Here is a 128239-nt window from a genome sequence, read left to right as displayed (position 1 = left end):
GAGACAGGGAGAGAGAGAGAACAGGAGAGGATCAGAGAAAGAGGGAGAGAGAGAAACCCAAGCAGGCTCCGCACTGTCGATGTGCAGCCTGACACGGAGTTCAAACTCATGAACTGTGAGAACATGAGCTGAAATCAAGACCCAGATGTTTACCCAACTGAGCCACCCAGGCACCCCAGCGCAGGGACTATTTCTAAGTATTTCATCCACATTTTCTTACATCCATACAATGCTGCAAACAGACACTATTAACCTATTTTACAAACAAAAACCCCAAGCTCTGGAAGGTGAGTTAACTTGCTTGAGGTAAGTGACAGAGTTGACAATCAAGTTCAAGAGTGTTGACCAGCAAAATGGGTGATGTTTCTGTCATGCCAGGGGCAGAGGTAAAGTCAGTTCATTTTGGAAGAAGGAGACATTCAGTGATTCACGTTGCTTAAGGAGTTGGATTCCGGTTTGAAACTTCTGAAGTTCAAATACATTCACAAGTCTTTTGTCTCATATTCACTCTTCCTTTCTTGCCTTCTTCCCACTGGAGTGAATTCTTTGGTTTGTCATTCTCCCAACTGAAAGTCAAACGACTCCATGTGGCTCAACAGAAAGATGGCCAGACTAGAAAATACTGAAAGCCAAGCTCTCTAAGGGGCCTGCCCTTGTTCGGCCTAACCCTGTCAAATTCGTTTCCTAGATGTTCCACAACCATGATTGTAAAAGTTGAGGCAGCAGGCACCAGCCTGTGTGGAAGAGAGCTATATTTACTGGTCCTTGAGGAGCTGTCTCTTTGGATATCACAGACATTCTGGGACAGCTTGTTACAGTTGAGGGCTTCTGGGCCTGTGGCAGAGAAAATGGAGTGGGTGGTTTGCTGAAGTTTTTATAAATACCCCAGTATTTATTTAATGGTAGAAACACATAGAGAGAACACACAGAGCATTAGAGGAGAGAACACAGCTTAGCTCCATTCATCCTCTGGGCCCCGGACCAAGCACTTCCAGTCTGTTCTGAGGATTTGCTTCCAGAGCCAGCTGCAGCCCTGTATCTGGGGAAGTCACCTGCCTGGCTGCTGCAGAAGGAAGGAAGGAAGGAAGGAAGGAACGGGGAACAATGAAGCCCTTGTTAAAAGCCAAGTTTTTTGTTGCTGTTTGGTTTTGGTTTTTAAGTTTATTTTCCAATCATGTCACTCCTCTGCTTAAAATCTTTTAGTAGCTGGTCACTGCTTCTAGGATAAAGGTCAAAAGCCCTGATACAGCAGATGAGGCTCTTTAGAGCCTGATTTTCAGCCTCACCTCTCGCTCTCCACTTTCCTTTTCTTTAAAGTTCCTCAAACGTGTCCATGCTCTGCCCACCTCAGGCCTGTACATGCTATTCCCTCAAGCTGGAATGCTTTTCCCTCTGCTGGCACTAATTTAGCTCATTCTTCATTTCTCAGCTGAAACATCACTTCTACGAGCTGAACTTGAGAATGATCAGAAAGGTGTTTCCAGAGACCTCGCATGAATCCTCCTCCTTGCAAACACCTTCCCAACTCCTTATGCTTTTCCTTTCTTCAAGTTTCTAACGATGTCTCTGTGTGATCATTTAATTCATGTCTCTCTCTCCATTTCTGTCTTGCTTACCATTTTAGCCCCAGAGCCAAAGCATAGACGTTTAGTAGATAGGTCTGCCATGCAAGAAGAGTTCCATAAATATTTGTTAAAGAAATGAACAAATGAAATAAGTGTTTGCGCACTTAAATATTCAGTTTTTGATAAAGGGAGTAAAAAAAGATCCTGGATATTTTCTCTCTTTCTTAGTTGTGCCTTAGTCTATAGATATGTTCCCCAGAAGCTGGCCAAGAGTAGGACTAAGAGAAAGGAGGATATAATATCAGAAGCTCTTAGAGTCTGCTGCTGGGAACCTGGTCACCAAACAGTCTGACCCTGTCCTGGCCAATATGGTAGCCACTAGCCATGTGTGCTGTTTAACTTTTTTTTTTTTTTTTAATTTATGTATTTATTTTGAGAAAGAGCACAGAAGTGAGGGAGGGGCGGAGAGAGAGGGAGAGAGAGAATCCCAAGTAGGCCCTGTGCTATTAGAGCAGGTTTGTGGGGCTCAATCCCACAAACCATGAGATCATGACCTGAGCCAAAATCAAAAGTCAGACACTTACCTGACTGAGCCACCCAGGCCCACCCATGGTGCTGTTTAAATTTAAACTAGTTAAGGGGCACCTGGCTGGCTCAGTCAGTAGAACATGGGATGCCTAATCTTGGGGTCAATGTTCAAGCCCCACATTGGGTGTCGAGCCTACTTAAGATAAGAGAAATAAACTAGTTAAAATGAAATAAAATTAAAATTACATCAGTTAATCAAATGAAAACTTCATCAGTCTCACCAGCCATGTTTCATATGTCAACAGTCACACATGGTCAATAGCTACCATATTGGACTGTACGGGGGTAGCACATTTTCATTACCACAGAAAGTTCTACTGAATAGTGCTGCTCTAGAATGAAAAATACCTCTTGTGCACAGGACACAGGATTCTCAACAGGCTGACAGAAGAAAGCCTACTTTCCTTTCTGCTTTCAGATCAGGAGGTGGGGGACAAGGCCTGCAGCCATTACAGTTACTATGTCTATTACACGTAATTTCTAGGTGCTGCAGCAGAAAGTCCTTCATCTATAAGCAGGACTCCTAAGTGCTCCCCATGAGAGTTGTTATAAAGATAAAGTTAGTTATAACACTTGTTTAGGCCTTTAGTTCTCCATAAATGGCAGCCACACTTGTTACTGGCTGAAAGTTACCTGTTAAGAGCCGGAGAGACTCGGGTACAAATTATTTAGCTTCTCTGAGGCTCAAGTTCCTCATCCCTACAATGGGGATAATTAATAACTTGAACATCCTGGTGAGGATGAGAACATCCAGGTAAGGATAAGTAAAAAGCCCTTCACACAGTGCCTAGGATATAGTAAGTACCCCCAAATGGTTAGCTATTCTTATTTTATTATTCAATGCTACGAATTTTAGTTTCTCGAATTGCCTCAGAAATTGGATTCCAGCTGTTAAAATCATCCCAGGTGTGTGTCTGAAGATATGCTGATGTGGCCAGTAGTGCGAACTTTCTGAAACTTCCATTTGGTTTTGCCAAGGGCTGGCAGCCTAACCCTTAAGTCAAACTGCTGGCAAGAGGGGTGCCTGGGTGGCTCAGTCGGTTAAGCGTCCGACTTCGGCTCAGGTCATGATCTCAAGGTTCGTGAGTTCGAGCCCCACATTGGGCTCTGGCTGACCGCTCAGAGCCTGGAGCCTGCTTCTGATTCTATGTCTCCCCCTCTCTCTGCTCCTCCCCTGCTCACGCTCTGTCTCTCTCTGTCAAAAATCAATAAATATTAAAAAAAAATTTTTTTAAAGAACCAGTTACATTTCCTTTAACCACACCCACATTTCTGAGATGTCCCCGACTTCTCATTAGGCCAAGATGTGCCTGACATAGGCTATATGTCAGAATTCTACTAAAAAGTATTGGTCATCGTAAATGATTGAATTTTATCTAATTTTTCTGTTTGGGCCACAGCTAGATTCCAATGTGTCACCTGTCAATTCTGCTGTCTCTCAAATTCTAGACCTATTTCCATGAAGCAACTGAATTCCTAACAGGATATGTATGTTTGTATTTGGAGGATAGAGGGGGGAAAAAGAGAAAGCGAAATGATTTTTAATCTGATGTCAAGTTAAAAGCAAGAGAAGGAAGATGGGGTGGCAAGAGGGAACCCCTAATGTTTACTGAATACTCACCATTTGCAGAAAAAGTTATTTTTATTTTTTATGGACTTTCTTTTTTTCTTTGTCTTTTTTCATTTAATTTTTAATTCAAAGTAATACATGTACATAAGTCAAAATGTAATTGTATTTAAAGTACACAAATTTGGGGGTGCCTGGGTGGCTCAGTTGGTTGAGCGGCCAACTTTGGCTCAGGTCATGATCTCACGGTTCGTGAGTTTGAACCCCGCATCAGGCTCGCTGCTGTTGGCTCAGACCCCCCTTCAGATCCTCTATCCCCCTCTTCTCTGCCCCTCCCCAGCCCCCCTCTCAAAAATAAGTAAACATTAAAAAAAATTAAAGTGTACAAATTTTGAATGTATTTTCTCTCAAAAATGTGAATGACAATACACGTAAAAAAATGTTTTTAAATTATTTTTCACTTAAAAAAATGCTATCTTTTAAAATATTCAAAATGACCTACCAAAGCTAAAAGGCAAGATGAAGTTATGATCGCTATCAAATTTCTAGTCAAAGGTATGAAAATAAGCTACAGGTTTTATTGGCTTTTTAGAAAGTTCAGCGAAGTCTTAAATAATGTTATAAAACTGTTCACAGTGTACGCATCGAATGTTCACCTATTTGCCAAAGAAAAAACTTGCCACGCTTCCCATACGTAATGTTTACCCCGTACCCATATGGGGGTAAAAACTTGTGTAATATTACCAAATGTTCCTCAGACACCGCAGCGTGAGGGAACACCGTGCTAAGTGATGAGGATCTTCAGAAGCATGAACTGGAGGACAAAGGGAAGGAAGACAAGGGCCGCTTGGCACTCTGGGAAACAATACTTTGTATGCAAGAGCCTTTTGCATTCACACTAAGAAGGCGGCTTTGACAAGTTAATTTGTCTTTCCTCTTACCTAAGCATTTCTGCCACTCAGATCCTACTTGCATTTCTACACTGTGTCTCTCTCACACAGAAGATTTCTCAGTATTGTGACGCAGGCGCCTTCTGCTTGAGGATCTGGGACAAGAAAGGCAGGGAAGTGAGTCTCCTTAGGGTTTGAGATGGTTAGGTTAGATGAAAGGATGAATGTCTAGGTTTACAGGGTGGCCCGGTCTAAGGGCTCAGAGCAAGTGACCAGAGACAGAGAGTCCCCTCCCCCACTCTGCTTTTGCGTGTTTATGACAGGAGAGACTCTACATACTATGGGTCCCAGAGCAGGGACTCCTCTTGCCTGAGGCTAAGGGTGACGCTGGCTGCTTTAAAAACTAATTAGAGAGCGTGCTATCTTTAATGGGATACCAAACTGTTCCTCAAAACACTACAGTGAACTTTCAGTAAAGATGGACCTATAAGGTCATGCTGTCAGGAACTCCTGCTCCAGACATTTCACAATGGTGGTTTAAAAATGGCACACAAAGAGAAAATTTTAATAAGCTGCAGGCCACTCCTTCACACTTGACTCGACAATTGGTTGAGAGGCAACAGGACTTACATGTGAAAGGTAATGATAAAACTCAACGAACACACAGGAGAATATCTTCACTAACTGGGTCAGGCAAAGGGTTTTTAAATGGAAGACAAAAGCACTAAATACAGCAGAGAATACTAATAAGCCAGACCAAGAAGGAAGAGTATCTGTTCATCAAAGGATACTATTAAGAGAGTGAAAGGACCAGTCTCAGACTAAGAGAAGATGTTTGCAACATATAGATCCATTGAAGTAGTCAAATCCAAAATATACGTTAAAAATCTACCAAATCGGGGCGCCTGGGTGGCTCAGTCGGTTAAACGGCCGACTTCAGCTCAGGTCATAATCTCGCGGTCCGTGAGTTCGAGCCCCGTGTCGGGCTCTGTGCTGACAGCTCAGAGCCTGGAGCCTGTTTCAGATTCTGTGTCTCCCTCCCTCTGACCCTCCCCCGTTCATGCTCTGTCTCTCTCTGTCTCAAAAATAAATAAACGTTAAAAAAAAAATTAAAAATAAAAATCTACCAAATCAATAATAATAATAATAATAAAAAAAGACGAACTAATTTTAAACTGGGTAAAAGACTTGAAAGGGTATTTATTTCACAAAAGAAGGAATTTGAAATGCCCTTAAGCAAATGAAAACATGCTCAACATTACTCTGCATGTTGGAAATGCTAATTAAAACCACAAAGAGCACTCTATAGCCACCAACATGGTGAAAACAAGAGACTGATGATACCACAGTTTGATGAGCACGTGCAGCACTGTCGTTTTCATATAATTCAGATAGGAGTATAAACCGGTACATCCACTTTGGAAAATTGACGGTGCTGGTCAAAGCTCAATGTACACTTGCCCTATGATCCAGCCACCATACCCCTAGCTATGGGAGAAATGAGTGTATATGAGTACAAAAAAAGTATTATAAGAATATTCATACTGGGGTGCCTAGGTGGCTTAGTCTGTTAAGCGCCCAAGTCTTGATTTCAGCTCAGGTCATGATCTTACAATCGTGAGATCGAGCCCCGTGTTGGGCTCTGCACTGAGTATGGAGCCTGCTTGGGATTCTCTCTCTTCCTCTCTCTCTCTTTCTGCCCTTCTCTCTCTCTCTCTCTCTCTCTCTCTCTCTCTCTCTCTCTCTCTCAAAAATAAATAAATAAAAATAAAATAAATAAAAAGAATATTCATAGCACCTTTATTCATAGTAGTAAGGAACTGAAAATGGTTCATCAATAGGAGAATGGATAAGCTGTAGTATAATCATATAATGGAACATCACACAACAGTAAAAAGAAGTGACATATGGCTACATGGAACAGCATGATGGATGTCATAAATATAACTGTATTCAAAAAGGAGACTTACGACAAGAGTTCATGATGTATGATTATGGTTCTATGAAGTTCAAGAATAGGCAAGACTAATCTAGAATGATAAAGCCAGAATAATGATTGCCTTAGGGTACTAACTAGAAAGGGGCAAAAGGGAGACTTCTTGGGTATTGGGAATGTCCTATAACTTAATCTGGATCATGAGTGGCCAAGTATATGCACATATAAAAATTCATTGAGTGGGACCATTACAATTAGTACCCTTAACCTAATAGATATATATCTTTAAAAAAAAAAAGTACTAAAAAAATAGAAGAACTATCCCAGAACAATATCTCAGCATCTGTTTTCACCAACTGAAAGAAGTCTGAAGAGGATTTTGCTTTTACAAAAGAAGCTCATTACCATACTAATGTAGGTCTTTCATAAAAGTTAAGTGGCAGAACATGAACTTTCCAGAAGTGGGGGAAACCTGTCTTCAGAATGTTACAGAAAATCTAGATTCTTTGAAAGTTTGATTTTTAAAAATGTTTATTCCCTGCTTAGGCTCTGTCTCTATCTCAAAAATAAATAAACATTAAACACACACACACACACACACACACACACACACACACAAAGACAAAATACGGGCGCCTGGCTGGCTCAGTCTGACTTCAGCTGAGGTCATGATCTCCCGGTTTGTGGATCTCCCGGTTTGTGAGTTCGAGCCAAGTCGAATTCTGTGCTGACAGCTCAGAGCCTAGAGCCTGCTTCAGATTCTGTGTCTCCCTCTCTCTCTGCCCCTCCCCTGCTCTCACTCTGTCTCTCTGTCTCACTCTCTCAAAAATAAATAGAGAGAGAGAACATGAGTTGGGGGAGACAAAGAGAGGTGGAGAGAGAGAATCCCAAGCAGACTCTGAGTTGCCAGTGCAGAGCCAGATGTGGGGCTTGATCCCACCCACTGGAGATTATGACCTCAGCTGAAACCAAGAGTCAGATGCTCAACCAACTGGGCCACCCAAGTTCCCCAAGTTGGATTTTAAGTAGGCTCTACACCTAACATGGGGCTTGAACTCACAACACTGAGATCAAGAGTTATATGCTCTAATGATTGAGCCAGTCATATACCCTGAAAATTTGATTTTTAAATATAATATTCAAGTTATTCAAAGAGATACTCACATATTGCCTTAGACAAGTAGCCATTTAGCCTGAATTCAGAAGAAAGAAGTCTTCATTTCTTTTGCTTACTTTGTACCTTTATTGCAAATGGTAGGTAGGCTGGTAAATAAACGTGTCAGTATTTAAAACAAAACAATGGGGAAAAAAACCTTTTTTGACAAGGGCAATGCTCAGCCAAATACATTTGGGACTACTCATATTTAATGTGGGAAATTCTTATTAGGAACAACTAAAAATACAAATGAATAAAATAGCACTAATGACAGATTATGGAGTTGAGATTGTATTTGGGGCATGGCTAAGACACATTGTAGAAAAGATGATTCAATTGCATAAATGCTTGAAAACTAGGGAAAAATAATTTATGTCTCCATCCCCTAGGATTCATTTTATAATTATTTTTCAGTAATGTTTCCTTAGAAGGAAAACTTTTATTTTGGAGGTTATTAAAATAAATGTGCAGTAATCACAGTCACTTTCTCCGGTGGGAATTTGGCCCAAAGAGCTCCATGGAAAGGCATCTACCTCACATGCCTTTATTTTATGGTCACGTCAAGCCGCTATCTCTAAAAACAGGTGGCCGTGTCAGAAAGGATGCCAGCCATTGACTACACACAGGGCTAAACCTCCTTCTCATAATACCTGACCCAGACTCTGCCCTTGGAGTCTGGGCCCTCAGTGGGGACAGTTTCAGTCTATCTGTGGTTTCAGGCTTGCCGGTGCTTTACAGATGCTGTATTGGCTTGATAGGAAGGAATATGGCAAAAGTGAAGGCTCCATGGAAGGAAAGAGCTTCCTGAGTTTGGCTGGAGTATACGATACATCGGGGAGAAGGGCTAGGAGAGATTGCACTTGCTGAATGGATTATGGAGTTGAGATTGTGTTTTAAACGTTATGAGAAGCCATTAAAAGGTTTCACGCAGGGAATTATGGGATCAGGTTTGCACTTACAGTTTTCAATGGTAGAGGGAATTGGTAGAGGAAGGGCAAAAGCAGAGACAAGTTAGGAAGCTGCTATTAGTAGTCTGGGTGAGAGAGGAGAGCTGTGGAGATAAATATGAACAGATGGCATATAGAGTTTAAAGGTAGAGATGATGGGGCACGTGGGGGCTCAGTCGGTTTAAGAGCCCAACTTGGGCTCAGGTCATGATCTTGCGGTTCATGAGTTCATGGGTTCATGGGTTTGAGCCCTGTGTAGGGCCCTGTGCTGACAGCTCAGAGCCTGGAGCCTGCCTCAGATTCTCTGCTTCAGATTCTGTGTCTTCCTCTCTCGCTCTGCCCCTCCCCCACTTGTGTGCATGCTTTCTCTCTCTCTCTCTCTCTCAAAAATAAGTAAATGTTAAAAAAAAAAAATAAGGTAGAAATGACTACTAGTACTTACTAAGAAATTTGAGTGAGGACCTGGGATATCGATATAAATGAGAAAATGAGAAAAATTAGTTTTATTCTTAAGGATGCCCAGTGAAAGACAAGTATATATGAGTTTGCTATGTATCTTTCTGCTGTTTTTGCATTTTTTAAAAAAAATTTTTAACGTTTATTTTTGAGACAGAGAGAGACAGAGCATGAATGGCGGGGGGGGGGGGGCAGAGAGAGAGGGAGACACAGAATCAGAAGCAGGCTCCAGGCTCTGAGCCATCAGCCCAGAGCCTGACGCGGGGCTCGAGCTCGCGGACCGCGAGATTGTGACCTGAGCTGAAGTCGGCCGCTTAACCGACTGAGCCACCCAGGCGCCCCTGTTTTTGCATTTTTACATGCACCCACTGGACATATGCAGAATTGTGCTTATATGTCAGTGTGCCTGTTTTTAATACAAATGGTATTATACTGTACAGGGTTCATTCAATAGTACTTCTTGGAGATCTATTTCTGCTATTACATTTGTATAAAGGTCGTCATTTGTAACAGCCACATCATGTACTATAGTATTAATATGCCAGAAGTAAACCCCAGTGGTCAAACTGCCCCCTACAATTCCTATTCCCCAAGCCCTTCATTTTCTAATTGTGGCTTCCTTACCTCAGTAAATGGTGTTAACCTAAATAAAGAGGTAAATCAAGGCAAGTTTGAATGACTAGAAATTGAACTGTTTTGGGAATAGCAGAGGAATTGCCAATCAGGAAACATATGTTGCAGCAAGCTGCAGGTGTGTCCATTGAGGGCTTGGGGTGGGCTGTGTTTATGGGCAGGGAGGAAGTCCGGCCAGAGTCCAAGCAGTTAAGTTTGTTAAGTTTGTTGGCTTTGAGGATGGGTGACAAGAGATTCTTTCCTTCTTTCTTTTTTAAGTTTATTTTTCTATTTTGAGAGAGAGAGAGAGAAAGAGAGAGAGAGAGAGAGAGAGAAAGCATTAGTGGGGGGCGGGGGGCAGGGAGAGAGGGAGAATCCGAAGCAGGCTCTGAGCTGTTAGCACAGAGCCTCATGTGGGGCTTGATGTGAGGCTCGAACTTACGAACTGTGAGATCATGACCTGAGCTGAAATTAAGGGTCAGACACTTGACCCACTGAGGCACCCAGGTGCCCCTGGGAAAGGATTCTTATTGCATAATCATTGGTCAGGAGTAAGTCTCGGTCTTTTATAAATCAGGTATTTGCAGGCAATCATTCTCAGTTCTTAAGTTCTGTTCTTCTGAGGATGCATGCGTGAGATTCTCCATTTTGTATCTTCTGGTTCCATTTTATTTAATTTGTTTATTAAGTAAACTCTATCCCCAATGTGGGGTTCAAACTCACAATCCCGAATATCGAGACTCACATGCTCTACCAACTGAGCCAGCCAGGTGCCTGCTCTGGTTCCATTTTAAATTAAAATCCTTCCACGGTTGCAAATACTTCACAAACCAAAACATTGCCTTTTGTTTTCTTGGTACTCACTTTGTAAAAGGGCCCCGCATGTAGGAACTTACTGAGTGCTCACAGCAGCCTGATTATGAGGAGGCAGCAAGACTTCTGAATCCTTTGCCCTTGAAATGTCCCTGCCTGGTGTTCCTAACACACTTTGAATAGGCCTTGAAACTGTGGGCCTTCAGCCTAAGGCAGTATGTCATCTGGGTGCTCTGAGTGGGGAAATAATGAAAAATAATGTTCAGCTGATGTCACAAGCCATTCACCATTCAGACAGTGATGGTTTTCAGGCTGGATTGAAATGAATTTGTTTTCTTCTGCTTCAAAACATCCTGGAAATAGCCTGCCTCCTGAGTTCTGGGGCTGGCTGGGGAGAGGGCAGGTGATGGGTGAGTTAATCTTAAAGCTAGCGTACTCCTCCAACATTTTATTATGAAAAATTTCAAACGTACAGAAGAGTTGAAAGAATGGCACAGTGATCACTCCTATCCCCACTACCTAGATTCACTTATTAACATTTCACTGACTTGTTTCGTTACCTAATCTGTTCATCTACCTATTTGCCCCTTCACAAATATATCAATTCATCTTAATTTTTATTTTATTTTGTTTTATTTGAGAGAGAGAGAGAGAGAGAGAGAGAGAGAGAGAGAGAGATGGCACGAGCAGGGGAGAGGGGCAGAGGGAGAGAGAATCTTTTTTTAAAAATGTTTTCACTTTTTAAATTTATTATTTTTTAAATGTTTATTTGAGATGGGGGAGGGGCAGAGAGAGAGAGAATCAGAGAGAGAGAGAATCCCGAGCAGGCTCTGCACTGACAGTGCAACTCGGGGCTCCAACTTTGGAACTTTGGAACTGATCAGTTAATCAGTCAGACGCTTAACTGATTAAACCACCCAGGTGCCCCTCACCTTATTTTTTGATGCATCTCAAGGCAAGCTGCAGATATCATGATGCTGCACCCGTAAACTTTCAGCATGATCATCATTAACTGGAGTTTAATATTTATAACTTTTAAAGAATATTTGAGGGAAATTTATATCCAGTAAATGCATAAACCTCCAGTGGAGCATCCCATAAGTTTGACAAACGCCTACCTGCGGAACCCAAACCTCCATTGATATCTGCCAACATCATGATGTTAGACTTTGTTCAGAGGTTCACAGCCTTTAAGATTCTTGTTCTGCTGTGGGGAGAATGGCAATTAATCTGCGAAACCTCAGTTAAGCCAGGAGAGGAGAGGTAAGGAGAAGCACGTCAAGCATGCAAGGGACTGTCCTGATGGAAAGTGACTGGAGTCTGCCATTCCCCCCTTTAGGTTGGACTCAAGTTGGGAGAGGCTCTTTCCTTTTGTGTGGTCTACTGTCGCGGTTTAGATATACAAACTTTTTATTTTTCATTTTAATGTGTCACTGCATTAAAAGTCAAAAGAACACAGAGACGCTGGGAAAAGATTAGAGAAAATTAACTGGAAAAAAACGGGACTGGCAAGGGGAATGTTTCCAGAGAAAAGCGCATTCCTTAAGGCATCTCTGGCTGAGAGCTACATGGCATGCAAAGAATTTAATAATGCGCACATTATGACCCATATTACATAAAAATTATGACTCCTATTATGAAAGCATCGCACTTGTGAAGGGACCTGAGAAATAGCGTTGGGCTTTTAAAACTGTTTTAGAAAGGCCGACCAAGGCGCACAACTTTCAAATGAAAAACCGGAATGTGCGCACCACCCTCATTGTCATCAACAATGAAAAGGACAGTTCTCAACCATAGTTGAAAACGCTGAGTCGAGGTTTTGTTTTGTTTTGTTTTGTTTTAATTGTTTTTTAAGCGTGAGGCCCAAATCAACAGTCATCCTTTGGGATGCGGCTTAAATTTTTTTCCTGGTTAGTAGGAATGCTAGTGATACCAATTTTGAAAACTATGGAACATTATACAAAGCAAATAACAAGGTTATAATCCCATCGATGCAGAGATGAGCCCTGTTAACAAACTTTTTGAATTCAAACTTTTCCCACTGCGAACAGTTTTCATTTTGCTAGTGCTTTTAGACAACCGTTCTTTTTAACCACCAGCGCTTCTTAAAAAAAAATTACAGAAAATACTGATGAACACTTTTTTTCCCCCTCTGGCAGACGGGATCCAGGAATTGCTATAGGAAGAAAGCGTTCTTAATTAAAAAAAAAGAAAAAAGTTGCACAGAAAAGTATTTAAAAAGAGAAATAGAAAACATTACGCCTTTATTTTGGTGACTTAGTAACAAAGAAAAGGATTAGCTTGGACGGGTTCTTTTCAAAAATATTTTTTTTTCCTCTGGCTCCCGCTAGGGTGGAGGAAGTTGTCTCCGTTCGGAGAGTGTGGAATAGAGTGGAAGAACAAATGACTGGGAGGCTCTGCCTCGTTGGGGAGAGCGGGGTCGGCCGGGGGCGGGGGCGGGGGGAGGCCGCCGAGACCGAGGAGGCCAGCAGGTGCCTGCGCTCCAACCCCCTACCCCCACCCTCACCCCCTCCCTCATCCTCACCCCGAGCTTGGCCTCGCCCCCTGGCGGGCGAGCGCTCGGTGCCGAGCAGCGGGGGTGGGGGGCGCAAACCCCGCGGGCAGCGGGAAAGAGGCCGAGGGGGGCCGCCGGGGCCCGACAGGCACGGAGAGGTCGGCACCCGTCGGCACGCACCCTCAGCCCGCAGCCCGCAGCCCCAGGAACATGTCCGCGGCCGGCGCGCGGAGCGGAGCCCCGGGGAGGAGGACCGGGGGAGGGCGTGTGCAGCGGCGGCGGCGGCGGCGGCGGCGGAGCCGCTAGTCCCCTCCCTCCTGGGGGAGCAGCTGCCGCCGCCGCCGCCGCCGCCACCATCAGCGCGCGGGCCGCGGCCGGAGCGAGCCCGGCGAGCGGCGCGCGCGGGGGAGGGCGGGGGCGGGGAGGGGGGTGGGCGGAGGGGGCGGGAGGGCGTGGGGGGAGGGTCTCGCTCTCCCGGCGACCAGAGCCCGAGAGGGAGACCCTGGCGGCGGCGGCGACGGCGGCGGCGCCTGACACTCGGCGCCTCCTGCCGTGCTCCGGGGCGGCATGTCCGAGGCTGGCGGGGCCGGGCCGGGCGGCGGCGGGGCTGGGGCCGGGGCAGGGGCCGGGCTCGGGGCGCTGCCCCCGCAGCCCCCCGCGCCGCCGCCCGCGCCGCCGCAGGGCTCCCCGTGCGCCGCCGCCGCCGCCGCCGGGGGCTCGGGCGCCTGCGGACCGGCGACGGCAGTGGCGGCGGCGGGCACGGCCGAAGGACCGGGAGGCGGCGGCTCGGCCCGTATCGCCGTGAAGAAGGCGCAACTGCGCTCGGCCCCGCGGGCCAAGAAACTGGAGAAACTCGGAGTGTACTCCGCCTGCAAGGTACTCCCTCGCCGCTCCCGGGCCGCCGAAGGGGGGGGGCGCCGGGGCCCAGCCCGCGGGACCCTCGCCCCCTCCCCCTCCCCCTCCCGCCCCCGTCTCCCGCCTCCCGCCTCCCGCCTGGGGCCGCTGCACCGCGGAAGTGCTGCTGTCGCCCGCGCCCAATTAGCTTCTTCTCGGACGAGAGTCCTGTTGGGTTGGACGGAGGGGATCGCCGAGACCCGGAGCCTTTCATTCTTCCCCCTTGGAAGGAGTTGCCTCTGCGTCTGCGCTCCTGGGCTGCCCTGGGGCTTTGTTGCTCTGTAGGAGCTCGCCTGAGGCACCTTCCAGAGAGGGGAGCAGCGCTTACTAAGTGGCGGGCGCCCCGAGGCCGAGGAGACACCCACCCGGGGCGTCTGAGAGCCCCCTCTTCTCCCGTCTTCTCCCCGTGCCCCGTTGGGAGGAACTGGGTGGAAGGGGTGAGAGTGAATTAGGCTCCAGGACTCCGGCGCTTTGGAAGATCGAAGGGGCGGAACGCGCCGGATGGCGATGTGGGCACAGCCCGAGGCGAGGGTCCGGGAGCTCCCAACATCCTAGGCTGAGGGCGGAGGCGCTGCTGCGCGCGGTGACAGCCCCGTCATTATTGTATTATTACTTGTTTCGTTAAAACGCTGTCCCAGCTGCTCGAGGTGTAAACAGGATTTGGCAAGGTGACAGCCCGGCGCAGCGGGCACCACTGCTCAGGTTGAGGACACGCCTTTCTTGCCATCCCCTCTCCATCCCAGCTCCCGGCACCCTATTGCCCCTTAGCTGCAGATCCAGATGTGGGCGCCGCGCTCCCGGGGTGGGAGGCTTGCCCGAGGCCGCGGGGCAGGCTGGCCCTGCGCTGTCAGCAGCGGCTTTGTTTTGACAGGGTGACAGCTGAGGGGGGCGGGGACTTGGCCTTGTCAGCTCCTGCGGCCTGTGGCTGAGGCGGGGAAGAGACACACTCACACCTCCCATGTATCTCTCCCGCCTGCTGCAAACAGGGTCAAGTTCCCAGATTCCAGATTCCCACAGCCAAGCTGCAAGGGCCACTTTCTGAATTTTGATGTAAAGATTATTAATCCTGCTGGAACCTCTCTCCACAGCGATGCTGTTTTTAGCATTTACTGGAGTTTCTCAACTGCAGTGGAAGGTCTCTGCCTACCCCTTTTCCCACACCGTTCCCATCCTCATGTATATGTTGAATGCCTACTGTGTACCGTGTATTGGTTTAATAAGTATTTGTTGAGTGAATGTAGGATGTAGCCTAGTGCTTCTCAAACTTTGAGGTGCATAGGAATCACCTGGGGAGCTGTTAAAATGCTGATTCTGAATCAGGGTGGAGATGTCTGCGATTCTAACAAACTCTCAGATGATGTGATGCTAGTCCAGTGGCCACACGCCAAGCAGCAAGGCCCCAATTCAGACCTGGGTGATTTATTATTAATCGCTTTTGGATTCAGTCAAGAAGGCAAACTGTCTTCCTCTGAGGTCAATACATGGTTGGTATTTAGAAAGGACTATAAAGAAGATAGAGGAGAGTATGCTTCTAAGAAAGGTGAAGGGCCAAGAGGTGGTTACAAAGGGCATTAGGCGAAGCGAGATCTGTGCCCGGAATCGAAAACAAGGTCAGTTACCTGGTGGACTTGAGGTTCTGCAGCCAGTGTGGGTTCACGTAGTGTCAGTTCAGCGGTTCTGTCCCGGCGTTTTACCGTGTTCACTTCATGAATCCCTTCTCTCCCTGCTGCCTGCTCTTGCCTTAACGCCCGAAAACTTCCCAGAAGTTTTGGTCCCCAAACCATGAGCATAGGTTATGTGCCCTGCATTGATATTTTTGATCCTTTCAAACTTCTGAAGAGTGAGATGTAGCAGCTTTTCTAAAGTTTGTGATTTGAGTGTTTCATGTTCTCATTCACGACCAAACTTTGGGGAAGGGAAAGCTTCTCATTAAAGGCCTCTTTTTTCTGCTCCCGGGAGACTCTGAAAGTGTCTATTTTTATTTGCTCATTCATTCGATAAATACTTAGAGGGGTCCCAGCTCGGTGCCAGGCTTTGTGCTCGATGCTGGGGCTGTGGTACCCAGAATGTGTCCTTCTGGAGCTGCTGAGGGAGTGTGTGTGCACGGGCACATGCACGTGTATGCATATGTTGGAGGCGGGGGAGGTGTGCAGTGAACCATTCACAGCGAAGTAAAAAAAAATTGCTTTCTTAGTTTTTTGTTGGAACTCAGAGGAGGGCAGTTCATGGGCTGGCATGGGTGGGGTAGGAATGGCTTCCTGGAGGAAGTGTCAGTGGGTGCTAAGGACTCTTGGCAGTGCGGGGTGGGGTGATGTGAAGCTTCTTGAAGAGGAGAAACTGAAAGCACTTGTGAAAGCTTGGAGCTGGGCCAACGGGAGCTTGCGCTGCATTGGCTGAGGCCACCAGGTTGGGGGGCATTGTATGTGGCCCCAGGAATCCAGGAATCTTCACCAGGGGAGTAACAGTCTTTCAGATTTGCCTTTCTTTTTTCTTTTTTAACTGTGCTTGGTTGGGTGTGAGGGGAGTGTGAGAGAGCAGTTCTGTGGTTCTTTCTCAGCTTGTCTCTATCCTCACATAAGAAAGCCCCAAAAGGATTCCCCTCTACCTTTTGTCACTGATGGCCCCTTGGCAAGTTGGAGGGAGTAGAGAGGTGAGAGAAGGAGGAGGGACCTGGAAAGGGATGAATAGTTTACTGGGGGCTGTTAAAAGAAAACCAGGTCCCAGACCTGATAAAAGATCTGGCCTTTAAACTTCACAAACGCAACAGAAGGAGGAGGGAGCTAGTTCACAGCCCTGGTGGTATGCCACACCCTGGAGAGAAGAAAAAAGAAGAAACAAACAAACTTGTTTTGCAGGATCCAGGGTAGAGTTCTTTGAACTATGTTCTGGCAAAGGTTGCTTCAGAGAATCTCTTTGCACCTGTGTGACACGGGAGTGTGATCATTAAAAATGTAGATCTGACCACATTATATCTCTACTTGGGGCCTTTAATTTCTCTTTGCTGGGGTCCACGAAGCCCAGCACGGCCTGACCGCTGCTAAGTCTGGCTCCTTTTCGGGGCCTTGCACCCGTGGTTTCCTTCTACCCCAGGGCCTTTGTACACACTGTCTACTGGTACTGAAAGCTCCACTTTCAAATTAATTCCCAACTCTTCTTGCAGATCTCACATTCCTTGTATTTCTTTTACCTCCCCCCCCCCCCCCACTTGGGCCAGCCTTCCCATTATAAATTGTTTGGAACCCCCTTGTGTATACCTTTCCTTCCTAGTGCTTTTATCACAATATTTAATTGTGTGATTATTTGATATGTGTTTGTCTCTGAATAGATTCTAACTGATGTGGTTACTGACTGGATGAATGAATTAGAGAAGAGAAAACAGAGGAAATGATTAGCTCTTACGGATGAAAGTAGTGAAATTTTAGCCTGACTGCTTCTTGACGGTGGGGTAGAGGGGATTCTTTCACGTAGGACAGTTCTAGGCATCTCACAGGTGTTCGCAGGACTGGGTTTTTAGTGTTATAAAATAAACTGAAGTAAATCTATGAGTAGCCCAAATCTAAATCTCCTTGAATTTAAGTATTATTTATCTACTAAAAAAAAAAAAAAAAAAAAAAAAAGGAAAGAAAAAAATATCCCACTGACTCTTCCTAATGAAATAGGTCACTTTTTCAGGAGAGGATTCAGTATAGTGGCCAAGAGCCTGTGCTTGTGAGTTCAGACTAATTGGAGTTCAGATTTCAGGATATCCAGCTGTGTGACCTTGGACAAGCCTCCACTTCCTTGTCTGTAAAGTAGGAATAATAATACCACCTCTTTGCATAACAGGGAGGATTTAAAGTGGGCTAATATGTCTGAGGCATCCAGATGGGTGTCTGGTCCTGCCAAGCCCCTCCTGCAGCTCAGTTTGGGCATCGGCTGTTAACGTGGACATCAGGAAAGAACGTGGGGCTTAGAGGTATCTCCAGTCTCAGCTCTGCCTCTGTGTGATCCTGGCCATAAGTCATTTGGTTTTTCTCTGAGCCTTGATTACTTCCAAAGTTCCTAGAACCTAAAAGTGTTGGATTAATGCTGGCTAATGGGAATGGCCGCGTTGTCTGTCGGCCCCGGTGGCCACAAAGCATTTATGGAGAACCCAGTTGCTTTGATTTCTGGGCTGACTGCCATACTTGGAGAGTGACACGGGCTGTAAAATTAGGCTTCACTTAAAAAATAATGGTTTGTAATCTAAAAGTAACACTGCTTGTAGAATATGCAGAGGGCAGAGGCAGAGAAAAATTGTCCTGCATTGGCCAGGAACTGGTGCTTGGGGCCCTAGAACAAGCCCTAAAGTTGTGGAGAGCCCCCAGTGCTTTTGTATCTGTCAGTCGCTCCCCCAAAGAGCAAATTTCTTTTTCAGCTGCAACATCTAGAGCAGCGGCCCTTACCTAGGAGCTATTTTGCCCCCCAGGGGATACTTGGCGGTGTCTGAAGACATTTTTGGTCATTGTTACTGTGAGGGAGGAAGTGCTACAGGCAGCTAGTTAGTAGAGGCCAGAGATGTTACTGAGCATCTCACTCCGCACAGGACAGACCTGCACAACAATTATCGGGCCCCAAATGACAGCGCCAAAGCTGAGGAACTCTGTTCTAAAGGAAAATTATATTGACCCATAATACTGTAAATACATTTGCAGCTAGGAAACATTAATGCTTTTAAGGTTAATTTGAATAGCACTTGAAACCTGAAAAACCTCACTCTGCGAATCATGGGGCATATTTCTAAACAGCTTTATTGAACTATAATTTATAGATCACAAAACTCACGGGCTGTAAGTGTGCAGTCAGATGCTTTGGGGTAAAGTTATATAGTTGTGTATCCATCACTACAGTTCATTTTTTTTTCCCTGTCACTACAGTTCAGTGTTAAAAGCCTTCCATCTTCCTGAAAAGTTTCTTCCTTCAGGCACCTTTTTAAGGTGATATTTTGTGTTAATTCATAGTTCGTAAACAGAAACCAAATTAGAAATATCCTTTTGGAGACTCAACGGGTAAGTAGAATTATGATAGCAAAGCAGAAAACATGGAAGGGTGTAGCTATAACGTCTACATCTATAGCACATGATTATTTCACATGTGGTAACTTCTCTAAGAGGCGGTGTCATGGAGCCAGGCACACATAGGAAAAATATTTCAATTGGCAGGCACAATATAAAAAGCCCTAGAGAAAGATGACCAAACTTAATTGTTTCCTCATAAACTTTCAGGGAAGATGGAAATTCAAGCCCGCAAAGCCTTCAGATTGCAATTTGCAGTTTTATGTAACTGAGAAAGTTGTTTATAGGGCAAAAGAGAACGTTTTGTTTCAGGAAGCATGTGCTTACACATAGCATTTTGTGATGCAGTGCTGGTGTATTGTTTTTTGTTTGTTTGTTTGTTTTTTGTTTTTAAACTACTGAGCAGATTTAAACCTGGCCACATAGGCGGGATTTAATTCTGTTTCTATCAGCTACATCCACAGGTCTAACCCGTCGTGGGGAACGTCCAGGTGGAAACACACGGTTTCACATGAGGTCCCTCGGAACAATCAGAACATGTGCTTCTCAGATGAAAGATCTGGATACTCCGTGCAGTGCCAATAAAACTTGGATTTCCAAGGCTCGGTGGCCTCTGATTTAGTTGGTTTGTCTCCGCGAGAGGAAGGTAGTTATTTAGGAACAGTTGTCAGTGGTGTCTTACTCTTAATGGTTTCCTGCTGCTAATCTGATTCCAACACAAAGGCACCTGTGGCAGAGTCATGGGCGTGCTTCCTATTCTGCACGCTCGCTGCCTGGAGGAAACGTGGAGAATGCTCTTCCCTCACCCTCCATGCCGGGCACGATGGGGCAGCCACTTCAGGGTCTTGGGTTTCAGTTTCCCTAGTGGTGAAGCGGGAGTCAAGGTGGCACCTCATCGACGTGAGGATGACATAGTTTTAGCGTATGTGAAAGTTCTTGGGATACAGGCGTTCCGCCTACGTCTATTTTATTTTACTTTTGGAAACTTTCCCTTGGTATCAGCAGTTGTGTTGATAGTGTTTTGCCAAAGTGTTATGCCTCGTGTCATTTGATTCTTCTGCCTGGGGCAAGAGGAAGGTAAGGAAGGTCATTTTACTCGCGGAGAACTGAGACCCAAAGAGGTTAAACAGCTTCTTGGGAGCAGCTGCGGTTGCTCAGGGAAGAGCCGGCCCACGTAGATTTTCTTTCCAGCGCAAAAGAGATTTTGCGTCCTCTTTCCAGACTTTCTTGTGGGGTGGAGGGGATGGTGTTCTGAATCTCAGTGGTTTACAGAGAGGATTTCGTTTTAGGCGTTCGATTGCTCTCATTTGACATTTATTGTTACTCCTATTGAGAGTATGTTCAAAGGCTTTTCTAGTTCATTGAAACCGTGCAGGCCATAAAGCAAACAAAATAAAGTGTTCTTTATTACTGGCCTAGGGCAGACCGATGCATGCCCTTGATTGTTTTAAAGCTAACAGTCAAGAATGGTCACTGTGCTGGCCCATGACAATTCCTTGTTGAAGGAAGATGAAAGTGATACCTACTCAGGCTGTAGAAGGTTCCAGATGTGTCAGAGAGGTAAGGAACGGACTGTCCGGGACATTTAGACGTCCCCAAATAGCTCCACAGAGGATTGCACACACAGCAGTGTTTCAGTACAATTCAGAAGGAAGTCATTTTTTTTACCTTTTACTTTTATTATGCAGACAGTAAAGTGCTCATATCGTAAGCATACAGCTTGGTGAATTTGTGTGTAGGCACACAGCCATGCAGCTGCCATCCAGATAAAGCTGGAGAGCATTGCCAGCACTTCTGAGGGCCCCCTGGTGCCTCCTCCCCACCTCTGCTCACCCTTATTCTGACTTTTATTACTAGAGATTACTTTTGCTTTTCTTAAACTTGACATAAATGGAATCACATGGTATGAATTCTTTTGCATCTGGCTTTTGTCACTCACAGGATGTCTGGGAGCTGTATCCATGTTGTTGCATATAGGAGTAGTTTGTAAAGACATTTTTATTTATTATTATTATTTAAGTTTATTTATTTATTTTGAGAGAGAGAGAGGAGGAGAGGCAGAGAGGGAGACTCCCGATCAGTGCAGAGCCTGATGTGAGGCTCAAACCCATGAACCACGAGATCATGACCTGAGCCCAAATCAAGAGTTGGACACTTAACTGAATGAGCCACCCAGGTGCCCCAAGACACATGTTTTTAACCTAAAAATAAGTTTAAAAATTGTCAGCCATTTTCAGGATGGAAGTCATTGGATGTGGACAACTTCATAAAATGAATTTTAATTAAATCTTCAAAAGATGGGAATTTGATATTCCAGAATTTAGCATATGTGAAAGTTCTTGGCATATAGGGAAGAACGCATGAGGGCAGAAATGGGGACAAGTAACCAAGGAGGAGGGCACCTGGGTGGCTCAGTCAGTTAAGCGTTCGACTCTTGATTTCAGCTCGGATCACCATCCCAGGGTTTGGGGGATCGAGCCCTGCGTTAGGCTCTGTACTGACTGGGCTACCAGAGCCTCCTTGGGATTCTCTCTCTCTCTCCCTCTCTCCCTCTCTCCCTGTCTCTCTCCCCTCTTTCTTTGCCCCCTCCTCCATCCTCACACACATGCTCTCTCTCTCTCTCTCTCTCTCTCTCTCTCTCAAAATAAATAAACAAACAAAACAAACAAACAAAAAAAACCAAGGAGGGCTGTAGATAAGCATTGGGATGAAGGAGGAACAGAATGCTGGGGAGGTGGGTGCTGGGGGCCTGTGATGTCACAGCTGCTGGAACGGCCAGCCTGCATACTTCCTTCTCCTCTGGAATCTGTAGTGGTGAGTCCTTACTGGTAAATACCCATGGGAAGTCTTGCTGTCACCCATCCTTGGTTCTGAAAGATATCTAGAGTTGTACGTTGTATCCTGCAAGCCACGCAGAACCATGGTGGGAGCTGTGGCAGGGTTTCTAGAAGGCTGGCCAGAACCCAGCACATAAAGCTCCAGTAGGCATTGACACCCCTGTTGTGTTATTGGCCAAGGGGATGGAAATGCAGGAAAGAGATCATTTTCCTTCATACTAGAAGTGTGTGCTAAGACCACTAAAGGCCCCCTTCTCTCTAAGAGTGTAGTGAGGAACGCTGATTACTCTGTAGCCCCACACAGTTTTGGCATAGCAACTCATCCTTGAAAACTCACATGAAATATGCAAGCTTATTATTTCATGGAATCATACGGACTATCCACTTATAAAGTCATGTTTTCTGTAATTGATGTATTTAATTATTTTTTAATCTTTATTTATTTTTGAGAGAAAGACAGAATGTGAACAGGGGAGGACCAGAGAAAGAGGAAGACACAGAATCCAAAGCAGGCTCCAGGCCCTAAGCTGTCAGCACAGAGCCCGACATGGGGCTCGAACTCACCAACTGTGAGATCATGAGCTGAGCCGAAGTCGGACACTCAACCAACTGAGCCACCCAGGCGCCCCTGTAATTGATGTATTTAACACAACAGAATTTTTTACGTTTTTACTTGTGTGCACATGTACATGGGGGTGTTATAACTAATGCTGTTTGTTTATTCTACATTTATTTCCATGGGCTGCTTTAGATTTCTGCTTAGGTAGCTCCCATCTAAATTCCTTATGACAATTCATCACTTTTCATCACAATTGAAATAGAATTGAATCTTTATAATATTGAATTGCTTTCATCTCTGGAATTCAGTTACGCATGCTGATACCCCTTGCATTGCACACTTTTCTTCTCCAGGTATTGGTGTGGCTTGTTGTCAAACCTCATTCTGGTTTGTTATTCAAATGCCAACTTTTCAGAGAAGCCTTCCTGACCACCCCCACCCCCCCACCCTCCGCCAAATACAGCAGCACCCCATCACTCTGTAAGGTTACCTGTTTTGCTTTCCTTTTCCTCATTTTTCAACACTTGGAAATACATATTGTTTACTTTGTGACAATAGAAGTTCCATGAGGCAGGGACTTTGGTTCACTTTGTATTCCAGTTCCACTGACTATGCCTTGCACATAGTAGGTGCTTAATACATATTTGTTAACTGAATGGGTAATTTTGTGTTCACAGCGAATTTCATATTCACAGGCCTCATGAGACTGGAAGAGGGGAGATTGTGTGTAGAGACAAGGCAGCTGAAGCTCAGAGAGGTTTAGCAACTCGCGCGAAGCTGTGTGGTTGCCGGGCTGGGGCTGGAACAGCATCTTCTGACTCTGTTGCTAAGTGTGGTCCCTGGTGAGCTTACAGTTAGACCTGATGACATAGGCAGTACTTGTCAGATGGCCTGGGCTTCTGCTGTAAGACGAGCAGGGAGAGTCACACCCACCGTGAGTCCTTTTCTGAGAGGATGATGTGAACTTCTTTGACCACCGTCTCCTCTTCTGCAAGTTAGAAATCAGTTCTCAAAAGTGTGTTGTGAGTATCGTGAAACCAACGAGTTAAAACCTATGAAGTGAGAAAAAGGCCCTACCACATATTCTAAAAGTCTATACTGTGTTAGTGAACGAAAAAAAAATCACCTACAAAGGCATGTTTTCTTTTTTAATGTTTATTTATTTTTTGTGGGGGAGAGGGGCAGAGAGAGAGGGAGACACAGAATCTAAACCAGGCTCCAGGCTCCGAGTGCTCAGCACAGAGCCCCACGCGGGGCTTGAACCCAGGAACTGTGAGATCGTGACCTGAACCGATGTTAGATGGTTAACTGACTGAGCCACCCAGGCACCCCCAAAGGCATGTGTTCTAACTACTGTTTATATTTTTGTTGCTTTGCTGCCTACTTAGACTAAAGGCTACAGTCGGCTTTCTTTAATTTGTTCTTCTGTTTGTACCAGAAGCACAGACACAGGGTTTATTACTTTTTCAATCAGGAGGTGAATACATTTATTTTGCATCAAGTGTGAATAATATCTTTAATGATCCATTTGGAGTGATACATCACCTAACCTTAGGAGGAGGCTTTGAGTAACCCCTTCAGTCACCTCAGGCGGGACATACGAGGATCCTTCCATTAGTTCTATGCCCTCCTAAAAAGTCCCCCTCCGTTGCATGCTCTTGGTCTGTGCAGCCCTCTGTGAGGCTTCTGTGGTATGCAGGAGATTCCAGAAGTACAGGGATGAGACCTGAGTAGTATCATAGTGACCGATGGTGGCAGCTCTAATTTGCATCAGCTCTAACAAGCTGGTGTTGAAACTGGATGGCAGAATGCCAACGAAGTCAAGGTCAGCATACTTTGAAATAGCAAAGTGAGTCATGTAACCCGGGATTTGCACATACCCATAGGACTACCTGACTCACCCCACCTCCAGGGGGACACGTCCATGAGTATTGTTAGGTACCTGTGCCCAGGCTCTGTCCTGGTGGGCGGTGAGTGACAAAGGAAGTGAAAGCCACAAGGAGCCTCACATCTTGCTGGGGAGACAGATATGGAGGGAAAGAAAAATTCAAGTGAATAATCAAGCATGAAGTCAGTGCAGAGAAAAACCATGATAAGCTGGGGGCAGCTGGAAGTGTAGGAGAGGCTCAGCCTAGGTGGAGTGAATGATATAAAACAGCAGAGAAGCAAAAGTGAAGGGGGCAGGACATCAGAGTGGTTTGGAACGTGCACCTAGGCAGCAGACTGCCTGGGTTTGAATGCTGAAATGCTGCTTTCTCGCTGTGTGAGCAGGGGGAGATTACTTACCCTTTACAAGCCTCAGATTGCATAGCTGAATATGGAGAGTGTGATTTTGTCAACTTTATCCATTCATTCAACAAACTGTTACATCGTGTGCCAGGCATTGATTTAGATGCTGGGGATACAGTGACAGATGGGTTTTTATTCTTGCAGAGCTTGCTTTCTGGTAGCAGAAGCAGACAGTAAACAAGAAAATAACAGAAAGTGGTAAGTGCCACACAGAGAATGAAAACAGAGAAGTAAATGAGAGTGCCTGGGGAGTCCTTCCGACATGTGCCCATGAAGGTCTCTCAGTGGATGGGACAATGTCTGGGGCCTGAATGATAACAAGAAGCTTGGGGGTGGGGACAGTATGTGTGTGTGTGTGTGTGTGTGTGTAGAGGATGCCAGGTGGGGAGTGCACAGACTCTGGGGGGAGAAATGGCTTGGTATGCTCAAGGGTGGCCAGGTGACCCTTGTGGGTAGATGGGGAGCAAGGGGGCAAGTGTAGGAGATGAAGTGGGAGAAGTAGATGGGGCCAGATGGCCAAGTGCATATAATTTTCACACAGTGAAATGATCTGATTTCCGCTTCTTTTTTAAAAAAATGATCTAGCTTGCTTGCTCTTCCTTCTTTCCTCTCTTTCTTTCTTTCTTTCTTTCTTTCTTTCTTCTTTCAAGAGAGCACAGGTGAGAGAGGAGCAGAGAGGGAGAAAAGCATGTTCACCTGAAACAGGGCTCCAGCTCACCTGAGGAAGGACTCGAACTCCTGAACCATGAGATCATGACCTGAGCCCAAGTCAGATGCTTAACTGACTGAGCCACCCAGGTGCTCCCCATTTCCATTTCTGATACTTTCAACAAATGCATATCAAGACCCAGAACATTTTTTTTTTAGTTTTTTTTTTTAATGTTTTTATTTATTTTTGAGACAGAGACAGAGCAAGAGCAGGGGAGGGGCAGAGAGAGGGGGAGACACAGAATCAGAAGCAGGCTCCAGGCTCTGAACTGTCAGCACAGAGCCCGACACGGGGCTCAAACTCATGAACAGTGAGATCATGACCTGAGCCGAAGTTGGATGCTCAACTGCCTGAACTACCCAGGCGCCCCCAGAACATTTTAATCACCCTAGGAAGTTCCCTTCTCCTTGCCATTCAAATTCCTCACTATCAGAAGCAACCACTGATCTACTTTGTATCATGATATATTAGTTTTAATGTTCCAGAATTTCATATAAATGAAGCCACACCGTATATCCTGTTCTTCGTTCAGTGTAGTTTTTTTGAGATTCATCTATGTTGCATGTTATCAGTGATTAATTTCTTTTTATTGCTGAGAGGTACTCGACTGTATGGATGAACCAGTTTGCGTATTCATTTACCTGTTGATGGGTTGTTTCAGATGGATTCAGATAAGATTTTCATTTTAAAGCATCTCCTTGGGCTGTTTTGGGAAAAATAAAGTGTGCAAGAGGAAGAAAAGAGGGCCAGTTGAAGTTGCTGCAGGGTTAGGTATAAGTGGGATGGTGGCTTATGACGGGGGATGGCAGTGGAGGGGGTAGGAGTAGACATCTTGAGCAATACTATGAATTCAGAGGCAGCGGGACTTGATTTGTTGGGGGATGGTGGTGAGGAGGAGACAGAAATGAACTTGATGTCTAGGCTTTTAGCCTGAGCAATGGAAAGGATGGTAGTTCCATTTACCAGCCTGGGCAAGACTATGAGAGAGGCAGGTTTGGAGTGGAGGAGAAGAGTCCTTTTTCTGGATGTGTTTAGTCAGGTGAGTCTTTTAGTAGTCAAGTGTTGTCTTGATAGTAAAATGAGGTAATCCACTTAGCAGTTTGCTTTAGTATCTGGAATATTCTACTTGCTCAAAAAAATGGTAGTTACTGTTACAGTTAAAAGCAGAGCTAAATAATAACTACTGATCTTAAAGAGGTCGGCCAAATTGGAGGAAAAGGAAAAACAAGTACACAGAAATAGTGGGAAATAGGATCCTCTCTTTGGGTGAAGAAGAAATCAGTTGATAGAAAGTCTTGAGTTTCAGGTAGAAAATTTTGGACTGAACTCATTAAATAAAAGTAAGTCTTTGCACTTTAAGAAGGAGGAGACCCGAGATATTTTAGAGTGCCAGCGAAAAGCTCTAGGTTTTGGTTTTGGCTCCCTGCTCCTTTGCCAGCTGGGGTAGCTCAGGCAAGCCACACCCCTTCTGTAAGCATTGAATTACTTGTCCTGTGGGGTTATAGGGAGAGGAAAATAAGATGATGTAGGCGAAAATTGCCTTGGAAAGTATCAGGCAGAAGTGCTCGATGTTGTTATATGGCATTTTATGTTATGTTATGTTCTTTTGAGAGAGCATGAGTAGGGGAGGGGCAGAGGGAGAGGGAGAGAGAATCTTAAGCAGGCTACACACTCAGCATGGAGCCTGGTATCAGGCTCAATCCCACGATTCTGGGATCATGACCTGAGTCGAAATCAAGTGTTGGACACTCAACCGACTGAGCTACTCAGGTGCCCCAATTAGATGGCATTTTATTTATTTATTTTTTTTAAGTTTGTTTATTTTGAGAGAGAGACACACATGCTCAAGTGGGGGACAGGTAGAGAGAGAGGGAGTGAGAGAGAATCCCAGGCAGGCTTCGCACCATCAGCAGAGAGCCCGACTCAGGGCTCCATCTCAGGAACCATGAGATCATGACCTGAGCCAAAATCAAGAGTCAGATGCTTAACTGACTGAGCCCCCCAGGTGCCCCAGATGGCATTTGAGAGTAGGCTGATGTGTCCGGTGCTTGTTAGATGGAGGAGGAGTGGGGATATACTGAAAGTGAGAAGAAAGCTATTCCTTCTAACTGGCTATTAAAACCTTGACCCGGGGCCCTGCCCATGAGAATGGAGAAGGTGCAAATCTGGGAGAGACTTGGAAAGAAGAATCAGACGGCCTTGGGTGAAGGCACTGAATGCAGATGTCCTAAGGAAAGGCAATGCCACTGGAGGGAATAGGCTAGTTGAAGAGGGTTGTTGGGGTTGAGGCCAAGCCTAATGTAAAGCTCACCGGGCAGAGATGCCAGGTGTGGGCAGTTGGGAATGCAGGCTGGAAGTTCTGCTTTGCAGGTTCGGCTGGTTATGTGGATGTGTGAGTCATCGGCCCAGATAACGACGGATACCATGAGAACGTGAGCTGTCCAAGGAGCAGTGTTTATGTATGGCACTGTTGGTTTTGCTCATCCAGGCTGACTTGGTGCCAGAACAGCAGGCTGAAGAATGACAAATTCTATCTGTCAGCTGGTTGTCTGGCCTGCTCAGTGTCAGCCAAACAGTTTGACAAGTCTTTCCACTGTGTGGAAGACTGAGTTGTCGCTTTAGTAAGGTCACCAATAAAGTCTGAGATTGGTCCTGTGTATGTTAAAAGAGGTTCCAGAGGTGCCTGGGTGGCTCAGTCGGTTAAGTGTCTAACTTTTAAAAAAAATTTTTTTTAACGTTTATTTGCCTTTGAGACAGAGAAACAGAGTGCGAGCAGGGCAGGGGTAGAGAGAGAGGGAGACACAGAATCTGAAACAGGCTCCAGGCTCTGAGCTGATAGCTCAGAGCCTGACATGAGGCTCGAACTCACCAGCCATAAGATCATGACCTGAGCCGAAGTTGGCCCCCCAACCGACCGAGCCACCCAGGCGCCCCAGTGTCTGACTCTTAATCATGGCTTGGGTCATGATCTCATGGTTGTGAGATCAAGTTCCACGTCTGGTTCTGCACCAACAGCGTGGAGCCTGCTTGGGATTCTTCCCCACCCACCCCGCCTCCCCTCTGCCCCTCTCCTGCTTACACACACACACTCTCTCTCTCTCTCTCTTAATAAACAAACAAACATTAAAAAAAAAAAGTCTCAGTGATTGTTTGGGATTTAGGGTTCTGGGGCACCAGTTTCTTGGCCTTGGTGTCATTCAGGACCTCTTGAGGCCCTTCCATGGGTGATGTGTGTTTGGGTTGGTCCTGGAGACATGCCTCAGATGTGATGAAGAGTCTGGCCCATCCCTAGGCAATTTGGTAGCACTGGAGTCATTTAGTACCTTTTGAGATAATGCCTGAGGGTGTGAGCCTTTGATTCCGGCAGACCTGATTATTTAGCATAAAGAGGGCAGGCAGTTCCTGATTGAGCTCCAGCCCAGGCATAGGACTTCTTCCAGATGGCAAGGTCACGAAGGTTTTCTGTTGATGTTGGAGCAATCTTGAGAGCTTGGAAGAGGAGCGTCTGACTAGGGTGTTTATACCTAGGTCATTTCCTCATGATATATTTTCCATTCTCCTTGTGTATCCTTGACTACTCTTCAGTATTTGCTTTGTGTCCTTGTGACTTTCCAGACCCAAATGGCACTCTTCATTAAGGTCTTCAGAGATATTTCTCCCTGGATTGCCACACTGGTTATCTTTTCTCCCCTTCTACGTCTGTTTTTACTTTGAATTTTGGGAAAATTTGTCTTCTGAGGGAAGTCTCCCCCCCCCCCCCCCCCCACTACCACCTTCTTTTCACTTGTGCCAAAAGTACCCAGATTTGGGGGGCACCTGTCTGACTCATTTGGTGGAGCATGTGACTCTTGACCTTGGGGTTGTGAGTTTGAGCCCCACATTGGGTGTAGAGATTACTTAAAATCTTAAAGAAAGCACCCAGATTTTTTAAATCCCAGTTTTAAGTCATAGCTTTATGGTGCCTGCTGGCCTTCCATGTACATCTGTGTGAGCTGGAAAGACTTTCACAGTGGAGAGAGAAAGAGTCTGTGTCCCCTAAAGGATTACCTAGCTATTTACACTTTAATTGTGTATGAGAAGCTGAAGTTAATCCCGGGAAAAGAGGAAGGTATTAATACATGCATCAGACCTCTTTGTCCTTTCAAGTCTTTGATACTCTAAGGGTGGTCCTCACTTGGGAACTTTCTAGGAATGCAGCATTTTAGGTCCCCACCCTAGGTTTACTGAATGAATCTGCATTTTAATGAGATTTCCTAGGTGATTCCTGAGCAGATTACAGTTTGGGAAGCACTGCTTGAAATCACGAGAGCATTATCCACATTGCCCCCAAAGCAGTTCACCTCCAAATTCATTGGGATCACTACCTCTTACAGAGATTCCAGGTGTTGTTTTTTAAAACAGGATTAAGAGATTTTTTTTCACAGTCACACATGCACACCGTTGAGAGGAGAATCCAGGCAGCTCACGATGGAGGCACATGAAAATATTAGCCCTCTCACCTGTCCTCCTCCATCCTGGCTTTCACTACCTTTCCTTGTCTCCAGATCCAGAACGTGTCAGTCGTCCGCCCCCCCGCCAAGACTGCACCCTGTTGTTTATACCACAGTTCAAGGAGGGGAACTCGGTTCACTGTACAGAAATCCATTTGGATTCCTGTCAGGCTCGAATGAAGCTGTGAACATGCCAGAAAGTTGGATGTCAGCAAGTCAAGAGTGTTGGATGAGGGTAGCCCAAAAGAAGCACCAGCAATGCGGCTTTATTATTAGCAAGTTTTAATTGTTTCAAAGTCTCCATTCATTTTAAAAACAGGACAACCTACTTAAAGACGTATTCCCATCCTTTGCTGTTTCTCTTTTGCTGACAGATTCTGACAGTAGAGGTGTGGCCACCTAGACGACTAACTTCTTTTGCTTTTTTAGATCGGAGAAGGACAGAGATGGAGACCCCCATTTTCTGGTTTGTCTTTTGTTTTTTTTCCCAAATGTAGCTTATTAAGCTTCTTTAATTTGTGAGGAGAAAACGTGCTTCAGTTTTGGGACACAGTTTGGTGCAACTTTCCAGAAGACCTGTATTTGAAGTGATAATTAGTTATTAGCAGTTCTTGCCTTTTTGAAAAACAACTTCAGTGGGATATAATTGGATGCCCTAAAGTCTCTGGTTTTAAGTGCACAATTCAATGACTTTTAGGAAATTGAGTTTTAGATTTCCATCTCCCCAGAAAGATCCTTGTGTCTATTTGCAGACAACCCCGTTTGCACTCCAGCCTCAGACTATATCTATTTATATCCTTCCTTCCTTCCTTCCTTCCTTCCTTCCTTCCTTCCTTCCTTCCGAGAGAGGGCGCAGGAGCAAGAGAGGGGCAGAGGGAGGGAGAGAATCTTAAACAGGCTTCCTGCTCAGCGCAGAGCCCAACATGGGGCTCGGTCTCATGACCTTGGGATCATGACCTGAGCTCAAATCTAGAGTTGGACTCAACCTATAGAGCCACACTGGTGCCCCCAGACTAATCAGCTTTCTAGATCTATAAATTTGCCTTTTCTGGACATTCATAGAAATAGGATTATATAGTATGTGTCTGGCTTCTTAGCATAATGTTTTTGAGGTTCATTCATGTAGCATATATATATCAGCATCTCAGTCTTTTTTTAATGCCAAATAATATTCCACTGTGTGGATATGCCATATTTTGTTTATGTATTCACCAGTGATGGATATTTGGATTCATTCTGCCTTTTGGCTAATTAATATGAATAATGTTGCTGTGGACATCTGTGTGCAAATCTTTGTGTGGATACATGTTTTCATTTCTCTTGGGCAGATACTTTGGAATAGGTTTGTTGGTCCATGTGGTAAATTTATGTTGAACTTAATTAAGTTGTGGTAAAATACATCTTGCATAAAATTTACCATCTATAAAGAATGTTTTTGTGAACTTGGGTGTACAAATATTTCTTTAAGTTCCTGCTTTCAATTCTTTAAAATTGCTAGATCATATGGTAATTCTATTTTTAATATTTTGGGGAACTGTTATACTGTTTTTCATAGTGGCTGCACTGATTTTCCTTTCCACCAATAATGCACAAGGGTTCCTGTTTCTCTGCATCCTCACCAACACTGGTTCTGGTCAGTAGCCATCCTAATGAGTATGAGGGGGTAGGTATCTCATTATGGTTTTGATTTGTATTTCCCTAGTGATTAGAGATGTTGAGTGTCTTTTCATAGGCTTATTGACCATTTGTCTTTGGAGAAATGTCTGTTCAAGTCTTATCCCCTTTTGGGTTGTTTCTTCTTTGGTTGTTGAGTTGTAGGAGTTCTTTATAGCTTCTAGATATTACCCTTTATCAGGTATTTGATGGGCAAATATTTTTTTTTCATTCTGTAGGTTGCCTTTTCACTCGATTGATTGTGTTCTTTGATGCACAGAAGTTTTTTATTTTGGTTAAGTTAAATGAAGCTATTTTTTAAAATGTTCATTTTGGGTGAGAGAACTGGAGAGCAAGTGGGGTACGGGAAAAGAGAGGAAGAGAGAGAATCCCAAGCAGGCTCCCCACTGTCAGCACAGAGCCTGGCTTGGGGTTTGATCTCATGAATAGATAGATGAATACCTTCCTCCTACAGGATGGAATAGAACAGAGAGCCCAAAAATAAACCCTCACGTAAATGATCAAATGATTTCTGCCAAGACCAGTCAATGGAGAAAGGGCAGTTTTTTCAACAAGTGAGCTAGAAAAACTGGATATTAACTTGGAAAAGAATGAAGATATTGGACCCTTACCTTAAACCTGGGTGGCTCAGTCAGTTAAGCATTTGACTCTTGATTTCGGCTCAGGTCATGATCTCATGCCCCAAGTAGGCTCTGCACTGAGCACAGGGCCTGCTTGGGATTTCCTTCTCACTCTCTCTGCCCCTCCCTTGCTCATGTACCCATGTGCACACTTTCTCTCTGAAAATAAGTAAATAAATATTAAAAAAAAAAACAGGAAAAGCTTCATGACATCAAATATGGCAATAATTTCTGATATGACACCAAAAACACATGCAACAAAAGAAAAAAATAGACAAGGGGTATCTTGGTGGCTAGTCAGTTAAGCATCTGAATCTTGATTTTGGCTCAGGTCATGATCTATGTTTAACTTTGTAAGAAACTGCCAAACTCTTTTCTACAGTGGCCACCATTTTACATCTCCTCCAACAATGAAGATTCCCATTTCTCTACATCCTTGTCAACATTTATCATTACCTGCTCTTCTGTTTTTTAATTTTGTTTTTGTTTTTTAATTTTTAGAGCGTGTGAGGGGGGGAGAGGGGCAGGGGAAGAGAAAGAGAGGTCGAATCTTAGGCAGACTCCATGCCTAGTGTGGAGCCTGATCTGGGGCTTGATCCCATGACTCTGGGATATGACCTGAGTCAAAATCAAGAGACAGGTGCTCACTGACTGAGCCACTCAGGTGCCCCATTATTATTATCTGCTCTTTTGGTTGTAAGAGCAAGGTGTGAAGTTGTATCTAATAATGGTTTTGGTGTTGACTTTTAAACATTCTACTTTTGTCTCACCTGGAGTAGAGAGGTAGTAAAATAGAGTGAGGACCTCCGCACACAACCACAGGACCAGTTATTTGCCTCAGTGTACCCAATGAGTGCTTCTGCAGGGTAGACTGAGAAAGTTCTGGCAAATCTCTTAACATCTTAGAGCCTCAGCTTTTTCTTCTGAATATCGGGGATAATTAATACCTTCCTCCTACAGGATAAGATAAGAACAAGTATACAAGTGCTTTTTCTCATTTTAGGTGCTTAATACATGTTGGAGGCACAGGTTTACTCCATCAGTTTCCCTTCAGTGTGTTCTTGCTATGAGACATCCCTGTCACTGATTTAAGTTTTCCAGCAAATAGGACTTCCCAGTATTGTAAGCATGACTGAATCCTAGTCATCTTGGCTGTCTTTCTCTTGTTCCTCTGGATGTCACCCAAATATCTTCACGCCTGTCTCACTCATCGACACTGAATGAACTGTGAGCACCCTGCTCCCTTGTCCAGCTGTCATCTGAGTCATGATCCTGTGTTTCTCCAGTGTAGCTTCCTTCTCGTCCTCCATCCTGGCTTCTGCATACTACAATGAAGGCTGTTGCCTTCTCTTGCCATCTGACCTTGGATTCTACTGGGGCAAGACCATTTACATCCTGGGCCTGTTGAAGCAATCCGGTGGCTTTTTCCTTCTTGCTTGGTTCTGCCAAGTCTGCAGAGATGTGCTCTTGGGGGAGATGAAGTCATCTGGGGAGCTCTCTCCTCCTTGTGCCTGGGTTGCTAGCTGCAGCAGTAATTGGCTTTGCAGCATACTCCCTAAAAGGTTGTCCTTCAGATGGTACTTTGTTAAAGCTGCAAGGCCAGTCCCCTTGGGAGTTCCTGTAGATAGCAGCTGTCTTGCCTAATTAAGGAGAGATGTGGGAAAGGTATTTTGAAGGAAAACCTCTTATCTGGAAGAACAGTGGCTGGGCCTGCACATCTGGAAGGGAGAATTAAAGGCTGAGGCAGAGGGCATGGTAGCAACAGCTTGGAACATGTGGCAGAAAGTGCTTTGCTGGCAGTCAAGGATAAAGGCAATGAATGTTTTCTTTAGTATGTCCTCTTCAGTAAATTGGGCAAGAAGTCCCACACATACTACAGTTTTTTTGCACTTAGGTTTCCAAGTGCCCAAGTGCATGTACACATGTAAGAAGTGCTTTGTATATCCTACTAAAAAAAGAAAAAAGAATAAATCCTGAAACAAGTGGGCCAAGCTCAAGGGATTTCCAGGTATCTCAGAGAGGTATAACTCAAACCACTTAGAACCACTTAGGAAATGTTAGGACTGTCCTAGGCGTAAGCTCTTAGGGTCTATAGCAAAGACGGGTTTTGGGGGTAGATCCCTTTTAAACTCTAGTGCGGCAATAGCCAGTAGAAATGTAGTATGAGCCACGCATGTGACTTAACATATGTAATTTTCCAGTGGCCATATGTATTGGTTTCCTAGGACGGCCATAACAAATTATCACCAATAAGGGGGGTCAAGTAACAGAAACTTTCCTTATTTACAGTTTTGGAGGCCAGAGGTCTGAAGTCAAGGAGTCAGCAGAACCATGCTCCCTCCAGAGGCTCTGGAAAGAATCCTTTCTTGCCTCCTGGCCATCTTCAGCATTCCTTGGTGTATAGATGTATCACTCCAGTCTCTGCCTCTGTCTTCACATGGCCTGTGTGTCTCCGTGTCTATGGCTCAATGTCCAAATCTCTCCTTTCTTTTATAAAAGCACCAGTTATTGGTTTTAGGGCCCAGTTGATGTTCGGGATAATTTCATCTCAGCATCCTTTAACTGTTCATATCTACAAAAAATCGTATCTGTTTTCAAATAAGATCCCGTCTGGTGTTTCAAGTCCCGGACTTGGCACCCACTATGCCAAATTAAAAAAAAAAAGAGAAAAACCAAATATTAAATTTTATTAATTTTAGTATATTATTTAATATTCTACAATATCATTGTAACATGTAATAATATATAGTAATTTTTTTTAACATTTATTCATTTTTGAGAGACAGAGACAGAGTGTGAGTGGGGGAGGGGCAGAGAGAGAGGGAGACACAGAATCTGAAGCAGGCTCCAGGCTCTGAGCTGTTAGCACAGAGCCCGACGCAGGGCTCAAATCCATGAGCAGTGGGATCATGACCTGAGCCAAAGTTAGAGGCCCAACCAACTGAGCCACTCAGGCGCCCCTAATATAAAATAATTCTTCATGAGATATTTTAACATTCTTCTTTTGTTTTTGACACCAAGTCTTTGAAATCTAGTGTTTATTTTACTCTTAGAATGCATCTCATTATAACATGTAATCAATGTAAAATAATTCTTCGTGAGATATTTTAACATTTTTTGTTTTTGACAGTACGTCTTTGAAATCTAGTGTTTATTTTACTCTTAGAATGCATCTCAACTTGGACCTACTCCCTTTTGGAGACTGGATACCCACTTGTGGCTGCCTGCTGCACACCGGCCAGCTCAGCTCCAGTGCTGGGGGGCTTACAAAACTTTTATACTTCTCAGTGTTTTGCTTATGTTTTCTCCCTCCTTTGCTCTCTCTGTCCTTTTATCTTCCGATTAGTTTTCAGGGAATTTTCTATATATTTGGAAACAGTCTCAGTTGTTCTGAACAAAAGAAATAAAAGTCTACTTTGTGAAAGCTACTGAGATCCTCAGACTCAGTGGGGGAAGCAGAGTGAGTCCATTTTGAAAGAAAAGTCCTTTATTCAGTTACATGTTTAAGTGTTTATTGTTGGTGGAATTCATTAAGTACTTCTATCACAGGTAGCTTAAGGAAGTGAAGTTAATACTTGGGATGTAACTTTTTTTTTTTTTTTTTTTTTTTTTTTAGCAAATCTCTCTGCCCTGAGATCTTTACCCATTATCAGACCCCCATGAACACGGCCATTCTTCTCTGTCATGTTAAGACAAAGAGTAGAATAAACTTTTCTTTATGGGCTGATTCTTCTAAGTCTGTTGTAATAATGAAGTCAGAATTTCTATCTCTAAAAATCTATATTGTCTTTTTCAAGAATTGCAGGCTTGTTATTTTTTGGCTTGAACCTCAGGAAAGGGAGGGAGATTTTATAAGCAACCCCACGGGGGAAAAGTTTTGGATCCTTGAATTCTTAAATGTGGTTTGTGATAAGGATGTGGTTTCTGCACTTCCTCCCCCATGACTGATTTATACTGAGCCTCTGTTACGGTCCTTGGATATTTTTCTGGAATTATATTTTCCCCTCAGATGAATTCATGTTAAAGAAAATTAGCAAGCAACCCATGAATATGAATACCGTAGAGAAAAATATAAAGTACAGTGTGGGGACATCTGGGTGGCTCAGTTGGTTAAGCATCTGACTCTTGATTTCAGCTCAGGTCATGATCTCAGGGTTTATGAGATAGTGCCCGATGTTGGGCCCTGTACTGACAGCTCAAAGCCAGATTGGGATTCTCTCTCTCTCATCCCCCATTTGCTGTCTGCCCCATTTGCTTTCTCTCTCTCTCTCTCTCTCTCTCAAAACAAAGAAATAAACTTTAAAATAGAAAAAGAATGATAAAGTACAATATGAATGTCCCTCTCCCTTTCCCACTTCTGCCCCCCTCCATAAGTATGTATCCGTCTAGTTTCTCTGTATATATCCAAATACATATTACATGCTTAAATTGCATATTCTCTTATTTTATTAAAAGATATATTGGATTATGCTTAGTATTGTTCTGTAGTTTGCTTTTTCTGCCTTTTACTGGGACCTGGAGGGGTCCCAAGTCTACGCGGTTAGTTATATTGATAAATGTGGCATAATAGTCTGTGGCACCAATCTACATAATTTTATAAATTCTTATATTAATGATCAGATTTTACCTGACATATATTTTTTCTTTTGCTCTAATAAATGATGTACAGATATCATTGAGCACATGTGAGTATTTCTGTAGGAAAGCTTCCAAGTAGTGCCCTTGGGCCAAAGGGCACAAACAGTCCAGTTTGGTTTCTGAAAGTCTGTACCAATGTTTCCTGCCACACATGTTATATGAGGGTGTGTGTTTCCTCACATCTTGGTCAACCTTAGATATCAATGTCAACTTTTTCTGTATTTTTGCCAACTTAATTAGTATGAGGAAATACCTCACGGGGCTTTTACTTTTTCATTTCTACATTACTAGTTATTTTGACCATTTTGTATAGGTTTATTTAACATTAGCATCCGTTTTTCTTGGAATCATCTGGATTTGCAAATTTTTCCCTGTCAGACTGTGCTTTTTACTTCTTGTTTTATAGATGATCTTTATAAATTCTGAATATTAATACTTTGTTATATATGTCATAAGTGTATATTCTTTGAACTGATCTGGTTTATGGAACTTATACGTTTGAGGAGAATTGCTATCTTTACAGATTTACCATATTGTAAATTGTAAAATTAATACGTTTACATCCTGTCATGCGAACAATGCATATTTCTTCATTTCAATACAGAAATTTATCCAGTCTTTAGTAGAAAGTTATAGTTTTCTGTATACAGATCTTACTCATCTCCTTGAAGATTTATTCCTAAGTATTTGATGGTTTTTGCTATTAGGATCTTTTTTCCCCCTATTACATTTTCTAAGTGGTTCTTGCTGACATAGAGAAAAGATTCTGACTTTTATATGTTGATCTTTAGTCAATTTACTGATTTCTGTATAAGTTTTGATAATCTCTAAGAATTGCCTACCAATTTTTACAGTCTTTATCTACTTCCAGGACAGTGTTGAACAGTGGATGTGTTGAGGGCTTCCTTGTTATGGTAACTTTAATAGGAATAATGTATCTCTTTATTTAATATAATGTTTTTGAGTTAAAAGAATTTTCTTCTATGGCAAGTTGGCAAATTTTTAAAATCAGAAATTGATACAGAATTTTATGAAAAGCTTCCTTGGCATCCATTGTAATTATTTTTTCTTAATTTGTTAATGTAATTTGTTTGCAGTGATTATCTTTGCATTCTTGTGATAAACTTTGCTTAGTTCTTAGGTGTCAGTCAAAATGCATGGTTTTAGTTGTACTGTTGGATTTAATTTACAAATATTTTATTTCCATTTTCTTTAAAAATTTTTTTGTGAGATTGGGCTAGTGATTTTTTCAGTGTGTTTTGCTGTCTGTATTCTGTTTTTGTGGCAGGGTTATACTGGATTCGTAGAGTGACATGTGAGTGTGCGTCTTTTTCTAACGCTCTGAAACAGTTTACAATACAAAGGACTAATCTCTCCTGAGCCCAGTATGGTAGCCAGCAGCCACAAATGACAGTTGAGCACCTGAAATGTGGCTGGTCTGAATGGAAATGTTCTATCATATATTAATGTCATGTTAATAGTGTTTTTATACTGATTACATGTTGAAACGGTAATATTTTGGACATACTATATTAAATAAGTTTATTTAAATTAATTTTACTTTTTTTTTTTTACTTTTTAAAATGTGGCTACTAGAAAATTAAAAGTTTTATGTGTGGTTCACATGATATTTATTTTGGATAGTTCTTGAGAATTAACTGGAACTTACCTATAAAACCATCTGATCCTGGAGCCTTTTTTTAGCTCTTTGACTACCTTTTCGTTTTCTTCTAGGGTTGTTAGAAAACTTTACTACTTATTAAATCAGGTTTGATAATTTATATTTTCCTAGAAAGTCACTTGATTCATCTAGTTTTTCATGTTTAGTGGTATAAAGTTCTACAGAGTACTTACCTATAGTTGTAAAATAAATCTGTAGTTGTATTTCCTTTCTCATTGTTCTTTTTTTCTTGCCTTCATTAGAATTGTCAAGAGTTTGTTTCTTTTAATGTCTTTTAAAAAATCAACCATTTATTATATTGGTTAGGTATATGATTTTCTTTGTTATTGATTTCCTGAAAAATTTTTTATGTAAGTTCCTTTTGTCAATTTTTCTTGAGTTTATTTTGTTACTCTTTTTCTAGATCATTGAGTTGAATGAATAGTTTACTTATTTTCAAGCTTCATGTTTTTTCCCGTATATGCATTTAAGGGTATATGTTTTCCTTTAAATGTTGCCTTGACCATATCCCATGGATTTTGATATATTATATACTTACTGGGTGATTGTGTATATGTAACCCGGTCATCATTTTCTCTTCACCTCTGCTTTTTGTAAAAATGTCCACCGAGATCACCAGTGAGCTGTTGAGTGACTTCCCACTGTTCTCGCCTATAGTGGACATGGAGTTGATTTATTCTTTGAGGAAAATAATTTTTTACATAACTTATAAGCTGCTCAGTCTTTTATTCAGTAAGATCTGTAACCTCTTTCATAGTGATTGAGGCCAGTGTCCTCCAACTACTTCCATTGGTTGCATCCTCTTCAAGTCCTTGCTTTAAAGTATTAACTGTCGGGGCGCCTGGGTGGCTCAGTCGGTAAGCGCCCGACTTGGGCTCAGGTCATGATCTCTCAGTTCACGAATTTGAGCCCCGCGTTGGGCTGTGCTGACAGCTCAGAGCCTGGAGCCTGCTTCAGATTCTGTCTCCCTCTCTCTCTGCCCCTCCCCTGCTCATTCTCTCTCTCTCTCAATAATAAATGAAACATTAAAAAAAATTAAAGTATTAACTGTCATAGTTCCTCATGATTTATAGAGCCCTTGTTCCTTGCTCACCTTTCACCTAACAGAATACTCCTAGCATATTATCATTATCAGTGCCACTGTAATCTTTGTTACAATTTCCATTTATTCAGCATCTACCCACATTAATTGCTTAATACCTCCAACAGTCTTGTGAGATAGGTACTTCAAAACCCATTTTATAGATTAGGAAGCTTGGAGAGGTTAAGTGATTCGCCCTAGGTTCACATAGTAAGTGTTGGAGTTAAGATTTGAAATTGTATTTCTTTAATTGCAAGTCCTTTCCTCTTGACCATGGCATTGATGCTGTATACTGTCACTTGTGGTCTTTCTACCAACTTCAACCTAAGCTGAAACATTTTGCTGACCTTGAGTTTGCCTCCATTCCTTCTGTTGCTGCTATGATTGGGTTGAGGGCAGGGTGTGGAAGGGTAGTGGAGAAAGGGAAAGAGCCCTTGCAGGAGTGCTCAGAAAGAACTCTTTCTGAGTTTCCTGCCAGTCTTTTTTTGCGACGGTGGATAGCCTCAAACTCCTGGCCCCTTTTTTCTATCCCTGGCCTCTTTGCTTCTTCAGAGTCTGAGGAAGGCTGTTCAGGAAGGCCTGAAAGAATGTTCTAGTTCTTAGATTTTGCTGCAAGAAGATCTCGTCTCTTTCCATACAGCTATCTGGGAAAATATCTGAGAATGTATTTCCTGAGCAGAGCTTCAGGAGGAATAGGTATGCATCACCTATTTGATTCAGTCCCAAAGTCTTCTCTATTCTAGGCCGATGATTCTCAACCTTTGTTTTTTAATTTAGACTGAATATTTATTTTTATTAAAAAAGTTCTTTTTTAATGTTTGTTTATTTTTGAAAGAGAGAGAGCATGAGTGGGGGAGGAGCAGAGAGAGAGGGAGACACAGAACCTGAAGCAGGTTCCAGGCTCTGAGCTGTCAGCATAGAGCCCAGTGTGGGGCTCGAACTCACAAATCACGAGATCATGACCTGAGCCGAAGTTGGATGCTTAACCGACTGAGCCACCCAGGTGCCCCTAGGCTGAATTTTTAAGATAAATATCATGACTAAAAAAGGCAAGGTTCAGGCAGAGATCTATAAATGATAGCCCCCCCCAAAAGGAGTAATTTTATAATGTATTTGTTTATAGTGATAATTTTTGAATTTTAAACTATACATATTCTTTTATCCCTTCATAAAAATCCTAGAAAATTCTGACACAAAGATGTTAACCACCCTCTTTTCTCCTCTGTCACCCAGCCTCAGGAGAGTACCACTGGTCTCTAATTACATAGAAATGTTATGGAGAAAGCAGGCACCTACATATTTCGCTATACATGAAGCGATGGGTAAGAAGTATGTTCCAAAGCACACATCTGCTGTTTCCCTTCTAAAATGAACTCTTGTTCCCCTTCTCTCCTCCCACTTGAAAAGCCCCTTGTCTGTATAGATCTTCCTGACGTGGCCTATTAGTATGCATGTGTGTTTTATTTTTTTTAACGTTTATTTATTTTTGAGAGAGAGAGTGACTGAGTGTGAGCAGAGGAGGGTCAGAGCGAAAGGGAAACACAGAATCCGAAGCAGGCTCCAGGCTCTGAGCTGTCAGCACAGAGCCCAGTGTGGGGCTCGAACTCACGAACCATGAGATCATGAACTGAACCAAAGTTGGACGCTTAACCGACTGAGCCATCCAGGCACCCCAGTGTGTGTGTTTTTAATGGATCCATTACTAGTAACTCTTCCTTTTAGATCAGAGATGCCCAAGTTTGTCTACACATTGGAATTACTAGCTTAAAAAAATACTGATGTCTGGGATCTATACCCAGATATCCTGATTTAATTGATCTAGGGCCAGGTGTGGTATTAGGCTTAGCAGAGCTCTCCAGTAATTCCAGTGTGCCTCTAACATTGAGAACCACTGGGGTAGGTTTTTATTTCTGGAGAAATTTCTTGTGTGTCTTCTGTATCTGGTCCTATGATTGATATGTAGTAGTGCTCAGTGTTTGAAGAATGAATACGTAGCCAGTGCGTGAGTCAGTAGGAAAGGTTCACATTCTGTCTATTCTTTTCCCTCTGCATTCTTCCCACCCACCGTCCAAATACAGAGAAAACATTCCCCGTTAGCATTGTCTTCTGAGATAATCCATTCCCAACACTGCCTTAGCTATGGCGTGATCCCATGGATTTCAGCCCCAAGCACAGTATGGAGAGATTTACCTGTAGACTCCTACCTTTGAACTGCGGAGTAGTGTTTTGTCAAGGCTGATGTCTCTTGTAGAGGTGAAGTACATAGGCTAGAAATACTTTTGGATCAGTTCAGAGCAAGTTGGCTTCTCAGGCTTCCTCATAATGAAGGAAATTCATGTCCCACTGGGTCACTGTCTCTCTGAGAATCTGGAGTTACAAATGCTGGCAGTGGTTAGTCTTACTCTGGTCCATGCAGAGTTCCTACTAGTTTTCCTGCCTTCCCATAGACAACCTGCCAAAGAAGGAGATGTAGGCTGTCGTTGCTAATGTGCCCAGATGCAAAATCCATCGTTTGTCAAAAGCTAAAGTGAATGAGGACAGAATCCCAGATTACATAATTCCTTGGGGTTTTGAACTTGTTATTACCCACCTGATCTCTAGCCTAAAGTTAATCTTGGGCCTTAGTAAGTGATGAAACTCTTTTTTTTTTTTTTGAACGTATGCAAAATCTGTTTATTGGGATAGTTCCCCACTCACGTTGACTCAGGGTGCACTTAGTGCTGCTTCCGTCTGAAGGAGCATCCTTCCGTGAGCCTTGCTTTTCCTCCTGTCAGCTGGCACAGAATGGTGGAGCAGCCCATACACAGCACCACCGTCTGTGCATGGCTGAACACGGTGGTGGTTTTGTAGCACCCCGGGCACTTCACGTCCATGAAGTAGGAGTTGGGGCTCTATACCAGGCGCTGCTTCTTGTGTTTCCTCTCCTGCTCTTCCAGGGATGGGTGCAGGAGGTCCTTCGCGAGGGGCATGTTCTTGTGGGCAAGTTGTCACTGCCAGAAAGGCTAAGTGATGAAACTCTTAACTAGACAACTTGGCATCTTTTGGTAGTTTCAGAAGAATCCTTTGTTCTGTTGCTGGGCCTTGGTTAAGGTATTAGAGTAGAGTTCCTTTCTATCTAGATAAGCAAAGAGATTTATAAATTCTGGAATGTATGAGTAGTTATTGTGCTTCCCTGTGTAATAGAATAATGCATAGTTGATCCTGGATTGGAAGTTAAAAGTGAAAGGAAATTGGATTATTTGCTCACATAAACTAGTGACAGAAAAATGGATGCCTCTATGAGTGATGCTAAAGGAAAAGAGAAAGTGGGAAGGCTTTACACAAATGAGGAAAGGAAAAAATGAAAGAAACAAATGAGTTTGGAGACATCTTGGCTCATGTCCTTGTGTTCTGTCCCTATCCCTGTTTCAAGCCCAGAGGATCCTGTTGGAGAGGGAGACACGACAGGTCAAGTAACCAAGCTGAAGTCCTTCTTACTAACTCTGAGGCTTTGCAGGATTCCTCCTACTTCCAGCTCAGCTCTTTCCTTTGCTCACTGTGCTCTAGCCATGCTGGTCTTTGCTTTTTGTTGATCAAGCCAGCCACTCTTGACTTTGCTTTATTTCCTCTGTCTGGGATATTCTTCCACCAGACATCTAATGGTCGCCTCCCTCTGCTCCTTCAAGTCTTTGCTTTATTGCTCCTTTCTCAAAAAGGCTACTTAAAATTGCAGATTCTATCCTATCCCCCACCCCCTCTCCCATCTCTTCATCTTTCCTTCCATAGCACTGTCACTTTCTAATATACTATATACTTCGTTAATTTGTGTTGCCTGTTTGCTCCATCCGTCATCACCATGAGGGCAGGATCTTTAGTTCTTTCCTTCCATACTTAGCAGAAGTACTTGGCACAGAGTGGGCCCTCAATACATACTGTTCAATGAATGACTCAATATGCATAGTAGTTCTTTGGCTTGGAATTTAGTTCTGCAAACTGAAAGGCTTTGGGCCATTGCTATTTTTCCTTTTAGATTTGTCCTGCTGTATTTAATCGATTTGTTGGGGCTACTATTGTCATCATTTTTCTTTTTCTACCAAGAGTTTTTTTTTTTTTTTTTTTTTTTGGAAAGGGCAGCTGCTCAGAGAAGCCAGAGGCCGTGGGAGTCCCTTGGGTAGCTATTCCACTGCTAGGAGAGGAATGGTCCACAATGGGGGTGTTTTCCTCCATCCCTACAAAGATTATAGGGGTGCTTTCTTGGGTGGAAGTTGTCATGAGAGTCTTTCTCCAAAAACATGGCTCTTTGAGACCTTTCCAGTCTCTGAAGAAGTGGCTGGCTCATTATAGGGAATTTCACGGCCCAGTTCAGCTTAGTAAGTGAAGAGTAGGGTTTGATAGTCAGATCCTTCCTGATGCCTGGCCAAACATAAGAGGGTTGCTTGAGCTACTACTCATTGGGGGTTGTGCTGTTAAGCTGCTGTTTTTGGTCTTGCCTTCTCCATCCTCATGGATGATAAAATGTGATAAAATGTGAGAAGCAGTCAGGCTGGGCCTGCCAGCATTCGCAGGGCCCACTGCAAAGGACTTATCTTCAAAAGCATAGGGTCTTATCTGTAGAAACACGTTTTCCTTCTTTCACCTTGGCCCTTCTTGCCTTGCCAGTTATGTATTCTTTCATTTCTTATTCTCCTATATGTGCACACACTTCAGAAACTGTCCCTGTCTTGGAGAATTTTCTGTGTGAGGTTAAGGTAGCAGCCTTTCTCCAATTTTCTACAAATTAGACTTCTACTAACTTCAGCCATCTGCTGTGGGGTTTGTGGGCTGGGGGGTGGGAGGTGGTGGGAAGCGGGAAGAAAAAAATCTCTGATCAAAGATCGAACACAAAGCCTGAGCACAAAAATTTATGCGATGTTTTGTAGACCAGTGCTACCCCAAGAAGTAGAATGTGAACCACATATGTAATTTTAAATGTTCCAGTAGCCACATTAAGAAAGTAAAAAGAAACCGGTCAAATGAATTTTAATATCTTTTATTTAACTCCATGCACCTAAAATATTAATGTTTCAACATGTAACCAGTGTGAACATTAATAATGCGATATTTTATTTTTGCACTAGTGTTTTAAATCTGGTATGTAAATCTGCAGCACATTTCAGTTTGGACTAGCTACATTTCAAGTGCTCAACAGTCACATGTGGCTAGTGGTTACATATTGGACAGTGTACATAGAAGGCTCTCACCCGCAATCAGCTAGCTATGTTTCATGCTATTTTTACATTTGAAAATAGTTGATATCTTTCTATCCCTCGTCCTACATTTTATAACCCAAATTACTATAAAAAGGCTAGATTGTATTCACTGTTCTCAAAGAAGGTAGGGGAACGTGGAGAGTATGGAAGATATCTAGTAAGTGTTGCCAAAATAATAAATAATAGTGTTGCAGTTCAGGAAACCTCAGAAATAACATAGGTAGAAATCCCAGACTACACGGTGAGACCCTCTCTCTTTCTAAAGCTGGAGCCTACTTGGAAGGACTTGGAAGCCAGCAAATGTGGCTTCCCCTGGGCGTGTCCCTCCTCAAGTCCTTAAGATTGCTAACTTCCTCAGTTTCGCGGGTTTCCTTTCTGGTCCTTGGGACAGAGTTGCAGCGGGGGGGCCTTCAAACCTGCAAGGCTCAATCATGGCCAAGGCCCCGGCTGTGTTCCAGGTACCTCAGGAATCTGGCTTGTTGCCTCGGGAAGCTTTCTGCATGGATTCCCTAGGAACTGACCACTCCATGGACATTTGCTTGGGGCAATGGTACCAAAGTGTATGGGTCTGCTGTCTGAGCTGCAGCACTCACATTCCAGCCAGCAGAAAAGAACCAAACAAAAAAACTACGAAAACACAAAATGCCTGGCTCAAACACTCCCTTTGCCTTTTTCTCTGTTTTTGTTTCTTGTGCATATGTCGAAAGTTACAAAGTCAGGAGCGGGGAGGATAGCTGTCCTGTAACTAGTGTGTATTGATCTCACGTAAAATGTTGAGTCCATTGCTGCTTGTTACATGATTTTCTCTATTCCCTTTTTAGGCCGAGGAGTCTTGTAAATGTAATGGCTGGAAAAACCCCAACCCTTCTCCTACTCCCCCCAGAGCTGATCTGCAGCAAATAATTGTCAGTCTAACAGAATCCTGCCGGAGTTGTAGCCATGCCCTAGGTGAGTTCCTAAATCTTCAAGGGAACGTGAACGATGTCCTCGTTGCCTGAAAGTTCTAACTTACTGAATTCCGTGGGTTAACCAAACTCGCATGCTATTTACCTCTTTTTGAGGCAGTAACAAAAGAGTCTATTTAGTCTCATGAATTTGCTTCATGTGAGACAAGCTCTGCACTGTTTGCACTGAATCCTTATCCATCTCTCCCCCCTTCCCTAAGAGCTGGATTCCACTGGGGGATTGCTGGATAAGATGGACCACGGCCATTGAGCGGCTTAGAATAGAGTGTAATGTGTCCTCATTCATTCTGATGGGAGCCTGAAGGTCTTTGATCTCCAGGATCTAAGCCTCAACCAACTGGGTCTTTGTCTAATCGTTATTGTTATTATTATTTTTATTATTTTATTTTCTGATTCCTTGAACTTGCTGGAAGTGCTTCATTTTATCTTTATAATGTTCATTTTCTTGCATCTGGTAGCTCTTTCTTCACTGGGGTTGTGTTTGGTGAATGTTTACTTGTGTTCTCCCTTTCAACTTTCTTATCTATCCCTGGCAAGATAATCATTGTCAGTTTGGAAAGATAGGCTCTGCCAGAGTTACTCAACTGGACTGTGCTAATATGTTCTTGTCTCGATACTCGTTTTAAGATAAAATTTTAAAAATTGTATTTGGTTTGGGTAGATAAAAGTTAACGGGTAGTTTTCCCTAGATATTAAAATTCTAGTTCATAAAGGACCATCTTGGAATATTATACTTACTTTTCCCGCTTTGGTTATCCAGTCTCCCAGAGAACGTCTTGCATGTTCAGTTTACTGTCCAGGGTTGTTCTGGGCAGAGCCTGGTCACTGAAGCAGTTTTTTCCCCCTGACCATTTGTAAGTAGGTGGCTTCTTTCTGACATCATCTTTCTTTCGAGCTTCCTGGTGATATGAAACGGTGCAGCATCAGCCTTCAAGGTAGCGTGATGTCAGGCCGAGTCTGAAGTTTTATTTTGTACTCAGCTGGAGAGTATTTCAATCCTCACAGAGCAGAAAAGTAGATAATGTGATCCTCCCAGGAAGTTACTGCACTGAAGTAACCTTCTGAGAAAGGAAATAGAGAACATTGATCTCACAAAAGAAATAAACATACCATAAACACATAATTACATCATTGTATAACTGGTGTCTGAAATAATGTAAGTTCTGATTTTTGAAAAAACCAGTGCAAAGGATGGATTCCAAGAGTTACAGAAACACCTTTGCTTATAACTTACCTTTTCCACAATTGATCCCAGAGCAAGTGCCCTTTAGAATTTGCCTCAGGAAATATGATGCAATAAAAAGCTGGCTCAGGAACTTCTTAAGCACTGTGCTTGAACTGTATTTGGTATTGATTGGGAAATCCAATTATCTTACATCAATTAACATTTAAAAACAGAGCCTTCTTTCTTAGCTGAGCAGATTGTCTCCATTCTGAGCATGTAAACACACATGAATGCCCAAAGGCAGAAATGGCCTTTTACAAAGAAAAGCTAACTTTGTTCCCTTTTATATTTCTCAACTAGCTTTGAAAACAAATACCCTTATTTGATACACAATCAAGAATAGGGGAAAAAGTACATATCCTTTGACCTGGCAGATCCATGCCAGAAATTTAACCTATTTGTAAAGCAAGATGTGTCCTCAAAACTAAAAGAACATTATTACAGCTTTATTCATGATATTAAAAGACTAGAAACAACCTAAGTATCCCAGAGTAGGAGATAATTGCTTGAATTATGACAATCTATATTATAAAATTCAATATGGCTATTAAAAATGATGTATTTTCCAATATGGAAAGACATTCTTAACATATCATTAATGAAAAAAGCAAGTCATAAAGTAGCTTAATTGGAGCTTTTATAATTTAGGACTTAAGGATCCACCAGCCCAAGATAAAATCTTGGTTCTACAACCAGTAGCTGTGAGTGGGGCATGTTATTCAGTTTACCTGGAACTCCATTTTCTCAGCTCTGAAACCGAGTTAGTAACAGTATTGATATCATAGGATTGTTGTGAGGATTAAATGAGATAAAACATAAAAATTTTAGATCAGTACCTGGCAAATTAATGCATTACTCTTAGCTCTTCTTGCTGTTAGTGGTAGTATTACCATACTCCCAGAGTTCTTGAACTTCGGCCAACAGATAGGAGTTCTGCTTAGCTTAAATAAGAAAACAGTGTTTATAAGAAGGTAGCTTCCAGAAGCTGAAAACACAGGGAGACCCAGTTTTAGTCTTGTTCAGGGATCTCAGCTGCAGAAATCTGTGGGCCTTCTGTCCAGGACACCCCCCCTGGATGATTCAGCTCCATCTGCCCAGCCCCCGAGAGTATCAGCTTAGGAGGATTTACATCCCTGGCGGATAGGATCTGATTGGTGTAGCATCTGTCACGTGCCCAGCCCTCCGCTGCACCCTTCGAGAACTGCTTGGAAGGTGGTCCTTCCCACGAAGGCATGCTGACTTAAGAATGGCATCATGAGTATAATCTCATTTTATCAGTTTAGAAGATATGACATTTTTTTTTTCAATATATGCTAACAGGAAAGGATCTGGAAGGATTATGTTGAGTTGCTGACAGTGATTTTCTCAGGGTATTGAGGTTGTTGGTGTTTTAAAAATATTTTTCCTCGTCTCTGTCCTTTCCCTCCCCACCCCTTTTACCTCTGTCTCTCTTCAGTGTGCTTTTCTAAAATTGAAATGTCTGTACATTTTCAAGTGCTCTTAGAATTATTGGCAGAATCTCACAGTTTATTTTTTGGTCTTAGTATCAGGGCTCTAGAAAACCTTTTTCTGAGGTTATGTTTCCTCTCTCTTATACTCCTTTTAAAACACTTTTTATTCTGGAAAAGTTCACAGTATGTAAAGGTAGGAAGAATAGTTTAATAAGTGCCTTGTACTCATCACCCAGCTTTAATAATTACTAAAATTTGCCAATTTTCTCTCCCCTCACTTTTTTCTTTTGCCAGAGTATTTAAATCAAGTTGACATGTATTTTCCTATTTATGCAGATTAAATTATGCCAACAGTAGAGATTAGGGTATAAGGAATTCTGTTAGAAATGATGGCCTGAATTCTCAAATATATTTAAATTTGTGTACACCATTCTGATTCCACAGTCACTATGCTGAGCCTGGTGGATTTAGTCCCCAGTGATCATGCACATGTTTCAACGTGTAACATTCCCGTGCTTATCAACACATAACCTTCAGGCTTATCGATTGAGATGATGTCTGTTCTGTTGCTTTGCTGTCCGATACTGTTTGGTTCAGCCATACATTTTCTTTTGACAGTGAGCTCTGGTTTCATGCGGTCTCCTGACAGTTACTTCTCTCCCAGGTGTCCTTGGCCTGTCATTGGACACTCTTCCCTGTCTCCTGGGTACAAAACATAGGACTGACAGTCTGGCCAAGTGGAAAGAATGTTCAGTTGTGAATTAGGAAACCAGAATTCTAGGCCTGGCACAGCACTTTCCCAATCCCTTTGTGATTCGGAGTTTTCATCCACAGAATAAAATGGGTAGTCTAGACCCATGCTGTCCAACGTTATAGCTACTTGCTACTTGAGTTAGTGAGCGCTTGAAATATAGCTACTCCAAATTAAGATGAGCTGTACGTATAAAATACGTGCCACATTTTGAAAGCTTAGTATGAAAAAGGTAAGATGAGCTATCTCATTAATAGTGATTATATGTTGAAATGGTATTTTAAGTATATTGGGTTAATAAAATATATTATTAAAATTAATTTCACCTGTTTCTTTTTCCAATGGAAAATGGTCTTCCAAATGGAAGACTTAAAATTACACCTGTGGTTCACATTATATTTCCTTTGGATAGCGCTGGCCTGGCAACATTCGAGTCCATTGTCTGAAATTATTTGTCATTTGAGATTGGGACAGTCAAGTTCAGATTACAGAAATTTAACAGAGCACTTCATTGGCCCACACATTTCTCCTTATTTTAGTATTAATAAAAGTTCCTTATTTGGGGATTGCTTATTTGATTGAATAGCAGTCTGCTTCTATGATCGGGAAGGAGGAAATGCTCCATTGTGATCAAACACAATTGGAATTTTTGTTGTCATTTTGAAGTTCATTGTTCTGACCTCTGCCAGGATACACTGATTATTAAATTTGACTAATGATAGTTTTCTGCAGTTGTAAGTAGGAGGTTTTTGGTTACTGTTCCCGTGCCATCACTTTTTCCTGATAAAGACACATATATCACACAGATACACTCGTGTTTAAACATTACAGTGGTACAAATTGACAGTTTTTTTTACTATGGTTACCTCTGCTTACTTGCTTATTTACAGTGGAAACTTTCTAAGGAAAGTAAAGACTAGCACTAACCAATTACACTAGAGCTTATTTTCTTGAATAGCATGAAGTATGAAGGGACTACCAGTGTTTTCCTCATGGACTAATTCAGACATTTAAATCACAGGTAAATCATTGACCCAACACATTTTCTTCAGCCTTACCACACTGCACAGACCTCCACCAGTTAATCACTTCTAGTTCCCATTTACGAATGTACTGTGTAGATGCCAAATGATAGAAATAGGGGGCCCAGCACACTCGACCCAGCCATCTGGGTCAAGTCAGCATGTTTCTCTGGCTGGGTGTTCTCCCTTTTGTTTTGTTTGTAAAGATTTTCTTTGTAAGTAATGTCTACAGCCAATGTGGGGCTCAAACCAACAACCCCTAGATCAAGAGTCGCGTGCCCCACCGACTGAGCCAGCCAGGCCCCCTTGTGTTTCTAATGCTGTCTTTTACACATAGGTTTCAGAGTTGTCAGGAGCTGGGAGTCTGGTATGCAGTAGGAGTTAAGGGGATAGATACATCTGGTAATTTTTTTTCTGCTCGCTTCATGTGAGTTACTTCTCCCTACCTTCCTTGGATCATGAAGTCCTTCCTGTTGCTTTTCTCGCCTGTGCCTCCTTCCAGCTTTCCCTGAATTCAGGTTTCTTCTCTGTAGCAGGAGCACCTGGAGTCCCCAGCTCCATCCTTGTGCACTCAGCGTCCCAAGAAAGTAGTGATCTAATTTGAGCTAAGCGTTCTCGTGTTTAGGCCCTCTGAGCCTCCCATTATTCTCAGAGTGAAGTTCAGCTCTTGCTGAGGATTGTTGGGCCTCTGGCGTCTAGCCCTCACTGCCCGCCCCGTCTCTGCTGCATTTTGGCTACCAGGCTGGTCCATATTCTCTGAAGGTCTTTTTTTTTTTTTTTTTTTTTAAATGCTTATTTATTTTTGAGAGAGAGCCTGTGAGCACACGCATATGCATGAGCTGGGTAGGGACAGAGAGGGGCCGGGGGAGGGGTGGGGGATAGAGGATCTGAAGCAGACTCTATGCTGATAACAGAGAGCCCGATGCAGGGCTCAAGCCCACACACTGTGAGATCCTGACCTGAGCCGAAGTGGGATTCTTAATTGACTGAGCCACCCAGGCGCCCCTCTGAAGGTTCTATTTTCTCCCACCTCTACTGTGGATGCAGAGGCTCACAACACCCACAGTGCCTTTCCTTCGTTCTCCTCCAGGGGAACCCTGCTCACCCCCAAGGTTTGACTTGTCTAGAACTTGGTGGAGAGAATAAAGGCCTCTTGGAGCTGTACTGCAATGTTCCTTGCATAACTATAATTATTCTTAATTATACATCTAAGATATATAATAAATGATTATATAACTATATAATAGTGTATTGTAGGCTTCCTATAGTAGACTAAGGTTAAGTACTTTTTCTCTAGTTCCTAATATATTCAGTTCCTTGGGCATAATTTGGCTTATTCCTTCATTGATAAGCACTCACTGAATTCCTTAATATTAAAAAATGGCTGGTAGCATTTAGGGGAGCTTTCACAGTTTAAAATCTGTACCGGTACTGTCCAAAACAGTAGCCACTAGTCACGCGTGGCTAGCTTGAATTGAAAAACACTGAAAGTGTAAAACGCACACTGGTTTTGAAGACTTAGTATTATAAAAGAATGCAAAATATTAATAATTTTTTACACTGAGTGCATGTTGAATAATGTATATATTGGGCTAAATAAAATGTATTAATAAATTAATTTCACCCTTTTATTTATGTATTGTTTTTAATTTTTTTTTTTTTTTTAATTTTTTTTTCAACGTTTTTTATTTTTATTTTTGGGACAGAGAGAGACAGAGCATGAACGGGGGAGGGGCAGAGGGAGAGGGAGACACAGAATCGGAAACAGGCTCCAGGCTCCGAGCCATCAGCGCAGAGCCCGACGCGGGGCTCGAACTCCCGGACCGCGAGATCGTGACCTGGCTGAAGTCGGACGCTTAACCGACTGCGCCACCCAGGCGCCCCTTTAATTTTTTTTAACATTTATTTATTTTTGAGAGACAGAGAGAGACAGAACTTGAACAGGGGAGGGGCAGAGAGAGAGGGAGACACAGAATCGGAAGCAGGCTCCAGGCTCCGAGCCATCAGTCCAGAGCCTGACGCGGGGCTCGAACTCATGAACCGTGAGATCATGACCTGAGCAGAAGTCGGATGCTTAACCAACTGAGCCACCCAGGCACCCCTAATTTCACCTTTTTAAAAGTGGCTGCTAGTGTACTTATATATACATATGTGTCTTATATTCTATATATATTGGACTGAACTCATCTAAAGGGCTCTTAATCTTAAACTTCTCTTTTTCTCCATCCAGATCTGAGATTACAAAAGAGGAAACCACTTGTAAATTATAAACTTTTAGATGTTAGTCAATTCAGAAGGTTTCATTGAAGGAATCTGTTTTACCTCTTCTAGCTTTGACCTCAAATTCCCATGAGCAAAAAAAATATATTTGAACAGCTTACAAACGCTACGGGTGCTGTGCTGTTTGCTTTCTTTCCAGTCCAAGGGAGCGGAGACATGTTAGCCGCCCGCCCAGCTGCTGCCTGTTCACACTGCAGGGCATGTGAGGACGGGCAGGCTGTCCTCAAGAGAAGTGCAGGCCAGTGATGCACGGAGCCAGAGCTTAGAGAGGGTCACAGCACATGGTGACAGTGTGCTTCCTGTTCCCAGCAAGACAACAGCTGCACCGTGATCCTTGGCAGCAGGCCTTTGGCAGGTCTCTCTGGGGCACCCTGGGTGTTGCACTGAGAGGTGCCAAGGTACATCCTCCTGGAGAGACATGAAGAGAGCAGACCCTGTCCCCCCAGTCTTCTGGCTCACACCTTCCCTCCGCTTCCCCCTGTCCTCTGCACACGATGGACCCTGGGGGAAGCCATGGCCCACCAAAAAGTGCAAGCTTTTCCCACAAGTAAAGGGTTGGCCAATTTTGGAAAATTATATCGATGCTCTGTGCCATGTCCTTGGAAGACTATTTGGAATGAAAACAGGGTCCTTTATATTTGATTATTAAATTCCAAGTGAATGATGGGGCGCCTGGGTGGCGCAGTTGGTTAAGCGTTCGACTTCAGCCAGGTCACGATCTCGCGGTCCGTGAGTTCGAGCCCCGCATCAGGCTCTGGGCTGATGGCTCAGAGCCTGGAGCCTGTTTCCCATTCTGTGTCTCCCTCTCTCTCTGCCCCTCCCCCGCTCATGCTCTGTCTCTCTCTGTCCCAAAAATAAATAAACGTTGAAAAAAAAAATTAAAAAAAAAAATTGCAAGTGAATGAAAGATTTTTTTTTTGGCGGGGGGTGGGGGTGGGGATGAAAGATTTTTAAAAAGCCGTTTATTTGGAAATAATTTCAAACCTATAGAGAAGTCATTAGACTAGTAACAAAGGACATCCCATATAGATTTTGCTCAGATTTACTTCAGATTTATGCCCGATTTCCTGTTATTTGCTCTCATATATGTATAAATATACATAGAGACTCACATATTTGAGTTTGTGTGTATTTTTTTAGGTTTATTTATTTTTGAGAGAGAGAGAGAGAGAGCACGCATGCATGCATGAGGGAAGGGACAGAGAGAAAGGGTAGAGAGAGAATCCCAAGCACGCTCTGCACTGTCAGTGGAGCTCGACTGGACCTCGAGCTCATGAATCATGAGATCATGACCTGAGCTGAAATCAAGTCAGAGGCCTCACTGATTGAGCCTCCCAGGGGCTCCTGTGTGTATTTGTATATACATTTTCCCCCCCCTGGACCATATGAAAATAAGTTGCATATATATACATCATGGCCCTTTCCCCCTAAATACTACAATGTGTATTTACTAAAAATAAGGACGTTCTTTTACATAATCCCAGTTCAGTTACCAGCTTCAGTATATTTTAGCATTAATGTAATATTTGAATCTACCGTTTGTATTCTACTTTTATCAGTTGACCCCAACTGATATTGTCCTTCACATTAAGCACCCAGTCTAGAATCACGAGTGTGCTTAGTTGTCATGTGAAAGGAAAACAGTTTGCTCACAATCAGTACTTCCCGAACGCTTCTGGCACCAAATGTGTGGGCTTTTTCTCATCAGCAATACTCTGGCGCTCCAGTGGACAGCTACAGGCTGTCTTGCAATTCTTAACTCAGTTCTGACGCTAATGGCCTTATAGTCAGTACAGACCCCACAGGTTAAGGGCTCGGTCCCCCTCCTTCCTCCCACTTGAGATGCCAATGGCAAGTCCCAGTTTCACTTGTGTTTCTGACCAACTGGTTGTAAGCTGGAGATTCCCATGCCCCCCTCCTGGGGTTGGATAATTTTCTAGAGTGACTCACAGATCTCAGGAAAACAGTTTCTTTGATTACTGGTTTATCATAAAAGGACGCTGTTCAGGGGTGCCCAGGTGGCCCAGTTGAGCATCCGACTCATGATTTCGGCTCAGGTCGTGATTTCACAGTTCATGAGTTCGAGCCCTGTGTCAGGCTCTGCACTGAGTGTGGAGCTTGCTTGGGATTCTGTGTCCCTCTCTGTCTCCTCTTCTGCTTGCGCGCGCTCTCTCTCTCTCTCTTTCAATAAATAAATAAACATTAAAAAAAAACCAACAACACTGGATTATAGTTCAGGGACAGCCAGTTGGAAGAGAGGTTGGAGGAAAGCAGCACGAAGCTCCAAGCACACTACTCTCCCAGCACCTTCCTTTGTGCACCAGCCTTGAAGCTCTCCAAACCCCTTCAGCTGGGGTTTTTATGGAGACTGCATTATATGGGCACGATTGATTAAAGCTTTGGCTACTAGTGATTAATTCAGCCTCCAGACCACTCCCCACCCCCATCATAGGTAGAGAAGGTGGGACTGAAAATTCCAACCCTTAGTCACTTATTTGGTTCCCCTGGCAATCAGCCCCCCATCCATGGGGACTTTCTAAAAGGTCAGTGACTTAAATTCAGGTGTGGTTGCAGAGGACTTGTTATGAATAACAAAAGATACCTCCTTTCACATTGTTGCTCTTATTAGGAAATTCCAAGGGTTTTAGAAGCACAGTGGGGGGTGGGGAGGAAAAAGCACTGTGCCAGGACAGGGGACAAAGACTAAATATATATATTTTATTACAAGTTACAATTTCACAGCAGGTCCCTTTAGTTTCCTTTAATCAGGAACAGTTCCTCAGCTTTTTTTCTCTATTATTTTGTTTTTTGTCTTTTATGACTTTGACATTTTGGTGGAGGAATGTTTTATCTTTTAAAAACAAACCTGTTCGGCTGCCTTGGTGGTTCAGTTGGTTAGTGTCCTACTCTTGGTTTCTGGTCGTGATCCCAGAGTGGTGGGATCGGGCATGGAGCCTGCTTGAAATTCTCTCTCTTTCTCTCTCCTTCCCTCCTCTCGCTTGCTCTCTTTTTCTAAAATAAAAAATAAAATAAATTAAGAACCTGCTAAAGAGCTAGGAAAAAATACATTTTTGTCATCTTCTGGTTATGTAGGGAAGACCTTTGCAAGCAAGGCCTTAAAGAAAGGCCTAACATAGATTTGACTTTATAAAAAATTTAAGATTCCTTTACAACCCACCCCAAACCGCAACAAAATCCAGGAGCATTTACAATGAACATGAAGGACTTAAAGCTCTTTCAAGGCAATGAGAAAAAGACCAACATCCTAAGAAAACCAGGCGGAGGACATGAATAGTGCTCAAAAGAACAAATACAAATGGCCAGTAACACGGAAAAACAAACACCTCCAAGGGCATTTCAGTGAATGCAAATCAAAGCAGTGGGGGACTCATTAATTTTCAAAAGGCTAATTTAATTACCGAGAATGATTCTTCACTGGAGGCAGGAGTGGGGGAAGGCACATTATGCTCTCACAGTTGAGAGTCTACATCGATGCAAACTTCCCTGGTGGGGGAAGCCAAACTAGGGAGCATATACAACAGCTTTATTTGTTTATTTTAAAGATTTTAGTTTTTTATTAAAAATTGTTTAATGTGTATTTATTTTTGAAAGAGTGTGTGAGTGGAGGAGGGACAGAGAGAGAGAGAGAGAGAGAGAGAGGGAGGGAGAGGGAGAGGGAGACACAGAATCTGAAGCAGTCTCCAGGCTCTGAGCTGTCAGCACAGATCCCAATGCAGGGCTTGAATATACAGAACTTCGAGATCATGACCTGAGCTGAAGTCAGACATCTAACCAACTGAGCCACCCAGGGGCCCCTGAAGATTTTATTTTTAGGTAATCTCTACAGTCAACATGGGACTCAGACTTGCAACCCTGAGATCAAGAGTTGCATGTTTTACCATCCGAGGCAGCCAGGGGCCCCTACAAAAGCTTTAAATAGCAATGATTCAGCCTTACGAGTTCTGTGGCAGATTAACTGCTATAGATTTGTACAACGTAGTTTACAGATTTTTACTTTTATTTTTTAGTAATGTGCTTCCAAACTGAAGCACAGATTGCTTTCCAAATTGAAAGAAGGGTTTTTTTCAATTATGAGTGACTGTTTTTAGTTAAATATGAGTTATCAGTATAGTAAATAGTTTAGCTTTGTGGTTAGAGTGAAGTGCACCTGGGTGTTTGCATGGGTTGGGGTTGATTGTGGGCTCCTGAGTAAGTCCTGTCCACTTCTGGTCAGCAGCCACAAGGAGTCAGTCTTTGGATTTGGTAGGGAAGGGGTTGTTTGAAGAAAGTGGTGTTTTAGGAAGGGTATCCTGGGAGTAGAGAAAACAGTCTGGGGCTATTTTGGTACTCTAGGCTTGAGATCCCAATGACCAGCAAGGTAGAGACAGGGAAAAGTGGTTACTCTGAGAGACAGTGAGGAAGTTCGCCTGAATCTGGGGGCTGGTTTCACCCCACACCCACCCTTATTCTCAGAGGAAGAGATACCTACCCTCTTGTGCTGCAAATGTTAGCCCCATTTGCCCGGCACAGCCTTTCCCCTTTCCCTCCCTCCTTCTGGGAAACTTGCTGTTCCATTTAACCCACAGGCCTCCCAGTCTTCAGCTCCTTAGTCCTTTGTGCTTTGGCTTACACACAGAGCTTTGAGGAGAGATCATGGATTTCATTATGGGCAGAATCAGCAGGAAAGAAATTTCCTCGGGTCTTACTTTTTAAGCATTTTAATGTCTCTTTTTCAGAATATGCTGGATGATGGTTCTAAACAGTGTTTTTCAAACTGTAGAGCCCCAACAAGGGGAGGGGATGCCCCCAAGCTCATCTTCTGATAGTAGATGCCTCCAACTTCTGTTTCAATCAGAGCAACTTTTTCTAATTCTGATTAAGAATTCCTTTGGGCTGGGGCTCCTGGGTGGCTGAGTCTGTTAAGCATCTGACTCTTGGTCTCAGCTCAGGTTTTGATGTCAGGGTCATTAGTTCAAGAGTGGCATTGGATTGGGCACGGAGCCTACTTAAAAAAAAAGAAGACGAAGAATTCATTTGGTTAAGTGTTTTGTGGCTTAAAGAAAGTGAACCACTGGTTTTAAAAATAAATCATGGCCTGTACTTCTATGAGTTAAACCCACTTACCTTAGCACCTTAATTAGACTGTTTCGTATGGTGGAGAATCTGAAGGAATTGATGTTATGTTATAAACCGATTGCTTTCATAGCTTATCACTGGAAAGCAATTAAACATTACAAGGCAAAAGCAGTTTTCAGTAAAATTATTTCTGTAAATAACTGACATAAAAATTTTGACCTAGTTGTCTTCAGAATGAGGCCTGTGTCCCAAAGGCTCCAGACTGACCTCAAGGAAAATTTTGCACAGACATAAAAAAAAAAAAAAAAAAAGTGACCTGGCAAACATTATACCTAAAAGGAAGTCTAATTTTGGGTAGCTTTTAGGAAATGATGAAGTCACATGTTGGATAGCCAAGTAGGAAGTAATAGATTTGAATATTAATGTTTTATTTATACTCATATATATTTGTAATTTTTTTTACGATACAAGTTACTTAAGTTCTGAGAAATAGTTTAGTTGGTTACTCTTTTTCTGTTTGGTAATGTGATGATACAGTGTTGGCATTTTCTAGTTTAGATGTATCCATTAGATTTATTCCACAGTGCCCAAGGCAGACAGATAAACAAATTTCCTTCTTCTCTTAACCTTGAAAAGTGTTCTAGGGGGTGCATATGTGCATGCACACGCACACCACGCACACGTATGTGCACATCACGCTGATTTACCAATGGTCCATGACCTTGGGCCCATCACTCTGCCTTTCGTCATTTTTCCACGTGAGAAAGGAAGGAAAGTTGGGTGTCCTCTGCCTCTCTAATTCTGAGTTCCTTAATCTGGCTTCCTTGTGGACAATTTACAAGTCTCAGCCTCTTGGTATTTAATCCTCTTGAGTCTCTGAAAATGCATTTGACTGCATATTTTAGTTTGAGCTCCCTCAGAAGCAGATCCTAAGACAGGGATTTGAATGCCTGTAGTTTATTTGGCATGAAGCTAGGGGAGTAGAAGGGTGAAATGAGGAAAAAGCGGCCAAGAGAGGGTGAATTACTGAGCCAGCTCCCACCTTGGGCAACTGCTACTTAATTTTGGGTGGGGAGTGGGAAATCTGGGAGCCAGTTATTCAGCCTGAGGGATGAGGGATCTGGGGTATTTATTTATAGGCGGATGTCTTGGCTTTGGGTTAAGGGCTGCTGTTGAGGGGCAGGTGGATGGCAGAGCAGATTACAGTGACTGGAAAAGCCCTTAGGTAGAGAAATGGAGCTGCCCGTAATTGGACGCTAGAAGGTATACCTGAAGTGGTAAGGGGAGGAGATAGCCCAGGGTACCAGCATCGTTCTCTGTCCCAGTCTGATGATTGAGTTTCGTGGATTAATGACAAGAGCACCATGGTCTCTGGGGTAGACTGACCCATGCCTGACACCTGACAAGTATTCCTCAATAATCTTTAGGTCCATCTCTTTTTTTTTTTTTTTAATTTTTTTTTTAATGTTTATTTATTTTTGAGAGAGACAGAGACAGAATGCGAGTAGGTTAGGGGCAGAGAGAGAGGGAGACACAATCTGAAGCAGGCTCCAGACTCTGAGCTGTCAGCACAGAGACTGCGCGGGGCTCCAACTCATGAGCTGTGAGATCATGACCTGAGCCAATGTCGGATGCACAACCGACTGAGCCACCCAGACGCCCCAGTTCCATCTCATTTTAAGAAGGCAAGGGAAATCTTCTACGTGGTTTAGTCTCTCTTTAAAAATGATCTCAAACACTTCTGTGTCTAAGCATTTTTAAGCCAGCATGCCAAGAGCTGTACCTAAGAGGTTTCCCTCAAAGTGCCATTGCCTATTCTGTGGCAAGCATAGTGATAAATGCTGGGGATGCAGAGATGAGAGAGGGGATCCTGACCCAGGAGAGCTCCTGGGATAGGGGTTGAGTGGTTTACCTAGAGGAACCTTTGTAAGTGAGGAAGGACTTGAAGTGAATCAGCTAATCAACAAAAAGTGTGCTTTTTGGGAATTTGGAATTTGGGTCAAGCATTTTTCACTTTTAGACCCTGGCTCTGCCTTGTTGGCTAAGTGACATTGGATGAAACAGCATCCATTCTCTCTGAGCCTCAGTTTCTCCAGTTGTCAGATGGGATGACTAATACCTATTCATGGGATGGTTTGAGGATTAAATGCAATAACCTTGATAGATGGACTGGATTTGGGTAGAAGAGAGGACAGGGGCATGGGAGAGAAGGTCAGTGGCTAGGTCACTAACTAGAGATCTTACAGAACAAAGGTGGGAAAAATGCATTTGGGGGCTTGACGATGGAAGGCGTTGAATCTGAAGCTCAAATAGGTCTTGGGACTTGGCTGCAACGATAGTGAGATTTCATTGCATTGCTCAGAAAGGCTGAGGGAAAGGGCCGTTATTCAGTTTTTACACTAATATGATATTCTTGGCTCACTGAACTATTCACAGGCATGGAGAAACATAGGAATTCTTATGTGGAAACATAGGAATTTAATACTGTCAAAAAGCAGAAACAAACCCATAAATACAGAGAACAAACCAGTGGTTGCCAAAGGACAGGGGTTGGGTGGATGGGCAAATTGGGTGAAGTGGGGAGGGGGAAGCTCAGGCTTCTAGTTATGGAATGAACATGTCATGGGAACGGAAGGTATACCATAGGGAATATAGCCGGTGATTTTGTGATAGCTACACGGCTGGTGAGCATACTGTAACATATGGACTCGTCGAATCACCACGTTGGACGCCTGAAATTAATGTAACGTTTCACATCAGCTCTACTTCAATTAAAAAAAAAAAAAATAATAATTCAACACTATGAGGACCAGACTTTGGTGCCGACAAGTTCTGGATCTTAAAGTATACGTTTATTAGAACACATTAGCTGCTGGCCCACTTTGGGTCTTGGAGGGGGAGGCCAGGGCTCAGCAAGTTGACAGTCTTTTAATTTTAAGTTGACTTTGAGAGAAGACTGAGGTCTTTCAGGAGTTCAGAAATTCCTCTGTTTACAGTGCAACCTAATGCATTGGTGTCCCTGGAGATTTAGAGAGAGACCCTTCTGTTTTAAAGTCAAGAACGTTTGCTGTCTCCAGCTCCCATGTCACATATGTTCCCTCGATCTTTGTCTTCAGCTGCCCATGTCTCCCACCTGGAAAACGTGTCAGAGGAAGAGATGAACAGACTCCTGGGAATAGTGTTGGATGTGGAATATCTCTTTACCTGCGTCCACAGGGAAGAAGATGCAGACACCAAACAAGTTTATTTCTATCTATTTAAGGTGAGGTTTCACCCTTTTAAGAAGGCTTTTCTTCTCTCTCTCTCTCATTGTTCAGATGTGCTCCGTTTCTGTATCCCAGGTCGGGGGTGGGAAGGTTCTCAGCTCATGGTATGTTTCGCCCGCAGAGTTTGTGGAAGCATGCATTTCTCCATGAGGGAGTCTCTAAAGTGACCCGCCATGTGCTGAACACATCACTCTCCTTGAGAGCCTTCATATTTGTATGCAGATTTGAATATCTTTATTTGCTTTTGCTTATGGATTTCTTTCCATCCACCCGTCCATTCATCCATCCAGATATGTATTGCACACCTGGTCTGTGCATGGCACTCGTGTAGGCATGAGGGATAGATCAGTGGGCAAAACAAAGTCCTTGCCCTCATGGAGTTGACATTTCAGTAGAAGAGGCAGACAATCAACCAGTAAATAATATATTTGCAGGTGGTGATAAGTGCTGTGAAGAGAAACAAAGTAGGGTAAGTGGAATCAGAATGGCAGGGATGGTGGTCGGTGGGGGGACATGATCATGAGGAAGGGCAGTTAAGAAAGCCTTTCTGAGGAGACCACAGTCGAGCAGGAACCTGAATTGGGGGACAGGAGCCATTGCCGGAAAGGGCTGGGGGCAAGAGCTTTCCAGGCAGCAGAAGGACTGCCGTCTAGGCCGTGCACTGAGTGAGTCTGATGTGATGTGGGAACAGTAAGGAGGCCGGTGTGGTGGAGCCCAGTGAGCCAGGGGAAGATGGGAGGAGATCTGGTTGGAGGGTGGCACCAGGGCCTTGACTCTCGTGCTTCAAGGGGAGGAATCAAGAATTTCCAGATTTGGGCACCTCACCACTGTCCCCTGTGTCTCCTTGACCCCAGTCACCGATTCCTGCTGCCACTCCCTGTAGCTGCTTCCTCGTGGCTCTGCCTCAGCTGCATTTGGGTCATGTCCGTCCCCTCTCTGCAGACCGTTGTCTCCCCAGTTTCTGATTGCTGTCAGGATGGACAGTGTGGGAGAGGAACTAGTGGTGGGAACAGACAGAAAAAGTTCCAAAAATGACATTTTTTAAAGGGGGCTGACAGGAAATAATTAAAAACAAAAACACCTTGCTATTGAGGCACTGTTGATTATGTCGTATTATTTAATACTTACAAGATTCTTTTAAAAACAAAGACAGCAAACAAAACAGTGTACTCAGAGCTTGTAGCCAGGAAAGGTTTGCCCCCCGCCCCTTTTTTTTAATGTTTGTTTATTTATTTTGAGAGAGAGAGAGGCAGAGGGAGAGATCAGAGAGAATCCCAGGCAGGCTTTGCACTCTGCATGGAGCCAGATGTGGGATTGTCTCACGAACTGTGAGATCACGACCTAAGCCGAAATCAAGAGTCAGACACTTAACCGACTGAGCCACTCAGGCGCCCCAAGGTTTGCCTCTTTTAATGAGCACCGTGCTTCATTTCATATGATAAGGATAGGAAAATTTTCCACTGACTTCCCTCTTTTGCTTTGGCTGCTAGGAATCTCATTGCAAATTTTGTGCCCAATTCCATAGCTTTAAAAAAAAAAATTTTTTTTAACGTTTATTTATTTTTGAAAGACAGAGAGGCAGAGCGGGAGCAGGGGAGGAGCAGAGAGAGAGGGAGACACAGAATCAGAAGCAGGCTCCAGGCTCCGAACCGTCAGCACAGAGCCCGACATGGGGCCTGAACCCACTGACCTCGAGATCATGACCCGAGCTGAAGTTGGATGTCCAACCAACTGAGGCACCCAGGCACCACACTCCCTTTTTTAATGTGAATTTACTTGATACATAATTTTCCCTTCTCATTTATTTACTTTTGTCTTTTTTGGGGGGGAGTACTAATGGGGGTTTGGGGTAGATAGGAGACAAACAGATAGGTAGATAGGAGAATTGTATTTTTAGGTTTTGGGGGTATCCTTTTTTTTTTAATTTTTAAAAATATTTATTTATTTTTGATAGAGAGAGAGAGAGAGCACAAGTGGGGGAGGGGCAGAGAGCGAGGGAGACACAGAATCAGAAGCAGGCTCCAGGTTCCGAGCCATCAGCCCAGAGCCCGACGCGGGGCTCGAACCCACGGACCATGAGATCATGACCTGAGCCAAAGTCGGACACTCAACCAACTGAGCCACCCAGGCACCCCTAGGGGATATTAGTTCTAAAAAGGTTAATGGGAGGTGAGGGAGAGGAAACAGAGAGAGAGAGACAGAGAGACAGAGAGAGACACAGAGAGAGAGAGAGAGAGAGAGAGAGAGAGATTGAGAGAGAGGAGCGGGGTGGGCAGAAAGAGGACAAACAGCTGAATCCCCCACTACCATTAGCAGGCACTAGGCTACTCCAGGTGACAACTTGTTGACATGGCTATGAAGCCTGAGTCATCCAGATTGAAGCCTGGCAGGGTCATGCTGTTTAGAGCTTCTTTGGAAAAAGATCTTCGTCGAAGAAAAACAACGTCTGCATGACTGCCGCTATTATTTGTCTTGGAACGAAGTGCCCTGGCAGCCCCCACCGCCGGCTGGAAGTGAAGGTGGTGTCAAGGTTTCCATCCTGCCAGCCTCCTCTCGATTCCCTTTATAACTAACCAAATAGGCCAGAAAGCATTGCTCTGCTTTGAAGTACGTTTTCTCTCTCTCACCTCCCTCGTCTTCAACAGTGCAAATATGTTGGCCCATGGGAACGAAACCTCAACTATTCAGCATTCTCCCCCACTTCCCCCAGAGTCCTTTTTTGGGCAAATAAGTAATAAATCACCCATGCCTTAGCTTTTGAAAGGCAGTTCCTGTGTCTTATGTCTCAATAATTAAATTAAAATGAAATGTATTACACATTTGTGTAACATCTTAAAAACCTCAGGCTTAGATGTTGAAGATAAACCCAGTGAAAAGCTGCCTCGTAAAGCTGGGTGTATCTCGACCCTGTTAATGTGGCTCTGGAAGTCCACTGTCTGGGTTTGAACCCTGGGTCCATCACATTGGAAATGTGACATTGGGCGGGTCATTCTCCCTGTGTCCTTATCTGTAAAGTACAGACAGTAACAGCACCTGCCTCAAAAGGTTGTTATGCGCATTCCAGGAGATAAGACCTGTAAAGAACTGTGAAGAGTGCCTGGCCAGAGTAAGGATGCAAATGCTTGGTGCTGGCATTAAATGTCTTTCATGGGCCCACTTATCCCAGCTCTGTCCTTTTGTAGGTGAAGAAACTGAGATTCAGCCACTCCCCAACCTGTTAGTTTATCTCCGTTTTGAAACCCCTAGTGGACCAAGTTCCCAAGAGGTCTTATTTTAACTGGGTAAAAAAAGTAGGCAGTGGGAATTTATTTGTATTTAGATTTTATGATCAAGCTTTCCGTGTCCTTAGAAACAGATATAGTGACTTATTTTTGCATACTTATTTTTGTAAAAATGGGCATAATTCCTTGAAAAGATCAATGAATGTCCCATGCTAATAATGTATTGGCACCCCTAGAAGGAATTGAGGCCCTTGCAAAACATGGCCCAGGGGGAGCACATGGTGATCCTCAACCTTGGCCATTTGTCCGTTTCCATTAACTCCTGGGAGAATGGTTGCTGTGTTTTGTTTCCACTGAAGAGGCAGTAAGTGGAGAAAGGAGGCAAAGATTTAACTTAAATGTGTGGTCATGTGATGACTGGCCCCCATGTAAATGTTACGAAAGATTCAAGCAAAGGTTGAAAGTAAAGGATTTCAATACCAAATTTATTTTCAAACTAGGTCTTGATTAGTGACTCTGTGTTCCCTTTTCTCTCTGATATTTGCTCTTTGAGGGCTTTAAATTCCAGTGGCAAGGATTAAGAGCAGTGTTTTGTTTTGTGGGCATTGAGATGCCAGAACACTTGGCCTGCATTCTATGGATGGAAAGGAAATGAGAAAAGACCGCAGCAGTGAAAGTTGCCAATTGAGAGCCTTAGAGAATTCCTTCCCGAAGGGCCTCCTGGGCTCTAGATGATGCATACGACATATGGGAGCTACAGACATCCCTCTCCCCTGGCCATACTTGTGCAGAATGGATCTCTGCCTTTCAGGGGGTTAAATAAAACCCTCTTGAGCGCACCTGCATTGGCCTAGGTGGGCATGTGCAAAATGTGCGTGTTGCACGCCAGGCCTCTGGGTCAGTGGAATCTGGAAATAGTGGGGAGAAGGGAAATGAGTCGGAGAGAGAGTCCCGGTGGCTACTGCTACTGTGCTAGTCTGCACAGAACATGAAAGGGGTCTTAGTTTCTCATAGCTCTGGTCATGGGTGTGAAGGCAAATTTGGGTTACCTGGTAGTCACCCATTTTTACTGATTTAAGGATTTATTTACATGTAGTTAAGATAATTAAAATATGGTTACTTCCCTTCAGAGGCTATGTATGTGTCTGTGTGTGTGTGTGTGTGTGTGTGTGTGTGAGAGAGAGAGAGAGACACTGATTTTCTTTTTCTTAATGATTATTTTTTGCAGCTCTTGAGAAAGTCTATTTTACAAAGAGGAAAACCTGTGGTTGAAGGCTCTTTGGAGAAGAAACCCCCATTTGAAAAACCTAGTATTGAACAGGTAAAAAGAAAAAAAAGAGAGAGAAGCCCTTTTTTATTGCTCTAAGGCTGAATAAACCTAATCTTCTTTGCATTTTTACATGCGTCTTCCTTCCATCCTCTATACCCAGCTTAGAGATGCTTAGAGATGAGTATGGAGAAATTGTTTTGGACCCTTTGCATCACAAGTGAATATTTAATTTAATAAATGATCTAGCTTTTGTCTTTTATGGTTGCTGTATACTCAGAATTCACTGTGTGTTTGGGGAAGAAAAAAATTAAGAACATGTAGTTCACAAGAACACACGGAATGTGCTCTGTTTTGGTGTTGATGTTTTAAAATTAAGTCTTTGTCCTCTTATTTGGCACTATCTGAAAAAGCCTGTTGAGGTGAGGGAATTCAGGAGCATTGTCAAAAACATTGTAAGTCAAGCAAAAAGCACAAATAGGAAATGAGATTTTGCATCCAGAAATTGACTTTCTGTTACATTATGATTCCTGGAAAGAAACTGGTTTACTTGGGGAATCTGTTGACATGGATAGACTTTCTCTGTGAGGTGTTCTACTCCTCGTCAGAGTCACTTTTTAGCCCATCATTGTTTGGCTAAATAAATCTTAGATTCTCTTGACTGAATTTCTTAACGAGAATGATTACAGAAGATAGGACATCAGAGTTCCTAGTACAAATAAATGTATTTTTATCAGTTTTCAGTAGAAGAAATTTTATTTTGTCTCCAAACTCTGTTAAACAAGAATTCATTGTTCTTTTATTTGAAATTAGATTAGATGGGAGTGTTCTGCAGAAAGATTAAATGAATCCACAGATTCTTTTAAAAGCTCATAATTCTGAATAAGAATTTTTTTCCCCTTGGTAAGCTTGCCAAAAAAAGTGATAGTAAAGAGTTTAAATTCTGTTGGTTTAGTTCAATGGAAGACGTGCTGGTGGCCTTTGGATTCACATTTTGGTAATGCAAAAACATAATGTTTATCCAAGAACCTCATCGTATATAATCTATGTGGATAGTGCAGGAAGAATTAGTTTACAAAATAGTCCTATTTTATCGTTTGAAAGGTTTTGACCTTTTCAGTCTGTGAGTTTGATTTTCTGTGACGCTTGAGGATTGCAGCAGGCACAGAATAGCAACTCACAGCTTCTCTGTCTTGTCGCTTTTCATCCATTGTGATCTGTGGTGCAGTTCCCTCCGGGCATTCCTGTTTTCTAATAGGGAAAAGGAAGAGGCTTTGTGAGTAGAGAAGTGTCTGTTCTCTTGCTAATATCCGTCAATGGTGCTGTGTGGGTGTTCAGAATTAGTATGCTCGCATAACTATATGAATAAATGGCCTTCCCTCCTTTTAAGGGTGTGAATAACTTTGTGCAGTACAAGTTTAGTCACCTGCCAGCCAAAGAAAGGCAAACCATAGTTGAGTTGGCAAAAATGTTCCTAAACCGCATCAACTATTGGCATCTGGAGGCACCGTCTCAACGAAGACTGAGATCTCCCAATGATGATATTTCTGGATACAAAGAGAACTACACAAGGTAATCAGACGATCAGTTCCTTTCCCTTGGCCCTCGTAGAGCCTGTTGCAGACATAAAATTGCTGCCTGTGTCTGTGAGCCGAGGGTTGCCCAGTTACTGTGGTAATCCATTAATTCAGAGAGAATGTTTCTAGAATGTAGCTTTTTATTAATGTCACGATATTTTGGGGGGTGAGAGATCCAAACCACCTAGTCCTATACTATCCAGTATGATAGTTGATGGCTACATGGAGCTACTGAGCACTTGAAATATGGCTAGCATTGAGATTTCTAAGATTATACAAAAAATAGGAAATTTAAAAAAATGTAAAATATTTCATGAGAACTTTTTTTTAAACTACATTTATTTTGAGAGAGAGAGACAGAAGGAGAGAGTGCACGGGGGAGGGGCAGAGAGGGAGAGAGAGAATTCCAAACAGACTTGTGCCCACAGTGCAGAGCCCAGTGCGGGGCTCTAATCCACAAACCGTGAGCTCACGACCTGCGCTGACATCAGGAGCCCGAAGCTTAACTGACTGAGCCACCTAAGCGCCCCTCATGAGTACTGATTACATGTTGAAATGATAATATTTTGGATATATTCGATTAAAGAAGATATTTTAAAGTTAATTTCATCTGTTTATTTTTACCTTTTCAATCAGATTGCTGGAAAATTTTAAATCAGTTATGTGGCTTGCATTATATTTCTATTGAACATCAGTGATCTAGATAACCATACTGTGACTCCGTAATTATTATATAGAAACCTCAATCATTTAAAAAAACAAAACAAAAGAACAATGACCGTGAGTATAATAGTGGTAAAGAATTTTTATAAAGAAGGAATGATCACCCTAGTCCCAGAACCATGATGGAACTAATATCATTATACAAGTTGTCTTCCAGTCTTTGCCCTTTAACTAATATTTTATATTAGTTAGAATGAAAAAATATATAGAATTTGCATCCTTTATGTCTCCCTACTTAACATCATATCAAATATTTTACTGGTTACACTATAGTCTGTTGGGTTGATGTACTATAATTAACCCATCCGTTTCCCTGTTGGTTGACATCAGACTGTGCAAATGTTCCTGGATTGCACATTTTCTCCTTAATGTGGGAATTTGTTTTTATTGTTTATGAATTGCAGAATAATAGAATTAACTTAAAAAAAATCTTAAACATGGGCCACACAAAACAGGATGACTACATTTATTTTCATTTAAGTAAGAGAGTGGCTTGAGTTATCCATTTTATTTACCTTTTTGTACTTTCCCCCTTTTATAGTTTATTTATTTATTTATTTAAGTAATCTCTGTACCCAACATGGGGCTCGAACTCATGACCTAGAGATGGTGAGTCGTATGCTCTACCTACTGAGGCTCCTGACTCCCTCTTATATTTTATAGACACATCAAGCCTGGTTCAAGAGGTATTCCTGACTTAGAGTAGGCAATGTTTTTTGATAGTGCAAAGAGCACTTCTACCTAGATTATTTTCTATAATAGCAGATGACATGTAGGAATGAGATAAGCTTTCCTCTCAGATCATTGACCTGATGTTCATGAGTAATATCCCCTTTTCTCTGTCCTCCCTTCTTTTATAATAGATATAATTTGAGTTATAAAGTATTTCCTCTTACTAATTGACTTTTATGAGAATTACAGATATCTTCAACACCAATTTTTTTTTTTTTTTTTTTGAGGGCACAAGTGAGTGAGGAGGGGCAGAGAGAGAAGGAGAGAGAGAGAGAATCCCATGAGGGTCAGAGAGAGAGAAGTGGGGTTCACCTGAAGTGGGTCTCAAGCTCACCCAACACGGGGTCCGAGCTCATGAACCGTGAGATCATGACCTGAGCCAAAGTCAGATGCCTAACCAACTGAGCCACCTAGGTGCCTAGCATCAATTTTTTAAAAATTATGTCTTTATTTCTATACCTTCTTTTCAGAATTTTGCATGAACAATAGGTCCTATAGTGTCTTAACTGTCATTTATAATAAGAGTTGAGAAAACACATCTATCAAAAATATAGGGACACCTGACTGGCTCAGTCAGTAGAGCATGTGACTCTTGATCTTGGGTTTGTGAGTTTGAGTCCCATGTTGGGTATAAAGATTACTTTAAAAAATCTATCTATCTATCTATCATCTGTCTTATCTATCTTTGTCTTAAACCTGCCTGTTAACGATTGGAAAGCTGAATATTTGCCAAAGGCAGACCCCTGAAAGTATTTACCACTACTAACAGAGGAAAAAGTGCTTCATCAAGAAGAATTAAATGTGAAGCAGCATGGAGATATTAGTGTATTTTAGAAAACTGTAAAGATACTATGTAGCACTTGGAAATTACCCAGAAATGGGTGGCACTTACAAATAATACTTAAGGAGTAGTAAAGTTAGAGATGGAGCTTTGAAATGAACAGTGGGTATGAATCCTAGCTCCATTTCTCGCTAATTCTGTGTGCTTTAAACCAGTCACTTCACCTCCTTGACCTTCAGTTTCTTCCTCTGTCCGAGCCTCATGAGTACTGAGTGTTGTGTGTAGCGTCTGGCACACAGAACAGGCACTGGGGAGATGCCTAGTCATCATTTTCCTCCCACACACGTTGTTCTCTAAAACTCAGCCACTGCCAGCGTGGGACTCTTAAGCTAGAGCACGTACAACTTAATGAGAGTGTCGTTATTTGAATACGACTTAAGCCAACATCATAGGGAATAGAAGGATAGTTATTTGAATACGACTTAAGAAGCCAGCATCATAGGGAATAGAAAGATAGCCGCAGATTCCTTTCCAGCCCAGTATCCTGAGCCAAGGGCTGAAGGCAGAAGAGTGGAGTCTGACAATGGTGAAAAGAAACCTGCTGAGAGTCTGGAATGAATACACCCTGATGAGTTCTGAAACCTGCTGATTTCTAGGTGGAATGTAGACCAAGAGCCTCTGTTAATAATAAATAAGGAAACGAAGGTAGACAACACTCACCTCCCCCGCTTGCCCACTGTCACGTCATGTTGACGAAGAAAGGGAAGTAGAGAGAAACAACCTGTGAAAATTATGAGAATCAGTAATTGTTTCAGAGTAAAACCTCACTGTCATGACCACTTAGGATTTTAATAAACCGCACGCCACTACAGCATGGTGTCTCCTTGATATAATCTTCTCAAAAATGGGTAATATTACAGGCTGCAGGCACCACCAGGCTTTATCTTGATGTGTAAGTGAGCCTCAGGACCTGTCATGCTGGTTCCACATATAATTTACAGCATTTGTAGCAATCAGAGCAAAGCAGTTGAACACTTCTTGGAGCTTGTACGTCAGCACGGAGGTGGGGTGATACAGGATTCTCTGTGGAAGAGACTGGATCCTGAAAATGAAAGGAAATGAAAGAAAACTTCCTGAAAGAAAACTTTTATATATTGAAAATATGACACAGTAATGTTAACATATACTTAATAATAGCAATATATATCCCCCAGAAATCACTGTGGTTTTAGGGAAAAACAAACAAACAAACAAACAAACAAACTCTGAACAAGTATTTTGAGTTCCCTGAATTTCATGATGGTGCACTAATATGGTTTCATGAAGAAATAACCTGAAAATAAAGTGTCAGAGAAATGTGACTTCTTAAAATACATCTGACAAACAGAATCTGCTGTTGGAAGTGGCAGATATTTAGTCTTAGATGCTAAGTTGTGCAGACTGTCTGAAAGTTGATAACGGTCATCCCATATTGGGGAGTTTTTTTTTTTTTTTTTTTTTTTTTAATTTAAGATAGTTAACATATAGTGTAGTCTTGGCTTCAGGAATAGACCCCAGTGATTCAACACTTACATATAACACCCAGTGCTCATCCCAACAAGTGCTGTCCTTAATGCCCGTCATTCATTTAGCCCATCCTTCCCACCCACCTCCCTCCAGTTTGTTCTCTATCATCTAGAGTCTCTTATGGTTTGCCTCCCTCTCAGTTTTTATCTTATTTTTCCTTCCCTTCCCTTATGTTCATTTGTTGTGTTTCTCAAATTTCACATATGGGGAGATGTTTTGTAGGAATACAGAGCAAGTTTGATATAACTAAGTTGATTTTTTTACGTAACCATTGTTGTGTGTTACTGAGCATTCATCATCAGGCATGTACATCTAGGACAGTATCAGGAGGCATGGAGAGAAGGTGGATGAGGTGAGAGGAGACCCTAGCCTTTAGTTCAGGTGCACTAGGAGAGATCACAGGATTCCTACAAACCTTAGGATTTTCACGCCAGTAAGTAGGGCGGCATGGTCTTCTGTGTTCAAGTTCCATAGTTCTGTTCACATTTTGAAGAAAGCAAGGTGGTTGCAAAGCATCATAATGGTGTCAAAAATCTGAGAGAGTTATTTGAACTACCAGTAAATTGCACACACATGCCATTCTTATTAGGCATGCGAAAATGAATGGACCATATCCCTGTCATTACTTCTTAGATGACCTGACACCAGTCATTTAGGTAAAATCTTTTCTTACAGTTAAGTGTTTGGAGGAGTGTGTGTGCAGAGATGCACACAAATTCCCATTTCTTCTTTTCATCCCACTATGCGCGATGACGATGTCATTTGTTAAAACAGCACTAAAACACCACACGTTGACTCAGACTCTCTCTTATCATGCTGTGCACTTGACAGATTTATAAAATAATATTAATCTTGGAAGCAAAAACAAAACAAAGCTAAAAAGCATAAACTATGGTCTATAAAATGCTTCTTAGAAGAAATGGATGGAAGTCCATTACTTGAAACATTTTACTAGACGATAATGGTCTGTGTTGCCTTCCCCTACCCTGGGAAGATTGCATGGCCTGTTACGCCCTTCTTTATAACACTTCATGATTTTATGGTGATATTTAAAACCTACCATTGCTGTAGCAGAAATAACATCATTTTTAAGTAGAGTCTCAGACATCTGTGACCCCTTCACAGATGGAAATGCTCTGTAGACTCAAAATCAGCACCTTCCATAGATACATAATGTGAGCTGCAAATGTAATTTAAAATGTTCCAGTAGTTAACGTTTTAAAGAGTAAATAGGCACAGGACATTAATTTCAATAATGCTTTATTTTACCTAATGTATAAATATTACTGCACTGTGTAATCGACGTGAAAAATTATTAATGATATATTTTTACCTTCTCTTGTGCTGTCTTTGAAATCCAACGTGTATTCTATACCTACGGCACATCTCAATTCATTCACTCAATTTAAAATGGCTAAAGCTCAGTGGAGTCCTACCAAAGCAATAAAGTTATATTTCATGGAAAAATATTTCACACTAAAAGTAAATTTTAAATTGATTAAATGACATTACAAATTAAGCTTCTCAGTTGTCCTAGCCACATTTCAGGTGTTCAGTACTTACGTGTGGCCAATGGCTACTGTATCTGCACAGTATCAGTATAAACTGCTGTTTTGGACAGTACTGGTCTAAATTCTGAGAGTCTTCTGTCTTCCATTGCAGAAAATTGGATATATTTTTAATATTAAGTCTTACTGATAGTCTTGTGATGGTCTAAGTCTCATGAAACTGAATTTCTGATTATTAAGGTCTGTAAACTGTTTAACTCTTAACATTTGTCGTTTCGTGATTAGCCACTTGGCGGCTGGCCTCCCTTCAGCCCTGAATATCTTAGAACGTCATTAAGTGGCCATGGACTAATACCCAGCAAAGACTAGCCTTGAAGGTGATACAGTTCTGTGTGCAGTGCCTTAGGAAGCACAACATAAATGCGCTTCCTGGCCTTTCTGTTACCGAGGTCACTGTTTGTGATTTGACAAGATCAACACGTAAGAGGCCCATTTTGGAATTGTAACCAACAAAGTGACATTTGGGTGTTAATTAAGACAGAAAAGCCGAGAGAAGAGAAGACATGGTAGCAGGATTTTAAGGTCAGGTTTAAATTTAGGCAGATGAACTAACAGTAACGAAAGTTTTCTTTCCCAAAGATGAACCACTGCCATCACCACCACGCACAGGGGAAGTATGAAATCATACAGAGTGAGATAAAAAAAACCAACAAAAGTTAGGTAACCACTATTATTCCACTCTTTATTAAGGGTTTGAAAGTTCATTGGGAGCTTCCCAGTACCAGTTTGGGCTCATTAGAGCCAGCCTTCCCTCCCACTTTATTTTTTTTTTTTTAATTTTTTTTTTTCAACGTTTATTTATTTTTGGGACAGAGAGAGACAGAGCATGAACGGGGGAGGGGCAGAGAGAGAGGGAGACACAGAATCGGAAACAGGCTTCAGGCTCTGAGCCATCAGCCCAGAGCCCGACGCGGGGCTCGAACTCACGGACCGCGAGATTGTGACCTGGCTGAAGTCGGACGCTTAACCGACTGCGCCACCCAGGCGCCCCATTTCCCTCCCACTTTAAAGGAGATCAGGAAGGCACACAGAGAGGAGGGGTGTTAATTTTTGGAAAGCAGGTCCTGCCCTGGAAAGAGATATTTGGATCTGCTACCAAGGAATGAAGATCTGTGCAACGAAGCTTCTGACCCTTGGTCTGGTGCCACCCCCTGACCCCCACTGTACATTTGTGTTGCTGGGTCCTGGGAATTTGAGACCTTGCATCCTGGGAGACTGTAAAGAAAGAGGGCTGGTGTTGAATAAACTTGCATTCTCTAGCTTCTCTTGGGTGAGTGAGCTTTCCACATTGTATGCCCTACACAGCCAGTGTACCCCAGAACTGTGGTCTGATCTCAAGAAAGCCCCTGGTTTCCCTCTGGGCCTGGGCACACATCCAGCTTTTGCAATGCCAAAGTGCATTTTTAAGTTTGAGACTGAGTCATTGAAAATGCACCTTAGCGACAGATGGTGGGAGCTCATTACTTCCTGTGTTTTGACTGAGTTTTGAATAGTCTTGAAGATCTTTATCTTCCCACCAAGGCTTTGGGGGTATGTGAGTGCTGTGTAGGCATTTTAAATTTTACTCAGAGAACTAGATGGTGGAATTCTCATCTTTCACAAATGGGACTTCTTCAGCTTCCTCTTCTTAATTTCTTCTTTTTATTTAAATTACCATTTACGTACCAGAAACTCAAGTTGCACTGTGCACTTTCCATATGGTATCTCATATAATGCTCGTGATCACCCAACAAAGTAGGTATTATTGCTGTCCCCATTCTACAGATGAGGAAATGGAGACTTAAAAACATAATTAAATTCTCCAAGTCAAGCAGCCCATTAAGTGGCAAAGCAAGGATTTGACCCCAGGTGTGTCTGACTACAGGACTCACCACTCGATGTTGCAGAATAGAATGGTTGTCCTCGAACTGGACCCAACTGCTTATATCGGGGCGAGCGAGTCTGACTTCAAGTTCCATTAGCCGGCAGTGATACTGACCTAGTTTCTTCCCCTGAGTCACCATGCTTGGATATTTCAGATCATCTGGGATGTTGAAGGGATATTGATGGTGCTTGTCTCCTCTGACCACAGGTGGCTGTGTTACTGCAACGTGCCCCAGTTCTGTGACAGTCTACCTCGGTATGAAACCACCCAGGTGTTTGGGAGAACACTGCTGCGCTCAGTCTTCACAGTTATGAGACGACAACTCCTGGAGCAGGCGAGGCAGGAAAAAGACAAACTGCCACTTGAGAAACGAACTCTAATCCTCACCCACTTCCCAAAGTAAGAGAGCACTCCTACAGGTCTTTGATCCTGGAGCTTGAGATCGATGCACACGTTCCAAAGCCTGTATCAGCCACGAGGTCAGGAATGATAGCAAAAGCGTCCCAGGGAGGAGGCAGAAGGGACCCTCTCCTTCTCACCTCCCTTTGTGAGTCGTCTTGGGAATTGCACAACGCATCTGTTATTAGCTGCAATCTGTGTTGCTGGCAGTTGTAGCTCCCTGAGCCCCTACTCATCCCACCCGAGTCATTGTGTCTGGGTCTCGGGATGGGGAAGCTGCCAGGAAGCTAGGGGACCATGGGGGAGAGTGGTAGAAGCAGTTTCCATCTACTCAGAAGTGGTGCAGGACAACTTTAGTTTGCTGGGTTTTTTTCCATCCCAGATCTCTAACCCTTTCTAAGACCTGGTGAATCACTCCTGCCTCAGCCACAGTCGGCCTGCCCCCTCACTCTAAACTAGACCCCACCAGTGGGCTGGAAAGGAGTAGAGAGGCTTCCTTTAAAATGATCTTTGTACCTCTCTACTCAGTTTCTTTTTCTTTATTAAAAAAAAAATTTTAATGTTTATTTTTGAGAGAGAGAGAGCAGGGGAGGGGCAGAGAGAGAGGGAGACACAGAATCTGAAGCAGGTTGCAAGCTGTCAGCACAGAGCCTGACGTGGGCCTCGAACCCACGAACCGCAAGATCATGACCTCAGCCGAAGTCAGACGCTTAACCAACTAAGCCACCCAGGTGCCCCTCTACTCAGTTTTTTAGAGAATATACCTGACTCCTATGCACCTTGCTTTCTGTACCTGCCAGATCTTCCAACATATAAATAATCACTTACGTATTTTTCAAATGAAAGAAGTGTGTCAAAGGAATAGGGAGTTGCAGTGCTGTAACATTGACATTGGAAGTGCATTTTCAGTGCTAAGAACCAAAAGTTGAAGCTAAAAGGCTGACTGCTCATGAGAGGGGCTGAGGATGCAGTGGCCAACTTGTCATGGAGCAGTGACAGCAAGACATGAGTGAGACGGTTCATTCTGGGGCATCATTCTGCCCAGAGCAGCACTTTGGTGTTGGGGAAGTCGAAGGTATAATTTGAAAGGACTTTCTAGGTATGATAGAGTCTGTCTTCCCCCGCCCATTAAGAACTGCTCATGTAGAGAAGAGATGGAGAAAGGAGATATTCTTTAACCAAAGACTGATAATACCCTGTTTTAGCAGGGAAACTAGATTTTTATTAAGTTACAATTATTGTATTACCCAGTTTGTTTCTCAGGAAAGATAGCTTTAATTGAAAAAAAATTTTTTTAATGTTTATTTTTGAGAGAGAGTGTGAGAGACAGAGCACGAGTGGGGGAAGGGTGGAGAGAGAGGGAGACACAGAATCCGAAGCAGGCTCCAGGCTCTGAGCTGTCAGCACAGAGACCTACACAGGGCTCCAACCCACAAAGCATGAGATCATGACCTGAGCTGAAGTCAGATGCTCAACTGACTGAGCCACCCAGGCGCCCCAACATAGCTTTAATTTTAAAGAATAAGTTAGGTCTAAAACAACCACAAAAATGGTTTTTTGATAGAAATTGACTGAAAATTCCTTGGCAGTATAACACAAATCTTGAGCCGTGGGTAGAGGGCATCATGGGTAATTCTGATGAGCTTTAGCTGAATGCCCAATGTTTGTACATAAATCCTAGCTACCTGATTTTCAATGTATTATTAAGCAGCTGGTACCTGAGACAGGCATGACACGAACACTTTGGCGTTCTCCAGGAAAGAAGGTTCAGCACCACTGAAATTGGAGTTTGGGTGTTTACCCCTAAATGGCTTATGATCTCCGGGCACACTCGTGTATTCGGTGGCTGCCTTTTAGCTTTCCTTAGGGATTTAAAGCAATTTTCTTATTTCTCTATTACATTTGCCACATAAGCAGCATTTTACACTTTCAGATTACGGTTGTCATTCTCTGTCTCCAAGCCAAGGAACAAAGAGGACCCCCCCCCACCCCACCTTTTGTGGTACTTAAAGAGAAATTTTAATTACCTAACATAGTAACAATTTTTCCCCCATAGCAAAGTCATCTTGCTTCTTGGAGATATTTGCTAATTATAACGTGTTCCGTTCCTTCATCCCATAGTTCTGGCGTGCTTCTGCTACCGAGTTAAAAAAATCAGTGCTGCTTTTTTTTTTTTTTTCCTTCTCTATTACTAATGGTAGGGTAAAACTACCACCCACTTCTCCTTTGAAATCCCTTGTCATTGAATATAACAACATTGGGCCCAATAGGGATTTATCCCCACAGCCCTGGCAGCTGAATCATATATATTGAAGCTTGAGGTGCTGTGTGGGTCCTGGGCACTGTCTCAGACTGAGAGCTGTGACTGGCTTCATGCCATTGTGCGGGGTGGCTGTGGCTCTCACATGTACTTGCGGGGCTTACGTCCTTGTTGTCCTCCTCCTATGTGCCCTTTTCTTCCACTTGGCTTTAACTCGTGCCTCTCCTCCCATCCACCTACTTACAGGGTTGTTTAAAAAATGTTTAGTGTCTGTATTTCATTCTACAAGTGATAAATGCACCTGCTGATGAAAATACGAAAATTTGATTAAGAGAGAACAAAGAAGCAAATGACTCCCCCATAGCCCTACCACTCTGAACTACTTTTAGTGTTTTTAGATATTTCTCTATTTCTCCATGTAGTGTGTTCTTTTATTCTATATACAATTTTATATTTGTGTGTGTGTGTGTGTTTATATATATATACATAAAGCAAGGACTTTCTCATGACATTTCTGAGGCTGTTCTTTATTACAATGAAATAAATGTATTTACGTATATACATAAAACACACATACATGTGCATATAAAATTATTTTTCCTAAATTATTAATGGCATTATTCCTTGATGAGTCTTTGGAGGGCTTTGTGAAGAGTGTTCTGACCGTGTAATTACTGATAGAGAAAGAGCCTAGAAAAGGAAAGGAAATTTACTTCTGTGATGAAGGGCAGTTGGGAAAATCTTGAGGGCTGTGTAAGGTAGGAAAAGAGGAAAAGACCTCAAGCACCTTCTTTCTCATCAGCAAGATCAAAATGATCTCAATGTGTTGCTGTCAGCCTTTCCATAATTGGTAAGAAACACACTAAAATGTTTTAAAACGTAAGATAATGGTGGCTTGCTTAGGAAGTAGAAGTGACTCATGCAGTTTCTAGAAACCATGAATTAAACTATCGAGTGCAGGTAGGTGTTCATTCAAGTGGTTTGTTTTTAAATCTGAGATTTAACCCGAGCAGCAAGTAAAAAGACCCCTTAGGACCTTCCCCCATCTGTTTTCACTTATGCAAAGCAAGCTTCTCCCATCCCTGAAACCATTTAGAATTTTGCAGTCATTGATAAATGAGAACAGTGGTACTTTTAGTGATGGTGATGAGGAGGATGATATAGATCCTTGATCAGTTATCCAAAACCTTGATACTAATGTTTCACAGTTCAAATTTACAATATTTTGTAAAGGTAATATATAACACATATATTATTAGGGCACCTGAGTGACTCATTCGGTTAAGTGTCCAACTTCAGCTCAGGTCATGATCTCATCGTTCGTGAGTTTGAACCCCCCCTTCAGGCTCTGTGCTGACAGCTCAGAGCCTGGAGCCTGCTTCGGATTCTGTGTCCCCAACCCCCTCTAACCCTTCCCTGCCCCTCTCCCTCTCAAAAATAAATAAACAAAAAAAAAATTAAAAATAACGCATACTATATATCATGGCTTTAGGGATGCAGGCAATCCCCCTAAATCAAATCCATTTATAATTATAAAAATTATAAATAGTTTTATGTTTGTTTGGGTCAGATTGTTGCCAGATGGGTTATGGAAGATCTTTTTTTTTTTTTTTTTTTTAATGTTTATTTATTTGTGAGAGTGAGAGTGAGCAGGGGAGGGGCAGAGAGAGAGGGAGAGAGAGGATCTGAAGCTCAGTACAGAGACAGATGTGGGGGGCGACAACTCACGAACTGTGAAATCATGACCTGAGCTGAAGTCAGAGGCTTAACCGACTGGGCCACCCCGGCACCCCTGGAAGATCTTTTTTTAAAGAGCTTGTGGATTTCAGAATTTCAGAGACAGGAGAGCAGACTCTTCATATTCAACCTTTGTTACATGATTGCCATGTGAACTTCGGGAGGGCAAGGTGGTGGTTCTGTTCACTCTGTCCTAACAGCATCTGACACAGTATCTGGCGCTGGGTAGACACTCGGTCAGTGTTTGGTGAACAAATGAGTGGAGCATTTACTAGGGGTCAGGCACCATTTCGCGCCTGCACCTCAGCGTATCCCTCACGACTACCCTGCACAGGAATTACTGTTGATATTTCTGTTTTATGGAAGAGGAAGCTGAGGAAGAGGAAATTAAGAATGTGTCCTAGGGGTCACAGAAATTAAGTGTTGAACTTGGCAAATGGATTCTAGAGCCCAAGGCTCTTAGTCTCTTTTCTGTATCCTCCCGCTAGAATTAATGTGCCTCAAGAAGAGGCTTGTAGGAAGGTACTTCAGTACCAGATGTATAGATCTGTGTGTGTAGTTAAATCATAGTTCTTCAATTTTGGTGTACAGAAGTCTAAGGTACTTATCAAAATGTGGTTACCCAGGCCTGTTCTCATGGACTTTAATTCAGTAAGCCCAGGTAGGGCTTGGTTATCCGTATTTCTAACAAGGTCTCATCCATTTGGTTTATAATATGACCGGAAGTATAACATAGTAGTCACTGGTTCTTTTTTAAAAATGTTTGCTTATTTTTGAGAAAGAGAGAGACAGAGTGCGAGCAGGGGAGGGGCAGAGAGAGAGGGAGACACAGAATCCGAAGTGGGCTTCAGGCTCCAAGCTGTCAGCACATTGTCAGAGCCCAACGTGGGGCTTGAACTCATGAACCACAAGAGCATGACCTGAGCCAAAGTCAGATGCTTAACTGACTGAACCACCTAGGTACCCTGGTTCTCTGTGCCTAACGTGGGGCTTGAACTCACAACCCCTAGATCAAGAGTCATATGCTCTTCTGACTGAGCCAGCAAGGTGCCCCTCAATCATTTATTCTAATCCTAGCCCTGCAGTTTATTAGTTGTGGAACTTTGTACCAGTTATTTAATCTCTTTGCTTGAAGTTTTTCTTCTGTAAAACGAGTATAATAATGGGTTCCATTTCATAGGTTTGTTAGGAGAGCACCTGAGTTAATAATACATCAACCACGTAGAACAATGTCTGTCATGTAGTTAAGAGTAGGCGTGTGATAATAAAAATAAAATATGTAACTCACTGGGTTGGTATGAGGATTCAATAAGAAGTTCATAGAACAGTGCAGGCACATGGCAAGCGTTCGATAAATACTAGTTTTGCGGTGAACAATGACAGCTACATAGATGGTGGGAATCTTGCTCTGGGGCTCACTGAGGAATGCTCAGTGGAATGCATTCCTACTGATGTATGCTCTGTGCATTCTATGTTATGTCAATCTGTGCAGAATCAAAAGAGAATAAATTTGTGGAAATGCATTTCTTTATTTGAATATACCAGGCCCACCCACAGATCATCATTTGAGTCATAATTCGCGATCGTATTTCTGAGTTGAAGGTGAGAGGCTGATGTTGGGGTGCTTGCCATAAATGGTTAGGGTTTTCATCCTTCTAGTAATATATTAGTAATATATTTTGATCTTATTATTGCTTTCACTCTTGTGTCTAGGTTTCTATCCATGTTAGAAGAAGAAGTTTATAGTCAAAACTCTCCTATCTGGGATCAGGATTTTCTCTCAGCCTCTTCTAGAACCAGCCAGCTAGGAATCCAAACAGGTAAATTTCTTTTTGCATAAATCAGAGAACAACCAGAATGTGTTAGTCACAGCTCACTCTGCATTTATTTGTGGTTTTTTTTTTTGTCAAAAAATCGAACAACAGAGCCGGCCAAAAAGTAACACCTTGGCAAATCTTACATGTGCATCTCGGTTAATGAAGAGAGCAGGTGCAAATCAGTTAAAACAACCCCTCCTTGTGCTATTGAGTTTGCTTAGCTTGCACGTTAGGAGGTGTAAAATGCCGTACAGCTCAGCTCTGTAGTCAAATGCTGGCTTTTTAAAAAGACACTTAAAGTCTTGGTCAGTAGTGGCCAGATATGCCCAGGAATCAAGCCTTGGTCTGGTTTCGGAATCTGTGATGTCAGTTTCGTGCAGCAAGTTACTGTCATGGGTAAAGGTAGGGTGGTGAGTGGAGGAGAGCCATCTTGAGTCTCAGGTTGTGAAGTTCTTCCTAGTGGGGCCAGAGCATCCTTGCCGTTGCTTTGGGTGGCAGCAGCTAGTATTTTGTGACGGAAGAAGGCATGTGACTTCTAGAGTCCCACTGATCCCAGAGAGAGGCTCTGAACTGCTGCCTTTGACGCTAGGAAGACTCAGAGAAGTTTGGCAAGAGATGCCAAAGCAGTCATTCCTATGTGGCCGTGGGGAAAGCAGAATGCAGAATTTCCATATTAGAGTTTTTAGTACATCTAGCTCAGTGTATAGTATTTTTGCCTCTAGCAAAAAAAAATCTTTTTTGCAAACGGTAAAAGTCACCTTCTTTACTGTACGGTTCTGTGAATTTTGACAAACACATGCAGTTAAAAAACCACCAGTACCATTAAAATACAGAATAGTTGCTTCACCCCGGAAAATTCCCTTGCAACCCTCTGTAGTTCGTTCATTGCCCCACCACCAGCCTTGGCAACCACTGATTTGTTTTTTGTTCCTGGAGTTTGCTTTTTCTAGAATGTCATATGAATGGAATCATATGGTACACCATTTTCTGAGTCTGACTTTTTTCACTCAGCATAATGCATTTGAGAAGGTGATTAATAATGTTTTTCTTATCTAGCGCCTAAGTTTGGATGTAAATATAATTAAATCCCTACAAAGCAGAGTACTTAGGGAATGAGGTATTTTGGTTTGGATCAAATCCTTTTTGTTTGAATTCTTGTTTTTAGAGACCCCAGTTTCTAGCATTTACGGACATATCCTCTGTAGTGACTGGGCATGTCCTCTGTATTGCTCTCTCTGTCCCTGTGCTGTTCACTTTGTCTTTATCTCATCTGGTTTTCAAATAACATCTCTCCCACAAACCCTCTCCTTGCTCCTCCCATGCCTTCCAGCAAGGACTGCATCTCTTTTCTTCCAAACTTTCACAGAACCTTGAATATATTTTATCTTTGGTTTTCTAGCTTGGCTGTGTGGTGGCCTCACTTGTGATTGAAAATAATATTGATTTCTGAGGCTTCTCCCAAAAGAGTGATGTAATTGGTCTAGCCTGGACATTGAGAATTTTAAAAGCTCCCCAGGTGATTCTGACGTGCAGCCGTATTTGAGAACAGCTGTGTCACGCAGCACTTACCTCGTGCTGTCCTAACCCCACTTTTTTTCTGTAAGTCTTCTGTCTCCAGTGAGTGTGGTGGTCAGAGGCTGTTTGCCACAATCATAACAGACTTCCATTAAGTCCTTGCCTGTGAAGTCTGCTTCATAGTGAATTAGCTCAAGCCCGGAGAAGTTGGTATTATTATCCCCTTTATATAGATGAGAAATAGAAGCTCAGAAAGGAGCACCAAGTTGCCCACAACCAGAGCTCCTAAGTGATGGAATTGGGTTTCATGCCCAGTCTGTGAAATTCCTCAACTACTACACCCCATGAAGAGCCAGCCAGACCTCGAGCCAGGCTTTCTAGCATGTGCTGTGAATGTGCCGGCAGATAGACGCTTGTGGGAGGAGTGAGTGAAGAGCAGTTTCCTCCTTCAGGCAGGAGGACACCAAAGCAATTCAGCAGGATCAGCTGAGTTCTTTGCTGGAGGGTCTTCCAGAGAGGATTCCTCTTTGTGAAAACTCCCCTTAATCCTTGCCCTCCCGGAATGCCTCCCTGGTGTGTTCAGCTTCTAGCGCATTTAATGTCTTAGCACAGGATGGAGAAGGCAGAGGTTGTGTCTGACTCTCGGGGAGTTCCACATTTATTTGTGTGGCTGAGGTTGTAACCCGGTTGAACTGCATTGTCCTCTTTAGTGTTACCCAAAGCTGTCAGAAACAGGCTGCCTTCTCCTTTTTTTTTTTTTTTTTTTTTTACTGTAATTGCAGTGTGTTCTCTGGGGGGAAAGAAGAGTGTAATCATCTACTTAATTGGCATGTCTGCACATCTATGCAGCTGTGATAAATGACATTCGTAATGATGGCTCTGAAGTTTTGCAAGATACTCAAATATCTTCAGAATAACCAGAGCTTCCCCTTTGTGTGCAATCACTCCAGTGCACTTTGAGATTCAGAAGGCCTGTTTCCTGGAAGGAAAGCCATATGTATGTGTGTATATATACACACACATATATATATATATATATGGCCTGGCACTCTGGTATATTCTCCGTGCTGTGGAATGGTGTCTCTCTGTAAACTTACTCCATCACTTTCTTGGCTGTTCAGAACGTCCTCTGGGGACCGAACTGTGGCTGCATTGAAACTTAGTTGAACGTTCTCTCTGGGCATCTGGCTTTACTGCTCTACTCTGTCCTGTACGTGACCAGTGCCACTGAAAATGTCTGTATTCTTCATCTGCTCTCACCACACTAGCTACAAATCAGCAGCACACTGGCAAAGCAATATCCTATTTCTGACAATGGCTTTTATAAAAGAAAAGAAAAAAGAAAACAAAAGAAAAGAATTTTTTTAATTTGTAAATATTCTCAAACTTACAGAAAAGTTATAACAATAGGACAAAGAAATCTGGTATATTCTATATCCTTCGCCCAGATTCACCACTTGTTAACATTTTGCCATACTTGGTTTATCATCCTCCCTTCTTTTTTTTTTTCTAAACTATTTGAAAGTTGCAAACCTCATACCCCTTTACAGAGTGCAGTGAATATCTCCCAAGAACAAGGACATTCTCTTACTTAACAGCAGTACAGTTATCAAAGTAAGGAATTTAAGCTTGATGCAATATTATTACCTAACCTATAGGCTATTTTCCATTTTTGCCTCTAATCACAATCCTGTGGTTTATAGCAATTTTTGTCTGACCTCAGGAGGCACATGATGTTGGCCTCCCTCATTAATTGTTGGTATAAACTTGATCACTTGGTTATGATAGTGTTTACATGGTTTCTCCACTGCAGTGTTAATCATCTTTCCTTTTGCAATAAAGAAGTATTTTTGTAGAGAGATACTTTGAAACTAGCCTGTCTTCATTGAAATTATACTCCCAAGGTTTAGCCTGCACAGATGATTCTTCCTTGAATCAATTATTACGTGCTGGCTGTCAAATGTTTTTTTTACCCCCTAACGTCCATGATTCCTTCCTTTTTATTTATTGGTATTCTCCTATAAGGAAGACCTTTACCTTCTCTCCACTTATTTATTTATTTAATGATTCATTTATTATTATCATGTTCATTTTGGCCCCATGGCTGTTATTTCATTTTAATTAATTAATTCATTTTTAAAAGATTTTATTTTGAAGTAATCTCTACACCCAACGTGGGGCTCGAACTTATGACCCCAAGATCAAGAGTCACATGCTCCATTGACCAAGCCAGCCAGGTGTCCCTCCATGGCTTTTATTTTAAACATGATTTTGTTGTGGTGTTGGGCAGGAATGGGATGGTTGCATGTGCACGTGGTTCCTTATTGCTTAAGAAAGGAGTCACCTAATTCCTGTTTTTCTTTTTGGGGCTAGTTATCAGTCCACCTCCTGTAGCTGGGACCATTTCATATAATTCAAACTCATCTTCCCTTGAGCAACCTAATGGAGGGAGCACCAGTCCTTCCTGCAAAGGCTCTTCTGGGCTTGAGTCAAACCCAGGTAAGCTTGTAAGGGGGCATAAGAGAGGGCAATGATTGCCACAGAAGTCCTGTTATCTCAGGAGTGCAAAAGGTAGATTTAGACCAGCTACAGATTGTGTATGTCCAGGATTTTTATGGCTGGAAATCACTTTGAGCTGAATTGGTTAGTTACAAAATGCAACCCAAATGCAGAGTCTTAAACAACAAAGCAACCCAAAATGCAGAGTCTTAAAGCCATAATCATTTATTATCATAGCTCACTCATTCTGTGTTTCCTGGTAGGTTGTTGATCTCAGCCAACCTCATTCAGTCAGTCTTTGCTAGGCTTGCTCATGAGCCTACCTATTGACTGGGGGCTCTGTTCTGGGCTAGAGCACTTAAACTGGAGCATCTCTGTTCCAAATATTTCTCATCTTCCTCCTGGGATCACTGGGCTGCTTTTCTTGGAGGAGAATATGTCCTTCTGACAATGGCAGAAGTACCAGAGAACAAGTAGAAATACAGTTTCTAGAAGCCTGGACTCAGAACTGGTATACCATCACCCCTGCCTTATTTTGTCAACTAAAGCCAATTACATGGTCGAACTCAGATTCAAGGGGTGGAGAAACGTACTCTTACTTCTTTTGTAGGAAGAACCACAAAGTCACATGGCAAGAGTGTGGATACCAGGAGGGTAAAGAATTTGGCTGCTAATGTAATCTGCCATGTGGGCAAAACCATCTCTTAACCCTAAAGGCATTTCCTAGTTACAGAATGTTTTGAAGGTTGTCCTTCTGTCCATGGGCTTAACATCTTGTCAAGATATGACCAAATCTTGACATTAAAGAAGTGTCAGGCCAGAGGAAAGAAGAGAATTTTAAATGCAGTACCACATATTTAACATGTGTGCCACCATTTACTTTCTCACTTCCAAGGGAGATGCCACTCATCAATGCAGAAACTCTTTGCCAGTGAGCTTGGATGTAGCCTCAGATACTTTCTTACAGTGACACTAACAGCAATTTATCGAGTTTGGGGCATGTTATTATAAACCTTGGCTACAAAATAAATAGTTCAAAGCATTACTTTTTGGGGAATCATAGAATTTGGAGGCATGTTGGTCAAATGACTGAAAATACTCTCATTTACAACTAAAAAAGAGTTATAATAACAAGAACTCAACAAAAGCCATTTAATAAGTGGTATAATGTTTATGGAAGCATCTCATATAGACAAGATACGTTACATTGTTCTGCTCCTTTAACTAAAGATGTGTGGAAATGTGCCTAGTGGGATTCACAAGTGAGGAATAATTAGATTTGAACATCTAAACAAATTTTAAACTTATTGTAAAAATACATTTATGACATTTTATGACAGGGGGAAAAAAAGAGGAAAAACCAACCATGATAGTAGAAAGGACAAACAAGCCACCATGTAATCTAAGGAAGAAAGTGGGAAAAAGTTCTCTCTGCCTTTGCCTGGCTTTTCCCAGCATGTGACATGTCGAGAATGGCCCTATTCACTTTGTGGGGTATCATTTTATGGCAAAAAAGTACTGTGAGAGATAAAGAGGGATTCATTTATTTATTTAAAGTTTATTTATTTTGAGAGAGACAGAGACAGCACAAGTGGGGGAGGGGCAGAAAGAGAGGGAGGGAGAGAGAGAATTCCCAGCAGGCTCCACACTGTCAGCACGGAGCCTGATGTGGGGATTGAACTCATGAAACCATGAGATCATGACCTCAGCCCAAACCAAGGGTCGGAACCTTAACTGATTGAGCCACCTGGGTACCCCAAGAGGGTTATTTTATAATGAAAAAATTAAATTCACTAGCAAAATAAACATTTCATTAGTATAGGTCAAATATATATAGTCATACATAATATACACGTACCTATACATATACACGCATGCATACATCATAAAAGAAAATTTCCAGAACTGGAAAGAGAAACAACCCAATCAACCAATAGTTGAAGGCTTGAAGCAACATCTCTGAGTAATTCATAGTTCAAATGGACAAAGCTATCAAAAAAATACAGAAACTCTGAAAACATAATCAGTAAGCTTACTCTAATGGATATACAGAGATCATTACTCCTAAAAGTCATACAATACACATTACTTTCAAGAAGACAATACACATTTATAATTAATTGGTCATATTTTAGGTTCTAAAGTAAGTTTCAGAAATTTTTGATGTTTTGTTATCATATGAACCATGTTCTTTGACCACAAAGGGACTAAATTTAGAGATTAATAACCAGTGATAACTGAAATCACCCCTTGCATTTGCAAATGAACACATAACTCATATAGCAAGTTAAAAAATTATCATAGAAAGTAGAAAATATTCTGAATGTATCTGTGGTTGGTGATTATTGGGACCTCCTCCCTTCTCTTTCCCATCTTCCACAGCCACCCCTTCCTGGGTAAATGGAGAGTTGACTTCCATGCCCATCAATGTTAATAAAAAATTAGCTGGATTAGTTGTCACGTATTATCTGCTTTGTATTTAAGATCACCCATTGTTTGCCCTTTTGTTTTGATCATCACAGGAGAAAAGAGGAAAATGAATGACTCTCATGCCTTGGAGGAGGCCAAGAAACCCCGGGTTATGGGGGATATTCCAATGGAATTAATTGACGAGGTCATGTCTACCATCACGGACCCTGCAGCAATGCTTGGACCAGAGGTCAGCAGGGTAAACCAGAGCAGCCAGCTGGTAGCCCTTTTCTGTCTCCAACTGTTGGAAGTGGGGGGTGGTATCACTGAGAGATAGCATGTTATGCTACCCTGGTTTACATTCAACCAGGTGGTCAAGGTGTGGAGGGCAAGAAAAGCTGGTGGAGAGGTGGTTCCCCTGGGTGGATATCACACCACAGAGAAATATGCTAATAATCTCACACAGCTGAAGGTGTTCCCACCTCCCTCAGCTCTTTAACTTGAAAAATTTAAATCCTGACAAATGTTATAAAAATTTCATGATGGAGATTCATAGTTTTTTACAATTTAATTTTTTTTTTATTAAATTTATTTTTTTGAGAGACAGAGAAAGAGAACATGAGAGGGGAGAGGCAGAGCGAGAATCCCAAGCATGCTCCGTACTGTCAGAGCAGAGTCCAATGCAGGGCTCAAACTCACGAACTGTGAGATCATGACTTGAGCCAAAATCAAGAATTAACCAAGTGAGCCACTCAGGTGCACCCCCCCCCCCGCCCCGCCCCCTCTAGTTTCTTTATTTAGATTCACCAATTGTTGACATGCCACATTTGCATTTCCTCTGTCTCTCTCTCCTGTGAACCATTTGGAACCATTTCAGGATTAAATATAGATGTCACAACATTTCACCCCTATTTTTACCTGTATTTCTTAAGATGAAGACTATTCCTTTACATTACCACAGTGTAACTACCACTCAGAAAATTTAGCCAGGTCACAACATTTTTTAATATATGGATTGGCAAACTACAGCCTACAGGCCAAATCTAGCCCACTGGCTGTTTTTGTAAATAAAGTATAATTTAAACATGTTGTCTATGTCTGCCTTGCACTACAAGAGCAGATTTGAATAATTAAGACAGCTGGTGTAGGACCTACAAAGCCTAAACTGCTTGTTACCGGGCCCCTTTATAAGAAAGTCTGACCCTTGGCCGAATGTATAGAGAGCCCATATCTGAATTCCCCATATAACCATATTATGTCCTTTATAACATTTGTTGCTGTTGTTCAAGGATCAGCCACGGGTCATGAATTGCGTTTAGTTCTTTCTCTTCATCTCTTTAGTCTCCTTTAATCTAGAACAGTTCCCCAGTCCGTTTTTTGTTTTTTTTTTAAATGGCAGTTCCATTTTGAAGAATCCTGCTCCCTAGTTTTCCATAATGACCCCTTTTGGATTTGTCTATTTATTCATGATTCGATTCAAGTAAAGCATTTTTGGTAAAAAATTTGCTGTTATCTCATTGCATTGCATCCACGGGCAGGGCAGTTTAAGACATTTGTGACAGCTTCCAGGAAATGAAGAGATGTGTTGGAGATTATCTTATAAAATATCTTGTAAAATTTTTTTAGCGTGGCTCTGCTCCATCAATTTTTAATTTGTCATGTTTCCTTAGATATTTGTTTGATAGTATTGAGGATAATTCAGAGAACAGGAATGTTTTAAGAGAAAGATCTCATTGTAAGATTATTCTTCTCATTTCTTGTTAGATATATCCAGTCCTGGGAATCTAAGACTGTAGTACCTTTTCTGTACTTGTCTTTCAAGGAGTTAGTACCTTCGCAGATTAGTTCAGCTCGGTTTTTCAGCTGTGACGTGTGGATGTGATCACACATTTCCAGATTTGTTGGGTGGATTTGATAGTGAACTGGAGTTGGCTCGTATAGGCGTGCACAAGGCAGTTGTTAAATTTTCAGGAATTTTGTGAGCTGGTTGTTAAACGCAATGTTAGCTTGAAGTTGACCACAGTGGAACCTGGTCACCTGGGCAGCCAGCTGTAGACCAACGGGATGAGCAAGTGCTACCTTTTGGGGCTGTTCTTCCCCGGGAGCTATTTGTTGAACATTTACCTGCACATCCCTGGGTGGATTAAATAGGATGGGGAGCATGAAGTGCCAGCACGGGATTGTGCCACCAGCTGTGGTGGAGAGTGGGTCAACAGATGACCCTCTGGAAAGAAAACTATCTTCCAAAAAGAGGTGCTGACACTGTAAACGTGACTGCCACTGTCGGGACTGCAGTGAGAATTTGGGGGGGTCTGTCATCCTGAGGGTTCTACAAAGTTCAGCCAGATGGGATTTCTCGAGACCAAAGAGTAGCACACAGGCCAAATCTGGTCTGCTCTCCCTCTGCTTTTAAATACTGTTTTATTGGAACACTATTACGCCCATTCACGTGTGTATGTCTGTGTGGCAACAGTGTTGACTAGTTGTCACCGAGACCTTCTAGTTACGAACTGGCCCTTTGCAGGAAGGTTTGATGACTCCTAATCTACAATAAGTATGCATGTACACATATAATACTGTAATCTCTCAAAATGTTTTGTCTCCCTTTTCTGTTTTGTTTTCGTAACTGGTATATGTTGTTTGGGGCCCTGAAAATCCACAAATGAGCATCTTATTAGAACAAGTAAGAGAAACACTGAGAGATCCCATCTCCATTGTCTTAAGAGAAGAGCTCTGCCTGATTTCTCTTGTCTCCCACATTGCAGACCAATTTACTGTCAGCACATTCAGCCAGGGATGAGGCAGCGAGGCTGGAGGAGCGCAGGGGTGTGATTGAATTTCACGTGGTCGGCAATTCCCTGAACCAGAAACCCAACAAGAAGATTCTGATGTGGCTAGTCGGTCTCCAGAATGTGTTCTCCCACCAGCTGCCCCGGATGCCCAAAGAGTATATCACACGGCTTGTCTTCGACCCGTAAGTGGTGCTCGACTGCCTGGCTCTTCTTTCTTTCTTATTTCCTTTTTAAATGAAGGAGGAACCACTCAGATACTAGAAGTCAGCCAGGGTCACTGAATCCTGCTGCCTCTTGTCATGCCAGGGAATACAGAGCTCCATCAAGCTAAGTGCCATGCTTAAAAGCAGTAAGATTAATTGTTCAACAATTCATACATTTTTTTGTTAATAATAACGAAGGTTTCTACTTTGAGTGGCTGGTGACTATCCTGTGCTTCATTCATTACAGTAGTGAAGTATTAACACCAAGAAGGGTCCCAACTTTTCATAGCCAAAAACATGCTTGATTTTGGTATCTTAACAGGTACCACTATTGCTGGGTCTTAACTATGGGAAGATTCCTGGGCTATCAGACAGGTACATTTGAAAATCCGTTGCTTTAAGTAAAACCCCAACAACAGAAAACCTAAAGGTCTCTAATTGAATGTATTTTAACGCATATAGCCCCACAGCCTATGTGGACTGTGATCCCTGCATGTGACCATTCATTGTGACATTTTGGAAGTTCTGAAGAGATGCTACAGTGCAGGTTTTGACGAACTGTACATGTGGATTTGTATTCTCTTCCATCATGTTTCTGTAATATTTTTGAGTAAGAGTAAACTCTTCAGAAACATGTGCCACATTTGTCCACGACTGTGCCTTCCCTCTGAACCCTCAATTTGGGACCCTTGGCATTGAGTGTAGCACCATTCCAGTACCGGTGAGCACCTCCACACATACTTTGTCCTTTATTTGTAAACCTCAGGCCCTTCGTAGGTGGCTGACATTTTTTTTGGATGAATGAAGTCTTGTGCAGGCAAGCTTAATCTAGAGTCCACATTGAGAATGTTCTGTGCTGGCTTCAGCAGCTCATACACTAAAATTGGAACGATACAGAGAAGATTAGCATGGCCCCTGAGCTAGGATGACGTGCAGATTCTTGAAACATTCTGTATTAAATAAAAATGAAAATAAAAATAAAAGAATGTTCTGCCAAGATAGTGGTTAGATAAAGGAAGCAGCCATAGACACTCCAGAAAACCACTCCCCTCCTGTCCTGGTTGGTTCATAAGGCACACCCCAAAAAGTATTTTTATATAACCAAAATAGGTAAAACTTTGCCATAATCTTACTCTTTCAGGAAACACAAAACCCTTGCCCTAATTAAAGATGGCCGTGTCATCGGTGGTATCTGTTTCCGTATGTTCCCATCCCAAGGATTCACAGAGATTGTTTTCTGTGCTGTAACCTCAAATGAGCAAGTCAAGGTAAGGGTAACCCAAGGTGTTAGAAGAAAAACCGAATGCAGTGCTTCTCCCTAAAGTTGTGGAGCTTGGCAAGGTCTGTCTCTGTATCATGTCTGCAGAATGTCTAAAGTGGAGTTCAGGACTTTCCGAGAAGAGTTTTCTGGCTGCAGGTGTCTGTGTATGTGTGTGACAAGAGTAGATGGTTCCATATCCCAATAGGTCAGCTTCTCCCAATGGTTTGGACCTGGGGCAAGGAACAAGGACCCCACACAGCCCCAAATGCAACTGAAGTACGGTCTATGGCAAGTGAAGGGAGGTTTGAAAAGAAATCTCACTGTTCATTGTTAATTTCCACACGCACAGGCACACACACACACACAGTTGGTAATGCTGAACCACCCGAAAGGATGTGGCGTGGGCTACATGATTTAGGTGGCTTACACTTAAGGAAGATGTCTTATGGCTTTGTCTCTAAAACCAGTCAAGGGCTAAAGAAATTCTAGAAGGGAAGTCATGAAAAATTTGAAGAAATTTAGGTCTGTGTTTTAGAAGTATTCATGCTGGGTTTGGAATGTGGGGTGTGCGTGCGCATGTGCGTGTGCATGCCTACCTGTGTGTGTCTGTCTGTGTTTGTGGCTCATTTACCTTCCCACTTGGCCTTGGCATTGGTTCTTTCCTCCCCTGGAGCGAGGCTGTTACCTTGAAACTGCATTTGGTGTTGCAGTCTGACTGGAATAAACTGTAGACTCTGTTGTCAGAAAGACCTCAGATCTAGTGTATGTCTTGTTCTATTCTGCTGCTGCTTTTAGGAATATGGAACCAGGAAATGTGTTTTTATTATTCATTTGGTATTTTGGGAACCCTAAAAACTATCATGCAAAACTAGGGCAAATAGTGGGAAGACAATTAACTCAGGATTAGATAGCTGCTGAGAAAAATGACTGGAATGTCTGAGGCAACGTTGTCCAGTGAAATATGATGCAGTGTGCAAATGTGAGCCACGCATGTAATTTTAAGTTTTCGAGTAGCTACATTGAAAGAAAAGGAAACAGGCAAAATTAATTTTCTTTTCTTAATTAAATTTTCGTTTTTTTAAGTTTTTATTTAGAGAGAGAGAGCACGAGTGCCCGTGGGAGAGGAACAGAGAGAGAGGGAGAGAGAATCCCAAGCAGGCTCCCCGCTGTCAGCAGAGAGCCCAACACAGGACTCCCTCTCACAAACTGTGAGATCATGACCTGAGCCGAAATCAAGACGTGGATGTTCGGGCGCCTGGGTGGCTCAGTTGGTTAAGCATCCGACTTCGGCTCAGGCCATGATCTCACGGTCTGGGGTTCAAGCCCCGCGTTGGGCTCTGTGCTGCCAGCTCAGAACCTGGAGCCTGTTTCGGATTCTGTCTCCCTCTCTCTCTGACCCTCCCCTGTTCATGCTCTGTCTCTCTCTGTCTCAAAAATAAATAAACATTAAAAAAAAAGTTAAAAAAAAAAGAGGTGGATGTTCAACGGACAGAGTCATCCAGGCACCCTGGCAAAATTTCTTTTCTTTTCTTTTCTTTTCTTTTCTTTTCTTTTCTTTTCTTTTCTTTTCTTTTCTTTCCTTTCCTTTCCTTTCCTTTCCTTTCCTTTTCTCTTTCCTTTTCTCTTTTTTCTTTTCTCTTTTCTTTTCTTTTCTTTTCTATTTCATTATTTTTAAATGTTTATTTATTCTGAGAGAGATAGAGATAGAGATCACACAAGCATGGGAGGAGCAGAGAGAGAGAGGAGAGAGAGAATTCCAAGCTCACAGAGCAGAGCCTGAACGGCAAATTTAATTTTAACAACGTATTTTACCCACTACCCAAAGAGGTGTCACTGTACTCAATGTCACAGAGAATCACTAATGAGACATTTTATATTCTTTGTTTTGTACTAACTCTCTGGAACCTAGGATGTGTTTTACACTTAGAACACGTCCCCATTTGGACTAGCTACATTTCAGGTGCTCCCTGGGCACATGTGGCCAGTGCTCCCATATCGGGCAGTGCAGGTCTAGGGACACTGTTGCTTGCTCTAGCTGCAAAGAAGCAATGCCATGTACAAAAAACAGCAGTAATTCACTGGTAGGAATCATTCTCTGATTGAGGGCTACAGCCAGTGCTGTGGGTACTTTGGTTTTCATCAACGGCTTTACTCTGGTCACAGAGCCCATGATAGCTGCTGATTTCTTCTCACGAAGCACAAATGGGGCTTTTTGTCTTTGACTCATAGTACTGAGCAGCAAAGGATAAACAAAATTCATCAGTCATACATCTGTCATTCTGACTGGGGAAGGTGAGAGCCCAAATTGGCTCAAAACTGACGTCTCGCACTTTTTCCAAGGAATTCTGACAGCGTGTCTTTAGATGGTGCTGTTGCTGTGCGTATCATTTTTTAGTTTCTGCTCGCCAAAGTGGGAAACAATTTCAAGTATGCAGAGTTTAGAAACGTACTTAAAAGCAAAATTTGTTTGGCTTTTCATAGGGAGAGGGAACTGGCAAACGTCCTTAGTTTATGATTTCAGAAAAAGATTGCAAAGTTTTTGTTTGCAGAGAAAACTTACACCAAGCACCTTGTTTGGAGAGGTTGATTGAGGGTGACGTGGACGCTTTTAGGGCCACCAGAGGAAAACTAAAGGTATTTAATATGAATCGGATACTCTGTCTTATTACTTCCCAGAAGGGCAGTTTATTTTTTTCCCAAACCATGTAATTTTCTAAAGATTTGCAGGCAGGTGGCCAAATATTACAAACCCAGTAGGAGGAACTAGAAAAGCCACTTTTTGTAAATGACTTGAAACTGTAGTTCTAGAAAATGAAGATTAGTCTTGATAAATGGGGAAGTTTGATAAAAGCAAGTGTTGGTGGCACCTATGTGGAAAAAACCTCAAGTTCATAAGTGGAGGTTTTAGATTTCTATTTAATATGTTAAAAATCTTGGCTAAATGATACTTTCAAATTTGCCTCCTCTCGTTTTAGAGAATCCAGCTTGCATATAAATTCCTGAGAATGAGGAAATAAGATTTGTATGTGACTTTATCTCACTCAGAGCACACGCAAGATAACATTTGAGATTTTACTTGAAGCTCGTCACCTGGTTTTAGAATTATCTTGTCATCTCAAAACTATTTGGATTTGTTATCATGCACACTTAAAGTTATGGAGCTAATATTTATATATCTTAATATTTAAATAAACACTGAGGTTGCTAGATGGATTTAGAAAAGAAAACCTTTGGTGCAACTGGGTGGCTCAGTTGGCTGGGCGTCCGACTTTGGCTCAGGTCATGATCTCACGTTTGTGAGTTTGAGCCCCACATCAGGCTTGTGCTGACAGCTCAGAGCCTGGAGCCTGCTTCGGATTCTGTCTCTCCCTCTCTCTCTCTGCGCCTCCCCTGCTCATGAGCTCTGTGTCTTCTTGTCTCTCAATAATAAACATTAAAAAATAAAAAAAGAAAGAAAAAATAAGGTATCAGAAACTCAAATAAAAAAAAAATAAGTAAATAAAACCTTTGGTGATAGTTAACAATAAAGGTGGACCAATAAAGGGTGAAAATCTAAACATTTGTATATAGTGGTTTAATATTGCTAATTGCCTGCCAAGGAAACATTTAAGCTAATCAAGGAAATGTTTTACCTCTACTGCCAGTCACAGTACTAGACAGGATTTAAGTTAAAAGATAAAACCCTTACTCTTAAGCAATTGGAATCTGGAAAATTTATTTGGCAAGGTGACAAATAAGTGGCCAGTGATGAACAATATCTTATGTGGGTTTTGAGAAGCTATTTACAAAAGAACCATTACTGTTCTTCTTGAGAAAAATTATTGGATTGTGGGCAAAGCTTAGAAAGTTTATGGCCTATTAACCCCTTGTAACAAAAGCCTCGCTTTCTTCCATCAACTTTATCTATGTTAAAGTGAGTTTTGTCAGAAGATGCATTTCTTATGATTTCCTAAATATTGCTATTTCTGTGCCCATGCAGTTCCCTCCAACTAGCCAACCTTTTCTTTTTTCTAGTTTTAATTTTTCTTTAAACATAATTTTTAATTACATAGATCATACATAAATACACTTTTAGGTAAAGCAAAAATCCCACTCCCCCTTCTCCCTGCCATCCCGCTATTCTCAACTTCGTGTACAACCTTCCAGATGCTTCTTTACTGATTTACGTGCAGGAAAATGTACCTGTTTATAAGAGTGGCTATGTGTTTTGTTGCTGTTGACATAAACACTTTTCATAATGTCTTAGAGCTCTTTCAACTTTAGTGCATATATATGCTTATTTAAACTTATAGTTAGATCAATTAAAATTAACTAAAATTTAAAATTCAGTTCCTCAGTCACACAAGTACTCAATAGCCACATGTGACTGACGGCTACTATATTGGATAGCATAGATAAAGAACATTTTCATCATTGAAGAAATTTCTATTAGTGCTGATATAAAGCTATTTTCTTTCTATAGTATTTAATAATGTGGAAGCAACATAATTTATATAATATTCTCTATTGAAGACATTTATGTTTGGCGCACCTGAGTGGCTCAGTCTGTTAAGCATCCGACTTCGGCTCAGGTCATGATCTTACAGTTTGTGAGTTTGAGCCCCACGTCGGGCTCTGTGCTGACAGCTCAAAGCTTGGAGCCTGCTTCAGATTCTGTGTTTCTCTCTCTGTCCCTCCCCCACTCTCTCAAAATAAACAAACATTAAAAAATTTTAAAAAAGAAGACAGTTATGTTTATTTACAGATGTTTTCTTTCACAAACAATGCTCTTTTTGGAAATGTTTTTCTGAACGCTGAGAAGTGGAATTACACAGAATTGAATATGGCCTGTCTTAAGTAAAAAAAAAAAAAAAAAAAATTTCTAGATTGCCCTTCTCAATGGGCTTACCAATTTACATTTTTACCAGTGTAAATGGTTTTGCAGAGTACCATTTCCCCTGTCTTTACTGACACTGGATACCATCAACCTTAGAGATGGTGACATACTGTTGAGTGACAGTATGTTGCATTTCCCGATGGAGTGCTCTAATTACTATTGAAGTTGAACGTCGGAATTTATTTTTTTTGGTGATACCTATGACTTGTTCCTGTGCTTTGACCATTTTTCTTTTTCTTTTTAAAGTTTATTTATTTTGAGACAGAATGAGAGCAGGGGAAGGTCAGAGAGAGAGGGAGGTAGAGAGGATCCCAAGCAGGCTCCACATTGTCAGTGCAGAGCCTGATGTGGGCGTCGAGCTCACAAACCACCAGATCATGACCTGAGCCAAAACCAAGAGTTGGATGCTTAACCGACTGAGCCACCCAGGCCACCCCTGTCTTTCTTTTTTTTGTACTGATCCCATAGAAGATGTTAAATCTTTGTAATATATCTTACAACTGTGCTGTCAGTTGTCATTTGTGTTTTGTTTATGGTATCTTCAATTGCTTATAATATCTTTAAGGAGTTTTAAAATTTGAAGTAATCTACTTAATCTCTTCTTTCCTTTGTACTTTTGCATTTTACATTTTTTTTAGGAAGCCTTTTTGTACCCCTATGTTATAAACCCACTTTCCAATATTTCTTTATAATACTTTTATATAAGTTTGTTTTTCTTTACATTTACATTTCCAATCCATCCTCTTACCTTGCTTTCCATTTGCCAAACTCTTTTAAGGCCTAGCTGAAACATAAGGAAAAGTACCTTCCTCCTTCCCCCTTTTAAATACCATACAGCCTTTTTCTTTATTATAGGTACAAATACATGATTCTATACCAATGCTACACAATAGAAATATACTTTGAGCCTCAAATGCAAGCCACATGCATAATTAAAAACATTTTTTTTTTACATTTATTTATTTTTGAGAGACAGAGACAGCGTGAGCAGTGGAGGGGCAGAGAGAGAGAGAGAGAGAGAGACAGAATCAGAAGCAAGCTCCAGGCTCCGAGCTGTCAGCACAGAGCCTGATGTGGGGCTCGAACCCATGAACCATGAGATTATGACCTGAGCTGAAGTCAGACACTCAACTGACTGAACCACCCAGGTGCCCCACCACATACATAATTTTAAATTTTTGCGTAGCCATATTTAAAAGAGTAAAAAGAAACAGGTGCAATTCATTTTGTATTTTTTATTTAACCTAACATGTCCAAAATACTGTCATTTCAACATGTAATAAGGGTAAGCTGTTATTGAGCTTTATTTCCCTGATGTGTATTTTACACACTCTAGTACATCTCAGTTTCAGCTAGTCACATTTCAGTTGCTCAAAAGCCACATGTGGCTATGAGCTACCATATTGAACAGCACAGCTCTATAGCGTTATTTTGTATTTATGGGTTTATCTTCCCCATTTTACCATCTTCTCAAGGAAAGAGACATTTCATTCCTCTTTTTATCGAAGTTTTATTGAAATCACAATATTTCAGTATTGGGATATGTTTGTGGAAAGCTAAGATGTCCTTTGGGTAACATCAATGGAAGAATAATTTCTGGAAAAATCAGGTGGTAATACTATTATCCTATTCACTGGGCAGACCATCCCCTAATTATTATGCTTGGTCCGGGGATCTCTGCTTTAGAAGAGCATGGATATACAGGAGAAAGCCCTAAAGACAATGATTAGATTAATAAGGGGTCTTCCAGGCATGCCTTTTAAGGAAGGACTAAAACCTCAATGGTATTTCACATGGGGTTTGGGAGGTAGGGATGGGCATGAGAGAGTATAGTCTTGAAGGGCTTGAAGAGTTATTACGAGCAAGAATGATCCTTTGTTACTCTAAGAGTAGAACTAAGGTCAATAAGTAGAAATAAGAAAGGGTCAGATCTCGGGTGAACTTTAGGAAGAACTTCCCAACCATAACAATATCTGAAAATGAACTGGCCTATGTAAGGACCAAGTGATCCCCCTATCCTGGCGGGGCTCTAACAGCTCGCCTTTTCGGGATAGATGGCAGAAGCCTTCTAGTGTCACATGGGATAGAGAATTAGATCAAATGACTCCAAAGATCCTTCTCCCCCTGTGCAACTACATTTCCATGAGTAAGCACATTTGAGTTCTTCAGAAAAGTGTGTCACCAAATTCTAAAATATTTATGTGAGGGTATTTGTGTCTGGATGCTTGGATTTACTTTCCCCTCTTTTAATGAAGTTCTAAAACAGTCACTTTAAATGTATAGATTTTGTCTAAGCTTTGTATATGACTGAAAAACCTGATACTTGCATTTTTTTTTTTCGTATTTCAATCATTAATTTATTCAGCATTGTTCACTGTCTTTAGTTTACTTCTTATGTCTTCTGACTCTCTCAGAGATCCTGGGTTTCTTAGACCTCGCTTGGAAAGGCCTGATAAGACAAAGATGAAAACCCTGTCTGTGTGATATGATTACATTTCTTTGGAAGGGTTGCTGATTTGTATACATACAGGAAACGCTTGGGTTAGTATTCTAGTAAAGATTAGCACTTTTTTTTTTAATGTTTATTTTTGAGAAAGAGAGAGAGGGCACGAGCAGGAGAGGAGCAGACAGAGGGAGACGGAATCTGAAGGGGCCTTCCGACCTGACAGCAGAGAGCCCGACACAGGGCTCGAACTCACAAACCATGAGCTCGTGACCTGAGCTGAAGTTGGATGCTTAACCAACTGAACCACCCAGGCGCCCCTAGCAGTTTTCATTTACCTTGCTCTTTGCATCTCAGGTTCTCAAATACTTTAAAGATAAGCAGAAATCAGAATATTTAGTCCCCAAACTGCTTTATTAATATTCAGCCATCACTCTTTAGGTTTGAACTAGCCGCTTGTAGCTTTGGTGTGTTTTTTTCAAAGAGCCAGAAGCTTGTATTTTTAAATGTTGATTATATCTCAGTTCAAGGATTTTGAATTTTTGGGTTTTGTAGGTCGTCTTCAAAGTTGAAAAATGTGAGAACGGATGTTAGTCTATGTTGTTAACATGTATCAAAGTACCAACTCCTAAATTTGCCAACATTTCCCAGTGAATTTGTAGGAATGTCCTTTCTCCAGAACCTAATATGTTTGTGTACTAACTTTCACATAGGGCTATGGAACACACCTGATGAATCACTTGAAAGAATATCATATAAAGCATGACATCCTGAACTTTCTCACATATGCAGATGAATATGCAATTGGTTATTTCAAGAAACAGGTAGGTTGTTCACGTGTAACTTTGTTCTGTCGTTTCTTTTCTTAGTATATTCTCAGGTAGCCTTCATCCAAATAAGTTTTTCCTCTATCATTTTCTACTTACAAGAAGGACATGCATTTTTTAATCCTTAAGTCAGTAGTAAGCTTCAGACTGTAGTAGAGGGTATAACCAGCCCATAGTAAGTACTAAATAAATATTTGTTGGGTGAATGGATGAATGTCATCTATTAATGAAGTATTCTATTGCATCCTGGAATTCTAATATATGGTATCCCCGGGCTAAGGAGAAATTTCCAGCCTAAGGACTGGGTAAATAGAGTTCTCCATCTATCAAACAAATAGTTTCAGCCTCTGGGAAGCTGCCATTTATGACAGCAGAAAGAAAATTCTGAAGTCTATGAAGGGCTTCAGACAATCGTTCTTCAGCAGCGCACATAAGGCTAGGAATGTGACTGCCACCTTGGTCCTTTCTTACCAGAAGTTTTCACCTCAGCTTTTTTTTTTTCGGGTTAAAGATACTATTTGTTTGTTTATTATTTTATTTTTTATTTATTTGGGGGGGGGTTAAAGGTAGTATTTAAAGAATTATATCTAAATTTAGAAAAATGATGCATACTTGACTTATAAGATGCTCAGATCTTAAACCAACATTTTGATAAGCTTTGACAATTGTATATACCTGTGTAGTCATGACTGCAAACAAATAAGAATAGTTCAATAGTTCAACCCTGTCAGCTCAACTTTTTAAGGATTATTCTTTGGCTGCATATATTTTTTTTTTAATAGTGCTTTATAATTCCTAAACACTTTCCTAACTACAAAAGTGATAACATAGTTATTGTAGAAATCTTGGAAGACCTAGTAAAGCAGAATGAAGAAAACCCACTTGTAATTTTACCGTCCCAAAGAGATTGACTGTTAATGTTTTGATATATACCTTTCTAGTAATTGTTCTCTGTGTGTGTGTGTTCATGTGTGTGTATATATATAAATAAAAACTTGGCTCGTAGTATATGTGATTTAATTACTTGCCTTTTTCACTTACTATATTCTGATCATTTGTTATGTAATTTTTGATGGCTCTCTGAAATTTTATGGTGTAAGTAGAAAATCATTAAACCATTACCACGTTTTTAGGACATTTAAGTATTTCTTGCACACAGGTGTACATTTATAAGTGTGTGTGTGTGTGTGTGTGTGTGTGTGTGTGTGTGTGTATGCGTGTTGCCCTCATCTATGTTAAGTTTGCTTAGAATAAGGGTCTAGAAGTAGAGTTGTTTCCAGACATATTCAAGGTTTTTGTTATGCATTGACAGGGACTGTAACAACTGTTCTTGTCAGCAGTATGTAAGGGGTTCAGGAATATATTTTTACTCCTTTCCTAGATAAATTGTGTGTGTTTGCATTTATTTGATCTTTGTGAAGTTTGACATGTTTTTTTCTTGTTCGTTGATCCTTTGTATTTCTTCTTCTGTTTTTGAATTGCCAATTCATTGTCTTTTTGCCTCTTTTTCTACTAAAATCTTTATTTTCACAGTGACTTATGAAAAGTCTTGTATCTAAGGATATTAACCTTTTATTTTGTGATTTTTCTACCTTTCATCAGCTGTCTCAACATTGTTTATGGCTTTTTCATGTACAGAACTGTATTTCATGAATACATAAAATCTACTAACTTCTTTTTTTATGTAAGTCTTGTGTGACTAGAGAGCTTATTTTTCTCTGATGTCAGATAGTTCATCTCCTATTTATTTTCTTCTCATTCTTTAGGATCTGTTTGTGACTTTTTATTTTTTTATTTAAAAAATTTTTTTTCAACGTTTTTTATTTATTTTTGGGACAGAGAGAGACAGAGCATGAACGGGGGAGGGGCAGAGAGAGAGGGAGACACAGAATCAGAAACAGGCTCCAGGCTCTGAGCCATCAGCCCAGAGCCCGACGCGGGGCTCGAACTCCCGGACCGCGAGATCGTGACCTGGCTGAAGTCGGACGCTCAACCGACTGCGCCACCCAGGCGCCCCTGTTTGTGACTTTTTAAATACAACTCACTTGGGAGAACTTGGTGGGATTGTTGTACTGAGGGCTTAAACATCATCCTTAGGCTGTAAATACATTGCAAAGCTTGAAATATCAGTCATGTTTTTTAAATGACTTGTCTGTAGTCCTCTTTGAGGATTATGGCAATGATTGCTTGGAAAATAAGTTTTTGCTGAAAGGGAAGCAGGAAACTGCTGGTGATAGTTCTGAATTTCAAGTAATTTACTGCAAAGAAGTGAAATAGGCACTGTAAGGAGAGTTATGTTTATAATATATATTTAGAATATATATCCTGAAATACTAGGTTACTGCAGGTTAAAGTATGTAAAAGAATAAATTTTAAATAAATGTCACTGAAACAGCTACACATTATGATGGTCTAGAAGTTTTTGCCTATACAGTAGGGGTTTCATTTCCTCAACATCAAAGTTCTAATTCTTATATATATAGGGGTGCCTGGGTGGCTCAGTCAGTTAAGTGTCTGGCTCAGGTCATGATCTCATGGTTTGTGAGTTTGAGCCCTGCATTGGGCTCCGCACCGACAACAAGGAGCCTGCTTGGGATTCTCTCTCTCTCTCTCTCTCTCTCTCTCTCTCTCCCTCTCTCTCTCTCCCTCCCTCCCTCCCTCCCTCTCCCTTTGCCCCTCCTCCACTCATGCATACTTGAGCATGCTCTCTCTAAGTAAACTTAAACGAATTTGTATATATATTTAAAGATTTTATTTTTAAGTAATCTCTATACCCAACGTGCAGTTTGAACCCACTACCCCAAGATGTAGAGTCACATGCTGTACTGACTGAGCCAGCCAGGTGCCCCTAATTAATATACTTTTGGATAAGATTTTCTTTCAGAATTTAGATCGGTGTTTGATTTGTTGAGAATCCTGCGGTTCCCTCCCCATGTTGGGAGAAATTATGCATTTAAAGCTTATTTTAATTTCTGTGAAAACTGTTTTGTATAATTCGTGTTTTACGAGGATTATGGGTTTATGTCATCTTGCTTCCTGCTTGCACAGTTTGATTTGTGATGTTTTTGAACTTCGTGGAGGGGTTTCTCGCTAATCCTTCCCCGAATAATGTGATGAGAACTTGAAAGAAGCGTATCTTGAGGCCTACCACGTGGTTTGCCCTCAGTAAGTACCTGATGCACAACACCCATATGAATGAATTTAATCTCATTGCAGGGTTTCTCCAAAGAAATTAAAATACCTAAAACCAAATATGTTGGCTACATCAAGGATTATGAAGGGGCCACTTTAATGGGATGTGAGCTAAATCCACGGATCCCATACACAGAATTTTCTGTCATCATTAAGAAGCAGAAGGAGGTAAGCATGTGACTCAAATTCCTTCCATACAGGTTGGTCTTCGTTGGGTGAGTTGCGTACCAGTGGGTGCCAGGTGCATGGCTCTCGCACGTATCGTAGCCTTAGTTTACAGTGGTTTGTATAGATTTCTTCTTTGATCGTATCCTTGATCTGTCTCCTCTCTAAGCACCATTCCGAAAAGAGTCAACACTTGTTAAATTGGTGTAAAATACAAAACTTATAAAATATGATGACGTATCTTACTTTCACCTTCAAAGCCTTTTACCTTCCGGCCTCTTGCATCCTTCCCATACTTACCTCTTTGGTTTCCTAAACTCTTCTCTAAAAGTCATTACTGATGCTTTAAGCCTCTATCTTGGTGTCTTTCTCCATTACCCACCTCACTCTCCCCAACGCACATACAAATCGGATTACTTGGGCCTGTTCAGTTTCTCCTTTGAACTTCTCTAGCATATGTTTGATCCGGTCATTTGAATTTTTGTTATTCATTATCTTACTTAGGGTTTATCTTCGTATGTATCCATCTCTTCTTTTAACGTTGCAACTTCTGAAGGCTTATACTTGTAGGAATTCAGTGATTTGTTACCTGATTATGGGGCGAAGTCTTTTATGCACAGGAACTAAAAGAGAAACGGTAAGGGGAAAGGTTGATAGATTTGACTGCATAGTAATTTTACATTTATCCAAGATAGAAAAGAAAATACCATAAAAAGAGCAGAATTGGGGAGTGTGCAGAGGCCGTTTATGAAATGAATGCATTTTGTGTGAAGCCACCTCCTTGCTCCCGTAGTTCGTTGGCATTCAAGAACGGGCTTTGCGGCTGTGTCTTTGCACATCAATTCCACTTCATACCCTGTTCTTCATTCTAGTGCACTTTTCTCCTAGCAGGTAACCAAAAAAAGACGTCTGTCTTCAACCCATCTTTGTTTTCTGGTTTCTACTCATGTTCCTAGCCCTAGTTCTTAGTTGTTTGTCAGACATGACCAACATGACAGATGTAAAACTCCTTACATAGAGTTTGGTGCATAGTAGGAGCTCAATAAATATTTTCCTTTTACTTGAAGTGGGTCAGACTTGTTCTTATGAATGTGAGCATGACTGTGAGTAAAAGCTCCCCCCCCCCTTTGTTTTAAGTTAGAAAATAACAACCTTTGTTGTTTCTTGCTAAGAGATGTCAGCCTTAGAATTACAAATAGGGTACTTGGAGAGTTAATAAAAGCACAGAAGCCCCCCCACCTCCCCCCTCTGTCTCTCTCTGAAGAGCTAGCTTTCTTCATTGTTCTCTTTGGAGTTTAATGAGCAGGTCTGTATTCAGCGGCTCAGTGTTCAGCATGGGGGGCCTGCCGGCCAACTAGAGCCATCACCGGGCAGTCAGCTGCCCTTCCCTCATTCCTCCTCTGAGCAGGACTCCTGTGTCTCTGGGTGGAAGCTGAGAGCAGGATTCCCCTGCAGATTCACCTAGTCTGGATCTTTTGGCTCTTACTACATAGAGGGGAAAGGCACACACAAGGAGCTAGCAAAAGCAGGCACTTATTTAGACGACAGTGCTCCCTCTCCCTTCCTCTTTCTCCCCTCCTCTTGGATCTCCTCTCCCTCTCTCCTCACCTTCCCTGTTTCTCTCCAGCCTTCTCTAACACGTGCCTCAGAGTGGCTCATGCTGGCTTGGAGCTGTTAACCTAGTTCCTTTCAAAGAGACGTGAACTCACCGTAATAAAATACTTGGATTCATGTAGTATCTTCTTCCACAGAATTCAAGTGAGTGTCACAAGTCTCTTTATTCTGACTTTTGAAGACCTCCTTGTGGAAGGCAAGGACTAGTGGTGGTAGCAAACAAAGTTGTAAGTGTGTAGAGGGTTTTCCCGGCCCCTAGAAGCATGCAAGAGCAGAATATACTGTGGTTGTGGCTGGTGGAGATAGAGAAGTTTGCAGCTGGACAGGGGAGCAGAGTTGGAGTGGAGGACTACTTTGTGAGCGTTGGCTCCAGGAGGAAAGTGCGATCTGTAAGGGTCTAGCATCATTGGAGGTGTCTTCATGTGAGATGTATTTTGAGCTGTTTTGAGCCTGCTAAATCCCATCAGCATGCGCAAAGATTCAGAGTCCAGCATAAATAGATTCAGCTAGGACCATAGCTGTGCCAGTGATAAAAGGCACTATTTGAGAAAGTGTGACTAGACCCTGAGCAGACAGAGGTGAGTGTATGAGTGCTTGTGCGTGTTGGGGCGAAGGGCCTGAGAGGTGGGGATACTTCTCAAATCTTCATCCAAGTGTGAAACAATGAGGGGGGCTGGGTTTGGAGGATCCAAAGTAAGGGTGAGGCCAACTAGCGTGATCTCTTTGTAAGAAGATGTGCTAAGACTTATTGGCATATCACAGATGGGGGAGTCCCCCTAAATCTTTGGTTTGGGGAGACTAAAATGGACAGTGGTGGACCGGGAGAAGGATTTGAGGAGAGAAGGATGATGACAGGTGGAGAAGTGGAGACATTTTCAAGGGAAGTGAAGATAAAAGACTGGAACAGAAGTGAAATGTCTCCTTTTTCCAAAGCGATCCTTGGAGGCTCAGAGGGGTTAAGAAACCCTCTACTGCCATTACCAGTCACTCACTAGGACCCCAAACCTTCACGGTGCTACACAAGGGGTGTGGAACCCACTGGGGTGGGATATCACATCTGAGAGCATTCCTGATAAAGAGAAAAGCTTTTAAAATTTAACTTTGAAGTTATATTTTTTGAAGGTGTTTATTTAAGAGATTGCCATTAGGATTCTCTTTTAAAAAGACTTAAACTGGAGGAGGGAGGCACCTGGGTGCCTAAGTTGGTTGAGTGTCCAACTTCAGCTCAGGTCATGACCTCACGGTTCATGAGTTGGAGCCCCACATTGGTATTGCTGCTGTCAGCGCAGAACCTGCTTTAGATCCTCTGTCTCCCTCCCTGTCTGCCTCTCCCCTGCTCATTCCCGCCTCTCTCTCTCTCACAAAAATAAACATTAAAAAGAAATTCTAAAAAAAGGCTTAGACTGGGGGAGGGGTGCTTGTTGGCTGGCTCATTTGGAAGAGTATATGACTCTTGATCTTGGGGTTGTGAGTTCAAGCCCCACATTGGGTGTAGAAGATTACCTAAATAAATACAGAAACTTAAAATAAAACCCAAAAACTTAGACTTGGGGTGCCTGGCTGGCTCAGTTGGTAGGCCATGTGACTCTTGATCTTGGAGTTGTAAATTTGAGCCCCATGCTGGGTGTAGAGATTACTTAAAAATAAAATTAAAAAAAAAAAAAAAAGACTTAGATTCATAAATAAACAAGGGGTAGCATCCATCTAGATCTGTCTGTCCAGAATGGGAGCCACTAGCTACATATTGGCTATTGAGCACTTGATATATAGACTGCTGAAATTGAGATGCACTACAATTTTGAGGACTTGTTATGAATAAAAGAATGTAAAGTATCTCATACATATCTTTATTTTTTTTTTAATGATTATATACAGCCGTGATAATATTTTGGATATATTGGGGTAAATAAAAACATACTGTTAAAATCCAATTTCACCTGTTACATTTTACTTTAAAGAGTGTGGCTACTGGAACATTTAAAATTACATGAGTGATGGGGCGCCTGGGTGGCTCAGTCGGTTGGGCATCTGACTTCGGCTCAGGTCATGATCTCAAGGCTCGTGAGTTCGAGCCCCATATCAGGCTCTGTGCTGGCAGCTCAGAGCCTGGAGCCTGCTTCGGAGTCTGTGTCTCCCTCTCTGTCTGCTCCTCTCCCATCCATGCTCTGTCTCTCTCAAAAATAAATAAACATTAAAAAGAAATTACATTAGTGGTTTGCATTATATATATATATTTTTTAATATTTATGTAGAGAGAGAGAAAGCACAAGTTGGGGAGGGGCAGAGTGAGAGGGAGAGAAAATCCCAAGCAGGTTCCATGGTCACGTTCCAGCAGGTTCCAGCCCCAACATGGGGCTTGATCCCATGATGGTGAGATCATGACCCGAGCCTAAATCAAGAGTCAGATGCTTAACTGACTGAGCCTCCCAGGTGCCCCACATTGTATTTCTATTGGACAGCATTGAACTAGATTTGTTAGGAATATACTTTGACTAGTCCTATTCACATTATGGAGTTCTTTGTTTACTTGTTAGGATTAAAATGTATTCATGCTAGAACATTTACCAACGATGTGTTTGAGATCAAGCTGTTAGGAACTGGAATTTTTTGTTTTCCTTTGTAAATTCAATTAATGACTGCTACTGTTTTGTTTTTTCTTTTCCAAAATTCAGTTATGACAGTTTCTGGATGGCTATTTTTAATTTATCTTTTTCTGTTTTTTTTTTTTTTTTTTAATGGAAAACTGTACTGTTTTGGAAATAGTTAACCTAAGTACATTAGGAATTATGTTACAAAATTCCCTTATAGGTCCTGAATGCTCACAACAGTTGTGTTGCCTGAACAATTTGGAATTGCTTTTTTGATGCAAACAGCATGGGTTAGGGCTATTTATTTGTTTTGAGAGAGAGTGAGCATGAGCCGGGGAAGGGCAGAGAGAGAGGGAGAAAGAGAATCCCAAGCAGGCTCTGCACTGTCAGTATGAGCCTGATGCGAGGCTTGAACTCATGAACCGTGAGATCACGACCTGAGCCAAAATGAAGAGTCGGACGCCTAACCAACTGAGCCACCCAGGCACCCAAGCCTTGACAATTTTGAGTGCTAGTAAGGTCATCCTGTCATTGGCAACTTTCTGAGGCCTGTTCATGTGCCCTCCAGTCCGAAGGGAATAGTTCCTGCTCTGGGGACCTGAAGGGGTCTTGACACGGGGCTCAGCTAGGTTAGCTGATGCACAGGGCTGCTTGGCTGCAGCTTGGGCAGAGGCCCCTCAGAGAAGCAAGACAAAATCACTGGCTCCTGTGCTAGGGAGGACCGCCGCCCCTGAGGGCAGTGTGTTCTCTCAGTCTTGGCTGTTTTGAATGGCAGGGGACAAGGTTTCAAAGACAGTTGTGTGAATGCCACCGAAGGGGCATGGTGTGTAATAGAATGTTTTCATGTCTTACCCGTAAAATGGCATTCACCCTTTCTCCTTTTTTGTGTCCTGAAGGCTATATTTAGGGACCCAACTTCCTAGGTTGAGTAGCTTAATCTGTAGCCACAAACTTCTGTCACTAAACACATTTTCTTCCTGTGCTTTACAGATCATTAAAAAGCTGATAGAAAGAAAACAAGCCCAGATTCGAAAAGTATACCCTGGACTTTCGTGTTTTAAAGATGGAGTTCGACAGATTCCAATAGAAAGCATTCCTGGAATTAGTATGTATAGATCTTCTTTTAAAAGCAAAACCTTTTGGTCATGCCATGAGATAGGTTTGAAACAATTGCCAGAGTGCCGTGATTTGGAAAGCTTTTTGCTCTGCCTGTCTCCATTCATGGTGTTTGTAGTCTTGGGAAGGGAGTGCATGCTTTCCCTTTATGTCTTTTCTCTACTTCTCAGCGTGGACAAATCAAGGAGAATTCAGATGACCCCTTCTTGTATCTGATAATATCTGCCATTTATCGAGAGGTTGCTGTTAGAGCACAGGGGAATTCTACTTCTACAAATGGGGAATTTGAGTCTCAGAATGATTAAGTCCTTTGGGCTTACATAGTACATGGCTAGTAACTGTCAGAATTAGAAGCCGCCTGATTCGGATCTCCAGACATTTTGCTGTTCGTACCCGTTGCTCGTTGCCGTCATGATTGCAACCTGCCCACATGTGTGCTGGGCCAAATCAGTCTCTCAGCATTTCTAAAAAAGATGATTGGAAACATATAATTTGTTTCAAGTTCCCTATTTTAGTTTTCCCAAGGGTTCTTATCTGTGAGTATGTGAGAGGTGACTCTTCCTGGGATAAAACACACAAAATAGCTTGTTTTTGTAGATCGAAAGTATTGAATAGCTATGCTTTGATTCAGTTCAAATCCAGCATCTTCTAGTATATTGAAGATTTAATACAGAAAACAAAATGCAACAAACTACAGTTCTCCAGAAAAAAAATAAGACATTATTTGGGCAAGATATATTCCTTCATTACAATGGCTACCCTATAGCACATCTTACTTTTACTTCTAGCCCTAGAGATTTCACTTCCCTATATCATCCCTGTTAATGGCACAATAGCTACCATATTGCCAGGCATTTTTCTGGTTTTTTGTTTTTTTTTTTTTTTTACATGCATCAACTAATCTCAAAAGCGATAACGTCACCTAATTTTTAGAGTTCTGTTTTATAGATTGATAAACTGTAGAGGCAAAAAGTTAAGTAATCTATCTAGGATAAGTTAGCTTTTAAGGAGTGAGCAAAAAATCAAATCCAGGTCTATTGGATTTGAGGCTGTGTTTTCTTTCTGCTGCGCTAAACCATCTTGCATTGCAAGCAGGTTCTTTGCCAAATAAAATAGAGACCGTGAGGGATAAGGTTTGTTCTAACCTAAAATAACAGCTTAACTCTTTCACATGTGATTAGCAAAAAAAATGTGACTTAGAGTTTCAAATATACACATGTCCCTGGTACTGACATATTTATTTTTTATACTCTCCTCTGAAAAGTTGGAGTTCCTCCTTTAAAAAACACTAACCTAAAGTAGTGTTGGTTATCTTGGGAATGTTGGAAATGTTTCAGGTTTGTAGCCATATACGGAAGAAAATTAATTGCAGTTGATTTCTGTCTCTTCCCAGAAATAGACTTTTATTTAGGCATGCGTATAATTTATTGCATTTTGATATGTATTAATGTTGTTGTTCTCTTGACCGAAAGCAGTTCTCATTCAGTGTTTAATTTCGTTGACATGTAGGAGAGACAGGCTGGAAGCCGAGTGGAAGAGAGAAAAGGTAAGTCAGATGGGCGAGAGGATGTTAATGGAAGTGATTTTTCTTTCCTCCCCGCAACTTAGAGGAAACGGGCAAACTGACTGTAATCACTCAGGCGGCACTTGCTGCGTTTCAGTTTTCATAAAAAGTGCTGGGATGGTTCCAGTCTTAGGGTTTTGTGAAAATGAGCTGAATAGGAATCCCCTGGCAGGAGGGCAAAAAACTAATCATTGTTCCTTGTTGTTTGCTCTTTTCCTTTCAAGTAAAGAGCCCAAAGACCCTGACCAGCTTTACAGCACGCTCAAGAGCATCCTCCAGCAGGTGAAGGTGGGTGTTTTCTTTTCATTCACCTCATGCCGATATTTTGAAATGATTTCCCACATGGAATTTCCATATTAGATACCTTACTTTTTTCTTTACTCAAGAGCCATCAAAGCGCTTGGCCCTTCATGGAACCTGTGAAGAGAACAGAAGCTCCGGGATATTATGAAGTTATAAGGTTCCCCATGGGTAATGCCATTAACATTTTCTAAGTATAGATGTAACACTCTCTGGATGGTGGTGTGGGGGACAAACGGTTGCTGAGGTTGATTTGTAATCTTCTGTGGTAGGGTAGGGTTTGTGTGATGACGGGCGGTGGGATTCCCCGTCCCCGCGGAGGGCCAGTGACGTAGAGCAGCGTGATAAAGGAGACGTGGGTGGCTGTGTTCAGGAGACATGCTTGCACCTTTCAGAGCTGCACCCGACAGCACTCGATGCAGAAAGGCCACGCGGGGAACTGCAGTCAGCACTGGATGTGAAAGCTGGCTGTGTGGACACAGCCTTGTTTATACTCCCCCATTTGGTTGCAAATGGAGAAACTTCAGGTTGTCCTCTTGATATATTGTGAGCCTTTTGAGAATTTTTGAAAGCAATAAAAAGAAGTTGGATTAAGCTGCTTGCCTGCTATCCTAGCAGAGGGAGAAATTCTTGATTTTCCATGTTCTTGATGGATACTATTAGTGTCCCTATTTACACTCCTTTTTAAAGCTTTATTACACATCCAATACCAAACAAACAAGAAATGCCTTTAGAAATATAGAAGTGTGGGATTTGGTGCTGTACCTGCACCATGCTAAATGATTAGTTGAACCAATTGAGAATCCAGTTAAACTAATTTGGCATTGTGTAGATGACAGAAAACTAGATGAAATGTTTTCTTTTCAGTCACTTGTGTGGCCATTGTTTGGGAGCCAGCCTGTGTCTTCTGTCCCTTTTCCACCTGTAATCTATTCCTGGTACCAAGCAAGTATTAAAATATGAAAGGAAGAATGAAAGGGACCCATTAGCTCCCTGGCAACAGAATTATTTGTGGGTGTTTTCTATAGCCTTAATTTTCACATGAATGTGTTTTATATAGTCATAGTAATGATTTGGGTAGTCTGTACTCCTTAAAGTGGACATACATCTATATGCTTTTCTTTCCCTTTGCTTTCTGCCTTGCTTCTGTGTATTTCAGTTACGAAAACCAAAGTCAGTCAAAGATTGACTGAGTCTAGAATTCTGTATGGAACGGTGTTTGGGGAGTCTGTATATTCTTTTCTTTTTAAAAAAAATTTTTAAGAGGTTTTATCTTTAAGTAATGTCTACACCCAACATGTGGCTCAAACTCACAACCCTGAGATCAAGAATTACATGCTCTACTGACTGAGCCAGTGATGTGTCCCTCGGTATTTTCCATCATGTAAAAAATATGTTAAGACCAGGGTGCCTGGGTGGCTCAGTTGGTTGAACATCTGACTTCAGCTCAGATCGTGATCTGGTTTGGGAGTTCAAGCCCTGCATCAGATGCTCACTGCTGTCAGCACAGGGCCCGCTTCGGATTCTCTGTCCCCCACCTCTCTCTGCCCTTCCCCTACTTGTACTCTCTCTTTCAAAAATAAATAAACATTTAAAAAGTATATGTAAAGACCATTTGTGCCCATTTCCAAACTTAAGTTAACTGACCTCTGGAGTTAACTCCAACTGACCCTGTACCATCTCCACTCCTTTTATGAAACCCTCGTTGGGAGGTTGTGTGAGTTTGGGGAGAATAATTATCTTTTAGCCCTGCTCATGTATGCTCTGAAGACCTGCAATAGTAGTTCTAGAAGGTCCTGTCTGTCATAGCCTACTCTCAGCCTGCTTTCTGGAAGTGTTTTTCCTGGTCCAGCCAAGCAAAGGGATGAGCCTTTCCAGTTGGATACCACCTGTGTGCATAGCTGAATGCTTCCAAGGGCAATATTGGCCCCGTTGAGCAAGACCAGTGGTGAACTGAGGTGTGTTCTAGACAAAGAGAATTAAAACAGTAAATGGTGCTCTTTAGGGGAGTAGTGATATTTTTCTTGAGGTGTCTTTAGGTGCTGAGTAAAATGTGTAGTCTTGCCCCTAAGATGGTCATGCCCAAAAAGATGGTCTTTTTTCTGAGGACAAGACTGACAGATCAATAATTTTACTTTCTCCCATTATTGCCTTCTTGGCTTTTTCTAAAAGCATTTCTTCTCTTTCCCCTTTGCCTTCAAAAACTCTTTTCTCCCATATGAATGAGACCTAACCTGTGTCATTTGGGGCATCTCATTCAGAACATTGTCTGAGTAGTCTGGTTCAAGCATGTCTTCTTACCATGTGTGGATTACTAGTTAGAGTTTTCCTATTTACCCAGAACTCCCAAGTTGGTGGGGGTGGGGGATGAAAACAGAATAATTTTATGATTTCTTCCTGTGTGGTATCACTGATGTGTAATCACCTTCTTTTTTAACACATGCCTTTTGGCCAACCAAGCCTCTTAGAAGGCTGGAGGAAGAAAGATGTTATTTATAACTGAGTAGAATAGAAAGATGGAAAGGAAATGTACGGAATTGGCTGTAATTATTCTGAAAGGTTCAAATACTTCTATGACTCTTGTTTTGTTCCTACTGTATTTTAGGCTCTCCCCAGCTCTTCTTATCCACTCTCTTCCAAATAATAGTTTGAAAGCTTTTGGATAAACTTCTTTGTGCCATGTTTCATTCTTTTTTTCCCTTTTTGGTTACATGTCTTTTCCTTCTAAAACATAAAATTATATCAGGTAGCGTATCTTAAGTGGTAGGCATGTGGTGGAAGGAAGGTAAACATCTAACTTACTTGGAGAGACACAATTAATTTCATTAGTCTTTTTTCATTTAATGAGAGGACATCTTCATCTGTTCAGTCACACTCGGGTGAGACAGCTAGTGGGGTATTTGCTGAACCTTTAGGTATCTTAACACTTGCCAGTTTTTCTCTTCTTCCAAACTGTTTTAGTGAGAGAAGAAAATTGAATGTTGAACTCACAGATTGATGACATAGCACTACCAAAGATAAGCTTTGTTCAGAGGAAATAGGCGAGAGTACATATTTCCCATTTTTTTCTTTGGTGTTTTGGTAGATTTAAGATTTTGATCTAAATGAATTTCCATTTTTGGTTGTTGTACATAATTTTATATATCTGACTAACTGATAATCCCACTGTAGTTGGTTGTAAGTTTCCTTGCCTCTGGAAAATTTAATCATATAGTGGGAATTTGGGTTATGCGTAGTCAGAGGTATTTCTTTAACAATTTTGACTTATTTTTCCATGTACAGTTAATATAATTTTTTTAATGTTTATTTTTGAGAAAGAACAAGCAGGGCAGGGGCAGAGAGGGGGCGGGGAGACAGAGGATCTGAAGCGGGCTCTGCACTCACAGCAGAGAGCCCTACATGGGGCTCGAACTCACAAACCATGAGATCATGACCTGAGCCAAAGTCAGAGGCTTAACCAACTGAGCCACCCAGGTGCCCCACAGTTAATATAAGTTTTAATGATAAAACCAGACTTAGAGTCAACTAGGAACCTATCAGTAGACAAATGTTAACATCTTCTAATCTGCATGGAATTTTTTTTTTTTTTTTAATATTTATTTATTTTTGAGAGAGAGAGAGAGAGAGCGCGAGTGGGGAAGGGGCAGAGAAAGAGGGAGACACAGAATTTGAAGCGGGCTCCAGGCTCTGAGCTGTCAGCAGACAACCTGACATGGGGCTTGAACTCACGAACCGTGAGTTCATTACCTGAGCTGAGGCCGGATGCTTTACCGACTAAGCCACCAAGGCGCCCCTGCATGGAATTCTTTAAATCAGTCCTAAGAGTGGGGAGTAAACAAGCCCCATGGTATTCTTATAAGTTTAGATAAAGTACTGTTTTCATTTGTAAAACAATATAATTTAAAGGAAGTAGATATATTGGAAAAATACTATTTTACAGTAGTCTCTCAAGGCTTACTGGCTTTAGAAAAAAATTTTTGTGTGATTTTTTTTTTTTTTATTGCTTGTGATTCTTATTTCATGGATGGAGCATGGAACTAAATTAATTTGAATCTTTATATGCAAGGACACTGGTGTATCTGCAGATTTATTTATGATCAGTTTCTGTACTTTAGTTCTGTCTCTACAGCACCAAAACAACTGTGAATTTATTGAAACAAACTCAGTCTGATTGTTCGACTTAAGTAATGCAGTGATTCAGTACAAATGTCCCACCTGCTCTACTCTGTGTAGATAGAGCCTCTTCTGTGTAATTCCGAATGAATAGCTAACAGTACTTAGTTTATCATACTTATCACTGCTAATCTACTTAGCTTCCTTGTGCTGAATAGGGGATTGGGCCAGATGACTAATAATGGTCCCTTCAATGTTAAAATGCTGTGATTTTACACAAGGAACCCTCACAACAGAAACAACCTAAGATTTAGGAACTGTTTTCCTTGATCATATGAATTTCTTATAAGCAGGGGCATTGGGGTGGTAAAAATGTAGCCAAACCAATGACATAAATTTCTCTCCCTGTCTCCCTTTTGTCCGCGAGTGTTTAAAATAGGAGTCAAAGATTGCTAATATTTTTTTTTCCTGTGCAGATCTGAAAACCATGAGCGAACGCCTCAAGAATAGGTACTACGTGTCTAAGAAATTATTCATGGCAGATTTACAGCGAGTCTTTACCAATTGCAAAGAATACAACCCCCCTGAAAGCGAATACTACAAATGTGCCAATATCCTGGAGAAATTCTTCTTCAGTAAAATTAAGGAAGCTGGATTAATTGACAAGTGATTTTTCCCCCCTCTGCTTCTTAGAAACTCATCAAACAGTGTGCCTAAAGCAAGGTGGTTTAGTTTTATAAAGAATTGGACATAATGTATTGAAGATACTTGTAACTGTATTAATTAGCACTTTTGAAAAACAAAAAAACCTCCTCTTAGCTTTTCAGATACGTATTTAAATTGAAGTCATAGAACATTTTTATTTTATGGAATAGATTTTAATCTATTTACTACTATTAAATGTAAATTTTCTATGGCATGTCCATTAGCTGAATATTCAGTGATAGATGATCAGGGGTTTCCTCAAAACCTGTGTATGAGGAAATTGCACATAGTACCAAGATTTGGGGGAATGCAGAAACTTTCAGACCATGAATGTTTCCATTTTTTCTAATGGAATGTGAGAGTTTATTTTTATTTTATTCTGAAGGACTTTAAGGAAGGGATACATGATAAAAAGCCCGTAAAAGGTGAAATATGTGATGTTTGAAGTCTCATTGTAGACTTTTTATATATATTTTTTAAAAACACTCATCTAGATGAGGTGCTTTGAGCAGTTCTGAAAAAATGCAGTTCCAGAAAAGCAACTGCTTTGATTCCTAAGGAAGAAATTCTAAATACTGCAAAGTTTTTTATAAGCATCTGGGTTTTTGATAATTCTGTCTACCTACAATAAACTTGTGAGCGCATAACCACTATTTTAATAATTATTTTCTCTACACAAATGTGTAATATTATATTTGACTTTGCTTATGCAGGCCATAAGTTCCAAAAGGCAATCTCCTGTTGCACAAAGGCATACATTTGAGAACACTTGAGATCGAATCAATGTGGTTTAATAAGAAAAGATGCATAATCTACGTATGTATCAAATTTGGTGGATCCTTGTTCTAACTAATAAGGATTGTTCTCGTTTTCTATGAGACACACAACCCCACTGATAATGTACGATATGAACATTTTTCCTGTTGCATCTCTACATTCTGTTCATTGTCTGAGGTGAAATCAATTACCAAGATTTGCTGTCAGTATTTTATCACCTACATTGGAATACAGACCCAGGGTGATATCCCACTAAAATCCATCGTACAGACGGATTAACCTGTCTCGGGACTCCAGCTTAGCGCTTGGGTTTATTTTCTGATTAACACTACATAGAGAAGTGGGACGTCTGCCATCCCAACTCTGGGAGAACCAACTAATATCAAAACAAATGAAGGCCATTTTGATGGTCTTTGACACTAATTTTTATGATACAAATTTATAAACTGATTTTTGTAAAGGACTAAGTTTTAAAAGTGTATTTAACTTGATGGGGTTTTTTATCAGCATAAGTGAATTAAAGTGATCATTTAATCATTGTTCAAAACAGTTGCCAGAGATAATCTGCATGACGGAAAAAACCCTGCAAATGGCTGTTAAGCGGGAAGTATTGTTTTTAATAGGTAAGAGATATTCAGAATGCTCACACTGAAAAATGCCTCAACTTTTTTAAGTCTAAGAAACTGCCTCGAGTGGCATCTAGATTTCTAATGAAGAATGATGATACACTTTGGATTAAGTATCTTGGACTGGTTTTAAACAGTGCTTTGTACTGAATCTGCTGAAGCATCTGTCCAGCTTGGTATCCTGTGAAAGTTTGTTATTTTCTGGGTAGACATTCTTATAGAGTATTGTCTTTAAAATCAGATTGTCTCTTCTATATTGAAAGCATTTTTATGTTTTCTAATTTAAAAATTAATATTTTCTTATAGATATTGTGCAATAAAGCTGAAGTAGGATGTGTGGTTTTTGCAAATGCTTTAACAGCGGATAAAATTTTACATTTGTAAAATTAATATATTGTACTGGTACAACATAGTTTTAAATTATATTTTAAAAAGCTCTCAATGTGGTGTTGCGTTTTCTTCTTCTAGCCCATTAAATTCAACGGGGCGATGGTTGATGACCATCGACTAGATCCGTAATTCTTGCCTTTTAGGCATTTCGTTGAAGATGTTTAGAATTGCTGCATTCGTTGGAAATTTCATAAAAATTCACAAACCACCATTGAGATAATTCCATGAGGAGAGACACTTGTCTGGGTCTGTGTCTTTTGAGTGGTCCACTGCATTTTGCCTGCTGTCACTCATTAAACAAAGGGGAGAAAAAAGCAGTGAGAGAGGAGTGTTATTGGTTTAGAAGTTAAGCCTCCTCCCCCCCCCCCCCCCCCCCCCCAGTTTTTCTGCTTTCCATCTGCAAAAAGATGAATGAAGACGCGGGTAAAAATATAGCTGGTTCTTAGACATCTCCTAATGAGCTTCTAATTTCACTCAAAATGCTGACTGCAGCAAAGAATCCTATATCCTGTTGGGGTATGAGAAGTACTGTACCTTTTCTTACTCAATCCTGAACCAACTGAGAAGTCAAAGGAATAAGCCACATGATGACCAAAATATCTTCATTAATAATAAAATGGATATTGAAGAATGTGGCTTATATATCTATGGAAAATGGGCTAATACTGAACCCCAGAATGTGACTGACTCGCCAGTGGCTCTGCAGACACTGCCAGCTTCCCCTCCAAGGGCAGAGCCTGTACCACTGTGTTTAGTGCATGGCCAAGAGCAGTGGTGCTCTCTGAAGGCAGGCCAACTCTGAAGAGACGCAGGTGACGGAACAGCCAAACCGTGCAGTCCAGGGCCTTGCTGTAACTCATCAATTAGGTAAGTCCCTCCCAGGGGAGGAATGAATGAGGGGCACAGGGAGGCCAGGGGGTGATGTCTGTCCTTCCACAGGGATGCAAACATCGGGATTGGAGGATAAGTCTCCTTCCCACTCCACCCCATGTATCCATATCAAAAATTGCTATGAAGTTGTATTCAACACATTTAATAACTGGTTGTATTCATTAGAATAGTGAAAAGAAGACCGAGGTTTTCATATTACTTAGTAGTAAAATTTAAAATTGTGAAACCTAAGAAGTAGAAACAAGATCAGACTGAGGTACTATGGGCAGGTTAATAATGTGTCATGTCTTTTAGCTGACGTCCTTCAGACCAATGTTGAAGAGATTCTAAGAGCTGTACAAGGAAGGGTTATTGGTGGCAGCCTATGGCGTTTTCCGTGTTGTTCTGAGCTGTCTGCCCGGGCCCTCCATAACTAGCATTCTCCCCTTAGCAAAGTAGAACCAATAGTTTGGAGGGAGAGCGTCAACAAAGTACACAGAAGATGCTGAAAGAGGGGGTGAGAGAACACCCTTAAGTGCCATGAAAAGTTCTCTACTGTAATTTATGTATACTTATGCCTTGGCTTTTTTATGGTAGTGTCTTTACTTTTTTGTGGAAAAAAACTAACAGAGACAAAGCCATAGATTTTCTCTGGGTTTATTAAAAAGCGACGCAGAGAAAAGCAAGGAAAACAAAAGTCAGTCTTCCTGCTCCCTCTTGTTATTGGGAAGTCCAACACAACCTTGGCAGAATTAGTTTAAAAAGATGAGTAACAACACATCTAATTTGTGTATGTGTGGAATTTTTTGAGTTGAACCGAAGGTTGTCAGTTTTAATTTGTCTAGGTTTAAGTTCTTCAAGAGCAATCCCTCGCGGGGGCACCTGGGTCACTCAGTCAGTTAAGCGTCTGACTTGGGCTCCTGTCATGATATCGTGGTTCCTGAGTTCAAGCCCTGCATCAGACTTTGCACTGGTCCTGCGAAGGCTGCTTGGAATTCTCTTTGCCCCTTTCCCAGTTAGGCTCTCTCTCTCTCTCTCAAAAGAAATAAACTTGGAAGGAAAAAAAAAAAAAAAAAAAAACAATCCCTTGGAGAATTTGCTGGAAGGTAAGGACCTCCTTGCACATGTTCATGCATATGCGCTTTCTGCAATACCACTTCATTTGGTTATTGGGCCCTTTCTAAAATTCACTGGTCTCTGTTCTTTGCTCTCTGTTAACCACCCATTTTCTGCAGTTAAGAGAGATGGGTATGCTATTTATGCTTAATAATATCTAAGAACAAAAAATCTGCCTTTTTGTCCAATAGGGCAGTCCAACAAGAGAATAGGAAAAGGGTTATAAGAGAGTGCTTAAGTTTGGTTAATGTTGGTTGTTTTAAAAATTGAATAGAATACACATTTCATACAAATTTTATGATCAAGCTCTTATTAAAATCTTTTCTCCCCATACAGTGCTATTGATTCAGTGTGCCAGCACTGCTTCTACTCAACACATTCACACCTATATAGTTGTATGTTGTTTTGTGGAAAACTCAACATTCCCTTCTATATTTAACATTAAAAAAAAAATTAAAGTGGGGCATCTGGGTGGCTCAGTCAGTTAAGCGTTCAACTCTTTTTTTTTTCTTTTACTTGTTTTAAATTTATTTATTTTAAATTTATTTTTGAAAGACAGAGGGCAAGTCAGGGAGGGGCAGAAAGAGAGGGACACACAGAATCTGAAGCAGGATCCAGGCCCTGAGCCGTCAGCATAGAGCCTGATATGGGGCTAGAACTCATGAAGTGTGAGATAGTGACATTGAACCCTGTGTCCGGCTCTGCCTTGTCAGCACAGAGTCTGCTTGGGATTCTCTCCCCCTATCTCTGTCCCTCTCTCACTCATGCTCTCCCTCTCAAGTAAACTTTAAAAAATAAAGTATAATTAGCAATATACATGCAGTACAACACAATACCATGTAAAACGCACATAATACAATAAAATACACGGATCTTCAGCATAAGCAAAAAAGTAACAGAAAACATGGGAAGACTTCTGAAATCATTTTATGAGGCCAGTATTGTTACCCTTGACACCAAAGTCAGGACAAAGTTTACAAGAAAACTATATATCAACAACCCTCATAAACACAAATTCAAAGATCTTTGACAAAATATTAGCAAATGGAATTCAATATATAAAAAATAACAGAGATCATGACCAAGTGGGGCATATCTGATTAAGTCAAGGTTCATTTAACACTGAAAATCCACTAATGTAATTAACTATATGAATAGCATAAAAAAAAAACATGTTCATCTCAATAGATGCAGATAAAGCATTTGACAAAGTTCAACACCCATTCCTTAAAAAAAAAAAAAAAACTAGCAAAGAATAAAAGGAAACTTCCTCAATAGGGTAAAAGTAATTAATAAAAACTTATAGCCAACATCACAGTAATGCTGAAAGACCAAATGCTTCCAAGGTTGAGATAAAGGCAAAGATGTCTGCTCTCATCACATCTATTCAACATTATAGCAGAGGTTCTAGTCAGTGCAGTAAGGAGAAAAGGCACACAAGATAGAAAGAAGTGAACTGTCTTTATTTGTAGACTATAAGGTCATGTACATAAAAACAATTCTAAGGAATCTATGAAAACAAAATACTAGAACTGGTGAGTGAATTTAGCAAGGTCTATATATGAAAATCAGTTGCATTTCCATAAACTAGTAGCAACTACATTTCTAGAAACTAGCAGCAAACAGGTGAAAATGAATTTTTAAAATACATTTACAATAAGTCAAGAACATGAAATGCTTGAGATAAATTACCAAAATATGAGCAAAAAATTTGTCAAGACTTCTCAACAGCAAAATTAAGTCCATAAGAAAATGAAATGTTGAGGGAATTGTCAACCTACACTCAATAAGAGTGAGGGCAAAATTAAATACATTTTTAGAAAAAAGACTGAGAATTTGACCCTCATCAAAATGACTTCCAAAAGATATTCTTCAGAAACTTGGCTTTGGGAAGTCATGTATACAAATCAAGCCAGTTCAGGATAACCACTTTTAATAAAAGTAGAAATAAAGACAACTCCACTAATCCAATGGTAAACAGTTAAGAGAAAAAAGAAAATAAGGCAGAGTAGATAACATAAAAATATTTGCTGGAAATAAATCACATTATAGCAGTTATCACAATAAATGTAAATGGACAGAATTTGTTAGGTAAAAGGTGACAATTCAATTTGGACCAAAACCAAAATCTAGTAATGTACTCTTTAATGAGCTATATCTAAAGCAGTAACATAGGAAGGCTTAAAAAAATGGAAAAATGATATAGTAAAAATGCTAATACTAACCATACACAGGCAAATATTAACCATATATAAGTTGCCTTAGCTATATCAGACATTAAGACACAGCATTACGAAGGAAAAAGAGTGACTGCAACAGTGATAAAAGTAATAATTCACTAGGAAAATCAATAAATCCAGAAATTCTGTGGAAGGTGGTGTGTGTGTGTGTGTGTGTGTGTGTGTATAGCAAATGATGAATCAGGCAAAATTGGTAAAGATACAAAAAAAGATTGAAAAAATTATGCAACATTGCATTCAACAATTAGAGAATTTATGTTCAAGGATATACAGTTAAACATTTGCAAAATTCAACAACTTTTACTAGTCACAAAAGATTTAAATACCAAAGAATCAACACCATACAAATAAATTTTTTGATGTATTACAAAAAGAAGTAGAACTCACTTAACAAAGAACAATAACAATAGAAATCTCCAATTTGGTATGAAAAAAATTTTGTTTTACATAATAAGTCAAAAAAGAAATCACAAAGTTAGAAAATACTTGAAATCAAACTTGAGATATATACAAATAACACTAAAGAGGTCACGCAGTAAAACTAAGAGGCAAAAATTAATGCTTTTAAAAACTTAAGAGTAGGAGTGCTTGGCCGGCTCAGTTGGTGGAGTATGTGGCTCTTGATCTCAGGGTTGTGAGTTCGAGTTCCATGTTAGCAGAGATTACTTAAAAATAAAATCTTAAAAAACATATATGAGGAAAACTAGACATCAAGGAGCTAAATAGAAGTTAGAAAAATGACAGCATAAACCCAAAGAATATGAACAAAGAAAATAACAAAAGCAGAAATTAATAAAGCAGAAAATGAAAAAACTAAGGATCAAAAGAAGCTGGTCCTTTGAAAAGATTAACAAAATAAGAAAAGATTAACAACTAGCAAAAAGGATTAAGTACAAAAGAAAGTAGATACAAATAGGTAACAAAAAAGTGATGTAACTACATAGTATAGAGATTTGAAAAAAAAAATTTTTTTTTTAAATCCTTTATTTTTGAGAGAGAGAGAGAGAGAGAGACAGAGACAGAGCATGAGCGGGAGAGGGGCAGAGAGAGGGAGACACAGAATCCAAAGCAGGCTCCAGGCCCTGAGCTGTCAGCACAGAGCCTGATGCGGGGCTTGAACCCACGAACTGTGAGATCATGACCTGAGCGGAAGTCAGACGCTTATCCAAACGAGCCACCCAGGCGCCCCTGAAAAAAGTTTTTTTAAGTAATATACCATTAAATAAAACATAGAAATATGCAATTTGTAAGAAAAATGTAATTTAACTGAATAGAATCAAGAATTAGAGAACTCTTATAATCATTAAAAAAATCAAGACAAAAATTTGCCTACAAAAGCACAGGATAAAATAGTCTCAATTGCGAAGTTTTACCAAATGTGAATAGGTACCATTTGTTCCAGAGAGCAAAAAAGGAAGGTTCAACTAATTTTAAGAGTGGCCTTGCTACCAAAAATGTATATGGGAAAGGATATAGGCAAATTTATGATCATAGGTATAAAAAAATGCCTAAAATATTAAGAAATCAATTCCATCCATGTCTTTTTTATTTTTATTTTTAAAAACTTTTTTTTCAACGTTTTTATTTATTTTTGGGACAGAGAGAGACAGAGCGTGAACGGGGGAGGGGCAGAGAGAGAGGGAGACACAGAATCGGAAACAGGCTCCAGGCTCTGAGCCATCAGCCCAGAGCCTGACGCGGGGCTCGAACTCACGGACCGCGAGATCGTGACCTGGCTGAAGTCGGACGCTTAACCGACTGCGCCACCCAGGCGCCCCGCATCCATGTCTTTTAAAAAAACTTGTGACTTACAAGAAAAGATACGGGAAAAACTTCATGACATTGGATTAGGCAATGATTTCTTAAGTATAACCATTAAAAGCAAAGAAAACAAAAGGAAAAATTGATAAATTGGACTTAATCAAAATTAAAAACTTGTGCATCAGAGGACACTCCCAACAGTAAAAGGGCAACCCACATAATGGGGAAAAACATTTGCAAATCACAGATTGGATAAGGGATTAATATCTAGAATGTTTTAGGAACTCTTCTAAGATTCAACAACAAAAACATCCCAATTCAAAAATGGGAATAGGACTCGAAGAGACATTTTTCTGAAGAAGGTATATAAATGGACAATAAGCACATGAAAAGATGTTTAACATCATTAATCACTGGGGTAATGCAAGTCAATACCACAATGAGATGTCACTTCACACCCATTAGGATAGGTATTATGAAAAAAACCCACAAGTATTAGCAAGGATATGGAAAAATTGGGATCCTTGTGCATTGCTGGTGGGAATGCAAAATGGTTCAACCACTCTGGAATACAGCATGTTGGTTCATCAAAATATAGAATTACCATATTATCAACAATTCTGCTTCTGGATACATATCCAAAAGAATTAAAAGCAGGATCTCAAGCGGATCTTTGTACATCCATGTTCACTGCAACATTCTTTTTTTTAATGTCTATTTATTTTTGAGAGACAGAGATGTGGCATGAGTGGGGGAGGGGCAGAGAGAGAGAGGGAGACACAGAATCAGAAGCAGACTCCAGGCTCTGAGCTGTTAGCACAGAGCCCAACATGGGGCTCAAACTCATGAGCTGTGAGATCATGACCTGAGCTGAAGTCGGACGCTCAGCTGACTGAGCCACCCAGGAGCCCCTCAACATTATTTCTAATAGACAAAAAGTGGAAACAACCCTAATGCCCATTGATAAACAAAATGTGGTACATATATCCAATGGAATACTACTGAGGCTTAAAAAGGAATGAAATTCTGGTATGTGTGGACATGTATGAAACATGCTATGGCATGGATAAAACATTATGTTAAGCCAGATACAAAAGGGGAAATACTGTATATACTCATTTATATGAGGTACCTGGAACAGTCAATTTCATAGAGCCATAAAGTAGAATAGTGGTTACTAAGAGATGGGGTGGGGTGGAGTAAATGGGTAGTTATTTAATGAGTACAGAGTTTCAGTTTGGGATGATGAAAAAGTTCTGGAGACGGGTAACAGTGATGATTGCACAGCAATGTGAATGTACATAACGCTACTGAACTATACACTTAAAAATGATCAAAATGATACTTACTATATTTTACTGCCAAACCAAAAAAAAAAAAAAAAGTGATTATACAGTACCCAGCCCATAGCTAGACAAATAAACCAATAGAAAGAAATTTCGGTGTGTGACAAAGAGAGTGGTATTCATCAGTGGGGAAAAGATAGATTAGTCAATGAATAGTGCTAAGGCAATGGGCTATTCTCATGGAAAATAAAATCAGATCCCCATTCCACAAAATGCTACACAAAGACTGAAGTGAAAAAGCAAAACAAATTTTAGAGAAAAATTTTAAGCAAAAAGGTGACAGGATATTAATATTTAAAATTCTTGAACATCAAAAAACATAAGGTAAAAATAAAGTAGAAAAAGAAAGCTTTAGCCCATGTAAATAAAGACAAGGAATACTATCTAGAATATATAAAGAGCCCTATTCTATTAAGAAAAAGACACTCTAGTTGAAAAGTGGGCAAAATATACAATAATTCATAGAAGGAATGAGTGACCAATATTTGAATTCTCACAAGTAATTAACTCAATGAGATAATATCTCATAAGTAATTAAAACAAAGAAAAGCGGGGCGCCTGGGTGGCTCAGTCGGTTAGGCGGCTGACTTCGGCTCGGGTCATGATCTCGCAGTCCGTGAGTTTGAGCCCCGCATCGGGCTCTGTGCTGACCGCTCAGAGCCTGGAGCCTGTTTCGGATTCTGTGTCTCCCTCTCTCTGACCCTCCCCCGTTCATGCTCTGTCTCTCTCTGTCTCAAAAATAAATAAACGTTAAAAAAAAGTTTTTTTAAAAATTAAAAAAAAAAAAGAAAAGCCATTTGACATTCATTGGCTTAGGTAATTTTATGTCCAATAATGCCAAGTGATAATGTGTGGGGAAACTAGAACTTATAAATTGCTCTTAGGAGAGTGATAACACTCCTTGTGTCAGGAGAATTGGTACAACCACTTTAGAGAGCAGCTCCCCTTCTAGGTATCCACTCCATGGAAACTTATTCACATGTGTGCACGAATGCAGAATATTCACCGCAGCGCTAATTTGTAATAATGGAAATAGTGGAAGCAAATTACCTCTCAAAATAGTAAGTCTAGTTTATTTATATAACTGTACGATGAAAATAATCTACATCTGCCAACATGGATAAATCTCAAAAACAATGGTGAGTTAAGTCAAAGTCAGTTGCAAAAAGGTACGTACACTATAACATTCACGTAAAATGTTAACATACAAAACGATTCTTAACAGTCTAGGGATAAACAGTAAGAATACAGAAATATTAAAAGTATAAAAACACCAAATTTCAAATTGCCCAATAGTGCAATCACTTTGTATAGTGATGGAAATGTTCTATATCTGCACTGACGCTACTATGGTAACGACTAATTAAGGAACTATCCTGAAAGTCCAAACATAATAATTTGCTGAGGTGTCACTGAACAGTATACACCTAGATAGCTTGGTATTTAGAGCTAGTCACTTGCCTAGTCCCAGAACCTAAGCAACCATCAGTTCATTATCTCACATTTTACTTTCGCAGAAGATACATTTTGAGTAAAATTAAAAGTTTTAGGCAGTTTAAGAAATTGGGCTTATGTCCGGTTATTTTTATTTAAAAGAAAAAATAAACCAAATTTATTAGTGGTATGAGAAAAAAGCATCACATTTGAAGTATAGTTTTGAAGACATTTTCATGATCTAGGGTTCAGTCAAAGAATATTCCATGGCAATAGTTCAACCCTTTTGTGGACTATCTTACAGATTCTCTCTTGGAGAGATAGGAGGTGTAGTAGGATGAATTTAAACAGCATCCAAAAAACACTTCACTGTATTTGCTTCATACTTTTTTTTTAGAACTGCGTCTGGGATCCTTTTTCTGTTTGAAAATAGGAGAATTCAAGAAACACAAATCTGTAAAAGGGTCTCCTCTTCTCAGTTTCCTAGAAGGATAAAAAGAACTCTTAGGAATAATTATAAGCATCCCAGCACCATCTTACCCTTCAATATAAAGTTATTGTGACATATGCCAGTGTTAATATTCCCACTTCAGTTTTTAATCAAAATTTGATATTTCAAATAAGACTCACTCTTGAACAAAGCTCCAAACCTTACTCCCCTCACCCCCGACATTTATCATTAAAAGTGGGTTCCCACAAATACTTACGAAATGAGTGTGGGTTCCTTATAGTTCATACTGACTGTGCACCTACGCTTTGGCAGAGACACTGCTGGGCTTTCTTTATTCTTTTTTGGAGAAAGAGAAAGTTTTCTGACTTTCAATACAGGATACAAGGGAGCATTGGTGATATCCTTCAGGCTAAAATGAGGCGAGCCGTGAGTTTTAGGTAGTGCACCTACGAAGACAACAACTTTTACTGAACATGGTTCCAAATTTAAAAAAAAACAAAGCAGGAACTAAAATCATATGCAATTACAGATCCTAAACATATACAAATCCAGCATTGTATTATATAGATTTTTTTTTAACCCATTCATCATTTTTCCATCCCAGATAACACTGAAATATCAATTACTATAGATGTGAAGAGCTAATACAACAGGTTACTAAGACTTAAAATTCTTTGTTTTTTTCCTAAGACTTAAATTCCTTAAAAAAATTAAAATTCTTCTAGGATAGCTTGGGCATAATGAATTACCTTAAATCAAAGAATTTCATTTTAGTTCCATCTTGCTTTGTAGAATCATCAAGGCCTCCATCTTTTTCATAACCATAATTTACCAAGTGGCTTCCTATAGTCTTAAAAAAGCTACGTAAACTCACTTTATTAAATAAACGAGAATTCTACATCATAGTCTCTGTGCAAACCAGCAGGAAGGGGATGCCCTCTGGTAAAGCTAGTATGTTAAAAAGTTACCAATGTTTTTCCTATCATAAACATTCAAGTTATTCTACTTTGGAGCTAGATCTATATTGGGTGTCAGGTACCCAGCACACAAAGAACACTGCAAGACAATTCTTCAAACAACTCTAAAAAGCAAGTTGTTTTTCCAATACAGACGAAATTATAACTGTAAAATGACTATTTTTAGCAACCATGCTCTCCAGAGTTATCTAGGTTTCAAATACTGTCTTTTTTGTCTCCACTTACACATATTGCACTGTACTAATTATTCCAACTTTTAGTTTGGAAAATATGGTTAAGCAACATCTACTCACTTGCTGTATTCTGGAATATTGCTTCTCAAAATTAATGTATCTACAAATCCCCCAGGGAACTTGTGAAAAAGATGCAGATTCTGATTCAAGGGTATGGCCTGAGATTCTGAATTTTTAAGAAGTTTCAAGGTAATGGTGATGCTGATGATCTGGGGATAAAATTCTGAGTAATACTATCTTAGAGTGTAATTTTTTTCTTTTAAAAACTTATTATGTAAAATTTCAAGTATACACAAATATGGAGACAACAATATAATGAACCCCCAGTTACCCAGCTTCAGTAATTACCAACATTTTGCCAATCTTGATTTACATTAACATTACTATAGCATATTTAAAAAAACAAAACATGGTTGCATACTACCACTGCCTAACTTTGGGAAGTCATTTAAATTTTTTAGGCTTTCAGTTTTCTTATAAACAATATAAGGATGTTGATACCTACACTTTATTTATTCATTATTTTGTTTTACACCTGCACTTTATAAAGTTATCCTGAGGATCAGATGTTTTGGGAATGCTACAACCTGACCACATATATTAGTTTTACCACAATAACAATTTCCCAGATGAGAATCTTTGTGGGCAGATGCAGGCTGTTATCATCAACTTTTGAACCATGCTACTTTTGATCTATAAAAGCAAGATTTTCTAAACCACAGTTTTTAGATGTCTTACAAATGTCTTACAAAAAAATACTAAGCCCAATAACTGAGGGAAAAGTTTGGCTTAGTGTTTGGCCACCTTTCACTAACTAGAACGAATCAATTTAAAATCGTGGTTCCTGTCAAACTGAATATGAAGCAAAGCCATTAAAATGATAGGTCACCGGATTCAAATTTGATTTCATTTTCAAAGACCTGTGTCAGGTGAGTGTATAAAAGATATTTTAATTCAACCTAACTCCACCAAAAAGTTTTTCTTACTTTGGAAGTCTTCATTCACTGAAGTTAAAAATACTTTCTTCATAACAAGTAGTATTGTTCTTAAAGAAGATTTAAATTAGCTTAAAGTAGGTCATAGCCATACAATTGTGATTTCCACCCCCAACCCGCCATTGTTTAATCAGACTGTAACTACCCCCAAAGAGACAGATGGCAAGTCTCTAACCTCCCCCAGAGAAACAGATGGTAAGTATAGCCTATAAGCATCAGGAATGATCATTTATTATAAACATTAAAAATGCAGGCGAACAAGTAGATCACTTACTGATAGGAGTTTTTATAAGCTTAGTGCCCTCTATCTCTTTTTCAGCCCTGTGTTTTAGCGCTCTTTTAGGTCTCGGCCTGCTGACTGGGCTCCCAGCTGGTTCACTGGAGAGACCTTGACTGTACTTGCAAGTGGGCAAATAGAGGTCATCAGAGTCATCTCCTGAACCACTTGATTCACAGACGCTCACTTCAGGTTCACTGGTGTTTTCTCCTCTGTTAGAATCATTGTTAATTTTTTG

General features: G+C 41.4%; 2 protein-coding genes, 1 non-coding gene and 1 pseudogene across 7 annotated transcripts in view; 2 read left to right on the top strand and 2 right to left on the bottom strand.

Annotated features, from left to right (window-relative positions):
- The first annotated feature begins 13532 nt into the window (after nt 1-13532).
- On the top strand, nt 13533-116353 carry KAT2B (lysine acetyltransferase 2B). Of its 2 annotated transcripts, none has more exons than XM_047875629.1 (18): nt 13533-13921; nt 45600-45726; nt 60665-60810; nt 65264-65356; nt 66693-66874; nt 74321-74512; nt 80223-80329; nt 84215-84340; nt 86863-86999; nt 89515-89723; nt 90886-91012; nt 99038-99148; nt 102368-102511; nt 107701-107815; nt 109336-109372; nt 109615-109678; nt 109777-109861; nt 114280-116353. In XM_047875629.1, exons 1-18 carry the CDS (start codon nt 13613-13615, stop codon nt 114471-114473), a joined length of 2505 nt encoding a protein of 834 aa, XP_047731585.1. In that variant the 5' UTR covers nt 13533-13612; the 3' UTR covers nt 114474-116353. The 2 variants fall into 2 exon arrangements, with proteins under 2 accessions (XP_047731585.1, XP_047731587.1); XM_047875631.1 differs by lacking the exon at nt 13533-13921 and adding an exon at nt 40790-40872.
- Nucleotides 42197-42551, bottom strand: LOC125175244 (40S ribosomal protein S27-like; annotated as a pseudogene).
- LOC125175810 (U6 spliceosomal RNA) lies at nt 90598-90704 on the top strand. Its single transcript, XR_007155985.1, has one exon. It is a non-coding gene; the product is annotated as a U6 spliceosomal RNA (small nuclear RNA).
- Nucleotides 116354-124457: 8104 nt separating the features above from the next.
- Nucleotides 124458-128239, bottom strand: part of SGO1 (shugoshin 1) — a 14061-nt gene continuing 10279 nt past the window's right edge. For all 4 annotated transcript variants that reach the window (XM_047876461.1, XM_047876462.1, XM_047876463.1 and 1 more), the window contains exons 6-8: nt 127999-128239; nt 125776-125965; nt 124458-125551 (exon numbers count right to left, since the gene is read on the bottom strand). The exon at nt 127999-128239 is cut by the window's right edge and continues 572 nt beyond it. In XM_047876461.1, the coding sequence (XP_047732417.1) occupies nt 125449-125551; nt 125776-125965; nt 127999-128239 (534 nt within the window). In that variant the 3' untranslated portion in view covers nt 124458-125448. The remainder of the gene's footprint in view (nt 125552-125775; nt 125966-127998) is intronic.

This window comes from Prionailurus viverrinus, chromosome C2 (assembly GCF_022837055.1).
Source record: "Prionailurus viverrinus isolate Anna chromosome C2, UM_Priviv_1.0, whole genome shotgun sequence".
Lineage (NCBI taxonomy): Eukaryota > Metazoa > Chordata > Mammalia > Carnivora > Felidae > Prionailurus > Prionailurus viverrinus.
The sequence above is the reverse complement of the archived record's forward strand: the minus strand, read 5'-3'. Positions and strand labels throughout refer to the sequence as shown.

What these genes read in the sequence shown, in the direction of transcription:
- KAT2B (XM_047875629.1), top strand. Translation starts at nt 13,613, where the DNA reads ATGTCCGAGGCTGGCGGGGCCGGGCCGGGCGGCGGCGGGGCTGGGGCC. An exon ending in GAGTGTACTCCGCCTGCAAG is followed by an intron (nt 13,922 to 45,599) that starts GTACTCCCTCGC and finishes TTCCCTTTTTAG; the next exon opens with GCCGAGGAGTCTTGTAAATG. An exon ending in CCGAGTGGAAGAGAGAAAAG is followed by an intron (nt 109,373 to 109,614) that starts GTAAGTCAGATG and finishes TTTCCTTTCAAG; the next exon opens with TAAAGAGCCCAAAGACCCTG.